The sequence below is a fragment of the Adiantum capillus-veneris genome, chromosome 29, assembly GCF_014529385.1.
Source record: "Adiantum capillus-veneris isolate H3 chromosome 29, ASM1452938v2, whole genome shotgun sequence".
In the NCBI taxonomy this organism is placed as follows: domain Eukaryota; kingdom Viridiplantae; phylum Streptophyta; class Polypodiopsida; order Polypodiales; family Pteridaceae; genus Adiantum; species Adiantum capillus-veneris.
The window spans coordinates 119,562,650-119,706,828 of record NC_140959.1 but is presented as its reverse complement, the minus strand read 5'-3'; the positions used below and the strand labels follow the sequence as shown (position 1 = coordinate 119,706,828).

The window sequence follows — 144,179 nt, the reverse complement described above, 5'->3', positions numbered from 1 at the left end:
TATGCCAAATTCAGCATAGTTACAAAGGGTAGGCTTAGTAAGTCATTTAATGCTCTTTTTTGCGTGTGACTAAGAATGAGGCTCGAGTGACCATTGCCTAATAGACTTCCAAAAAATTAAAAAAAATGCCTTGAAGGAGTCTGCGTCGACGTAGACTGTTTGAGGACGTGCTTTTTTTTATTTTACACCTCTTGACACAAGAGAGAGAGAGAGAGAGAGAGAGAGAGAGAGAGAGAGAGAGAGAGAGAGAGAGAGAGAGAGAGAGAGAGAGAGATTTCTTGGCTCACGAGTCACCTGGAGATGAAAGACAAATGCAATAGACCTCCAATTTTTTTAAAATAAAAAGTCTCGAAATAGTCTGTGCCGACGAACTATTTCAAGACAATTTTTTTAAATTTTTACACTTGTAAACGTGCACGTGAGAGAGAGAGAGAGAGAGAGAGAGAGAGAGAGAGAGAGAGAGAGAGAGAGAGAGTCAATATGGTATATTGGTAGTGTTTTCAAAAATGAAAACAAAAACACCTATAACAGTCCGTGCCGACGCGGACTCTTTCAGGAGTTATTTTTTCATGTTCGAAAACAAAGGGTTGCCAATGTATGGCTGGCAATTTTTCCATTCCTTGGATGTTTTGGAGTCCATGAGAGAGAGTCCCCGTGAGAGAGAGAGAGAGAGAGAGAGAGAGAGAGAGAGAGAGAGAGAGAGAGAGAGAGAGAGAGAGAGAGAGAGAGAGAGAGAGAGAGAGAGAGAGAGAGAGAGAGAGAGAGAGAGGGGGGGGGGGGGGGGGGGGGGGGGAGAAGAAGAAGAGAATTCAAGATCATAAGAAACTATCTCAAGAGACCTTAAAGATCTATCCGAGAACTCAAGACCTGTTAGTTAAGAGAGAAATGGCACAACCAATTTTATCACCTCACCTACATATGTGAGAGAGAAAAAGAGAGGAAGCTTGGCTCACACACAGAGCCAGCATGGTACATTGTAGTGACCTCCAAAACTTTTCCTCAAATAGTCCGCGCCGGCACGGACTGTTTAAGGAGTTTTTTTTTCATTTTTGAAAACAAATGGTTGCAAGTGTAAGGTAAGCAATTTTTTCATTCCTTGAGATCTTTTGGCATCCACACACGAGAGAGAGAGAGAGAGAGAGAGAGAGAGAGAGAGAGAGAGAGAGAGAGAGAGAGAGAGAGAGAGAGAGAGAGAGAGAGAGAGAGAGAGAGAGAGAGAGAGAGAGAGAAGAAGAAGAAGAAGAAGAGAATTTAAGATCATAAGAAACTATCTCAAGAGACCTTAAAGATCTATCCGAGAACTCAAGACATGTTAGTTAAGAGAGAAATGGCACAACCAATTTATCACCTCACCTACATATGTGAGAGAGAGAAAGAGAGGAAGCCTGGCTCACACACAGAGTCGTCATGGTACATTGTAGTGACGTCCAAAACTTTTCCTCAAATAGTCCACGCCGGCACGGATTATTTGAGGAGGTTTTTTTTCATTTTTGAAAACAAATGATTGCCAGTGTATGGTAAGCAATTTTTTCATTCCTTGAGATCTTTTGGCATCCCCACACGAGAGAGAGAGAGAGAGAGAGAGAGAGAGAGAGAGAGAGAGAGAGAGAGAGAGAGAGAGAGAGAGAGAGAGAGAGAGAGAGAGAGAGAGAGAGAGAGAGAGAGAGAAGTATGAAGAAGAAGAAGAAGAAGAAGAGAATTTTAATGTCATTAAAAAACTATCCTCAGAGACTAAAGAATTATTCCAAGAGACCCTAAAGATCTATCCAACAAAGATAATTGAACTTAAGACCTCTTAATGAAGAGGGAAATGACATAACCAATTTATCAGCTCACCTGAAGACATGAGAGAGAGAGAGAGAGAAAAGAAAAAGAAGAAGAAGAAGGAGAGAATTTTAACGTTGTAGGAAACTATCACAAGGGTCCATCAAGATCATTCCGGTGAGGAGAATTGAACTCGAGATTTGTTATTCAAGAGGGAGGTCAAAAATGGCATAACCAATTTCTCAGCTCATATGCAGACACGAGAGAGAGAAAGAGAGGGATCTTGGATCAACTGCAAAAGAGAGAGAGAGAGAGAGACCTCCAAAAAAAAAAATCCTAAAACAATACGCACCAGGTGGACTGTTTTAGGAGGTCTTTTTTTTTTTTTAAAACAAAGGGCCTATAATTTTTTTCGAGAGATGTTTTGGTGTGCAATTTTTTCGGTCCTTGCATGCTTATTTTGAATCTACATATGATACATAGGGGACTTAGAACGTAAGACTCTAAGCCTTTCTTCCATCATTATCATTGCCAATTGTTGTCTTCTCATGTGGTTGTTGATGCTCCACTTCCCATAAGTGGAGCAAGCTTGCAACAGCTAGTTTGCAAATGGTGCACAATAAATTATTAGAAATTCCCTAGGAGAACTTCAGAAGTTTAGAACGACTAGCCAATATGTTGGCAATCGACACCCCATGTGAACTATCTCAAAGATGATTGGAATTTCTTTACGTGCTTGACCAACTTGGCATGCGCATGCATGCATGTTGTCAACACTCTTCCTTCATTGCACATTGTTAACGCTCCACCATCATCCCACACTATGCCTTCCATGCCCACCTGCAATGTTTTCCTCCTCTAATTGAATCTACTTGTTGGCCCTACGCTATGGGGCCACCCTGGAGAAGCCAAAGAAACACACACACCCCTTTCAAACTATCATCAAAGGGTCTCTATTGTAGTGGGTTTTCAATGACTTTGTGCAAATCAACAGCCTACCGCCACACACCCTACTCAAACTATTTACAAGGGTCTTTTCTAGGGCGGTTTCCAAAGGCTTTGTGCAACTCAGCCAACACATGAAAAGATAGCTTTGCCATTACATTAAAAGACAGAAAGAGCGATTTATCTATCTATACTCAAATTTCCAACTACATAAGCACTCAGTTGGTAGCAAGCAAAGCTCTCGGAGGCAACCATGCACAACTCTGCCAACGATCTGAATGGCAACAACCATTGTGCATTGCACGACAATTCAACCACCTTGAATTTCATTGCTGGCTTGTAGCACCACCCCAACACAATTGGATGCCACTATTACATTAGAAAATTTCTGAGGTCATTTGGCGGGCCTTGTAAGAAATTGTATTTCTCTCTCTAGAAAATTTTTTAAAAATGCACTTGCACCTTGTGAGTACGTCCAAAAGGACAACCAGACACTCTAAAAAGTAGATTTATATTCCCAATCGTCCTTGAAAGCGGTCACTTTTTTATTTAATGTGAGCGTCTTTTTCAGGAGGCAGGTGCGGCGCATTCAATGCAGCTTACGTCATCACTGGAACTTGAAAAGTCACAAAATGTCAAATAGCGATAGATTTTGAGGCTTTTGACACCACCAATGCGTCCGAAATGCCAAAATACCCTATAAACGAATGTCTACTTGTCTCGTTTCGACATCCAGAGAGGCAAAAAATGTCAAAAAATCCCAAAAAAAAGGGCTGTTTACTTAAGGCGCGCGAGGAGGCATTCTAAAATTCTAGAATGCCCCCCTGCGCGCCGTTAGTACAAAGCTTCTTTTAGTGGTTTCTGGACACTTATCTTTCAAGAAAACCCCTTTTTAGAGGTTTTTTGATATTTTCCTCTCAAAAAGCTCCCTAAAAAGAGGAAAAAATAGGCTTTTTACTAACGGCGCGCAAGGAGGCATTCCAAAATTTTGGAATGCCCCCTCGCGCGCCGTTAGTAAAATGTTCTTTTAGGGGTTTTTGACATTTTTTGCCTCTTTGGATGTCTGAGCGAGGCAATTCGACATTCATTTTTAGGATATTAGGGCGTTTCGAACGGATTGACATTATCAAAAGTTTCAAAATCTTCCACCACTTGATAGTTTTGTGACTTTTTGAGTTCCAGTGATGACGTAAGCCATATTAAATGCACCGCATCTACCTTCTGAAAAAGGTGCTCGCATTAAATGAAAGAGAGTGATCGTCTTCAAGGACCACTAGATTATTAAATGAGGAGAGGGACACCTTTTATATTTTTGTTAATATCAATCTATTTTTCTACGTAACGTAGGCTCTTCTCTCATTGGAGGAGCTTATTTTCCTCTCTCTTCCAAAAGGCCCTCCAAAAGACCTCCGAAATCTCCTAATGATGTCAAGCTTCTGAGACACAAGGAAGGGAAGCTCTTCTACAAAGATGTCCAAGGCAGAGTGCATACCACAAAGCTGCAAATGACATCCCAAGATTGACTACAATACAATAAGGCTTCAAAATGGAGCTCCTTGCTTGTCCTAAGAAAGTATCAAAAGAGCTGATATAGGTATACATCCTACGTAGATCTTGATTAAGGGTGGGTGCTTTAGATTTGAATCTCTAGCTATGAACAACTTGACACCCATGATGCTTGCTTGGACACCCTTTGCTTTCCTCTCTTAATAGGTGCTTGACCTACCACCTTTTAAAAAAAGGACTAGGATGCTGGTTGGGTAGAGAGATAAGGGGGGACAAAGGTGTTTAGGGATAGCTAAACTATTGTATGTTTTCTTCTATGAAAAATCCTTTTCTAAATTGCCATTATATCCATCATGTTTGGCTCTGCTCAGTTTTATGATTGCTCGGAGTTTGAAATTCCTCTTTATGGAACAACCAAGAATGTGGTGATCATAGGGAAATGGATGACAATTGTCAGGTATTCATATACCTATATTCATGTTAAAACAAAACTAATAATGATTTTTTGTTTGCATGATGGTTGTAGGTAAGGATTCCGACTTTTATCATCTCTGGATTCAAAAGCTGTTCAACTTATCTAAGCATAGGACATCTACTATAGCTAAACTTTTTTTTATCTTTTAGATGTAGCAAAAACATCAAAATTCATTTCCTTATGTACATATATTTATTTAAAAATATATGTACCCATTTTTACTTGCCTCTATCAATTCTCTTTTTGAATGTTGTGAATAACATATATAGATTCACACACACACACACACACCTTCTTGACCATTTATATTGCATAGCTTTGTGCTTATTTTTCCAATAAGCCTATAGGGATGCATTGGACAAATTTAGTGAGAACCTACACTATGAAGGGTCATGCAATAAGTGATTGGTATCACCCATGGACTAAAGTGTAAAGAGAGTATATGTGAGAGAGCCCCTTATTCTACTATCTAGTAAAGAATAAGGGACAGTCGGACGCCTCTGCTGTGCTCGACTGGGGTAAGAGGCACACCGCCTTTAACCGAACACATGGCAATAAGAACAACTGCTCATGACAATTAAGAGACCCTATGCAACTACGTAAAATAGGAATCTCTTCTAGTTTTTTTGTAATTTCAAACCTCTAGGGGAGATTGTTTTGACCTACACTAAGGCTTATAAATAGAAATTCTACTTCTAAGACCATATTAGGTAAAGTGGGAAAATCCCAATTCCCAGGTTGGACAACTTTCAATATATCATGTACAAAATATAGAGATTTTGTCAAAAATTTGAGTTTTCTTAAGGTCTCATTCCACTTTATGCACATACAATACACAATGAAAACAACTAAAATACCATGGTTTCAATCAATTGGATTATTAGGAGACGAGTATATTGCATCCATTATCGTTGTCTATGTTCTACTGTCCTACCTACAACTTATCTCAACATGGAGAGCTTGGTTTCTAGGTCCACCACTTGTCCAAGTTAATGTAAAAGTGACTCAAGGTTCACAACTTGTGAAAGCAAGGATCCATTGAGGAATACAATCCACTTGGCTATTTTTCCTTAATTTATTGCATGTGACATTCAAGCAAGGTCCACTTCTAATCTATAACTTCTTAATTTGAGGCATGGGGCATACACAAAATATGTAGCATATGCTCTATTGCCTCATAGGAAGGTTGGTTTCAAGGTGCACTTATCCATGCTAGCCTATCTTGGAGAAATGATGGAGCTTGCTTCTCTCCTTGTTTCAATGGAGACTAGCTTGGACAAGTGGTGAACCTTTGCTTCTCTCTATGTTTCAATAGAGCTAGCTTGGACAAGTGGTGATCTTGGAACAATACCCCCATGTAAAACATATCATGGGTATTCCAAGTGATTAGAAAGATTACCATTTAAGATATAACCTTATAGGTTGGACAAATGGAGCTTGGCTTGGAGAAATGGTGGACCTTTGATTCTCTACATGTTTCAATGGAGCCTATCTTGGAGAAATGGTGGAGCTTGCTTTTGTCCATGTTTCGATGGAGCCTAGCTTGAACAGTTGGTGGACCTTTGCTTCTCTCTATGTTTCAATAGAGTTAGCTTAGACACGTGGTGGATCTTCAAACTAAGTCAACTACTATCAATGTTTCCTAGCTTGGACAAGTGGTGGAGTGTTTCTCTACTCCATGTTTCAATGGATCTTAGCTTGAACAAGTGTTGGACCTTAAAACAAAAACCCCATGTACAACATAGAATGGATTTTCTAGATTTCAATGAAGTCTAGATTTAACAAATGGTGGAGCTTGTCTTCATCCATGTTTCAATGAAACTAGCTTGGACAAGTGGTGGACCTTGTAACAAACCCCCCCCCCCATGTACAACATATCATTTGTTTTCTAAGTGATGGGAAGGAATACCATTCAAGATATAAACTTATAGCCTGGATAAGTAGTTGACTTTAAAACCAAATTCATCATAATACAATGAAATACAGGTTAGCCAATTCCTAAATCTTGAGACCAAACCTTCCATGCTATTAGAGATAATATATTGGATAAGTGGTGGACCTTCTATTATTTTCCCATGCCTAGTTTAGACTACCGGTACACTTTGCAGCTATAAAGGTTGGACGAGTTGTGGAGCCTTGTTTCTATCCATGTTTTAATGGATCCTAGCTTGGACAAGTGGTGGACCTTGGAAAAAAGCTTCCATGTACAACACATATGAGTTTTTCCATGTTTTAATGGAACCTATCTTGGACAAATGGTGAAGCTTGCTTCTCTCCATGTTGATTTTGGAACTACCTTAGACAAGTGGTGGAGCTTTGCTTTTCTACTCTTCATAATACAATGAAGTATAGGTTGGTTACATGGTGAATCTTAAGGCCAAACCTCCCATTTTACTAGAGATGATAGGTTGGACAAGTGGATCAACCTTCTATCATATATCCATGACTATATTGGACAATTAGTAGACCTAACATCTCTCTATGTTGTCTAGAGATAAGCTTGGACAAGTGATGGACCCTGCTTCTCTCTTCCCTTGGTTTACTAGTTTGAAGACTCAGTATATATACTTTCTTAGATCTAGCTTGAACAAGTGGTGGACCTTGTATCCACAATATTAATTCATTACAAAAAAGTATATGAGAAAATAACATAGGAATCTTGGTTTGAAGGTCAAGCAATTAGGTTCCAAATGCACATAATAATATATTTTCCACCCATAATAAAAGAAAGTTAAATATGTTATTACCAAATTGAAAAGGTAACGTCCAAGTATTTAGCTTTGAATTTGTCAGATCTAAATCTTCATCAAGGCGACATGCATGTATTACATCAACTTTCAAGCCATTCAAGAATACAATGCACTTAGATTCCATAGTTTTGTTTTCAAAGTCTTTTAGGTTCTAAAACTCTTTCACGTAAAGTATGTAATGACAAAATTCTTGAAGCAAACATTTGTGCCAAGAAAAAGATCCCTCTCACATATTTAAAGTCCATGAATTCTCTGATCCATATTACAAGTTTTATTTTGACATCAAACATCAATTCTCTCATAGTTACAAATAAATGCAACCTCGATATGAATTGACAAAAATGAATTTCTTTTACTATATGACCCAACATAGGCCCCAATCAAATAAAAAATGAGTCCCAAAAATTTGGGTTGCACTCTAGCAATACATCAGAGTCCCCTTACAATAGGATGCACTCCAATAGTACATTGAAGTCCCCTTAGAGTAGGGTGCACTCCATTCAAGTGTTCATAAAATTGACACACCTTTGTTTTTTTATAAAAAAGACTATATCAAATTATACAAATGTTGAAAGATACACACTAGAATAAAAAAAGCATCTTATGGCCATATTTATTCAATTCTTTCGTGTTGACAAGTACACACCAAGGACATAATTTGTCTCAGAATCACTATACTGATTTACAATTGTGTTGTATGTATAGATCTTATCTCTTGCATACAACCATCCTACCAACCATGGAATTATGGTTCTCTGCAAGAAGTTTTGAAGTTGCTCGGAAGTTTGCCTCCACATCTTTGGAAATATAAGATATGTCCCTGGCATGTTCCACATCACCCTATATGGAGTGTCATAAAAAATTAAGGTATTGTTTGCATCCAAATCCTCAAATATCTTCCAAATATCACTCAAATTTTTGTGATAAACCTTGTAAATCCTAACATAATATTTGGATTTTGGCAATTTTTGTTACTCATAAACACCTTGAACTTGGTATACTGCTCAGGAAAACATTTTTGTGTGATGCGTTGCACCCTTGTTAAGTTATAGCAACTCCATATCCATAGCTCAAAGTATTCAGCACAAAAATCCAAAAAACTTTGTGCGTCTGGTCGCACCACATGATAAACTTCATCTTTGTCCTCCACAAGTCGCATGTGTTGAGCCCAAGATGGCATAGAATCTCCATGTTTCATTTCAATTGTCTTGAGAAGTAACCCCTCTAGATCCAAGATAAGTACTCTTTTGATGTCCTTGAAAGCAAGTGGTAGGTGATAAGGAGGTGATTCATTCCTTGGACAAGGTCTTGGAGGAGGTTGGATGGGTAATTCAATAGTTTTCTTCAATTTATGCCAGCATATAGCCAATCCATTTTTTCTGTAATGGTTCTGAAATTAAAGAACAAGAACACTTAATGCAAACACAACAATAGACATGAGTTTTACATTGTCTACCCTAAGGTTTTATTAGATACCAAAATCCATCTATGATCTACTCATTAATAGAAAGAAAGTCAAATTAAAATCCTGACTCTTTTTTATGCTACACTCTCTCTTAGTCTCAATACCATGGAGTTCAACTAGACTTAAGTCAACTAATAACTACTACTTGTTGTTAAAGGTATGCTTGAAGTGCATAAGGCTTAACCAATGCTCTAGTGTAGAATGGGTATTTAGGTCTCAAGGTCTACCACTTATCCAAGCAAAGATCCATTTAGATATGGAAACCCAATTTTTCTTAATATAATGATATAGAGTGGACAAGTGGTGAATCCTGAGACCAACCACTCATGCTACTAGGGATAATAGGTTGGACAAGTGGTGGACCTTGAATGTAAAACCCCCATGTACAAAGTATCAGGGGTTTTGGGTATTTCAATCGACTCTAGCATCTTGGAGACATGGTGGAGCTTACTTCTCTCCATGTTTCAATGGAGTCTATCTTGGATAAATGGTGGAGCATCATTTCTCCATGTTTCAATGGAGCCTAGCTTGGACAAGTGGTGGACGTTTGTTTCTCTCTATGTTTGAACAGATTTAGCTTGGACAAGTGGTGGACCTTGGAAACAAAATCCCCATGTAAAACATATCATGGACATTACAAGTGGTGAGAAAAAAATACCATTCAATATATAACCTTATAGGTTGGACAAGTGGTGGACCTTAACACCCAATTATTATTAATATAATGACATAGAGTGGACAAGTGGTGAATCTTGCGACCAAACTACTAGGAAAAGTAGTTGGACAAGTGGTGAACCTTGAATGCAAACCCCCCATGTACAAAATTCACTCATGCTACTAGGAATAATTTGGTATTAAGGTCCATGTTTCAATGGAGCCTAGCTTGGAAAAGTGGTGGACCTTTGTTTCTCTCTATGTTTCAATAGAATTTAGCTTGGACAAGTGGTGAACCTTGGAACAAAACCCCCATGTAAAGCATGTCATGGGCATTACAAGTGGTGAGAAAAAATACCATTCAAGGTATAACCTTATAGGCTGGACAAGTGGTGGACCTAGCACCCAATTCCTCTTATTATAATGACATAGAGTGGAAAAGTGGTGAATTGTGAGACCAAACCTACTAGGGATAATAGGGTGGACAAATGGTTGACCTTGAATGTAAATCACCCATGTACAAAATATCATGGGTTTTGCGTATTTCAATGGAGCCTAGCATCTAGGAGACATGGTGGAACTTACTTATCTCCATGTTTTAATGGAGCCTATCTAGGAGAAATGGTGGAGGTTCCTTCTCTCCATGTTTCAATGGAGCCTAGCTTGGACAAGTCGTGGACCTTTGTTTCTCTCTATGTTTGAATATGGTTAGCTTGGACAAGTGGTGGATCTTGGAATGAAACTCCCATGTAAAACATATCATGGGCATTTCAAGTGGCGAGAAAGGATACCATTTAAGATATAACCTTATAGGTTGGACAAGTGGTGGACCTTAACACAATATAATGACATAGAGTGTACAAGTGGTGAATCTTGAAACCAAACCACTCATGCTACTAGGGATAATAGGTTAAACAAGTGGTGGGCCTTGAAATAAAACCCCCTAGAGTGTTTCAATGGAGCCTAGCTTGGAAACATGGTAAAGCTTGCTTCTCTCCATGTTTCAATGCAGCCTATCTTGGATAAATGGTGGAGCATCATTCTCTCCATGTTTCAATGGAGCCTAGCTTGGACAAGTGGTGGACCTTTATTCTCTCTATGTTTGAATAGAGTTATCTTGGAAAAGTGGTGGACCTTGGAACAAAACCCCCATGTAAAACATATCATGGGCATTACAAGTGGTGAGAAAAAATACCATTTAATATATAACCTTATAGGTTGGACAAGTGGTGGACCTTAACACCCAATTATTCTTAATATAATGACATAGAGTGGATAAGTGGTGAACTTGGGACCAAACCTACTAGGAAATAGGTTCGACAAGTGGTGGACCTTGAATGTAAACCCCCATGTACAAAATATCACTCATGCTACTAGAAATAATTTGGTATTAAGGTCCATGTTTCAATGCAGCCTAGCTTGGAAAAGTGGTGGACCTTTGTTTCTCTCTATGTTTCAATAGATTTAGCTTGGACAAGTGGTGGACCTTGGAACAAAACCCCCATGTAAATCATGTCATGGGCATTACAAGTGGTGAGAAAAAATACCATTCAAGCTATAACATTATAGGTTGGACAAGTGGTGGACCTTAACACCAATTCCTCTTAATATAATGACATAGAGTGGACAAGTGGTGAATCATGAGACCAAACCTACTAGGGATAATAGGTTGGACAAGTGGTGAACCTTGAATGTAAACCCCCATGTACAAAAATATTATGGGTATTGGGTATTTCAATGGAGCCTAGCAACTTGGAGACATGGTGGAGCTTATTTCTCTCCATGTTTCAATGGAGCCTATCTAGGAGAAACAGTGGAGGTTCCTTCTCTCCATGTTTCAATGAGCCTAGCTTGGACAAGTGGTGGACCTTTCTTTCTCTATATGTTTTAATAGAGTTAGCTTGGACAAGTGGTGGACCTTGGAATGAAACCCCCATGTAAAACATATCATGGGCATTTCAAGTGGTGAGAAAGGATACCATTTAAAATATAACCTTATAGGTTGGACAAGTGGTGGACCTTAACACATAGTTCTTCTTAATATAATGACATAGAGTGTACAAGTGGTGAATCTTGAGACCAAACCACTCTTGCTACTAGGGATAATAGGTTGGACAAGTGGTGGACCTTGAATGTAAACCCCTCATGTACAAAATTATGGGTTTAGGGTATTTCAATGGAGCCTAGCTTGGAGACATGGTGGAGATTGCTTCTCTCAATGTTTCAATGGAACCTATCTTGGAGAAATGGTGGATCATCCTTCTCTCCATGTTTCAATGGAGCCTACCTTGGACAAGTGGTGGACCTTTGCTTCTCTCTATGTTTCAATAGAGTTAGCTTGGACAAGTGGTGGGTCTTGGAACAAAACCCCTTTGTAAAACATAGCATGGACATTACAAGTGATGAGGAAAAATATCATTCAAGATATAACCTTATAGGTTGGAAAAGTGGTGATGGACCTTGACAAGTGGTGAAGGATACCATTTAAGATATACCCTTATAGGTTGGACAAGTGGTGGACCTTAACACCCAGTTATTCTTAATATAATGACATAGAGTGGATAAGTGGTGAATCTTAAGACCAAACACTCATGCTACTAGGTATAATACGTTAGAGAAGTGGTAGACCTTGAATGTAAACACCCCATGTACAAAATATCATGGTTTTGGGTGTTTCAATGGAGCCTAGAATCTTGGAGACATGGTAGATCTTGATTCTTCCATGTTTGAATGGCACCTATCTTGGAAAAATGTGGAGGTTACTTCTCTCCATGCTCAATGGAGCTAGCTTTGACAAGTGGTGAACCTTTGCTTCTCTCTATGTTTGAATAGAGTTAGCTTGGACAAGTGGTGGACCTTTGCTTCTCTCTATGTTTGAATAGAGTTAGCTTGGACAAGTGGTGGACCTTGGAATGAAACCCCATGTAAAACATATCATGGGCATTTCAAGTGGTGAGAAAGGATACATTTAAGATATAACCTTATAGGTTGGACAAGTGGTGGACCTTAATACATAGTTCTTCTTATATAATGACATAGAGTGTAAAGTGGTGTATCTTGAGACCAAACCACTCGTGCTACTAGGGATAATAGGTTAGACAAGTGGTGGGCCTTGAAATAAAACCCATGTACAAATAAAATGGGTTTAGGGCATTTAAATGGATCCTAGCTTGGAGACATGGTGGAGCTTTCTTCTCTCCATGTTTCAATGAAGCCTATCTTGGAGAAATGGTGGAGCATCCTTCTCTCATGTTTCAATATAGCTTAGCTTGGACAAGTGGTGGATCTTTGGTTCTCTCTATGTTTCATAGAGTTAGCTTGGACAAGTGGTGGACATTGAAACAAAACTCCCATGTAAACATATCATGGGTAGTTCAAGTTGTGAGAAAAAAACCATTTAAATATAACCTTATAGGTTGGACAAGTGGTGGACCTTAACACCCAATCCTTTTTAATACAATGACATAGAGTGGACAAGTGGTGAATCTTGGACCAAAGCTATCAAGCTACTAGGGATACTAGGTTGGACAAGTGGTGGATCTTGAATGTAATCCCCTATGTACAAATATATGGGTTTAGGGTGTTTCAATGGAGTCTAGCATAATGGAGACATGGTGGAGCTTGCTTCGCTCCATGTTTCAAGTGGTGGACTTCAATTATTTTCCATACCTAGTTTAGACAACCCATACACTTTGCAACTCTAAAGGTTGGACGAGTGGTGGAGCTTTGTTTATTTCCATGTTTTAATGGATCCTAGCTTGGACAAGTGGTGGACCTTGGAAAAAAGTCCCCCTGTACAACATAGCTGAGTTTTTTCATGTTTTAATGGAAGAGAGATTGACAAATGGTGGAGCTTGCTTATCTCCATGTGGATTTTAGAACTAGCTTGGACAAGTGGTGGAGCTTTGCTTTTTACTCTTCATAATACAATGATGTATAGGTTGGTTACATGGTGAATCTTAAGGCCAAACCTCCCATCTTACTAGAGATGATAGGTTGGACAAGTGGTCAACCTTCTATCATTTCTCCATGCCTATAATTAGACAATTAGTAGAACTAGCATCTTTCTATGTTGTCTAGAGCTGAGCTTGGACAAGTAGTGGACCTTGCTACTCTCTTCCCTTGGTTTATTAGTTTGAAGACTCATTATATATACTTGCTTAGATCTATATAATTACTCATTAGTTAGGTTACAAGTAGGTATGTAATTTGTTAGCCTCAAGGGACTTTGAATATTGAATAGTAAGAAAGTCAAGTGCTGGTTTGAAGATCTTTTGCTTATCTAAACTAGACTCTAACTCAATAATAAGTCTCTTAAGTTCCACGAATTGTCCTATCTAGGCTCCAAAAGAGTCTTAATTGGTTTGTGCTAGATTCTAACTTCCTTGATGGGGTAGAATCCTAGAAAAAATGAGGCACTATAAGTTTTACCTTAGCTCAAATGGATTTTCACTTAAACTAGACTGCAATTTGGCACTCTAGTATCTTTGTCTTGATGGAGTTTAACACTAGATACATAGTAGTGATATTTAAGCTTCATGTCTCTTCACTTGATCGAGATATGAGACCATACTTTCAAGGTCACCACTTGTCTTACCTAAAGACCAATGTGAGACATGGGAGCAAGAAAGCCATCCGATATTGTTTTAAGGACTATTACATAGACAATCAATAACTTAAGTAAAGCAAAAAGACTTGGATCTTTCACAATTAATAACTTAAGTAAAGCCAAAAAGACTTGGATCTTTGACATTTTTTCAAACTAAAAAAGCACAATCTCATGCTAACAAAACTATAAATCACAATTGAAAGTTTTGAACGAGAAAAAGATCAGCAATCTTATAAGAAGGATACTTTTCATTTCATTTGATGATTACAAACTAAAAGAAAGTCTCTCAAGAAATTGATAAACAAAAAATGTAGGTGACTGCTTCATTATTTTGAGCAAAAATATCAAAATCTCTATTGATTGAGCTCCATCTAGTAGTATCCTTTGTAAGATCCTGCAAGAAGGAATAAAAAGAAAGATTTGTTAGATACCATGCACATGAGTGTTCAAGTATGTGTATCAAGAATATATGACATGTCACTAGTACCTTAGGGTTGCTTTCTATCCAGCCTTAGAAGATTGTTCTCAGCTTTCACCTTATTTATATAAGCCTTTGCTGTGGTTGCCTTCAAAACTCCTTTTGTGTTACAACCCAATTGCCTAGCTAAAGTGGTCAATTGTGACGCCTTCATGCTTTCAATGGGTGTACGCTCCTTTGCTAAGATCTCTTGTATTTGGGCTCTTCTCATTTCATTGCGGTGGCTTGTGTCACTTGCATTTTCAATGATAGTTTCATCTCTGTCACCTTTTGCAGGTGGTATTCTTCTTGTAAAGAACACCTTAGCTGACCAAACATCATTTTTCTGCTTCCAATACTCCATGATTTGTTTGTATTCACTATCATTTGTCACTATAGGTTGTCCATAACGATTAGAAGCAATTAAATCACGCACATCCCTTCTCTCATCAAGCTGAATCAAGTATGGCAGTAGCTCCTCCAAGAGCATATTGTCAACCATCTTCTCAGCATCAAATTGTGGTGGAAAAATGCAATTGTTTGCTGGTGAAATACATCCCTTGTAAGGAGAGTCATCAATAAGCACTGTTCTTTGTGGATCACATTCAAACCCCATGGCAATTTTGGCTAGAGGCTTGAACATTGCCTCAACGTTTGGATTGTCGGGTCTAAACAATTTTTGAGTTTGAGCGGTGTAGCAAACATCTTGCGACCAAATTGCAAAGAAAGGCAATGTATCCTCAGCTAAGTTGTTTAGTGCTGCAAGGATTTGATACACATTATTCCTAGTAGCTGTCGACCAAATTGCAACATTAAACCTCTGTAAAATAGTCTTCAAGAATTGGATGCAACCTGGCCTGAGTATAATATATCTTTTTGAATCCATTTGCACTGAGTTGTGGTGTGAGGATGGTTGAGGGGAACGTTTCAACAATAGACCATTTAAATCCAATATAATTGTAAGCATGGATTTCTCAACATCTACGCTACATGACGTAGTACCAATTGGCAATAGCTCGTGAGTGGACTTTTCAGTCTCTTTTGATGTATGTTGCATTTTTGAAGCATCGATTTCTTGGTTCTCATTATTGGAAGCTTGCTCAAGTTGCACAACACTAGACTCTAGTATAGAAATATCATCCATCTTGGGCACTTTAGAAACCATAGAATCTATGGATTCTATAGTTGTTGACTGAACCATAGGAGCATTATCCATCCCAGTTTGTGAATCTAAGAAAACACACACACAAATGGTATCTCAAAACCACTAGAATTTTATTCACCATATTTATATGTAGAACTCCTAGTAAGAAATTTATTTAAGGTAAAGTCGTTGTTAGAATCCTTGCAACCATTTTCAGCATTCGTACACCAAACACCACTTGTCTAAAATACAATCTACTAACTCAACATTTTCCATCCTACACTTTATTAAAGATGAGTACTTAAAGTGAAAACTAAAAGCCACCCTTGTTGAGGAAACATGGATACAAGGTCCACCAAATGTCCAACCTAGACTACAAGAAAATAATTAGAGATTTGGCTTAGATTTGGATTCAAAGGCCACCACTTATTCAAGTAAGATAACTCCACTTGTTTAAGACAGTAATGTTTGAAGCCCCACCACTTGTCCAACCTAGACATTGATTAAATTTTGGTAAGATTTATCACAAATCTAGAGTAGAATCAAGATTCTATGGCCAAGGTAGTCAAATATGTTAGACAACACACAAAGCATAAGAGCACTCTAGATTCTCGTTGAGCATAAACTAAACAATAATCAAATGTTATATTCACTTGAGATTTCATCCATGAAAAATGAAAATGATGCATGTACTTGAGATTTCCATCCATGTACAATACTTTACAATGTCAAGTAAAGTTATAGTCAGCAAACAACTCTTCTCCTGCTTCAACTTGACAAATAGTCTCAATGCATACATGGCCATATTCTTCTGACTTGATGTGTGAAGAGGTGCATTTATGCCAAGGTGGAAAATTTGGATCAAATGTATAGCGTACGTTGGGACAGACATTTGTACTGTGAGAACTATTTATATAGCCCGACACGTTTCCTTCTTCTACACAACCAATAATGTATGATTGATCTTCCTCTTCTTCTATGTTTGGATCCTCTAGAAGAGAATATTTATAAGCTCTTGGAAATATTTTGCATATCTTTTTCCAGTCTTGAAATCTATACTTATGCCCTCCATAGTTTAGAATAGTCAAACCACTTTCCAGGGTAGTATGCACAAATAGCCCATAACCAGCTCCTTCAATACATGAAAGTCGCACTTCAAAATCCACACCGTTAATATGGAAAATTACATCTTTGGGAATAGGAAAAGTTGGTGTCCCAAAAGGATCTTCATGCCAATCATAGTGTGAAATACATCTAGTTTTTATATCACTTAACTCCTTTGTGTCTGCAAAAAGAAGAAAATATTATGCATAAAATAATGACAATATCAAAGAAAGATATCATTATTTTATAGTCCAATAGGTCCATTGTATGGAAGACTTAGAGTGCCTCTTACATGGTGCCTCCAAGGTTTCCAAAAAATAAAATCATTGGAAAAAAAAGGCCACTGTGTCTCCAATCTATTGCCCATTTGAAGCATAGAGAGAACCAAGGTCCACCACTTGTCCAAGCTAGACATGGAGCATTGACACAAGATCCAACACTTATCCAAGAACCCTATAGTATATGTGGTAACATGGGATGCATTGATGCAACAAAGTAGTCTAGCCTCCTCATCCATCTCTTTTTTCTTGTAGCCTAGAGGGATTAGTTTCAAGGTCTATCACTAGTCAAAAACTACACATAGAACATTGATACAAGGTTCCACCACATGTGAAACCTATCATCTCTAGTAGCATGGATGGTTTGATATCAAGGTTCACTGCGTGTCCTACCTATACTCTATTGTAGCATAGAGATTCTGGTTTGGTGGTACTACACTTGTCCAAACTTGGCTTGTTGTTGATATCTGGAGGTAATCAAGGGTCCTCCACTTGTCCAAGTTAGGCATATAAAACAATTGCAAGGTCCACCATGTGTACAACATATGATTGATTATAGCATGCATGGTCTTATTTCATGGGCAACCATCTTCTCTCCAACATGTGTCCAACCTCGGCTCCATTGAAGCATGGAGAGAAGCAAGGTCCACCACTTATCAAAGCTATTATTTTTCCCAGTGCTTTCAAAACCCATAATACGTTGTACATGGGGGGGGGGGGGATTCTTGTTTCAAGGTCCACCACTTGGCTAAGATTGGATCCATTGAAACATAAAGAGAAGCAAGCTCTACCATTTGTCCAAGCTAGGAGCCATTGAAACATGAAAACCCCATAATATGTTGTATACGGGGGGTTTTTTCAAGGTCTACCACTTGTCTAAGCTATGGTCCATTGGAACATGGAGAGAAGCAAAGCTCCACCACTTTTCTAAGCTAGGATCCATTGAAACATGGAGAGAAGCAAGCTCCATTGTTTGTCTAAGCTAGGCTCCATTGGAACATGAGAGAAAACAAGCTCCACCACTTGCCTATTATTGCATAGAGATTCTGGTTTGAAGGTCCACCACTTGTCCAACCTTGCCTTCATGTATGGAGATAATCAAGAGTGCAATGCTTCTCTAAGCTAGGGACATAAAAGAGTTTCAAGGTCCACTACATATACGATCTATGATGGGTTGTAGCATGGGAGGTTTCATTTTAAGGTTGACCACTTCTCCAGCTCCGCTTGTCCAACCTCAGATCCATTGAAGAATGGAGAATAAAGGTGTACCAACTCTCCAAAATAGGCAAGACAATCTCTATAAAACCCATGAATTGTTAATATATGCTATGCTGTGGAGTTTTGTTTGAAGTTCCACTCCTTATCCAAGCTACAATCCATTGAAGCATGGAACTAAGTAAGATATATCTCTAGTCCAAGATAGGATCCATTGAAACATAGAGAGAATCAAGGTCCACCACTTGTCCAAGCTATGCATGGGTAATTGATATAAGGACCACTACGTTTTCACCTATACTATGCTCTATCATGGATGGTTTCATATCCACCAATTTTCCAACCTATTTAGTAGGTTGTATTATGGGGGTTTGGTTTCAAGGTACTTCACTTGTCTAAGGTGGGTTCCATTGAACCATGGAGAGAAACAATGTCTACCACTTGTCCGAAATATGCTCCTTTAAAACATAAAAACAAGGTCCACCACTTGTCCAAGCTAAAGTTTCTCTCCATTGAAGCATGGAGAGAAACAAGGTCTACCACCTGTCCAAAATATGCTCCATTGAAACATAAAAGCAAGGTCCACCACTTGTCCAAGCTAATATAACAAATGGGTGTTGGTTACAAGGTGTACCACACTTGTCTAAACTAGTCTTCATGCAAGGTCTACCACATGTCCAAGCTATATGAGCTTGTTTTGAAGGTCTACCACACCTCTTGAAATTAGGATCCATGTAAGGTCCACCTTTTGTCAAGCTATGCCTTTAATGAGTACTAAAACTAAGTAAATTGCAGTACTTAAATACCTTTCCAAGCTCATTAAGATTTTGGTCTCTACGGCCACCACCACATGTCTAATCTATGCTCTAATTGATTACTTATGCTAGTTCTCAAAGTCCAAACATAAGCTCCCTTCTAGCAAGGTTAGTTTAAATTTAGGCTCCAGCACCTGTCTAAGCTAGGTTCAATTTATGAAGCATCACCATTTAACCATGCTACGATCTAATGTATCATATCAAGGGGGTATTGATAAAAGGTCCAAAACTTATTGAGTTCAAGCTCTTAAGTAATTAAGTCTTTGTGAGTATTAAATGTTATAGTTTTAGTCTACAGATCCACCATTCAAAAACTCAAGTAATTTACTATTTACATTCAAACCTTGAATGCTTGAGATAAAAAATACAAACTCAATCAATACTATATAAAGCAAAATCTAACATTAAGAGTATCAAATCAGTAACAAGAAACACTAACATGCACAAGAAACTCAAAACATACGTGTCTCCATTTCCAAAAAGTCCTCCATTGACAGAGGATGTTGTTGTTGTTGTTCTTCTTCTCTTTGCTTTGGAGAGCACTCCTCTGTAACAGGCACAATGTCGCCTGATTGCGAAGTGGATTGTTGAAGTCCAGCCCATTTTTCTATATCTTCATGAGACTTAACAAAGTCTAGCAGCATGGTCTCCACGCTTTTTGCCTCCTCCACACTATCAATTAAGCAGATAACTTCTTTTTTCTGTTGTATTCCTTCTTGTGCAACCAAGGAGCCATCACCAAAAACATCAACAAGCTTGCGGTCTTCAAAACAATATGTACGAATGTAGTGCTTGACCAAAGCTCTTTTTTTGGCCTCCAAATATTGCAAATCTGACATATCGTTATCTGCTACTTGAAGAAGAGAACAATCAATTGGCATGGGATGTTCCTCTGATCTTCTTCTCAGGTCTTCAAATGCATTGCCTTGTCCCAAGAAGGCAATAACTGTTAGGAATTGAATTGCTCCTTTGCAAGGAGCTGATGGAAAGTGATGCAATGCACCACAACAATGGTAGCTCAGATTATCTCCCATGGCGTGAAAGGCACATTGCAATTTTGTGAAGTTAGTGAAATCCACAAATGCAAGAAAGACAAATCCAGGATCTGTTGACCCTCCAGCAATAGCCAAGATCCCATCCAAAGCATTGTTAAATGTCTCCTCACTCCACTTCAAATTGCCTCCAACGTTTTTTGTCATATCTAAAACACATAAGCCAATAGGCACTTTATTATTGAAGTGGCGCATCAAGTAGAGATTGCCTTCCATTTGTAGGCTCACCACATAGATTGACCATGGCAAATCTCTAGGCTCAGTTTTCTCCTTTTGAAGGTGAATTGCCCATTGCATGTATTTTATTGCTCCATCTGGAAAAGCCATTTTCTTTGTTCCACGCGTCAAACTAGATCTGATCCATTCCTCGCATAGCATTAAAATTGTTTTATAAACAACATCATTGATGTTATACATTTTGACCACCTCCTCCCAGTCTTTACATGGTGAAGACTCATTCAAATTGTTGAAGCCTTCAAGAAGTGCATCTTGAATCAATTTGTCTTGCTTCAACTGCTTGATTCGATCATACATGTCAGTTGCATCACCATCCTTTGCACTCTTTGACAGTAAAATCTTCTCATCTCTAATCTCTTCTTGAATAGTCTTTACCTCTGATTCCTCAAGGCCACAAAGGTATCTAAATACAGTTGTTGGGGGTTTCTTATTCTCCTCTTCTAGATTTTCAATGATTTCTATCCAGCAATCATAAACTAAATCAGAGTACGTGACCATGTGTGCCTGTTTAGCAATCCAACTTGCTGCTGCACTCATTCTTGCCAATCGAAGAAAAGCCTAAAAAGAAATAGAGAAATAATTAAACTATTGAGCAAGATTTGTTAATTAAACACTATCAAAAAGACAAAGAAAATAACTTACATCCCATCCGGCACGAGATGCATGTCCCTCTGCAATTCCACTTGCTGCCTTTGGTGGTCGTCCTGAGAAGATCCATTGACTCCGTAAATGTCTCAATATTTGGCTGTAAGGTTGCTTGACATACAATGCCTGAGCCTCCTCATTTGCAATGGCAGATATAGCAGTTGCAACAAATGGAGGAGCATTCACAACAATGCGAGCCTTTCTAAATTTATACACGCTAATCAGTCTTTCAAAGATCTCTTTGTTGTTTTGTTCATTGTGAAGCAAAACTTTTGCAGCATAGATTGAATGCTGCCCATCAAGAATCCAATAATGATAATCTTTAATTTTTTGCTCCTCTACCTCTTCTACTGCCAAAGGAGTCCCCTTCTTTGATTTTGCATTTCGAACAGGCATCAAATATGCACATGCTGCAGGCTTGGTCGTACTCCGTGAAAATCCAAATAACACACTTTCAGCGTGTTTTTTTCCATAATACGTGCATTATAGTGATCAGGAGCAAGCCAACAATTTTGAATAGGGATATCAAATTCCCTATATTGGAAAGGAAAATAATTTATGTACTTATTCATTCCACCTGTATCTTTTTCTTGTCCTTTCATGGCCTCAGCTTCTAAAACATCTGGATCCACAATTCTCATCTTTGACATTGAACCCTCTGTTGATGAGGATGCCAAAGATGCCTTGTCTACATCCAAAATGGAACTAGTTCGCTTAGCTTCTACTTTCTGCACTTTTGCTTGCTTCTTTGTGGATGGTGGTCGTGAAGCTTTCACCTTTTTTCGTTGTAGTGTGGCAATGATGGAGCTTTGAAGTTGATCTGTTGTGATATTTGGATTTGATTCTGCAAACTTCCATCCTCGAGAAAACATTGTCTCTTCTTTGTTTCTAGACATGCGCTCCAATGCATATGCTCCTGGAGATAGTTGAAATTCTAGATTCATTGGAACTAGAATGTCAATGCATTCCACCTCCGGATGACTATCAACTACAGAGACAGATGCTTCCACAACTTGTCCAACATCTTCAAACAAGCTGTCATTCTCCTTTTTGGCAATAAATAGATGCACCTTATGAAATTGTGCACCCTCTATACCATGTATGTCCAAATACCATTTCCTAAGATCATTGCAAGTATAGTCAACTGAGACAGCAACCCTTGCAACCTGTTTTTTTGGAGCCATCTTTCCTGAAACAAAAAAAACCAAATGTTATTTTAACATATACTTTTTTGTAATGGATTAAGTTTGTGTGAATACAAGTTCCACCACTTGTTCAAGCTAGATCTAAGCAAGTATACATAGTGATCATTTAAGCTAGTAAACTAAGGGAAGGGAGAAGTAAGGTCCACCACTTGTCCAAGCTCAGCTCTAGACAACATGGAGAGATTCGAGGTCTACTAATTGTCTAATATAGGCTAACTATATTGAAACATAGAGAGAAGCAAAGGTCCACCACTTGTCCAATCTAGGGTCCATTGAAACATGGAGAGAAGGATGCTCCACCATTTGTCCAAAATAGGCTCCATTGAAACATGAAGAGAAGCAAGATGCACCATGTCTTTGAGATGCTAGGCTCCATTGAAATACCTTAAACCCATGATATTTTGTATATGTGGGGTTTAAATTCAAGGTCCACCACTTGTCCAACCTATTATCCCTAGTAGCATGAGTGGTTTGGTCTCAAGATTCACCACTTTTCCACTCTATGTCATTATATTAAGAAGATCTGGGTGTTAAGGTCCACCACTTGTCCAACCTATAAGGCTATATCTAAATGGTATTATTTACCACCACTTGGAATGCACATGATGGGTTTTACATAGGGGTCTGGTTCCAAGGTCCACCACTTGTCCAAGCTAACTCTATTGAAACATAGAGAGAATCAAAGGTCCACCACTTGTCCAAGCTAGGCTCCATTGAAACATGGAGAGAAGGATGCTCCACCATTTGTCCAAGCCAGGGTTGATTGAAACATGAAGAGAAGCAAGCTGCACCATGTCTCCAAAATGCTAGGCTCCATTGAAATATCTTAAACCCATGATATTTCGTACATGGGGGGTTTACATTCAAGGTCCACCACTTGTCCAACCTATTATCACTAGTAGCATGAGTGGTTTGGTCTCAAGATTCACCACTTTTCCACTCTATGTCATTATATTAAGAAGATCTGGGTGTTAAGGTCCACCACTTGTCCAACCTATAAGGCTATATCTTAAAGGGTATTCTTTCTGACCACTTGGAATGACCATGATAGGTTTTACATGGGGGTTTGGTTCCAAGTTCCACCACTTGTCCAAGCTAACTCTATTGAAACATAGAGAGAAGCAAAGGTCCACCACTTGTCTAAGCTAGGGTCCATTGAAACATGGAGAGAAGGATGCTCCACCATTTGTCCAAGATAGGCTCCATTGAAACATGAAGAGAAGCAAGCTGCACCATGTCTCCAAGATGCTAAGATCCATTGAAATACCTTAAACCACGATATTTTGTACATGGGGAGTTTACATTCAAGGTCCACCACTTGTCCAACCTATTATCTCTAGTAGCATGAGTGGTTTGGTCTCAAGATTCACCACTTTTCCACTCTATGTCATTACGTTAAGAAGATCTGGTGTGTTAAGGTCGACCACTTGTCCAACCTATAAGGGTATATCTTAAAGGGTATTCTTTCTCACCACTTGGAAATGTCCATGATATGTTTTACATGGGGGTTTGGCTCCAAGGTCCACCACTTGTCCAAGCTAACTCTATTGAAACATAGAGAGAAACAAAGGTCCACCACTTGTCCAAGCTAGGCTCCATTGAAACATGGAGAGAAGGATGCTCTACCATTTGTCGAAGCTAACTCTATTGAAACATGGGGGGTTTACATTCAAGGTCCACCACTTGTCCAACCTATTAACGCTAGTAGCATGAGTGGTTTGGTCTCAAGATTCACCACTTTTTCACTCTATGTCATTATATTAAGAATATTTGGGTGTTAAGGTCCACCACTTGTCCAACCTATAAGGCTATATCTTAAGGGTTATTCTTTCTCACCACTTGGAGTGACCAGCATAGGTTTTACATGGGGGTTTGGTTTCCAAGGTCCACCACTTGTCCAAGCTAACTCTATTGAAACATAGAGAGAATCAAAGGTCCACCACTTGTCCAAGCTAGGGTCCATTGAAACATGGAGAGAAGGATGCTCCACCATTTGTCCAAGATACGCTCCATTGAAACATGAAGAGAAGCAAGCTACACCATGTCTCCAAGATGCTAGGCTCCATTGAAATACCTTAAACCCATGATTTTGTACATGGGGGGTTTACATTCAAGGTCCACCACTTGTCCAACCTATTATCTCTAGTAGCATGAGTGGTTTGGTCTCAAGATTCACCATTTTTCCACTCTATGTCATTCTATTAAGAATATCGGGTGCTAAGGTCCACCACTTGTCCAACCTATAAGGCTATATCTTAAACTTTATTCTTTCTCACCACTTGGAGTTACCATGATAGGTTTTACATGGGGTTTGGTTCCAAGGCCACCACTTGTCCAAGCTAACTCTATTGAAACATAGAGAGAAGCAAAGGTCCACCACTTGTCCAAGCTAGGCTCCATTGAAACATGGAGAGAAGGATGCTCCACCATTTGTCCAAGATAGGCTCCATTGAAACATGAAGAGAAGCAAGCTGCACCATGTCTCCAAGATGCTAGGATCCATTGAAATACTTAAACCCATGATATTTCGTAATGGGGGGTTTACATTCAAGTCCCCACTTGTCCAACCTATTATCTTAGTAGCATGAGTGGTTGGTCTCAAGATTCACCACTTTTCCACTCTATGTCATTATATTATGAAGATCTAGGTTTTAAGGTCGACCACTTGTCCAACCTATAAGGCTAGATCTTAAAGGGTATTATTTCTCACCACTTGGAATGACCATGATATGTTTTACATGGGGGTTTGGTTTCAAGGTCCACCACTTGTCCAAGCTAACTCTATGGAAACATAGAGAGAAGCAAAGGTCCACCACTTGTCCAAGCTAGGCTCCTTGAGACATTTAGAGAAGGATGATCCCCATTTGGTGAAGATAGGCTTCATTGAAACATGAAAAGAAGCAAGTTGCACCATGTCTCCAAGATTCTAGGCTCCATTGAAATACCTTAAACCCACGATATTTGTACATGGGGGGTTTACGTCAAGGTCACCACTTTTCCAAGCTATTATCCCTAGTAGCATGAGTGGTTTGGTCTCAAGATTCACCACTTTTCCACTCTATGTCATTATATTAAGAAGATCTAGGTGTTAAGGTCCACCACTTGTCCAACCTATAAGGGTATATCTTAAAGGTTATTCTTTCTCACCACTTGAAATGACCATGATAGGTTTTACATGGGGGTTTGGTTCCAAGGTCCACCACTTGTCCAAGCTAACTCTATTGAAACATAGAGAGAAGCAAAGGTCCACCACTTGTCCAAGCTAGGCTCCATTGAAACATGGAGAGAAGGATGCTCCACATTTGTCGAAGCTAACTCTATTGAAACATGAGAGAAGCAAGTTGCACATGTCTCAAGGCTAGGTCAAACCAAGATTGTCAGTTGACTGTCATTCAACCTACTTGTCAAGCTATTAATGCTAGTAGCATGAGTGGTTTGGTCTCAAGATTCACCACTTTTCACTCTATGTCATTATATTAAGAATATTTGGGTATTAAGGTCCACCACTTGTCCAACCTATAAGGCTATATCTAAAGGTATTATTCTACTCTTGACACCATGAGTGACCATGATAGGTTTTACATGGGGTTTGGTTCCAAGGTCCACCACTTGTCCAAGCTAACTCTATTGAAACATAGAGAGAAGCAAGGTCCACCACTTGTCCAAGCTAGGCTCCATTGAAACATGAGAGAAGGATGCTCCACCATTTGTCCAAGATAACTCCATTGAAACATGGGGGGTTTACATTCAAGGCTCACTTTTCCAGCTATTATCCGTAGTTGCATGAGTGGTTTTGTCTCAAAGATTCAACACCTTTTTCCACCATGTCGTTATATTAAGATATTTGGGTGTTAAGGTCCACCACTTGTCCAACCTATAAGAATATCTTAAAGTTATTCTTTCTCACGCTTGGAGTGACCATGATAGGTTTTTATGGGGGTTTGGTCCAAGGTTCCACTTGTCCAGCTAACTCTATTGAAAATAGAGAGAAGCAAAGGTCCACCACTTGTCCAAGCTAGGGTCCATTGAAACATGGAGAGAAAGATGCTCCACCATTTGTCCAAGATAGGTCCATTGAAACATGAAGAGAAGCAAGGTGCCAGTTGTCTCCAGATGCTAGGTCCATCTAAATACCTTAAACCCACCATATTTCGTAGATAGGGGTTTTATTAAGGTCCACCACTTGTCCAACCTATAAGGCTACATCTTAAAGGTTATTCTTTCTTACCACTTGGAGTGACCATGATAGGTTTTACATGGGGGTTTGGTTCCAAGGTCCACCACTTGTCCAAGCTAACTCTATTGAAACATAGAGAGAAGCAAAGGTCCACCACTTGTCCAAGCTGGGGCTCCATTGAAAACATGTAGAGAAGGATGGTCCACCACTTGTCCAATTTGTCCAAGACTAGGCTCCACCATTGTCAAAACATTGACGCGTAAGCAAGCTGCCCCATGTCTCAAGATACTAGGCTCCATCGAAAAACATTTAAACCATGATATGATCGTAGATGAGGGGATTACATTCCAAGGTCCAAACACTTGTCCAAGCTATTATGGTAGTAGCCTGAGTGTTTGGTCTCAAGAATCACCACTTTTCACTCTATGTCATTATATTAAGAATATGTGGGTGTTAAGGTCCACCACTTGTCCAACCTATAAGGCTACATCTTAAGGTTATTCTTTCTTACAACTTGAGTGACCATGAAAGGTTTATATGGGGTTTGGTTTCAAGGTCCACCACTTGTCCAAGCTAACTCTATTGAAACATAGAGAGAAACAAGGTCCACACTTGTCCAAGCTAGGCTCCATTGAAACATGGAGAGAAGGATGCTCTATCATTTGTCGCAGCTAACTCTATTGTAACATGGGGGTTTATTTTCAAGGTCCACACTTGTCCAAGCTATTAATGTAGTAGCATGAGTGGTTTGGTCTCAAGATTCACCACTTTTTCACTCTATGTCATTATATTAAGAATATCTGGTGTTAGGTCCACCACTTGTCCAACCTATAAAGCTATATCTTAAAGGTTATTCTTTCTCACGACTTGGAGTGACCATGATAGGTTTTACATTGGGGTTTGGTTCCAAGGGCCACCACTTGTCAAGCTAACTCTATTGAAACATAGAGAGAATCAAAGGTCCACCACTTGTGGAAGCTAGGGTCCATTGAAACATGGAGAGAGGGATGCTCCACCATTTGTCCAAGATAGGCTCTATTGAACATGAAGAGAAGCAAGGTGCACCATGTCTCCAAGATGCTAGGCTCATCTAAATACCTTAAACCCACGATATTTTGTAGTAGGGGGGTTTACATTCAAGGTCCACCACTTGTCCAACCTTTATCGCTAGTAGCATGAGTAGTTTGCTCTCAAGATTCATACTTTTCCACTCTATGCCATTATATTAGGAATATCTGGGTGTTTAGGTCCACCACTTGTCAACCTATAAGGATATATCATTAAGGTTATTCTTTCTCACACTTGGAGTGATCATGATAGGTTTTACATGGGGGTTTGGTTCAAGGTCCACCACTTGTCCAAGCTACCTCTATTGAAACCTAGAGAGGAACAAAGGTCCACTACTTGTCCAAGCTAGGCTCCATTGAAAGATGGAGAGAGAACGATGCTCCACCATTTGTCGAAGCTAAGTCTATTGAAACATGGGGGTTTCCGTTCAAGTTCCTCCCCTTGTCCAAGCTATTATCGCTTGTAGCATGTGGTTTTGTCTCAAGATCATCACTTTTTCACTCTATGTCATTATATTAAGAATTATGGGGGGTTAAGGTCCACCACTTGTCCAACCTTTAAGGCTATATTTTAAAGGTTATTCTTTCTCACACTTGGAGTGACCATGATAGGTTTTATATGGAGGTTTGAGTTCCAAGGTCCACCACTTGTCCAAGCAAACTCTATTGAATCATAGAGAGAAGCAAAGGTCCACCACTTGTCCAAGCTAGGGTCCATTGAAACATGGAGAGAAGGATGCTCCACCATTTGTCCAAGATAGGCTCCATCGAAAAATGAAGAGAAGAAAGCTGCACCATGTCTCCAAGATGCTAGGCTTCATCGAAATACCTTAAACCCAAGATATTTTGTACATGGGGGGTTTACATTCAAGGGCCGATACTTGTCCAAGCCATTAGCGCTAGTAGCATGAGTGGCTTTGTCTCAAGATTCACCACTTTTCCACTCTATGTCATTGTATTAATAATTTGTGGGTGTTAAGGTCCACCACTTGTCCAACCTATAAGTCTATATCTTAAAGGTTATTCTTTCTTACCACTTGGAGTAACCATGATAGGTTTTACATGGGGGTTTGGTTCCAAGCTCTACCACTTGTCCAAGCTAGCTCTATTGAAACAGAGGGAGAAGCAAAGGTCCACCACTTGTCCAAGCTAGGCTCCATTGAAACATGGAGAGAAGGATGCTCCACCATTTGTCCAAGATAGGCTCCATTGAAACATGACGAGAAGCAAGCTGCACCATGTCTCCAAGATGCTAGGCTCCATCGAAAAACATTAATCTCACGATATGTCGTAGATGAGGGGTTTACATTCAAGGTCCAACACTTGTCCAAGCTATTATTGGTAGTAGCCTGAGTGGTTTGGTCTCAAGATTCACCACTTTTCCACTCTATGTCATTATATTAAGAATATGTGGGTGTTAAGGTCCACCACTTGTCCAACCTATAAGGCTACATCTTAAAAGTTATTCTTTCTTACCACTTGGAGTGACCATGATAGGTTTTACATGGGAGTTTGGTTCCAAGTTCCACCACTTGTCCAAGGTAAATCTATTGAAACATAGAGAGAAACAAAGGTCGACCTCTTGTCCAAGCTAGGCTCCATTGAAACATGGAGAGAACGATGCTCCACCATTTGTCGAAGCTAAGTCTATTGAAACATGGGGGGTTTACGTTCAAGGTCCACCAGTTTTCCAAGCTATTATCGCTAGTAGCATGAGTGGTTTTGTCTCAAGATTCACCACTTTTTCAATCTATGTCATTATATTAAGAATATTTGGGTGTTAAGGTCCACCACTTGTCCAACCTATAAGGCTATATCTTAAAGGTTATTCTTTCTCACCACTTGGAGTGACCATGATAGGTTTTACATGGGGGTTTGGTTCCAAGGTCCACCACTTGTCCAAGCTAACTCTATTGAATCATAGAGATCAGCAAAGGTCCACCACTTGTCCAAGCTAGGGTCCATTGAAACATGGAGAGAAGGATGCTCCACTATTTGTCCAAGATAGACTCCATTGAAACCTGAAGAGAAGAAAGCTGCACCATGTCTCCAAGATGCTAGGCTTCATCGAAATACCTTAAACCCACAATATTTTGTACATGGGGGGTTTACATTCAAGTACCACCACTTGTCCAAGCTATTATCGCTAGTAGCATGAGTGGTTTTGTCTCAAGATTCATCACTTTTCCACTCTATGTCATTATATTAAGAATATGTGGGTGTTAAGGTCCACCACTTGTCCAACCTATAAGTCTATATCTTAAAGGTTATTCTCTCTTACCACTTGGAGTGACCATGATAGGTTTTACATGGGGATTTGGTTCCAAGGTCCACCACTTGTCAAAGCTAACTCTATTGAAACAGAGAGAGAGAAGCAAAGGTCCACCACTTGTCCAAGCTAAACTCCATTGAAACATGGAGAGAAGGATGCTCCACCATTTGTCCAAGATAGGCTCCATTGAAACATGACGAGAAGCAAGCTGCACCATGTCTCCAAGATGCTAGGCTCCATCGAAAAACATTAAACCTACGATATGTCGTAGATGAGGGGTTTACATTCAAGTTCCAACACTTGTCCAAGCTATTATTGGTAGTAGCCTGAGTGGTTTGGTCTCAAGATTCACCACTTTTCCACTCTATGCCATTATATTAAGAATATCTGGGTGTTAAGGTCCACCACTTGTCCAACCTATAAGGATATATCATTAAGGTTATTCTTTCTCACCACTTGGAGTGACCATGATAGATTTTACATGGGGGTTTGGTTCCAAGGTCCACCACTTGTCCAACTAGGCTCCATTGAAACATGGAGAGAACGATGCTCCACCATTTGTCGAAGCTAAGTCTATTGAAACATGGGGGGTTTACGTTCAAGGTCCACCAGTTTTCCAAGCTATTATCGCTAGTAGCATGAGTGGTTTTGTCTCAAGATTCACCACTTTTTCACTCTATGTCATTATATTAAGAATATTTGGGTGTTAAGGTCCACCACTTGTCCAACCTATAAGGCTATATCTTAAAGGTTATTCTTTCTCACCACTTGGAGTGACCATGATAGGTTTTACATGGGGGTTTGGTTCCAAGGTCCACCACTTGTCCAAGCTAACTCTATTGAATCATAGAGATCAGCAAAGGTCCACCACTTGTCCAAGCTAGGGTCCATTGAAACATGGAGAGAAGGATGCTCCACCATTTGTCCAAGATAGGCTCCATCGAAAAATGAAGAGAAGAAAGCTGCACCATGTCTCCAAGATGCTAGGCTTCATCGAAATACCTTAAACCCAAGATATTTTGTACATGGGGGGTTTACATTCAAGGGCCGATACTTGTCCAAGCCATTAGCGCTAGTAGCATGAGTGGCTTTGTCTCAAGATTCACCACTTTTCCACTCTATGTCATTATATTAAGAATATGTGGGTGTTAAGGTCCACCACTTGTCCAACCTATAAGTCTATATCTTAAAGGTTATTCTCTCTTACCACTTGGAGTGACCATGATAGGTTTGACATGGGGATTTGGTTCCAAGGTCCACCACTTGTCAAAGCTAACTCTATTGAAACAGAGAGAGAAGCAAAGGTCCACCACTTGTCCAAGCTAGACTCCATTGAAACATGGAGAGAAGGATGCTCCACCATTTCTCCAAGATAGGCTCCATTGAAACATGACGAGAAGCAAGCTGCACCATGTCTCCAAGATGCTAGGCTCCATCGAAAAACATTAAACCCACGATATGTCGTAGATGAGGGGTTTACATTCAAGTTCCAACACTTGTCCAAGCTATTATTGGTAGTAGCCTGAGTGGTTTGGTCTCAAGATTCACCACTTTTCCACTCTATGCCATTATATTAAGAATATCTGGGTGTTAAGGTCCACCACTTGTCCAACCTATAAGTATATATCATTAAGGTTATTCTTTCTCACCACTTGGAGTGACCATGATAGGTTTTACATGGGGGTTTGGTTCCAAGGTCCACCACTTGTCGAAGCTAACTCTATTGAAACATAGAGAGAAACAAACGTCCACCACTTGTCCAAGCTAGGCTCCATTGAAACATGGAGAGAACGATGCTCCACCATTTGTCGAAGCTAAGTCTATTGAAACATGGGGGGTTTACGTTCAAGGTCCACCAGTTTTCCAAGCTATTATCGCTATTAGCATGAGTGGTTTTGTCTCAAGATTCACCACTTTTTCACTCTATGTCATTATATTAAGAATATTTGGGTGTTAAGGTCCACCACTTGTCCAACCTATAAGGCTATATCTTAAAGGTTATTCTTTCTCACCACTTGGAGTGACCATGATAGGTTTTACATGGGGGTTTGGTTCCAAGGTCCACCACTTGAATCATAGAGAGAAGCAAAGGTCCACCACTTGTCCAAGCTACGCTCCATTGAAACATGGAGAGAAGGATGCTCCACCATTTGTCCAAGATAGGCTCCATAGAAACATGAAGAGAAGCAAGCTGCACCATGTCTCCAAGATGCTAGGCTCCATCAAAATACCTTAAACCCACGATATTTCGTAGATGGGGGGATTACTTTCAAGGTCCACCACTTGTCCAAGCTATTATCGCTAGTAGCATGGTTTGGTCTCCAGATTCACCAGTTTTCCACTCTATGTCATTACATTAAGAATATCTTGGTGTTAAGGTCCACCACTTGTCCTATAAGGCTATATCTTAAATGATATTTTTTCTCACCACTTGGAATGTGCATGATATGTTTTACATGGGGTTTTGCTCCAAGGTCCACCACTTGTCCAAGCTAGATCTATTACATATATATTATACATACAATATTCAACTAGATTCCCTACCTATCATGTCCAGTAGCATGGATGCTGTAGCTTTAAGGTCCACCACTTGTCCAACCTATACTCTCTTATGTAAGGGAGATCTCGCTATAAATGCAAAACCTTCCCGCCTAAATTTAAAATTCAAAATCTGATTGCCTAAATTTTAAATTTCCCTCCCAAATTTTTAATATCCCGCCTAAATTTTAAAATATCCCGCCCAAATTTTAAAATTCAAACTTTTTTATAAAAATTTAAATTTTACCACTTAAATTTAAAATATTCCACGCGAAATTGATTTTAAATTCAAGTTTACCACAAAAAGATATCATTATACCACCTAAATTCAAATATGCAAACCTCAAATCATTATATTGTACATAAATTCAAACAAATTCAAATTAACAAGCCTAAACTGATATTAGTTTGCATAGATATGAATTTATCACACCTAAATTATGTCACCATGTTAGAGAGTGGTTAGAGAATTTGAACAAGGTCCACCACTTGTCCAACCTAGATACCAAGAAGGATTGAGTGTACAAGGTATTGTTTGGAGGTCCTTATAGTCCACTGGTCTCAAGGTCCACCACTTGTGGTAAGGGTCACCAAAAAGTGTATATATTCATCCAAAGAAATACACGTATTTTTGGTCTACACGTCCTAGTTTCAACCATTTATGTCCATTAGGTGTATCACTAAACAACACTACTATTTTTGAGAAACAGAAGTTACAATCATATCTACAAATGGATTAGAGGAAAATCAGCTCAGTATACATCCAGAACTCGCTACAAGAATCGACTTTAACAGATCACGCAAGTAAGTCTTCCATTCAAGTTTACTAGTATTACAATGTGTTAGTTATTTGTGATATTTATGTATGTATATATACTATGTGTGCATATCGTAATTAAGTGTAATTGTGTATCTGCATTATGTATGAGTATTACAATGAAATAACACAAATATACATACATACACATAGATAACACAGACGTACACATACATGAGCATGTATTTTCAAGAGAGAGATAGCAAGATACAGAGATAGATAGAGAGAGAGAGAGAGAGAGAGAAATACCTGTTTTCTAGAGAGAGGAGAGAGAGAAAGATAACAGATTTCACTGTGTTTATGTATGTGGAAGAGAGGAAGACGGTGTATGGGAATATGTGCACGTATTTTCAAGAGAGAGACAACAAGATAACAGATTTCACTGTGGTTATGTATGTGGAAGTGAGGAAGACGATGTGTGGGAATATGTGCATGTATTTTCAAGAGAGAGACAACAAGATAACAGATTTCACTGTGGTTATGTATGTGGAAGAGAGGAAGACAATGTGTAGGAATATGTGTATGTGTGCAGGGATATTTTTAAACTACGTATCTCTGTCTTTTGACGAGAGAGTGTGTGTGCAAGAAGAGTTACAGAGAACCATCTTCTCTATATGGAGAAAGACAGAGAGTGAGAGAGAGAGAAATACCTGTTTTTTCTCTATTCGTGAGGTGTGCAATGTCTCCTGAGAAGAAGCTATGCCCGATCCTTCCCTACTGGAAAGCATTGCGTACGCTTCTGTTTCTTTATCTTGTGCGCGAACTTTCAATCCTGTGCGCTCCACCTGTGTGTTGTGTACGATGCCGGGCTTGCTCCTCTATGTGCGCGTATACTCCAACTGTGTGCGATCCGTGTGCGCTTTCTGTGTGTTTGCTGCTCGCCTGCTTTCTCTATGTGCGTTGCTCGTGTGCTCTCTGTGTGCCTAATCTTGATAGGGTTTATTAGAATTCCACGTATGCTACAAGTCCATGTTTTATCATAGGATTAAAAAAAACAAAAGCAATATAAAACATTAACCAATTCACACAGCCAAAATTAAAGAAATCATGGTTGAAAATATGCAAAACATGCGTAACTCTATACTATGAATTCACTTTTTTTAAAAAAATCTTTGGGCGCTGCCCCTAGCCCCGCTGGGGCGCAAGCCCCTCGACCCCGCCCGGGGCGCTGCCCCGGACCCCGCCCGAACAATATCCCAAAATCAACCTCCCAAGCCCCGCCATCGAGAGCGCTATATTCCACATCCCCATCAAGAGCGCTACCCAAACCTCACGTGGAAGCGCTACCTTGTCACCCCATTGTGGCATTGCCCTAAGACCCCCGCATCTGGAGTGCTAAATGGGAACATTCTTCATTAGTGAAATTTTGAACATAAATTATATTTAGCATATACTTAAATATAATACAAATATTAACATATTAACTATACTACTAATTTACTATAGCAGTTCTAGATTATGTCCCATACTATATTTAAGGTGCCAAAGGTTTGGCCTTATGGTCCTAGATTTAGCCAAGTGGTCAACACATATAGGACCAAGTGCACACTGTGCCACAAAACTTGGCCACCACTTCACTTGCCAAAGTTTAGGCCACATGGTCAATCCTAAGTTTCCAATGTTCTTATTATGTCACCTTTTGCCTCGTGGAAAACCTAGGCTTGTTTTCACATACTCAGGCACTTCAAGCCATAATAAATTTTCATTACTCTTCGGCAACCCTTTTGTTAAAGTCTTTGAAAAAACGTTGCTTAAGGCCACCCTAAACCATTTTCATTTAGGGGTGTCTAAAACTAGCTTTTTGGCAATTCGAGAAGAAAATGGTCAAAGTTTTATACTTAGTTTTAACCACTTGACCAATTCAAATATTGGAAAGCAAGGTCTTGTAATACTTTTCTTTGGACATCACACATTAAAACTAGGTCCCTCACTTGTCCAAGCTATGCTCTAATACAATAAAGGGCTTTTGGTTTCAAGATGCACCACTTTCCCAGCCTTGATTCCATTAAAGAAGCTAGCTCTACTTAGACATTTAATAGCAAGGTCCTGTAGCAATTCACATTGAACATTTTCCATGGCAGCTAGGTCCACCACTTATCTAAGCTATGCTCTAATACAGTAAGGGGGTTTTGGTTTCAAGATCCACCACTTGTCCAAACTTGATTTGGGAAGCAAGGTCCTGTAATAGTTTGCTTTGGACATTCACCATTACAACTAAGTCCACGACTTCTCCAAGCTATGTTCTAATACACTAAGGACGTTTTGGTTTGAAGGAGAACCACTTGTACGACTTTGTTTTTGGAAGTAAGGTCTTTACATAGTTCACCTTGGACCTTGGACATTGGATACTACAACTAAGCCCACCACTTGTCCAAGCTATCCTCTATATATAGCCAAAGGGTTTGGGTTTCAAGATTCACCACTTTTCCAACCTTTCTTCCATTAAAGAAAGGAGGGGCATTATAACTAGGTCCACCAATTGTCCAAGATATGCTCTGATATAGAAAGGGGATTTTGGTTTCAATAATCCACCACCATGTGTTCAACCTTGCAAGACTCAAGGGATACTTGGACATTGGAAAGCATAGTCCTATAGTAGTTGATAGGTGGCAGTGGGTATAACAACTAGGTCCAACCTATGCTCTCATATAGCAAAGAGGCTTTGGTTTCAAGGTCCACCACTTGTCCAACCTTGCTTCCATTAAAGAAATGAGGGGCTATGTAAACATTGGCAAGCAAGGTAGAAAGGTCCTAAGGTATTTCACCTTGGATATTGGGCATTATAACTAGGTCCACCACTTGTCCAAGCTATGCTCTGATATAGAAAGGGGATTTTTGTTTCAAGGTCCACCACGTGTTCAACCTTGCAAGACTCAAGGGATACTTGGACATTGGAAAGCATAGTCCTATAGTAGTTGATAGGTGGCAGTGGGTATAACAACTAGGTCCAACCTATGCTCTCATATAGCAAAGAGGCTTTGGTTTCAAGGTCCACCACTTGTCCAACCTTGCTTCCATTAAAGAAATGAGGGGCTATGTAAACATTGGCAAGCAAGGTAGAAAGGTCCTAAGGTATTTCACCTTGAATATTGGGCATTATAACTAGGTCCACCACTTGTCCAAGCTATGCTCTGATATAGAAAGGGGATTTTCGTTTCAAGGTCCACCACGTGTTCAACCTTGAAAGACTCAAGGGATACTTGGACATTGGAAAGCATAGTCCTATAGTAGTTGATAGGTGGCAGTGGGTATAACAACTAGGTCCAACCTATGCTCTCATATAGCAAAGAGGCTTTGGTTTCAAGGTCCACCACTTGTCCAACCTTGCTTCCATTAAAGAAATGAGGGGCTATGTAAACATTGGCAAGCAAGGTAGAAAGGTCCTAAGGTATTTCACCTTGAATATTGGGCATTATAACTAGGTCCACCACTTGTCCAAGCTATGCTCTGATATAGAAAGGGGATTTTCGTTTTAAGGTCCACCACGTGTTCAACCTTGCAAGACTCAAGGGATACTTGGACATTGGAAAGCATAGTCCTATAGTACTTGATAGGTGGCAGTGGGTATTACAACTAGGTCCAACCTATGCTCTCATATAGCAAAGAGGCTTTAGTTTCAAGGTCCACCACTTGTCCAACCTTGCTTCCATTAAAGAAATGAGGGGCTACGTAAACATTGGCAAGCAAGGTAGCAAGGTCCTAAGGTGTTTCACCTTAGATATTGGGCATTATAACTAGGTCCACCACTTGTCCAAGCTATGGTCTGATATAGAAAGGGGATTTTCGTTTCAAGGTCCACCACGTGTTCAACCTTGAAAGACTCAAGGGATACTTGGACATTGGAAAGCATAGTCGTATAGTAGTTGATAGGTGGCAGTGGGTATTACAACTAGGTCCACCACTTGTCCAGCCTATGCTCTAATATAGCAAGGATGCTTTGGTTTCAAGATCCACCATAATTTCCAACCTTGCTTCCATTAATATAGCAAGGAGGATTTGGTCTCAAGGTTCACCACTTGTCCAACCTATGCAAACCTTTTCCATGTTGTAGCATGATTTTTTGTTTGAAGAGTATTTTTCTATAACTATGGATTTAACAATGTAATCTTTTTCACTTACAGGATGGACTCTGAATCTGGGGAGAAAGTACATATGATACTTGACAATGAAATTGTTGGTATTGGTTGTGTGTGTAGAACAGATCCAGATTCCACTTGTGGTGGTACAAAGATAGGGCAAGGAAATGTCTCCATACTAGTGGAGGAATGCTTGAAGGATGTGGTCCTACCTTTTCCTACAATGGATACTTCATCTCTCCAAGGCTCATTATGGAGTGCTGTTCGATGGTCAAAGCTTCTTTTGCAATCTTTTGTATTAAATGGGAACTTAATTGATCCAGAGGAAAGCTACAATGGTGATGAAGAACATGATCATTCTGATCCTCTAGTTACAGATGCAATACCTATGACAAGCCCAGAATTTGAAGCAATGAATCGAGAGTCTTGGAGAAATCAGAGGGTCCTTTTAAAAGATGACACAATGATGCAAACCATGAATGAAGGGACCATCTTATATGTATTTCCACATGATTATGTCAACTTTCAGGAACTTGGTCCTGATTGTGTGGGTGTGGGTATTGAAAGAGAAAATGCAAGCATTGATGATGTGGTTGAAGTGGGTAGCATCACTTTGCTAAAGTGGCCCATCAAGCAAACAACAATGTTGAATGGGAGCCCATTACAACGATTTGTTCATGTTGATGGCATGCATGCTACATATGAGGATGTATCCAACGATGACAATGTTGGAAAAAAACTTGATGGGAGTAATGTTGTCCAGTTGTCAAGGAAGAGACGATACACTTTCATGAACAGAACTCAAAAATCAAAAGCAACACGAGCTTCGACTTTTTACCTTTCAAACAAATCAATTCAAAGGGTATCATGCATTGATTGTTGTGCACAAAAATGTTGCCAGTTTGCAGATCGTGATATGGTGACAAGGTTACGACAACAGTTTTGGGGAGAGTCTCAAAAATCACGCACTAATTATGTTTATGATGTTCTTTCTATATGTTATCAGAAAGATGAGAAGTCACGATACCAATTCAGGCTAAATGGCTCTATTGTTTGTTGTAGAGCATGGTATGAGCTACATGGAATACCAAAGACATCATTTTATCGATACAAGGAGAACTTTGAAAATGGTGTGCGCCAATATGTACATGGGAACACATGTACATTGAGAAGGGGACTTCAACATACTAGTTTAGCAAGAGCACTACTAAATGAGTTTGTGGAAAACAACTCTGAGAAGATGCCACATAGAAGTAGAACACTGCTAGATGGCTCAAGAGAGACTCAATTGGTGATTCCATCAACATACAAACAAGTGGATATTTTATGTGAAATCAACACAACACTTGACCAAATGGGCTATGAGAAGAAGCTATCCCAATCTTCTTTTGGTAGAATTTGGAACAAAGAGTACCCACATGTCACTTTAACAAAGACGAGTGAGTTCTCTAAGTGCAATATTTGTAGCTCAATCAAGGCAAGGTTAGAAGCTAAACCTTCTCTTGAAGAGAGAGCTCTTCTCTTGAGGGAGAGAGAAGTTCACATGGCACAACAAAAGAGTTGCAGAAGCCTATATTATGCATGGCGCACGTATTCAGAAACTCAACCACAAAAATATGTATGCATAATCCATGATAAGATGGATCAAAAGAAGATTGCCATTCCTAGATTACGCATTGTTCCCAAGGGTGTGGATTCAGGATATAATCTGCAAGTGGCATTGATTGGCATGATCACTCATGGACATGGAGAAGGTCATGACGGACACTTTGTCTTGAATGGTTTGTGGCTAGCTGATCCAAATCTTACAATTGGCTCAATTGCTAATTGTTTACATAACCTAGAGAGGATAGATAAGCATCCTCTTGGTGATCTAGTAACAAATGGACTTCCAAGGAGCAATATTTCACTACTACATGCTTTGAACTCAAGGGATGCTTTGGACTACCATAACTTGAGTGATGGAAAAGAGCCCATTGTGCAGTCGTCAGAAATTGCAGAAGAGGAATTGGGGTCAACATTTCGCAGATTGCCAGAGAACTTGTTGCTACAATTGGATAATTGTGCAGGGGAAAACAAAAATCGATACTTATTTGCCTATTTGTCAATGCTTGTTGCAAGGGGTGTTTTCAAAACCATCCAGCTGGGATTTTTAATGGTTGGGCATACACATGAGGACATAGACGCCATGTTTAGTAGGTTTTCAGAGAAGCTGAGAGTTACACAAACCTATACTTTGCCACATTTGATGGATACATTACGAAACAGCTCATCTTCATCTCCAGCTCCATTTTTTCTCACAAAGATCCCCGATTTCAAGCAATATTGTGATGGCTATCTTTGTGATGGACAAGACATACTTGTTGGACATTCCAAACCGCTTCAGTTCAGGTTCTTTATGCACGATGAGACACCAATGATGCAATATAAGGCACATGTAGGTATATCAAGTTGGAGTGGAAGTATTCGCCTTTGGAAAACAGACACAGAAGGCAAGCCAATGTTACCACATGGAGATCCACCTCTAGTACAAATGGCGGAGTATGTCAAGGCCCACGAAGAAGTCATTTTGGGGCTAAAGAACTATATAAAATTTTGGAAAAATTTAGGGAATGGTTCAAGTATTCCGCGATATTATAGACCCGTGATAGATTATTGGAGTAAGGTAATTGAAGAGATTGGAAAAGCAATCATATCAGAGGGAGTCTTGTATGAAATGTTTTGGCCAAAAACTCAAGAATATTCTCACCTACAAAGCACTACAATGAATTTGCAACAAGGAGCAGAAAGATTCCTAGGCCTTGAAGAGTTGAACGATCATTTTTGTGGGCCTCAACGAGATAGGCCAAGGGAAGAGTTTGACCCTATGTCTGATGTGCACCAAGGTGACTTTCTTATGCTTGTTCCGAGTGACATAGAAATCTATCCAGTGTGGCTTGCAATGGCTTTATCTGACATTGATAATGAGCCTACATCACCAAACTACAGAAAACTCTTGATTCAATATTGGGCACCTTGCGCGAGAAAAAGTTGGATGACAGATACTCAAGCTTACAGCAATTGTTGGAAGGGTTATTGGGCTATCAACTATAAGGACCCACAAGTGTGGGAAACTGTAGATGCAATTGTTTGGTCCTGGAGACCCAACAAAGAAGGACCATTTTCTAGAATAAAGATTCCAGAAAGGCATGCTCTAAAAGCCAAAGAAGGCCTCACTCGTGCACATCAACCACACTTGGATCAAAGTTCAGATATGGTATCAAATGTGGAGTAGAATTATGTGGAGCTTCTATTGTGACTATACTAGTCAGTTTGTAAACAAAATCTTTTTTGTATTTTCCTTTGTTTTATGTAATTTATAGTTATTATTCAAATCCATGTGTTGTACATCCTCTTGACTTTTGGTGTTTATCAACACCACAATCCTATGAGATTTTCACTTTATTTACTAACCACACACCTCAATTTTTCCCACTTTAAGTGGAAAATTCCCAAATTACATGAATTTAGTCGATTTGGAGATTCCCATAATGTGAGATTTTTACCAAAATACCTAATATGGTCTTTTCTAGTGTTCACCAAACACAATGCCTTCTTATATACTTCTCCAAACGTGTTAGTGCCATGAATTTTTTGTGATATTTCTTCGCTAAATGGACAATATGAAATTATGCCCATTTAATGAAATTAATATGAAATGCCCTTCCATAGGGAACGAGACTACTTCCCATTGCCTATATTTTAAAATAATAGGGTGCACTTCAAATCATAATATTACCTTGAAGGCATGTGCGAGGATGCATGACGTTGGCTGGCTAAGCACATGCAATCATCAGCTTTAGGATGATGTCTCTTGGACTATACTTATTGCAAATAGTTGTTCAACATGGGAATAGAAAACGACGATTAGGCTATCTACATTGCTTGCACAATGAGGACATCTCTTATTGGCTATTATTGCATCCTTCAAGCATAAGGTGTTATGGAAGACGCTCACATGGGTGAGCACATGCAATCAAGGGCTCTTATATAAAGTGTCAATATTTGCAATCCTTTGGTCGACATGTATGTAGGCATGAAAATCTTTTGGAAGCACTTTTCTTTTTTGATGAGCGACTTGAGTAGAATGTGATCTCTCAAGAAAGGCAGACAAAATGAATTTTGTCCATCAAATAGAACATGCATTTGATGGAGACAATAAAATGAGCCAATGCTATCGCATGAGTGTATAAAAGGGCATCTATGTGCGGATGATATGGGATGTGTGTGTGCCCATGTACATATCTCTCACCCTTCCCATTTCTCTTTAACCACAACTTTAGCAACAGAGTGGAACATACCGGTTGATAGGTGTTACCATATACATGTGGATGTGATGTGTGTGAACACACTACGACCGTCGGGGCATTTTTTCCCTCTTTAGGAGGTTTTTTCCCCCGTGCATTGATATATACGCCCATCACTCTAGGGCTATCTATCTTTCCATTGCATACTAAGTAACACACTCTCTATTGTGTGCCTTGAGCTTCCTTCGTCTCCTCCAAGCTATGTGCATTTCTCTGCAACCCTTATTCCAACAATTGGTATTAGAGCAGGTTGCGTCCTCCCGGGCTCAGTCGCCAGCAGCTCCAGTACACGCCTACTCACTTTCTCCGATTTCAGTGAGCTCAGATTTTTTATTCGGGCTCATTTCGGCCTCCGTTTCCACTACAAGAAGGTCTGAATAGGCAATTTCGTCATTTTGTGCAGAATTTCTATCGGTGCTGATTTCTGCATAATAGGTGCCTTAAAGTCTTCTACGGTTTGTGCTATATAGCACGTGTTGTTCCCGCTCTATTTCTCCTATGTTCGGGCAGTTTTCACATCAGGTGCAACATTTACCATGGTTGACAACAACAACACAGATGTGTTCAAGATGTTTGCTGCTGAGGATAGGTTGGATGGGGACAATTACCCTATGTGGGCTTATATGATGCAACACGTTCTTGTGTCGAAGGGCATCTAGAATATTGTGCAAGGCATTGATGTACGTCCTGGTTCTGAGGATGTAGGCGATGTTGAGGATGTTGCAGGTCTTGCTGCAAGGATTGTTGTTGTTAGAGTTGTTTTGCCTATGGCAAAACAAGCTCGTTGGGATGTTAACACTAGGTTGGTAATTGGACACTTTTATGTCCTGGGACACTTTTATGTCCTATTAAGTGACCATTTTCCTTGAATTATATCAAGAGTTTCAAAATGGATTTTGAGGTTCTATCTATCTAGAAAGTTGTCTCATGAGCTGAAAAAAACTTGACATTTTTTTGGAATATCAATTCCATCTTTAACCTTGTCCTTGCACAACATTTCACAACCTAAACTGTGTGAAAAAACGGGTCCTGTTTTTGGCTTTTTTCAACTTTTTGTAACTATACCACTCTAGAATTCATGTTTGTGAGGTCTATAATGCTAGAGAACTATCTTTAGTAGTCCTCAACATGTCTTGATGCTTCTAGGGATAAATAAATGTTAAGTTGTAAGTTATGGCCAAATTACAAAAATTATCAAATCCTGTTTTTTAGCCAATTTGAGCTCTTCTATGATTTTTTTGGTGGCTTTCATGATATCCAAATGCAGTTTTGATTTTCTATGTCGCATATTGTAACATAAAGCTAATATTCCCTGAGTTTTGGGGCACCTAATACCCTATTTTGCATAGTACACAACGATGGTTGATTTTTTCAATTATAGAAGAAAACGAAACATTCTAGTATATCAAGTATAGCTTTTTCAATATTTCTAGTTTCTTGTGACAACTATATGCATTTTGTAGGTAGTAACCATATCTAGTCATAAGGATCAAATTTGGCTAGATATTGAATAGTTTCTATGGGATTCTACAACTCACAATGTTGAACCCAGTTTTTTCATGTTTGCTGTATTTAGCACTTCATCTTTGTCCCCAGGATTCCCCTTGGTAAGAGATGTATTATTCTTTTGACATGCTCCATGGATCCTTATGAACCTAAAGGACAACAGGGAACTAAGAAAACATGCATATACTATTTGTATTGAGCGTGGCTAAAGAAACTTTGATGATAGGTTTGCAGATTGGTAAAAATTCAACTTTTTTGTACCTATTTCTTTTGGAAAAACAAAAAATAGTGAGTGAGAAGCACTCATATGTTCTGATCACCAACCCATTGAAGTTAGATAGGGAATTTATCTCAAGTCCTACAAAAATTCCTAATCTTATTTTTATGCAACAAAACATAAGAAATGATTGTTTTGATGAAAATGTAGTGGTCCATCAACTTTGGAGGCTTGGTGTGACCAAAAGATGAGAAATTTTACAAGTTTCTTATTTTTTCCATGTGTAGTAGGCCTTGAACTATAACCTCATGAAAGGATTTTACAAAATGAGTGGATGTACTATGGTTTTGGAGTTTTTTTTCAAAACCCTGAAAGGACACTTTTATGTCCTGTTAGGTTACCAACCTAGTGTTAAGGATGCGCAGTCTCATGCATTGATTGCGTTGTCTGTGAAGCGCACCATTGTTCCTCACATCTATTCAGCAAAATCTGCAAAACAGGCTTGGGATATTTTGGCTGGTCTTTATGCAAGTCGCAATGAGGCTAAAATTGCTTTGCTGCATAAAGAGTTGGAGTCGAAGATTATGCATGGGAAGATGATATGGACACTTTTCTTGCTAGTGTCAAGGATATCAATGAGCAACTTATTTCTGAAGGTGAAGTCATTTCAGACAGTTCCCTTGTGCAGACTGTTCTTGATGCCTTACCAGATTCCTACCAGACTTTTGCTAGTACTTGGAGACTTATGACCCAAGGAAATCCAGAAGTTGTCAAGTTTGATGCATTATGCACATTGTTGTTGCAAGAGTCACTTTCCAAAAAAAACAGGACTAGATAGCGTGCAGTTGAACAGGCTTTAATTGCTTCTCAAAGAAAGGGTGGTAATAGCAATGCAGCCACTTCTTATGGTTCTGCTGCGAGTGGCAAAACTTATGTTCCCAATGCTTCTGCTGGCAACACTTCGTCTGGCAATTCTGGTGATAAGGGCAAAAAGAAGATGCGTTGCCATTATTGTAAAGCTAATGATCACTTGATCAAGTCGTGTCCTAAGTCGAAGACCAAAGAGGCTAAGAAGAAAGAGGGTGGTTCCACTGCAAATGCTGGTTCCACTACAAATGCAGCCATTGTTGAGTCTTCTGTGAAAGGAGATTGTGATGCTGATGTTGATGCAGAATGGTCTTTTAGTGTAGAGTGCACTTACAATCCTGCTGTCCATGATGCATGCTTGTCAGTTGCTGCAGATTCACATGTGTGGTATTTTTATAGTGGTGCTACAAAGCACATTACCTCACATCGTGAATTGTTTACCTCTATCGAGTCTATCCCTCATGGGAATTTAGTCACTTGTGCCAACAATGCCTCTTATCCGGTTCAGGGAGTTGGAAAGATTGTGCTTACTGCTGCAAATGGCAGTTCTTTCACACTTGTTGATGCACTTTATGTACCTACGATCAAGAAGAATCTCTTGTCTGTATCCGCACTTGCTAGACTTGGCCTTGTAGTCAAATTTGTGGATGACAGATGTACAGTTCATGATCTCAGTTTTGGTGATGAAATTGTTGCATCTGGCCTTTTGTGTCGTGGGCTGTATAAGCTCACTTTGTATGACAAGTGTGGACAAAATTTTGCAAATGCTGTTGCAGATTCAAGGGCTATTTCAGATGCAAAACTTTGGCATGCACGTTTTGGTCATCTGAATTTTGCCAGTTTACTGCGTTTGCAGAAATCTGATATGGTTGCTTCTTTGCCGCCTCTTGAAGCACCTGTCAAACATGTTTGTGAAGGTTGTATTTTAGGTAAGAGTAAGTTTCCAAAGGATGGTTCAGTTCGGGCCACATGCAGGTTGTAGCTTGTGCATAGTGATGTTTGTGGGCCCATGCAAACTCCATCCTTGGGCAATTACCTTTACTTCGTGACTTTCATTGATGATTACTCTAGGCATGCATGGGTATTTGCTCTTAAAGCAAAGTCCAAAGTCTTTATGTGCTTCAAACAATTTCTGGCTATGGCTGAAAATGTCTTGAAATGTACTATGAGCACCCTCCGTTCCGATCGAGGGTGGGAGTATATGTCTCATGAATTTAATGCATTTCTGGCTAGTCGTGGGATAAAACACCAATGTACAGTGCCTTATACACCTCAGCAAAATGGTGTTGCTAAGAGGAAAAACAGGTCACTGACGGAAATGGCACGATGTATGGTCAAAAGTCAAGCTTTGCCGCATTCTTTTTGGCTTGAGGCCATCATGTGTGCCACTTATGTACTTAGCAGGTGTCCTACGAAAGCTTTGCAGTCTATTACTCCATATGAAGCATGGCATGATAGAAAGCCTTCTATTGAGCACATACGTGTTTTTGGTTGTTTGGCATATGCTTTGGTGCCACAAACACGGCGCAGAAAATTGCATGATAAGGCTGTCAAATGTATTTTTGTTGGTTATAGTGTTGAAAGCAAAGGTTACAGGTTATATTATCTGCAAACAAAACGTATTCTGGTTTCACGGGATGTAGTGTTTGTGGAAGATTCTGTTCAGCCCTTGCTGGCATGTACTAGAGACAGTAATGTAAGCTCACAGGACATTTATGACACTTTGTTGCCTCTTTTCAGTGGCGGAAATACAAATGTAAGTTCCAATGAGGCAAATGTGCAGCCTATGGGGTTTCTAAAAATGTTATAGATCAGCCTATTACTGATGCAGATGTACATGATGTACTTGATGAGGAAAGGGCTGAAAATGAGCAGGCTAGAGGTATGCCAAAATGGTCGGTGCACACTTTGCGTGATAGTAAATTGGATTCACCTTTGTCTAGCTGTACTTGTTCAAGATCTTGCCATGCATTTTATGCATCAGATTGTTATGCTTTGGTTGTGTCTAGCTTACATGATGTTGAGGAGCCTCTTTCTTTTGATGAAGCACATAATTTAGAAAATTGGATGGCTGCCATGCAATCAGAATATGATGCACTTATAGAAAATGACACATGGACTTTATGTGATTTGCCTCCTGGCAAAAAGGCCATTGGTACGAAGTGGGTTTACAAGTTGAAACGCAAGCCGGATGGTGAGATCGATCGCCATAAGGCTCGACTTGTTGCAAAGGGTTATGCACAGCAAAAAGGCATAGATTATGAAGAGACTTTTGCTCCCACTTTTTGTATGACTACTGTGCGTTTTCTATGTGCATTGGCAACTCATTTTGGTTGGGATGTACATCAATCAGACATTGTTACTGCTTTCTTGAAGGACAAAGTGTGCAGATGTAAGAAGGCTTTGTATGGGTTGAAGCAATCTCCTCGTGCTTGGTATCAGAAAGCTGACACTCATTTGTTCAAACGAGGCTTTCGTAGCAATCCAACAGAAAGCACATTGTATGTAAAGCGTGAGGGTGATGTACTTCTCATTGTGGTTCTTTATGTCGATGATTTGCTGATCACTGGACCAAATGAGAGACATATTGCTGAATTTAAGGCTGATTTGAATGCTACTTTCAAGATGAAAGATTTGGGGTTGTTGCATCATTACTTGGGTATACAGTTTAAGCAGTGTGATGGTGGTATTGCCTTGTGTCAGAAAAGTTACATAGAGACATTGCTATGTAAGTTTGGACTTGAGGATTGCAACCTATTGCCACACCCATGGAAACAGGTTTGAAGTTGAGTCTACATGATGCCGGCGCTCCTACTGATGTCACTCTTTACCAAACTGTTGTTGGCTGCCTCATTTATGTATGCAACACGAGGCCAGATATTCAGTTTGCAGTCTCACAGGTCAGTAGATTCATGCATAGCCCAGGGTCTAAGCATTGGCAAGCTGTCAAGAGGATTTTCCGCTACCTTAATGACACTTTACATCTTGGCTTGTTTTATCCCAAGGGGGATCATTGCCGCCAGACTTACATGATTTTTCGGACTCAGATTGGGCTCGTTGTTTTGACACGCCAGTGTCCACAAGTGGTTTTTGTTTCATGCTTGGCAGTTCATGTATATCATGGTTGAGCAAGAAGCAACCTACTGTGGCCACTTTGAGTTGTGAGGCTGAGTACAGGGCATTCTTCACAGCTACGGTTGAGTGTGTATGGCTTAGACGCCTTATGGCTGATTTGGGTGTTGGACAGGACACTGCCAACATTATCTACACTGGCAGTCAGAGCGCATTGGCAGTTGCGAGAAACCCAGTTTTTCATGCTCGCACAAGAGAGGCTCTCAGCAGGAGAGATCAGCTTGGCTTATGTGCCAACACAGGACAACCTTGCAGATATTTTCACAAAGGCATTGTCTTGTGAGAAGCTTGAAGCTTTCCGCAAAGCTTTGGGCTTACTCCCCTTTGTGGACTGATCATGTCCTCAGGGCATGGCACTTCCCTTTACTCATGTGCCAGCTCTCGTCACCGCATCACTCCAGGGGGGATTTGTTAGCATATACATGTGGTAGTGATGTGTGTGAACACACTAGGACCGCCGGGGCTATCACTCTAGGGCTATCTATCTTTCCATTGTATACTAAGTAACACACTCTCTTCTGTGTGCCTTGAGCTTCCTTCGTCTCCTCCAAGCTGTGTGTGTTTCTCTACAACCCTTATTCCAACAATAGGCACGTCTATAATATGTATTCATCATCATTATACATTATTTTTGGAAAATACATTTGTTGAACATTGTAGTGACATAACCACAAGGGGAGAAACACATCTTAGATGAAGTGCAATAGAAAGGGAAAACCTTTGAATGGTTTTAGAAGATCAAGTAAACGGATTAATCCTTTGGAAGAGCAAAAGAACAATTTAGAATTTACTTGTGTGTTTTAGAGAAAGATGTTTTGGTTTTGCTTGGTCTTTTTTACTCTTTTTGGCTCAATCTCAATTAGATTAAACATTAGCTCCTATATAATTTTTTGTCATAATCCCTTGTCTACGTTAAAGAATCAAGCAGTCTGACTAAGCTAGTTTGACCAAGTTGTTAGGAGTTAGAGATCTTCTCTTAATACCATTGGGGAATGCCTTCCTAATAATCAATGGTTACTTTAGGCTCTTAATTTGATTTAGGCAGCATTGTGTGCAATGTACTAGGGCTTTCTACTGGGCTTAGTCCCTATTGACCTTTAGCTTAAGTATTATAAAGGGATTTTACTAGAGTGATGAGCCTGGGGAGGGTAACAGTGTTATATGACCCCCCAAAGTTACAAAATTAAAATGCTAAAAACGAACAAACAAAAAAATAAAAAAAGCCACAATGTAAAATCTTAAGCTGGAAGAGAAATCCCAGCTTGACTTGGTACTTCACTCACATGTATCGTCTATGGTACTAGAGCCCTAGAGGTTCCCAGTGTGGGCGCTTTTCCTTGAAAAGAAAAAAACCCAAGGCATACAAAATAAGCACACACATCAAACTTGAATCAATGTGAAAGAATTTGGGGGGTCAAAAGAAAAGGGAATAAGTCAGGCGATGATTTCATGAGCAATCCCTTTTAACGTGGTTTAATTACAAGGTCTTCTAGGTATAGCCTCTAGTCAGCCCTCGGACATGAAATACTTGGCTCTCGCGATTAAACAACTTAATTGACCAGAGAAAATTGAGAAGCTGTCCCATGGTATCAATAGTTGACCTCTAGTGCCTTTCGACCGTTAAATTAGCAACTCCAAACTTGTTTAGTTTTTTGACCTTTACAACTGTTTATGCGTTTGATTATATTACAGTTTAATGTTTACTGTTGACAAATTGTTTAATATTCTATTACCAATCAATTTATGTGTGTACAACTACATATGATTTTTAATTGTATATGAGAATACAGTTATTGTGCCAATTTTGGTTGATTTTGCAGTGATTGAAGAAGGCTAAGGACATTCAATCTCGGATGCTCTTCCACCTCGATGAACGGGCTTCATCTCCATAGCTTCCGGGCATGTTAACCCTCATAGACATCCTATCACCTTCGACGGACGCATATTATTTATTTGATTGAGTCATAGACCGGGCTTGTTGGTCCAATAGGTGTGTAGGTGATCGCCAATGAGAGGTGCACCTACTTATCTTATTTTGATAGTAGTTTTGCAATGACCGACCACTGTGGACGCCCATGTGTGAATGGGCTAAACTTTTTAAAAGGCCTGTTTGACCTAAAAATCCTCATTCTTGGAGGTGTAAGCTAAGAAGTGCTCTTGCTCCATCTCTGTTTCCTTCTCTTTCGTGTGCTCACACGTGTGTGTGTGTGTGTGTGTGTGTGTGTGTGTGTGTGTGTGTGTGTGTGTGTGTGTGTGTGTGTGTGTGTGTGTGTGTGTGCGCGCGCGCGTGTTTGAGAGAGAGAGAGAGAGAGAGAGAGAGATCGAGCACTGCGGCCGCATCAGCGGTTGAGCGTGGCATCAGCGGCGGCTCCTTCTTCTTTGCAGCACAGGATCCTTCACGACGAAAGCATTGAGCGGTGACTGACATACCCTTGCCCCTTTGAACTTGCTAGGATCTTCTAGTTGTGTGTTTGCATCCTTTCGAGGCTCACACACAGTGCACAGGCAAGTTCCCAGCTTTTGACACATACAACAAAGCGTACACACACACACAGAGGTGTTGTTGGACGAGAGGCTATTTCAAAGTTTTTTTGGTTTACTTGCCAGTCCTCTCTAGCCCTTTGCAATTTGGTGTCGCTAAGCGGAGAGACACTTGTGTACGGAATAATAAATTTAACCAACCTAGAAGGAAAAGATGACAGGTGTTGTCATCTATGTTGGTCACCTCAACCTCTTTAGGCAGGGTTCAGCAGCAGGCTTGACTGCTCAAAAAACGGACCCACCATCCTCCATGATTGTAGTCTTCGAAAACTTGAGCCGATTGAAAATCCATATAGTCGGTTGAAGAAAGGAGCAGAAGGAGAAAATCCGCTTGAAAATTTAAGAAAATATAGAGTTAAATTGCAAAAAAATACCAATTTATTCTGCAAAATTTTCTCTTTGAATCTATTCTAAAGGGAATTTTGTAAGTCCATGGAATTGATTTTTCTCGAACACTGCATGATTGTGTATCCATGAGATGTAACCCGAAGGAAAACACCCACTGGATGTCAAGAGTTGTGTCAGCTTTTGCACTATGAAGTTTTTCATAAATCATTTTCGCCTTGGGCAATCTAAACGAGACATTAAACTTCATATTTTTTATTTGTTCCAAGTATTTTTGGAGCCAAGTCCCATGATAAATTTATAGATTTAGTGGATTTTATTTTTGAATAAGAGTCCCACTACTCTTTTGAGTTCCACTTTGATTTTTCAGCTAGAAGAAAAAAGCCACATGTGCTTAGTAAAAATTACAAGCTTAGCTCTTACTATACTCAACAAACTTTCACATTTTAGCTCCTACTTAGCTTAGCTGACTTTAAATATGCACCCAATAATCGCGGGGGAGGGGGGGGGGGTGTCACACTTGTCATGCAAAGTGAGCTTATACAGCCCACGACACAAAATGCAGTGGCCAGATGCAACAATTTCATCACCAAAATTGAGATCATGAAATGTACATCTTTCATCCAAAAATTTCACAACAAGACCAAGTCTAGCTAGCGCAGATACAAACAAAAGTTTCTTCTTGATTCGAGGTACATAAAATGCATCAACAAGTGTGAAAGAACTGCCATTCGCAGCAGCAGTCAGCACAATCTTTCCAACCTTCTTGACCAGATAAGAGGCATTGTTTGCACATGACGGTATTCCCATGAGGGACATCCTCAAGAGAGGTAAACAAGTCACAATGAGAGGTAGTGTGCTTTGTAGCACCACTATCAAAGTACCACACATGAGAATCTGTAGCAACTGACATACATGTGTCATGGACAGAAGGATTATAAGCGCACTCTGTATTAAAAACCCATTTTGTATCTACATTAGTATCACAATCTCCTTTCACAAAAGATTCTACAACTTTGCACTTGTAGTGGAACTAGCCTCTTTCTTGTAGTGGAATCAGCCTCTTTTGCCTTCAATTTCGGACACTGCTTGATCAAGTGATCATTAGCTTTGCAATAATGACAATGCATCTTCTTTTCCACTTTTCACCAAAATTCCTAGACAAAGTGCTACTAGCAAAAGCATTCAGAACATGTGATTTACCACTTGCTGAAGAGCATACAAGGGCTTGGAGAGTGGGAAAAGTGGAAGCGATGAGGAAACCTCAAAGGAAAGGGAACTTATCCTTTGTTTCCCCTTCATGGAAGAGGAGGACGTTTTGAAGAAGAGACCAATTGTTAATACGACGGGCATCTTTCTTGGAGTGACCTCACGCTCTTGCAGATTGCTCATATGCAGGAAGTAATTCCGAATATTAGAGCGGCAAGGAAGAAAGGTAAGATTTCTTTTTACCGAGATGGAAGAGTGGTGATATTGGAGCGGTGCTCCGCATGACGGTGCGAGATCTATGGGACCACACTAAAGATGGCAGTATGGAATTGTAATGGATCACTTTGTCTGGATGTAGGGGCATTTGAGAACAGCTTTATGGGGAAAGACATCGTCTTTTTACTTAGAGACACACCGGACAAGTTATGTCGCATGTGACTAGATATAGGTGGGAGATAGCTTGTCGAGCAGAGACGAGATCAAAGCACAGGGGCACAGGGTCAAGAGGAGTAGGAGTCCTATTCAGAGAGGAGTTACAACTGCTTGTGCACATTGTCCGAAGAGATGATCAGGCCAGATACATGTGGGTAAGATTGAGGACTGAGATAGGCAGATTCTTGTACATTGCTATATGCTACTTTTCCCCGAGCACATCAATGTATTCCGCACCTAGAGGACAGTCCCCTTTCTTTACTTTAGACGAGGATATATGGGAGTTTTTTTAGAGATCATGACATTATTCTCTTGGAGGACTTTAATGCCCGCATGAGTAATCATTGGATAATTTTTTATGATACCTCAGATGAGATATTGAGAGAGCTAGATACCAATGATATGGGCCTTGACTGACGCTCACAAGATGAGGAATACACCGAGTACGGGAGATATCTAATGGAAATGGTGGCCTCACATGGATTGGCCATACTTAATGGCCTATAGCAATTTCTTATAGCAGTTGGGTTTACTTGCTTCCCACATAGGCATGGGGCGAGCACAATAGACTATGTCATGGCACAGCCGAGTTCCCTTGCATTCATGATTTCACAATAGGACCCAGACCAGTGTGTGTAGCACTAGATCATGCTCTTTTGACACTTTCAATCTCCTTTCAGTACAATACAGCTCAGATGTCACGAGGAGGACACATACCCACTATACATTTACACAAGGGACTGACTCCGATTATATAGAGGAGATCTATGGTCGTCTATGTACAGAAGCCATGCAAGGACTTTCAATGGAGGATCTCGCCACTTTACTAATGAGACATTGCATGAAGCAGCAGCAGAGGCATACCCACACACTCAGCCTGATTAGCGATGCCATCATGGAAGCATGCCTCAAAACAGCTGATATGACGTGTAATGTAGAGGGATCTTCTCCCAGGGGCCATTAATCACAGACAGTCTCAAATAGCCTTCCGATGCCTTGTGCGACGGAAGAAGTGAGCGTTCCGAGTTCAGATGGAGCGAGAATTATACCAACTATTCTTGAGCAAAGACTCAGGAGAGGCATGGCGTCTCTTTCAGGAGCACTCCCCTCCCCCAGTGATTACGTCCCCCGATGTATGGGTCATTATGCAACATCTTTATATACGGTCCCTAGACAGACACCCCTTCTAGATCCTCCTGAGCTATGCCCATCTACGAGTACCTTCCTTACCACTGAGATGGTAAAGACGTCCATTAACAGAATGAGGACCAAGAGGGCATATAATCATGATGGTCTAGTCGCAAAACACTTTATCCATGCTAGAGATATGCTGACAGAGGTTCTTGTAGTCCTGTTCCATCGTATCATGTGTTAGGGTGTACTTGAGACCTGGAGACTATCTACTATTGTGCCCATCTTCGAGGCAAGTGATCCTACACAACCTAGAAACTACCGTACCATTATGATTGGGCACACCTTGGCACGGTTGTATGCATCTATCCTAGAACAGGAGTTGAACAAATGTTTAGAGAGCAAGGGTGTACGGACAGTGGGACAAGCCAATTTCAAGAGAGGCTTCTCCACTCTTGACCATATTTTGACACAGAGCCATCATTGAGGAGGGTAGGGCACATGGGAGATGGATTTATTGTAGCTTTGTGGATTTTCGAAAAGCATTTGACATGGTATCCAAAGCCAAATTACAAGAGATGGAAGTGCCCAATGAGTTGATTTGGGAGATCATGGCTCTATACAGATCAGTAGTGGGACATGTACGAACTCTAAAGGGGATATCTGATTTAGTGCACTGCAGTATTGGATTGAAACATGGTTGTCCATTGTCCCTTACTCTATTTGGTATATATATAGATGAGGTTTTTGATAACATTGACAAAGAGGGTGACAGAGGTCCCCAACTGGCAGATACATGGATTCCATTATTGCTATATGCTGATCATATTGTGTTGATCTCTGACTCACCGGAGGGTATGCAACGACATTTGGATGCATCACATAGCTTTATGAATGATAGTGAATTATTTGTAAACCTTAGCAACACCAGGGTTATGGTGTTCCTTTCCGGAGATTGTGGAATAAATCTTGTGGAAGTTAAGGGTGGGCGTTGCTTAGGAGGCCTTTTAGGCCACTCCGTAGTGTATCAGGAGATCAGCACCTACATTCACTTATGGTCAGGAGACTGTGGAGTACATAGATGCATACACTTATCTTGGGGTAGTCTTCATTGGGCCAAGGTGTTCTTTGAAGAGAGCAACAAAGACGAGACTGCTGACTAGAGCGTATGCATCCCTAGGAGGATTAGAGAGGATGTGTTTGCAGGTTCAATTCGAGGAACCCCGAACAAAGCTCTAGATCTTCAATACCTTGGTAGCCTCAGCTATGCTCTACGGTGTTCACGTCTGGGGACCCTCTGTGGGTCAGGGATGGGTGGAGATGTATGGAGAGGTCCTTGCTATCTATGAGCTCTCAGCTAATTAGAGCCAAGGCCTTGGTGCCACATGAGATTATTAGAGCAGAGATAACAGCCCCCCCCCCCACCCCGACGCTTACCAAATCAATCTCCTTATGCACAACCTATGCACAAATGTCATCATGGTTACAAATTCATGGGTTAAGCATGAACAACTTACCCCCCTTCTAATACTCTCTTGATGCACCATCAATATCTCTTACATGGGTAAAGTTTACTAGACTCATTTTCCAAGACCCGATTCAGCTGGACACCAACAAGACATGGATAGAGCCGACATAGGAGTTGGGTACGAAGATGGCTTTCTATAAAGAGAATCTTCTCCAACTTACATGGGATCGGTTTGTGATTCAACCCAGCTATATGGATATACATCTATCTCACGGGTTACAGTGTGCCATTGGTCAGATCTGAACATCTTCCCACCAGCTTGAGATTGGTAGATTCAAAGGGATACCATCAACCAACAGGATATGCCACCTATGCCATACAGAGCCAGAGACGGAGATGCATTATATATGTCAGTGCACAATGCATTACGAGATATGGGGTCGCTTCCACTGTCTATTCAGAGAAGGCTTCGGACTCTTCCCAAGAGTCATGAGCTATCACAAACAGACATGCCTTGAATTGTATCTACTTGAGTTACACAGACATGAGAGTTTATTGAGGAGACTTGAAGAGAGACAATCCCAGAGAAAAATTACTGATTTCTTCACATCGGACACTGCACAGATGGAGCAACCACCACTGCAAAGCTCAGCTCACACTCGCACCCGCGGTACTCTCATTGACCGGGCATTGGAGCTAGGGAAATCAAGACACCCATGACTACGGTGAGGAACTTCACAACATCAAAAGAGAGCCATATTATCTCGACATCCAAAGTACATTTGAGGATAGATTCATGACCCATTACATCACCCTCTTGTATTGGGCACCCATTATATCAATGATCACACATACCCCACACAGTTCCAGTTAGTAACACCTCTAGATTCATTTTTAGCATTTCTTTTTTGTAACCAGACAGCATCAGATTCACCACTTTTGTAACGGTTTGGTCTCATAGGTTATTTTGGCCTTTGGAAGATGTTAATATATCATTTCATTTCACACACATAGAGGGTGCTTTTCCCACTCGAACGCAATCTATGCATAAAAAATCATAAACTCGGCAATAGAGTGCAAGACCAATAAACCACACTAAGAAAAGGTAGCTGGTGGATTGACAATATTTTGACAAAGACTGTTGCAGCCATCCTGGTTTACAACTGGTGAGTGAGTCAGCACGTTTGCACAAGATGAGTAAAACAAACCGACCAATCGTTTTGGTTGATATATAAATAATCTAGTGCCTGCAAATTATGAGCTTGAAATGTTTGGGTCTCACTTGGCAAACCTCGAAGTTGCCACCACACTTCACTAAGTCATCAACGGCTGCAAGGGTCTTTCTCTTGTTAAGTATAAATTACACTAATTTAGATGTAGAGTACCTCATTCTTTAGTAGCAAGAGTCACAAGCTCATGACTAAGCTTTCCAGTTCGTTAGACAAACGAAAATTGCCGCCAAACTAGGCTATACACTATACAGGTAAGCAAGCCTCCACTAAGCTTTTGGCAACAATTGTAAGTCCTTGGCTGAATTTGTAAGTTTCTATATACAAAAGATTCACAAAAGTGGTACATACAGAAAATGCCTTTAGCCTGCAGTGCAAAGCTGCTGTATGGCTCTGCATTGCAACAAAGAAGAACTATGCTCTAGCTGAAGTTCAGTGTCCCCCCAAAGCTTTGAATGAGCTTGTAGTAAGACTCGTAGGCCCGCCGCTTCCTTGACTTGATCCTTGCAAGATCCTCCACAGCAATCCAGGGGAAGCTCAATAAAAGAAAATCTGAATTGACCTCCCTCACCTTAGCCACGCTGTCAGGATGGTAGGTGACATAGTACCACGCGGAAGCCTTGCATTCCAACTTCTCCTCTAGAAGTTCGTGCTCTGCCTCCGACAAATCTGCACCATCCTCTTCTTTAAATATTTGCCTAAACTCATTCCTGAGGCAAGTGTACTCATTTATGAGCCGTTCTTTCAAATCGCCCCTCTTCCGACTGTTGTGCTTTGAGAGTACTGTCATAAAATGGCCAGTTACAACCTCCCCTTCTACCCTGACATCATACTGGTCCATCAAAGCTGCAAGCCGAACGTCGTACATTTGCTTCAGTTGCCATGCCTCTGTCAAATACTCCTCATATCCATCTACCTCCAAATCTCGATCGTAATTCTGTTCAAATGAAAAGTCTGGGTTGCCTAACAAAGAGCTCAATTTGATTTCTTTTTCAGCTGCCCCCCTGACTCTGCGATAGAGGATTCCAAGGATTTTCTCCGAACGATACGACGGCTTGTCATCTTTGTCCATGAAGTCTGGATATTTTTTGGGCCTCAAGTTTGGAGGTAAAATCACCAACTTCCCAGTCTTTGGTGAGTCTACTGCAGTTGCTGCTAACTCTGCCAGCTGCAAACATTTTGGATCAAGGGCCCCTTCTTTACTCTGGTCTGCATGGACAACATGGGCATTACAAATCTTTCCCAGATGATCGTTGACCATATACTTAACAAAAAACTCCACGACGTCCTGCAAGATACGAGCCTCACGGTATGAACAAATACTCATGTAAAAACATGTTTATGAGAAAATCCTACTCAGAGAAGAAAAGTACACCAATTGACTGATATTATTGAATGAAAGAGCAGCCTTCAAAGGGCTATACCTCCACTCGAGCACAATGCCTCTGACTAACAGCTTCATCCGCAGAATACTGCATGGGCTCCCAGCTTTTTCCACTTGGAGGAATCAGAGAAGAATCCCAGCATACAAAGTAGACATCGCCATCAAGATCGCTTCCAGATGCTTCATTAGAATGAGGCCTTTCACCCTTCTGAGGCATCACAAAGCAGTCAATTAAGTGATGCAAGGCAGCATGATCCACTGCTTCAAGAATGCGAACATCTCCAGGATGCAAACAGGGATTTTTTGCCATAATCACTTTCCCAGTGATAACCTTGACCTGATGCTTTGTGTTTGTAAGTCCCATCAGATTCTCTGGAAGGTAATCATCTTGATAAGGGGTTGACACTTGAACAAAGCACTCACCATACTCCAGAACACCAAGCTCATCCATGCAGCCCAATAGCCATCTACCATCTTTAACATATATCCTTGCTTTGCTCAGCAACTCTTCTAGATGGGAAGCCCTAATACAATGTAGCATGCTATATAGGTGGGGTTCACCTAAGGGATGAAAGCCTGCTTTAAGCATTTCCAGTGCTGAATTATGTAGATCCCCAGAGCAAAAGGATGAAAGAACCTCGAAAGCAACCTCAGAATTCTGCAAAACCTGGTCAAGCTTTGACACCATTGCATCTTGCAAGTCAAGGAAAACGCTATTCGGTACTTGCAGTGCAGAAAGCAATGTAATGATTTGCCTGTTCAAAAAGCAAGGTTGAAACCTTGACCACGTAACAACCTCAATGAAATCATGTCTGGAGATAAATTTTTTCATACTTTTACGGAGAGTCAGTGTGCGGTCGCTTTCTTTCTCTGAAGGCCAAGTCACAACTACACCTTTGCATCCACCATATCGAATTTGATAAGCAGATGGAGGGTTATGCTCCAGCTTTAACATCCTGGCGCACTCTTGTGCAAGAATAGGAGATATTTTCCCAACACCATCAGAAAATTTGTGTCCATTTCTAATAATATCATGAGCATATTTTGAATTCGGTAACTGAACAGTTTGAATTGTCGAGGAAAAACACTGTCCCATTCTAGCAGCATATTTTGCAACATTTGTCTTTTTGAAACCTCCCATCCAGGTCCTGATGGTCTCTGCATTGACTCCTTTGGTTGCAGCAAAAAACCACGCTGAGCTATCTCTTAACTGATTTGAAGAGAACGCAAGAAATTCATAATGCCTCCCACACAATGAGAAACCCTCAAGAAGAACTAACCTGACTCTCTGGTAAAGAGCACTCCTTGATACCTGCCCACTTGTTCGGGCAATTGGAGCCACAATAGCATTCATCATGGTATTTGACAACATATGGAAATTCTCATCAAGAAAAGAGACACGAAGAAACCTGTCTGCAAGGTGCTCAAAGTTTCGCAGAACTCGATTGGAGAGCTCTGACTCAGAAGGCAAGCAGTAGGCTTTTGTTGGAGTGACAATGAAACGACCCACTTCCATTGTGATACTTTTCTCACCTGTTGTTTTGACTGGCACTCTCTTAGCTTGCTGCCACTCAATCACTCTTCTGAGACGCCTCTCAGCATCAAAAACAGGAATTTTGTAGCTGTACATATGTTTTAAAGAAAAAACAGCTACTTTAGTGTCAGTAACTGAAGGGTCCAGAAGTTCATAGAAACCTGTAGTCAAGCTTGGAGCTTTCACAGTCCCTTTGTGAACAAGAGCATTCACTAAAAACATGACTTCAAAAGGTAGGTTTCTGACATTCTCCACGAGGAAAAATTTTGACCTTTGATGTACTGATTGTACTTCACGCGGAAGCTTCACCCTTGGTTGTTCTCCTAACCTCAACAACTGTTGCTGATTAAAATAGTCAACAATTTTCTGAAACGTGCTTCTTTGTCTTGGAGACACGCTTACCCGATAGGCTTGACAACGCCCAATGCTTTTGCTGGGAGTAAAATCTAAAGTGCGAATCCACGGGTCTTCATCATCAGGAAGATCAAAATAGGTTTTGTGATAGACATCATCATCGGCTGTTCGATAAAAAATAAGTGGAGGGATCCGAAAATGTAAAATCATAGTCAAGGCACCTTCACCCTCCCACTCATTCTCCCTCCTAAGCTCCCATAGATCCCCAACAAAGAACTCCAGCTTATACTTACACCTCATCCACATTTTCTCACTACGCTCTTGAGAGCTGAATAAAGTCCACTGTGTCAAATGTAAATTGCATTTCTTTTTAATTTGCTCCAGCTCAAAGATGACACCTGCAGATGGCCCCTTCCAACTGACAAGCAGTTCATTTGGACTCATTAAGGTTCCCAACTCTACACAGACGTTTGAAAGCTTCCAGCAGACACTTTTCTTAGCTGCGATCTTCCCCTCAATACTGGGCTGAATCTTCAGCAAATACTGCCCAACTGCTAGTTTTTGTTGTTCTGCAAGTGAGCATGCCTCTCTTGCCACCGCAGCAGATGCAAAGTGGACAAAGGCATGAGGAGCACACCGAATGCCCTGGGGAAAGGCATTCTCCTCCAACTCAGTACAGGAAAACTCTGGGTAGGCATTGTAAGGTGGGCAAGATGTTTTTAATCGACACCTCCATACAATACCTAACTTCTTCTCAAAGTAGGAAGCAAGATCTTTTGCTTCCATACCATCAGGAACATTTCCTACGATCACTTGTGTGCTCACTTCCATAATCAGGAGTTGACCAGTTTGTAGAGTACTAATTTTTTACTTGCAACTTTCCTTGCATCATCAGCAGCTTGATGACCTGAAGGAAAAACAACAATCATGAGATAAAACTTTCAGAAAATTCAATCTCTAAAGCTGTGAAATCATAAAGAGTCCCCCAAATAAGCCAAAAGAAACTACAAGTAATGCAGCAGAAACCAACGGTGGCAAATCACGGTAGCTGAACTCTTTTTGTATCCCGACTATTCATAAAACTGGCAGGAAATCCTCTTTTCAACCCTCTGGTCGTTACATCTCACAGAAAGAGGTCATAAATTGCAATTGTCCTTGCATCATCAGCAGCTTGATGACCTGAGAGAAAACACTAATCATGAGATAAAACTTTCAGAAAATTCAACCTCTAAAGCTGTGAAATGCATAAGAGTCCCCCAACTAAACCAGAAGAAACTACAAGCAATGCAGCCGAGACTAACTGTGGCAAATTATGGTAGCCAAACAGTTTTTGCATCCCAACTATTCATACAACTGGCAGGAAATCCTCTTTGCAACCCTCTTGTCAGAACATCTCAAAGAAAGAGGTTTAATGGCTATGCAAACTAGAAAATTTTTGTGATGCAATTTTTTTAACATGCTAAAAGCTGAAGATTGAAGTGGCCCAATGCATCTTGCCTCTCTGTGTGTTTTGCATGTGGTGTGTTGGGGTGCTTTTTTTGTGTGTGTGTGTGTGTGTGTGTGTGTGTGAGTGAGAGAGAGAGAGAGAGAGAGAGAGAGGAAATGAAATGTTATATTAACGTCTTCAAAAGGCCAAAGTGACCTATGAGACCAGAAAGTTACAATGTGGTGGATCTGATACAAAGTCAAAGTAACAAGATGACAAAATGACAAAATAAAATACTACGGAATCCTAGACTGCTGGGTGTGGACTAAGCAGCTAAAACAGCTAGCTGGGATAGCTAGATCACAGGAGATCCAGCATCGGTCGCTGGCAGATCTCATCAATCTCCTCCATGGTCAGTAGTCTGACCGGGCGTCGTGCATGTCAAGCCAACGTGACCCGGATCCTCTGATGCAGCCTCTATCGATGTTGTGTAGTCCTCCGCAGTCGTGGGCGTCTGGATCTCCCCAGCTCAGTCGCTCGGTCGATCAGTATGCCTCTGGTGTAAAGCGACGAGCTCCGCTGTGGTAGTAACTCCTCCAGGTGTCCCGTGGCAGCTCTAAAGAAGTCTGTGATCTGTCTCTGAGACTGGCTAGTCTTTCCTCTCATCAAGCTCTCTCTGTGTCTACGCAGCTCAAGCAAAAACAAGCCCAGGCATCTCTGATCCTCGTACCGCATGACTCTAGAGAATGGTCCAAAGCCCTCTTTGAACAAGCAATGGAAGCGGCCTCGTATCTCGTAGTAGACGGGGCAGTGGCATGTGTAGTGCGACTCTGTCTCAGGCTCGATGTCACACAGGGGGCATGCCCTGGCCTCTGCTGGTACTCCGCTGTATCTCCCAGTCTCGATCCACAGCCGGTGTGAAGATCTGCGTATCTTGCCAATAGCACATCGTATCCCACGAGACAGGTGAGTGTCCATGTGTCTGGGCCTCGTCACAAAACCATCCTCCGTAAGCTGGAGGAGATGCTCTCTGTAGAAATCCATCTTCGTGCCTAGCTCCTGTACTGGCTGTATCCATGTCCTCTTGGTGTCTAGCTGAGTCAAGTCCTGGCGAATGGGCCTGGTGATCTCGGACTGTGTAAGAGTCAGAGAGGGCGCATCCAGTGAGTACTAGAAAGGAGGCAATCTGTCTATGCTGAACCCATGCGCTTGAAACCCTGACGTCATCTCCCCATACCAGCATGTTGTATCTCCCTGCATGGCTAATTGTAGAGAGGACTCAAGTGCAAGGCGTGCATATCTGTCTCTGGGAAGTTCCCACATGCGGTGTATGAAGGAGACAGATCTGGTGAGCGCCTCAACCACCAGTGGGGAGGCAGCTAGCTCTGCTCGTATAATAGCACGTGGTACTGAAGTCTTGGCCCTAATGAGCCGCGAGATCATAGAGACCAGAGGGCTTCTCCATGTCCCCCCATCCATCACTGCGGCCTGTCCTCCCGTGATGGTCCAGTGAAGGTTCCCAAATCTCAGCTCCATAGAGCAATACAGAAGCCACCAGAGTGTCAAAGAGCCAAAGCTTCGTCCGAGGCTCCTGAAACAACCTGTGAACACATCCTTTCCAATTTACCCAATGCTGCATGGGCTCTGGTCAATCTAGTCTTTGTTGCCCTCCTCAATGAAAATGCTGGCCCACTAAAAACCACTCCAAGGTAAGTGTAAGCATATGTATACTCCACCTTCTCCTGGCCGTATGTGAAGGCGGGCGCTGACCTCCTGATCCACTGTGGGGTGGTATTAAATACCATGACCTTGGTTTTACCAAGGTTGACGGACAAACCACTTTCTTGGGCAAACCTATGCAAAGCATCCAGGTGACGTTGCATCCCCTCCGGAGAGTCAGAGATCAAAACAATATCATCAGCATATAACAATAGTGGAATCCATGTCCCCGCCAGCTGTGCACCTCTATCACCATCTCTCTCAATGTATTCAGGAACCTCATCTACATACATACCAAATAGAGTAGGAGAGAGCGGGCAGCCCTGCTTCACCCCAATAGTGGAGTAAACTGGTGTGGATAGACCCTCTGGGGTGCGTACATGCCCCACTATTGACCTGTATAATGCCATGATCCCCCAAATGAGCTCTGTGGGTACTCCCATCTGATGTAATCTGCACATCAATCTCGCTCTGGGCACTGTGTCAAATGCTTTACGGAAATCCACAAAGCTGCAATAGATCCGTCTCCCACGCGATCTGCCCTCCTCAATGATGGCTCTGAGTGTCAAGATATGGTCAAGAGTAGAAAAAAACCCCTCCTGAAACCTACCTGCCCGGCTGCGCTCATCCCCTCCCTCTCTGCCCATCTACTCAGTTGCTACTCAAGAATAGATGCGTACAACCGTGCAAATGTATGTCCAATCATGATAGTGCGATAGTTCCCAGGCTCCATAGGGTCTCCCGACTTGAAGATAGGTACAATAGTAGATAGGCTCCAGGTATCAGGCAAGCCCTCACACATGGCACGGTTAAACATAACTGCTAGAAGCTCTGCTAGTAAATCTCTGGCATACATGAAATGCTCAGCCACTAAGCCATCATGATCATATGCTCTCCCAGTCCTCATTCTGTCAATGGCCTTCCTCACCATCTCAGCGGTGAAAAAACACGTGTGTGGGCATGGATCGGGGGGGTCGGGAAGGGGGGCCTGCTCAGGAACTGTGTACAAAGATGATGCATACTAGCCCCAGGCCTCTGTAGAAGTGATGGTAGGGGGGAGGGAGTGCTCATGAAAGAGCCTCCACGCCTCACGTGAGTCCTGACTCAAGAATAGCTGGTATAGATCCTGCTCTAGGCGAGCCAAAAATGCCCTCTTCTTCTACCGCACTAGGCGTCGGAAGTCAATTTGTGATTGCCTATGAGTGATATCCCCCAAAAGCACCTCCCTCTGAAGTCTAGCTCTAGTGTCCCGGCATTCCTCATCATACCAACTGTTCTGGGGCATGTTCCCCAAACGGCGTCTCTGCTCAGGCTGGGTATGTGGGTATGTGTAGCGCGGATAATGTGGCGTGCTCTCTACAGTGGGTGGTCCTCAGTGCAATGTGCGTGACAATCTCACTCAAACAGACTGAATCTCACTCAAACAGACTGAACAAAAAGGAAACAATAGACGTCAACAGAGCTCACAAAGACACAACAGCAGACCAGAACATATGACTCGACTATCTCAAAGACTGATACAGACTCTGGCGTGGCAGCACACTCAGCTCCAGCCCAGGACTCACAGGTACAATGGGGGTGTCGAGGCTCGGATGTGCCGGGATGGTGAAGACGTGCTCTGTGTATAGACTCACTCTAGACGACTACGCACTGGACTTGTCCAAGATGATGATGTGAAGCATATGATGATAATGACCCAACAGCCCATAAATGTCGGCCACCTAAGCCAATCTCCGAAGTGAGTGGTGGTGGTGACCTCGCCACGATGTCCACTAGACCACCGTCCGTATCCTGCCATGTGTCACTGCCCAGCCCAGCCCAGAGAGTCCGTCCAGTGTGAACCAGACCAGATGGTTCACACCAGACCAACTGTACTAACTGAGTGTCCTGTGAAAGTGACACTGTAGCCTGCTACAGGTTGCCCGCCACAAGACCGCTCACCGTCTTGGTGAGAGGAAATATGGTGAGAGGAAATATTGAAAAACTAGGAAATACTGAAAAACTGCGAAATAAAACCAGTAGATACCGCATGTACATCTTTCTTGAAGCGCATATACATCTTTCTTGAAGCAGGTGCTTGGCCCAACCATGCAAGAAATGATTGTAGCTGGCAAGAGAATTCAACACTTGGAGGAGGAGGTTTCTCGTTCGAACACAGGATGGCGTATTCTTATGCAGAGATGATGACAGTTCAGGAGAATTCTAGGAATTTCCAAGTAGAGTGCGAAGAGCTGCGGCAAACTCTTGGCACTTCTCGAGCTGAAAACCAATGAAGTGTAGTTGCTATGAAGGAGGCAAATGAGAGGCTCCTGAAGGAGTTGCAGAGGCCAGTCGTAGTTGTTGAGGAAGAGCATGAAGGGTTCACAAAGCAATTGGAATGCAGACTCTTTGAAGAGATTCCTTAGGTTACAAAGGGAGCTTGAGGCTACTGCAGATACAATGTAGAGCAGCGGGGTGGGGGAGATGAGGCTAAGGCTGAGAGGGTTGGGGAAGTTTAGATAGGGCGAGTGGTGGAGGGGGGTGGATAGGGCGAGAGGGGGTGGGGTGGGTAGGGGCGAGGGGAAGGGAGGGGGTGGGTAGGGGCGAGAGAGGGTAGGGGCGAGGGGAAGGTGAGGGGGAGGGTAGGGGCGAGAGGGGTTGGGTAGGGGCGAGGGGAAGGTGAGGGGAAGGATAGGAGCGAGAGGGGGTGGGAGGGGGTGGGTAGGGGCGAGGGGACGGTGAGGGGGAGGGTAGGGGCGAGAGGGGGTGGGTAGGGGCGACGGAGAGATAGGGTAGGGGGAGGGACTAGGCGAGGGCGAGTGGGTAGGGGCGAGGGGGAGGGTAGGGCGAGGGCAAGGGGGTGAGGGTAGGGTAAGAGCGAGTGGGTAGGGGCGAGGGGAGGGGTAGGGGCGAGGGCGAGGAGGTGAAGGGGAGGGACTAGGGGCGAGGGCGAGGGGGTGAGGGTAGGGCGAGGGCGAGTGGGTAGAGGCGAGGGGAGGGGGAGGGACTAGGGCGAGGGGGTGAGGGGGAGGGACTAGGGGCGAGGGGGTGAGGGGGAGAGGGGGAGGGTAGGGCGAGGGGAGGGGGAGGGATTAGCTCAAGGGCGAGGGGGAGATGGGGAGGGTAGGGCGATGGGTAGGGGGCAAATAAAGAGCACACAGCTATCATGATCAAGAGAGATATCATGATCTTGGAATTCATCTTGCAGAACGGGTTCTGTGAAGGGAGTTTGCTAGACACAGAAGAGAGCTTTGTTCTGGTCTGAGAAGCAGACACCAAACGGGTTGATGTTTGAAGGGGGGTGAACTCCTGTAGAGGAGATTTCTTACTGCTTTTATGCTTCTTCATAAGCTCAGGTGGCACATTAGCTTTAGTTACTGTGGAACCATTTGAAGAGGGTGTACCTTCAGGCAAAGAGTGAATAGAGACTCCATAACAAGGCATAGATTTGGTAGCCTCCAACCACTCCAGTAGATCTTCGTCTGACCCTTCAGGTGTAGTAGGCTGTTCTTGTTCAGGGTTGGTTTCCATTGACAAAGAAACTTGCTGCACCACTGGATCCATACCTCCTTCTAAGAGGATGGGTTGCATCGGGGAGCCAGAAGTTTGTATCCACATTGCGTCGTTTCCCCAATCATGAAGTGCTTTAGTGTGTCGCAACCATGGTCTTCCAATGAGCAAGGGAAATCAACCTGGGGAAGACGAACCACAACAAAATCCAAGTTAAAAGTAAAAGTCTTGTACCTGTAGAGGCGCATTGTCCACTATGCTCACCGGGTAGACTGTCTGCTGGTCGGCCAATGTAACTGTGAAGGGGGCAGGGCGAGTAGGCTGTAGACCTAGAGCTAACATAGTGAACTCGGGCATCAGGTTGATGTCAGATCCACCATCCACTATCACTCCTGAGAATTGTCGACCCAAAACAGACACTCTCAGGCGAGGTATAACCGGCCTGTACAACGTAGAGGGCGGTACTATTTCAATTACCTACTAACTTTACACAGAGCACTGAGAAGGGAAGAGAACACAGTTGCGTCCAGCGACTAGAATGTCACTGCGCACACAAGACCGACACCCTGTAGGCCCCAAAGACTGGCGCCCCTTTCGGTATTTCTTTATTCAAATTAAGGTAGACGATCCGACCACTTCGCACAAGCTTTCACAAAGCTGTCCAAACCTGGCGAGGGCTGAAAACGCAGGTTTTCGACCTGATTTTGGCAGCATAACGGCGCAAAAACCCCTGTAGGTCAAAAGCACCTGTCTAGGACGGATTCCCTCGCTATCTGGAAGCTTTCTGGTGAGCTGTCACAGAAATTCAGCAGGCTGTAATTCCCTGTTTTTCACTGCCGGGTGCCCAAAAGCCTATACACGCATCCCAAGGCTCTCGCGAGGCTCCCCCAGTGTTCCCTTGCAGATTAGGTGCGAAACCCTAAACCTGCAGAAAAACACAGCAGGCTGTAATTTGCTGTTTCGGATCGTTTTTAGCGGAGCAAACACGCCTACGCGTGTCCCAAGGGCTCCTGCACACGATGGGACAGTTCCCCTGTGAATTGGACGAGTTTTCACGTGAGAAAACTCTCCGAATTCGCAATCTTTCGCGATGGAACTGTGCGTACCTGTGGGGGATTAGCAATTAGCTAATCCGGTTCCTGTTCAAAAGGCTCTTGCCTTGGCAAACGCACATAAACCCCCAGAACTGTACATGTTCATCTGAGTAGCCCAACTAGTGGGGCATTACCGTATGTGCCAAAGGGGAGAGAGAGATGCACGAGAGCAAATCATCGCGCTACATGAGACAGAGGAGAAGGCAAGCTTTCCATTAAAGCTGTAGACCTGCACCCACTACTCACACACACACTGTAGCTCACTTAGAGTAAAATTCAGCCTCCTCTCTCAAATTGGGCGCCCCCTCTTCATGCTGGAAGTGGCAAAACTGCCTGGAGCCGCCATGTGTCCAATTTGCCCCTTTTGAGTTAATTCTCTAGTTCCCACTGACTTATAAAGTTATAAGTGACTTTCCGAGTGGCCCAGACTTCATTTGGCGCGCACAGGCTTCCATACTCATCAGAATTCAGTGCTAACTGGCCCGACCAGTCCCAGACTGACCGACCCAGACTCCTGATGTGAGAAACCTATTCGGCCACAGCCGTTTCACACTGGCCATGCAATGTCCACTTGCACCTTTTCAAGGGTTCCGGGGAAAACAAGTAAAAATAAAAATAAATAAAAATATCTAGTACTTATTTACGAAAGGCAACAAGAAAAATACACCTCCTGGTGACACACCCCACCCTTGAAATACTGCAAGCGACCTCGCTTGCATGCCAATAATACATGCGGTATCTGTTGATATCACACATATTCTATGATGGGAATCCAAGATATACATGCTTCCGGAAATGTAGCGTTGGACGATTAAACAATCCCACCAACCTGGCTACGACACATATATCAAGCATAGAAGTCTTCTAGTGTACTCTCAAGCAAAAACTTCTCTAGCTAAATTCTGTATGGAAAGAGTAGATACAATTGCTTAACTACTCTCTTGAGCATCATGAACCATGCTCTTGCCTTGCTCCAGAGAGAGGTACATCAAGTCACTGTGGGTTCCATCTGAAAGGCTTCAAGATACAATTGCAATAGCTGAAGTGAATCGACCAATTCAGACTCTTCCATCCATTTGGCATCCAACGATGGATAGTTCTTGAACTTCACCAAATAGCGTCTTGCAACCTTTCCTCTAACCTTTCTTTCTTTATGTGCCAATATCTGTTTAAGAACAAGGATTTCATCCAATTCTTCCACTTCGGGTTGTTCCTCATCAAGCATATTCTCTGGCACATCACCAACAAAGGGTCTTAGAAGGCTGACATGAAAAGCATTATGTATTTTCCAGCCTCGGGTAGCTTCAACCTGTAAGCTACATCGCTGATCTTTTCTGAAATCTGAAAAGGACCATAATATCGCATACTGAGCTTAGGAAACAAGCGTTCCTTGCCTTTCCTTTTCCTTAACCTGGCCTTTTCAAAGCGCAAAAGCACCCAATCACCAAGTGAAAATACAAGTTCACGACGGTGACGATCAGCAGCTTTCTTTTGTTTAGCTTGAGTCTTCTCAAGAGCCATCTTTATCTTCCTGTATGTTTCATCCATATCTTGCACATACTTGTCTGCCTCAAAAATCTTGTCCTTAGTCTGCAAAATGGGCGGGACTTTCTTCCCTCCTTCCACTATCTCAAATGGTGCCTTACCTGTTGACGTATGCACAGTGTTATTGTAAGCATATTCAACCAATGGAAGATGGTGTTCCTAAGTTGCCTTGTGCTCTGACACATAACATTTGAGCAGGTCCAAAACAGTAGAATTTGCCTCTTCTGACTGTCCATCAGTTTGCGGATGAAATGAAGAAGAGAACTTTAGCGTAGTGCCCATGTTCTCAAACAATGCCTTCCAGAAAAGACTCGTCATACGTGGATCCCTGTCACTGACAATTGACTGAGGCATCCCGTGATATTTAAAGATATTGCTCATGAATATCTTGACCATGTGTTCTGGCTTTATCTTCTTCCTCGCAGGAATGAAATGGGCCTGCTTACTGAACCTACAAATGATAGTCCAAATCCCATCATTGCTTGTTTGCGTCCTTGGAAGATCAAAGATAAAGTCCATTGCTATGCTTTCCCATGGTCTATCAGGGATCGGCAATGGCTGCAACAATCCCGGTTGCTTTTGTCTGTCAAATTTGACTTTTTGGCATACTAAGCATGATCTTACAAATGTGTCAACATCTTGACGCAAAGCTGGCCAATAGAAGAATGCCTCAACCCCTTTCACTGTCGCATCAATTCCACGATGCCCAGCATAAGGTGGAGCATGACTTTCCATCAAAATCTTTGGCCGTAACTGTTTAGTAACGCATAACTTTCCATGCATCATGAGAAAGTCATTCTTAAGCATATAGTGCTCATGATGTTGCCCATCAAGAAGCTGGTCATAGATCCTTGCAAAATCTGAATCTTCAGCATATTGTGTCTTCATTTCGTCTAGTTCACAATGGTACGGAATTGACACTGCTGAAATTTGCGGCTTTCGTGACAACGCATCAGCCACCACGTTCTTTTTCCCTTGCACATGCACAATCTGAAAATGGAACATTGACAAGATGTTTGCCCATCGCATGTGCTTCTCAGACAGCTTCGTCTGTGTGAGAAAATATCGCAAGGTTTGATGATCCGTTTGGACAACAAAATCAGCCCCTAGCAGATAGTGTTTCCAACTAGTGAAAGCATGAATTACTGCCAGCAATTCTTTCTCATAGACTTGCAAGTTCCTTTCAGTCTTCAAAAGAATTCTGCTCTCATATGCGACTACTCGGCCATTCTGCATTAGAACTGCACCAAGACTATGGCCACACGCATCACACTGAACCACAAAAGGTTTCGAAAGATCTAGCAAAATGATTACCGGATCTGAAGTCAGCTTCTCTTTCAAGTGTTTGAACGCTAAAATTTCCTTGGCTGTCCACTTGAAAGTAACTCCTTTTCCTTGTAGTGCATGGAGTGGAGAAGCAATCTCAGCAAAATTTCAGATGAACCTCCTGTAGTAGGAACATAAGCCTAGAAAGCTTCGAATGTCATGTACGGACTTCAAGTTTGGCCATGACCTAATTGCTTCCACTTTAGCAGGATCCATGCGTACCCCATCCTTTGAAACAATGTGCCCAAGGAAGTGAATTTCTTGCAAAAAGAATTCACTCTTCTTCGCATTAATGAGTAGCCTGTTCTTACGTAACTCATTGAAAACTGCAGTCAAGTGATCCCTATGCTCCTCTTCAGACTCCGAATAGACAATCATGTCATCAAAGAAGGTACCCACGAAGTTTCTATGTGGTCTAAAAATTATGTCCATCATTCTATTAAACGTGGCAGTAGCATTTGTGAGACCAAATGGCATGACAAGAAACTCATAGAGACCAAATGTTGTCCTGAACGCAGTCTTATGGACATCTTCTGGCCTAATGCGTATCTGATGGTAGCCACTCTTTAGGTCTATCCTTGTAAACAATGACGCTCCCTCAAGCCGATCAAGAATGTCATCTATCCTCGGTATGGGGAACCTGTTCTTGATGGTATTCTTATTCAAGGCGCGATAGTCAATGCACATGCGCCATGAACCATCCTTCTTCTGCACTAAGAGTACAAGCGAACAAAAAGGGGATGAACTGGGCTGAATCAGCCCCTTCTCTAAAAGCTCGTTGACCTAACTCATAATCTCTTTCTGCTGGGCTGCACTAACCCTGTATGGTGGTCTATTCGGTGGACTAGAACCTGGCACAAGATCTATAATATGATCCTCAGGTCTCTCAGGAGGTAACTCCCCTGGCAAAGAGTCCGAAAAACAATCACTGAAACCACTCAAAGAAGTTGACCTGTCTTTATCTAAGGTAGACAAATTAGATACAACTTGAGGTACTTCTTTTGCAAAGATCAAGTACGCAGAAAGATGATTCTTTATTACAGATGAAATAGCAGAAGGAGAAACAACTGGAACAGACTCGCCTTTAAGCTTTACATCAAGGACATGAGTCTTTCCTCTATGTACAAGGGTAATTTTTTTGTTGTAAGTATCCACCATAGCATGCAACCTGTAACACCATGGGATACCCAGTAACACATCACAGCCCTCAAGTAGCATAATATGAAATTCTTCCGCATCCACATAGCTCTGAATGTGCAGACGAAGCTTTCCCAAAATGGGAGTAACAGGCTCTGAATGACCTGGGCATGCCAAACCAGCATCCCCTGTCATACCCATCTCCTCTGCACGAATGCCCAACTTTGATGCCAATTCTGGTGATATGAAATTTGCACGGGCTCCTGGATCAAAGAAAGCCAACACTGTCTGGTCTCTAACCTTGCCCCAAGCTCTGCACAGCTCCGTGGCATCTGTGCTTGGCTGGTCTCCAACCAAATCTGGAACAAGTCCTGCACTTGGCTTTGGCTTCTTCCCTTTATGGTCTGATTTGTCATCCTTATCCTATGACTTCTTCTGTGGGCATTCATTTGCAAATGTCCTTCCTGTTCACAAATGTAGCATTTCTTGGCCTCCCTAAGAGCTTTCCGTTCTTCAAAAGTTTTGCCAGAAAAATGCCTCTTTTGTCCTTGTCCTCGTCCCGAAGAAGAGTTACACTGCTTCTTGAACGTATCACCTTCTTCAGTGGAGGGCTTCTTTGTGGAAGGCTCAGAAGGCTTTGCTGCAACATTGCCCTTGGCTGAAAATTGTTTGCCCTGGGACCCTTTCTTGTGGCTATTAAATCCATCGGAATCTCCCTTCGACAGATTGCTGGCCACCCTTGCATTCTCTATCAATTGAAACATATTCAGGACAGTAGTCTTTGTGCAGTAGTCCCTGATTTTCTTGGCAATCCGCAACAGTACTTCTCAATTTGTTCTAACAATGGCACAAACCTGTAAGAGGTGACTGGCAGCAGTGCGGCCCAAAACTGTTTATTGTACTCTTCCAAGTTCGCACACTGTTTAGCATTCAACTCGTGCCATTCTGTCATCACATCCACTTCAAAAGTGTTTGTCAACCATGCAGGCGCAAAAAGCTGTTTGAATTGGACCCACGTTGTTGGGGCTTGACCCTGGTTCAACAATGCGGTCCACCATTGAAGCGCATTTCCTTTCAAGAAAGTGGCAGCCTTGCGTATCTTTGAAGATTCCGTGAAGTTTCCTCCAACATAAGCTGCATCGAACTGTTGTATGAAGATCAAAGCCTTCAATTGATCCTTAGTTCCTCTGAAAGTTTCAAACTTCACTCCCTGCCCACCTTCCTTGTAATCCTTGAGCTGAGTCAAAGGAGCCACATTATCATAAACAGGTGCCTATAACAGTGGTGCTCCATGAGTGTTCATTCCAGCACTCGCATCAACTGTTTTCCTTGTCATATCTGCATTTTGTACGTATGGCTGTGAAAAACCAGCCATACCAAATTGTGTTCCAGGCACTCGAAACTGGCCATAGGCACCCTGAAAACCTGATTGGACACCCATGTTCGCATACATAGGGTTACCCATGCCTGTCGGCATTGTCCCGAACACATTCCCTGGCATATAACCTGTGGAAGGTCTAGCCATAGCTTGAAACACTGAACCACCTCCAAAATAACCAGGATAAGTATTAGGTAATGGAAGGGTCCGACGCATAGCGTGTTCATTACTCCCTTGACCATTCACAAACGGTTCCTGTCCAGCTAAAACAAGCTGCTTTGGATCATTGGACACCGCTAGTTGCTCAACCACATGGGCTTTCCCTCGAGCATCATGAGTCCTCTGCACATTGGAAATCTCCTTTTCTTGCAACGACTCAGTCATGCCCTGTGTAGGAGTCTGAAAACCCTGTGAACTCCTGCATTCTTGGGTTGTTAGCCAACTGCTGAAACATGTCCATGCAACAACGCAGTTGAGTTCTAAACAACCTGTCCTCTTCTTGAAGAGTTGAAGGAATTTTCTCTGTTCCATGTGAGGAAGATCCCTCTTCAGGTACTTGGTCTCTCTTCTCTGCCATATCGATAAGCTCTGTGTTGCTTTCACCCACAACAATCCACGCTGCACTTTTTGAAGAAAAAGTGACTATCCCGTCGATGGAACCATATAACCGGCCTTACAACATAGAGGGCGGTACTATTTCAATTACCTGTTAACTTTACACAGAGCACTGAGAAGGGAAGAGAACACAGTTGCGTCCAGCGACTAGAATGTCACTGCGCACACGAGACCGACACCCTGTAGGCCCCAAAGACTGGCGCCCCTTTCGGTATTTCTTTATTCAAATTAAGGTAGACGATCCGACCACTTCGCACAAGCTTTCACAAAGCTGTCCAAACCTGGCGAGGGCTGAAAACGCAAGTTTTCGACCTGATTTTGGCAGCATAACGACGCAAAAACCCCTGTAGGTCAAAAGCACCTGTCTAGGACGGATTCCCTCGCTATCTGGAAGCTTTCTCGTGAGCTGTCACAGAAATTCAGCAGGCTGTAATTCCCTGTTTTTCACTGCCGGGTGCCCAAAAGCCTATACACGCATCCCAAGGCTCTCGCGAGGCTCCCCCGGTGTTCCCTTGCAGATTAGGTGCGAAACCCTAAACCTGCAGAAAAACACAGCAGGCTGTAATTTGCTGTTTCGGATCGTTTTTAGCAGAGCGAACACACCTACGCGTGTCCCAAGGGCTCCCGCACACGATGGGACAGTTCCCCTGTGAATTGGACGAGTTTTCACGCGAGAAAACTCTCCGAATTCGCAATCTTTCGCGATGGAACTGTGCGTACCTGTGGGGGATTAGCAATTAGCTAATCCGGTTCCTGTTCAGAAGGCTCTTGCCTTGGCAAACGCGCATAAACCCCCAGACCTGTACATGTTCATCTGAGTAGCCCAACTAGTGGGGCATTACCATATGTGCCAAAGGGGAGAGAGAGATGCACGAGAGCAAATCATCGCGCTACATGAGACAGAGGAGAAGGCAAGCTTTCCATTAAAGCTGTAGACCTGCACCCACTACTCACACACACACTGTAGCTCACTTAGAGTAAAATTCAGCCTCCTCTCTCAAATTGGGCGCCCCGGGGCCTCTTCATGCTGGAAGTGGCAAAACTGTCTGGAGCCGCCATGTGTCCAGTTTGCCCCTTTTGAGTTAATTCTCTAGTTCCCACTGACTTATAAAGTTATAAGTGACTTTCTGAGTGGCCCAGACTTTATTTGGCGCGCACAGGCTTCCATACTCATCAGAATTTAGTGCTAACTGGCCCGACCAGTCCCAGACTGACCGACCCAGACTCCCGATGTGAGAAACCTATTCGGCCACAACCATTTCACACTGGCCATGCAATATCCACTTGCACCTTTTCAAGGGTTCCGGGGAAAACAAGTAAAAATAAAAATAAATAAAAATATCTAGTACTTATTTACGGAAGGCAACAGGAAAAATACACCTCCTGGTGACACGAGGGCTTCTTTCTATAATCAATGAGTGGAGCAGCGGGATTGGATATCATATAGGACTCTGATGGTCGCACTGGGAGGTGCCCGCCACTAGGACCTGCTCCAGGATAAAGTGATTGAATAACAGCAAGGGTGTCACTTCTAAACTTTGCATCTAGTCGCAGCATGTCATAGAGGGACACTTGTTGGAAGGTGTTCTTCAAGACTGACTCTGCTGTAAGCTTTTCGTGTTCTACCAGTGGTTTCTCGGGTACTTTGATCTTTTGTAGATCGGAAACTGCTTCCAAGAAAGCTTCATCAATATCAGAGAGCAAAGATTTGGATTCTTTCATGGCACTGGGGGATGGCTTGTTAACAGCTGCAGGCAGGGTATCCATTGGTGTGAGACTGTGTGGGGGAGTTGAACTTGTTGGAATGCTAAGATCGAGAGCGGCTCTCTGGGCCCGGGTGAGGACGCCCGATGGCTCCTCTACCAACTGCGGCGGCTTATTTTTAGGGGTAACCACGTGGGTAGAAGGGGGCGGCTGAGAAACAGTGCTAACTGCTATCAAATTGAGCTTGGGAAAGGCAAACTCATTCTGGCTTTGACTTGGGTTCGAAGCCGTGGATGCACGAATTTTAGGGCAATCCTTACTGTAGTGATCCTTCATATCAGGGCAATGACGGTAGGGAGGGGACCCTTCGGGCAGAGGGCATTTGCTTTGGTAATGACCATATTCCCCGCATCTGCAGCACAAAATGGGCCGATTCACTGGACGAGTCGAAGGACGAGGTGGTCCTTGCTCCATGGAGTTGGAGGTGGAGGCATAGAAGCTGTGAGGTGTGGAGGGAGCATGGGTGTGCTAAAAGCTCTGAGAGGGAAAAGTGCTATGCATACCTTGCATTGGAGGGGCTGACAATAAAGGTGGCATGTGGTGTGGATGGCCACATGGAGAGACCATGTTGGATGCAGGTGTTGGCCCTTGTTGAAAAGTAGGACCAAGACTTTGCTGTATTTGTCGCAACCCCTTGAGGTAGTAGCAATCCTTGTCTTCATGCCTCGACTTTTCAGAGAAGTGGCAGTAAGCCCGAAGGGGACAGTCCTGTGGAGGGTGTCCTGGAGAGTGGCATGAGCTGCACCATACCATAGCCTTAGTCTCCTGCTGAGACCTACGCTCTTCTAGCTCTCTCTTTATTTGATCCAAAGCGTCGTGATGTGGGGGCTTCTCCTGTCTGAGGGAGATTGATTTCTCCTCTTGAAGAGCTCTCTGTAACTTTAGGGCTTCAAGTTCTCTGCGCAAAGAAGTCAATGGATCAGCAGGACTTTCCAAAAACACAAAGGGGGTCTCTATGTGAGGGGAGTTGTTGAACAACTTCCTAGCTCCCTCTATCCTAGTAGCAGCTGCGATGAACTCCTCCAAAGTGGCGTCCGGTCGGAGACTCTCTCGGAGTTTTTGTTGAGAAGTTTTGGGAAGCGCCTTCTCCACCCACTTCTTCACCATGAATTCACCGGGTTGCTGAGGAAGCTTGGCAACCAGAGACTTGGTCTTTAGTCATAAGCTCTGCAAAAGTCTCCTCTGGCTGGAGCACCATGTTGGCTAACTCATCCAACACCTCCTGGTAGTCACCGGGCCTGAAAGCTGCACAGAATTGTTGCCTTAAATCTGCCCAAGTTGCAAAATGATTCTTTGCAAACTGGTTGTACCATTTGTCTACTAAGCAGTCCAAGGTGGATGGAAAAAGTACCAGATAAGAATCTTCTCTGTTAAGACCACGTCCTCTACAAAAGATATGAACCTCCATGCATGGTCGTCAGCATCTTCCGAAGAGAGTCCTTTGAAGGTAGGGAACTTGATGTTTACCTTGGCCAAGACACTAGCCAACGCCTCCATGGCCCCTTGTTGAGCCTGTTGCTCAGTAGCCTGCTGTAGCAGAATAGGAGAGAGCTTTGCTGGAGAAGGTGATCTGGAAGATGTGGAACCGGATGAAGGAATGGGGGATGTCGTATGTGGAGGTATGGCTGATGAGGTTAAGGGACATTTACTAGATGCCACAAGTCGTCTTCGGTTATAGTGCTTCAGAGGGCTCAGTAGTGCGCTTTGACGCTCAACTGACCGCCTTGTATGTGTCATGCAGTGACCACCAATCCAACCAAGCTTTGGGCAAGAAGACTCTAACTATGGACTGAACAACACAGATCTAAAACAGAACAAGTGAGGATAGTGACTAGACCACCTAGTCCAGGACCAGTGACTGGACCACCTAGCTGGCAGGACGAGGAGGACTGGACCAAGGCAAGGACTAGACCAGGACCAGGGACGAGGACTAGGACTGGTTGGACCAAGGCGAGAGAGGACCCGACCAGCAGACTATCTACACAGTGCAAGCAAGTGTGCGGAGCTAGGTAACAACCGATTAGCTTCACGATTTGTATCTCCACAAGAGTGAGACTTCCTTTGAGGTCCCACCGTGATCGCCAAAATGAGAGCACCTGTAGCGCGGATAATGTGTCGTGCTCTCTACAGTGGGTGGTCCTCAGTGCAATGTGTGTGACAATCTCACTCAAACAGACTGAGCAAAAAGGAAACAATAGACGTCAACAGAGCTCACAAAGACACAACAGCAGACCAGAACATATGACTCGACTATCTTAAAGACTGATACAGACTCTGGCGTGGCAGCACACTCAGCTCCACCCCAGGACTCACAGGTACAATGGGGGTGTCGAGGCTCGGATGTGCCGGGATGGTGAAGACGTGCTCTGTGTATAGACTCACTCTAGACGACTACGCACTGGACTTGTCCAAGATGATGATGTGAAGCATATGATGATAATGACCCAACGGCCCATAAATGTCAGCCACCTAAGCCAATCTCCAAAGTGAGTGGTGGTGGTGACCTCGCCACGATGTCCACTAGACCACCGTCCGTATCCTGCCACGTGTCACTGCCCAGCCCAGCCCAGCCCAGCCCAGAGAGTCCATCCAGTGTGAACCAGACCAGACGGTTCACACCAGACCAACTGTACTAACTGAGTGTCCTGTGAAAGTGACATTGTAGCTTGCCACAGTATGCCTCTGCTGCTGCATCATGTAGTGTCTGTGTCAGTATAGTAGTAAGCTCCTCCAGAGGTCGCCCTGGCTCCTCTGTGCACAGGCGTCTGTGGATCCCATCTATGTAAATAGAGTCCGTCTCCCGCGTGAAGGTGTAGCGAGTAGGGGCTGCTGCGCGTAGCCTGTGTGCTACACTAAACTGAAAAGAAATGGTCAGCGATACAAGAGCATGATCCACTGCCACACCCACAGGTGTGGGTCCAACCATGAGGTCTTGGATACTAGAGATGAGGCTCGCTTGAGAGAGAGAGAGAGAGAGAGAGAGAGAGAGAGAGAGAGAGAGAGAGAGATGAAATGTTATATTAACGTCTTCAAAAGGCCAAAATGACCTATGAGACCAAAAAGTTACAACGCGGTGAATCTGATACAATACCAAAAATAAAAAGAAAGGTACTGAAATGGGACTGTGTAGGATATGAATGTGGGGGTGAAAGTAGTGAATGAGCAAGGTGTACAATCCTCAAAAGAGCTAAATCACAGGTGATCCAGCATCGGTCGTTGGCAGATCTCATCAATCTCCTCCATGGTTAGTAGTCTGACCGGGTGGCGTGCATGTCGGGCCAAAGTGACCCGAACCCTCTGATGCAGCCCGTCCGCATCTCCCTTGCTCGTTCGCTCGATCGCTCAACGTGCCTCTGGTGTAAGGAGAGAGTGAGTGTAAGGTGCAGCGGAATGAATGTTGAACTTTGCTCAAGATGAGTGCTCCGAACTGTGCTCAAGGTTCCCTGAAAATTCCTGAAACCACTTCCAACACAAAAACATGAACATACCCATTCCATGTAAAGTGACTGGAAAAATTATAGTCTTCTTGACTGTGCATGCAATGTAGATGAACATAGAGACAGAGTGTCAAACCGTTCATCAAACACACGCAAACAATGGGGTCGAATCGTGACTTTTTGATCTAAGTCAATCAACTGTGGCAAAACACAGTGGAAATGCCTATGCTTGATGCTCAATCTTTCTTGTGTTCTCTCTACGACTGTGTCATGCCAAGGAAGAGACATGGAATGTGAATTCCTTGAATGCAAACATTTCGGCTTTTCATGAGAAATCCGCATACATCCATGCTCATTCATGAGTGAATCGTGCTCAACGTACAATATGGCATGCCTATGAAAAGGGATCACATAAAGACGCTGACTAAAATACAGGAAACGATCATGAATAAAAAACTCGATCAATGCATGTTGACTAATCATGCGAACACATAGTACTTCCTGTGGGGGTTCTCTGGACCGAGGCTCGAGAGCCAAGATCAGTTCTTTCTGAGGGGGTTCTGTAGACCTCGACTCGAGAGCCAAGATTGGTTCTTCATGATTGATCGAATCTACAATGAGGTTAGCTTCAGTAGAAAAAGTTTCAACTAACACATCATCCTTGTGAACAATCACATCATCTTCATGCAAATCATCATGCTTGTGAGAAATCACATCTTGATCATGCAAATCATCATGCTTGTCATTGTCATGCAATTCTTCATGGTTATCATTATCATGCAAATCATGTGTGTCATGCTTGGGAGAAGAAGAGACTGAGACAATCTCCTTTTCCTGATTCTGTGCAAACTGCGCTTGCACAATAGAAAAGAGTCGCCAGAATTCTTTCATGTGTTGGTCGCTCTTTTCTTTTCTTGCTTTGGTCTCGCGGTCAAAGTCTGCTTGTCTTTCTTTGGCTTCCAAGTCGTACTTACGCTCTATGGCTGCCACTTTTTCTTCTACAATGCTTCGACTTGCCGACGATGTCGACGACGATGAGGACGACGACGAGACAGGCTGAAATCTGAAAATGCTAATGGCTGAAATCTGCAAATCTTTATCTGCTGAATTCTGACTCTATGTCGATGACGATGTCAATGATGACGGTACGACGACGACGCACTGAAAACGCAGATGCTGAAATCTGCGTTTTTCGGGCTGAAACTGCAAACTTCGATGGATCTCACCGTGCGGCGAGGATCTGTTGCGGAAAGGTGAGATCTGCGAGGTTCGGGACTTGTTCTGCTGTGTGTAAGGGCTGAAGACTGAAAACGCTGGTCTTAGGGCTGATTCCGTTGTGAAGATTTGCAAAGACGATGAGGTGTCTTGCAGATGCAAAAACGCTAGGGCTGAAAATCTTCTGCTGCGGTGGAAATCTGCTAACTGCTGTAGAAACTGCTAACGCTAGGGGATCTGCTGTCTTGTGGTCCCTGGGGCTGCTCTGCAATGCAAAAACGCCAAGGCTGATCTGGAACTGGAAACGCTAGCCTCTGCTGTTGGGCAAAAACGCTAGGCCCCTATGGTGGATTTGCTGAGAAGTTGCATGTTGAGCAAGGTGCTCCTATTGCCTCTTCTGCCAGAAAGTGCTAGCGCTAGGTTTGCTACTTTCCAACAAAAGTCACTTAAAAATAATAAGTGAAAAATGTCAAAGATAGGGAAAATAGGTTTTATGCACTGGAATATTCCCCTGATGGATTCTAATGGGAATGCTAATGATCATGCTCTGTGTAACCGGAGGATATGCATCTATTCTAAGTGTCTGGTCATGCAGACTCACAAAAGTGCCAGATCACTTCCTATTCTAGACTGACTTGACTGAACTGAACCCTGCTCATGATGTAGCTTGTCCACGGACACATACGGTTGGATGTGTCACGTGACAGTGAGCTCTCTTGTGGTAGCTGCTCCTCCGGTTGCCCAATGTCCGCTCTAAAGAAGTCTGTGATCCGTCTCTCAGACTGGCTAGCCTCTCCTCTCATCAGGCTCTCTTTGTGTCTGCACAGCTCGAGTGAAAACAGTCCTAGGCATCTCTGGTCCTCATACCCCATGACTCCAGAGAGTGGTCCAAAGCCCTCTTTGAACAGGCAGTGAAAGCGACCTCGTATCTCATAGTAAACTAAGCAGTGGCATGTGTAGTGTAACTCTGTCTCAGGCTCCATGTGAAATAGGACTCCGCTGTATCTACCAATCTCAACCCGAAGCTGGTGTGAAGATGTGTGTGTATCTGGCCAATAGCGCATCGTATCCCATGAGATAAGTGAGTTCCATGTATCTGGGCCTCGTCACAAAACCATCCTCAATAAGCTGGAGTAGATGCTCTCGATAGAAATCCACACCGCAACCCATGAGATAGATGTGTACCCATATAGCTGGGACGAATCACAAACCCATCCCCTGTGAGTTGAAGAAGATGCTCTCTATAGAAAGCCATCTTCGTGCCCAACTCATGTGTCGGCTCTATCCATGTCCTCTTGGTGTCCAACCAAGTCAGGTCTTGGCGAATGAGTCTAGTAATCTCCACCCGTGTAAGAGACAACGATGGTGCATCAAGGGAGTATTGGAAGGGAGGCAAGATGTCCATGCTGAAGCCATGTATCTGGAACCATGATCTGGAGGACTCAAGGGCCAATCTTGCATATCTGTCGCTGGTAGTATCCCATAAGCTGTGCATAAATGAGACTGACTTCGTAAGCGCTTCTATCTCCATAGGGGGGCCGCTAACTCCGCTCTAATGATCTCGTGTGGCACGAAGTCCTTAGCTCTAATCAGCCGAGAGATCATAGATACCAAGGGCCTCTCCACCCATCGTGACCCACAGAGGGTCCCTAAACCTGAACCCCATAGAGCAGAGCTGAAGCTACCAAGGTATCAAAGAGCCAGAGCTTTGTTCGGGATTCCTGGAATTGAACTTGCGAACACATCCTCTCCAATCCTCCCAAGGCCGCATACGCTCTGGTCAATCTAGTCTTTGCTGCTCTATTAAAAGAAAACTTTGGCCCAGTGAAGACTACCCCAAGACTACTCCACAGTCTCCTAACCATAAGTGAATGTAGGTGTTGATCTCCTGATCCACTGCGGTGTGGTGTTAAACACCATAATCTTGGTTTTACCAAGATTTACACACAATTCACTATCCTCTGCAAAGCTATGTATTGCATCCAAGTGTCGCTGCATACCCTCCGGTGAGTCAGAGATGAACACAATATCATCAGCATATAGTAACAATGGAATCCATGTCCTTGCCAGCTGGGCACCTCTGTCACCCTCTTTGTCAATGTAATCAGAAACCTCATCTGTATACATACCAAATAGAGTAGGAGACAATGGACAGCCTTGTTTCACTCCAATAGTGGAGTGAACTAAATTAGATATCCACTTTGGAGTGTGTACATGTCCCACCACTGATCTGTATAGAGCCTTGATTCCCCAAATCAACTCAATGGGCACTCCTATCTCCTGTAGTCTACGCATCAATCTAGCTTTGGGCACCATGTCAAATGCTTTGCGGAAATCCACAAAGCTACAATAAATCTGTCTCCCATGTCCCCTACCCTCCTCAATGATGGCTCTGAGTGTCAGAATATGGTCAAGAGTGGAGAAGCCTCTCCTAAAACTGGCATGTCCCGCTGTTCGTATGCCCTCACTCTCAGCCCATCTGCTCAACTGCTTCTCAAGGATAGATGCATACAACCATGCCAACGTGTGTCCAATCATAATAGTACGGTAGTTTCCTGGCTCCATAGGATCCCTGCCTTGAAGATAGGTACAGTAGTAGACAGTCTCTAAGTCTCAGGTAGACCCTCACACATGACACGATTGAAGAGAACTGCAAGAACCTCTTCCAGCATATCTCTAGCATGTATAAAGTGCTCTGCTACTAGACAATCATGATCATATGCCCTCCTGGTCCTCATCCTGTCAATAGCCGTCTTTACTAGGAGGTACTCGTAGTGTAATGTGCAGCGGAAGTGAATGTTGATATTGCTCAAGATGAGTGCTCCGAACTGTGCTCAAGGGTTCCTTTTCCTTTTACTTACGGAAGGGAGAGCCTTCCGTCCTTTAGAGAGAAAGTGCAATGATCACAAACAAAGTGAATGCTACTGTGAATGAAAGTGCCGAGACTGAGAGAAAGAGAGAGAGAAGAATACGACACCAAGCGGTTCTCAAATCCTCCTCCAAGAGCCCCCCTCTCTATGGCGAGAGAGGTCTATGCTATAGATTACACAAATCTGGTACAATGGTCTGGATGCAATGGACCTGCCGATGATGTCGACGACAATGATGACGACGACGAGAACGGACTGAAAACTGAAAACGCTAGGGCTGGAATGCTGAAATCTAGAAAACACTGACTTTCTGTTGAACACTGACACTGTGTCGCGAGGATGGCGATCACGACGACTCGACGACGATGTGCTGAAAATGCTAAGTCATCTGCCGTCTTGCTGAGGAGAGAACACTGCAAGCCTGAGCTCCTTCTGTCTCTTCTGCTAGAAATGGGCGCCCCAAGTCTCCTTTTATAGCTGCAGCACGCTGGGTCGAGCAGCCTTCCCAACAGCCCCACGACCCCATAATGACATAATCAATTAATAAAATAAATAATATGCCAATAAAATGTATTGCCCCCAAAGTTGGGTTCACTGACCGGAACATGGACATGCTGGGTACTAATGGTTGTGCAACCAGAGGATATGCAACTACTCTAAGCACCTAGACATGCACGGCCTGCCCACAGGCTCACAAAGGTGCCAAAACACTTCCTAGGCTGACCTGAACCCTGGACATGAGATAGCTTGTCCACATGCACATAGGGTTAGAAGTGCACGTGACATCCCCTCCTTTTCAAAGTGAGGTACTGGTACCGAGCTGCATGGCTTCTTTGTAGTCTGCCAAGAACTCTGGATAATCTTTAAAAAATTCTTCTCATCGACCACACACACTGCCTCGTGGGTTCCTCGATCCTTGAACTTCAAAAAGTACTGTCGAACTTGCTTCTTTGAGCCATGGCAAAACCGATGCAACAACACGTGCTCGGGCTCCATGGCTTCAGCTCCATCGATGATCTCGGGCTCTTCTTCTTCTTCGGAAATGTCCTTTGGAGGTGTATCCTGAAACACTTTCAACCAAGAAACATGGAAAACGTTGTGCATTGACCATGAGTTAAGCAATTGTAATTTCATAGAAACCTCATTGATCTTTTTAATGACCGGAAAGGGACCATACATTCTGAAAGACAACTTAGGACACTTCTTTCCGACTTGCTTAAGATGTTGCTTCATGATTCTTAAATAAACAAAATCACCTTCCTTGATAGAAACATCCTGACGATGCTTGTTAGTCTGTCGTGAGCAAGACTCCAGAGCCTTGCTTAGCCGAAACTTCACACTCTCAGAAATCTCATCCAGCGACTTTCAACATTGGCATCAGGTATTTGACTGACCGAGCGAGTCAAAAGTGACTAGAACGGACGGCCAAAAGCTGTGTCATACGGAGTTCTACCTATGGCAAAGGATAAGAGTCATTCAAAATTGCTTGGACCTATGGGAGATAGAGCTCCCAATGAGACTATTGATCATGCACATGACTTCAAAACATCAAAAACCAACTGATTGTAAATTTGTGTTTGACCATCTGATTGTGGATGAAAAGCTGATGAAAAATTCAACTTAGTTCCAAAATTTTCAAAGAGAACGCGCCAAAAATTGGACGTGAACTTGACATCCCTATCTGAAATAATTGACTTTGGCAAACCACAAAGGGGTACCAATACTTAATGAACAACCGTGCTACATCTTATGCAATGAATGTGGCCTTATCATATCGCCAAAACGGCCTACCAAGAGACAGTTAAATATACCCACGGCACCTGTCAATCCAAAAGGCATAACCACATACTCCTCCCATTGCCCTCGTTCTGTGCAAAAGGCCGTCTTGTAGATGTCGCCTTTGAATACCCTTACCTGATGGTATCCACTTTTGAGATCAACCTTACTAAAAACCTTTGCCCCATTGAGCCTATCGAGGATATACTCAATGCGAAGCATCGGAAACTTGTTCTTGACGGTCATCTTGTTCAAAGCCCAATAATCAACAAACAAACGAGACGAACCATCCTTCTTGCAGACAAATAAGATAGGAGCAACAAAAGGACTTACACTAAGGCGTTTGAATTCTCTGGCCACCAACTCCGTGAGTTGCCGCTCTAACTCTTCTTCTTGAGTCTTGTTCAAACGGTAGGGAGCCTTACTGACTAGCTATACCCCCTCCGTGAGTTCGATGCGATGGTCCTCCGGCCACTCGGGAGGAAGACGGGGTGGAAGATCATCCTGCAAAAAGAGGTGCTCATACTTGGTAAACAAAGCTGAATACCTATCTGGAGCCTAAATGCTTTGGGTAACTAGAGAGGCATAGTGAATGCCCCTTATGCTCCTCTTTGTAATTCACGCTTCGCCTGCACATGAGAAATAAGAGGTAAAGAATGCAGACCCTCCTCACCACGAATGATCATGGGAGTCACTTTTGGCATTTAGAGTGAGCGTATTGTCTGTCCAATCAATGAGAGGGTTATGCTCACGAAACCATCGAATGCCTAAAATCATATCACATCCTGAGAGAGGAGACACGACAAATTTTCTACGGAAGGAAGCTTGCTAAACAGTATATTACAAATCAAGGCACTCTTGGGTAATGAGAGAGTCCATACGGGAGCAAAGCCCGACACCTCGAGAGTAGTTGTCTGGCTAACCTCCAGGCGGGCTCTCTCTACAAGAGAGTCACCAATCACAACATGCATATTGTCTGAATCAAACAATATAACAAAACACTGACCCTTCACATGACCATAACATTTAAAGAGAGACTCATCAATGTGTGTGTCAGAAACATGTGGAGACTCAAATTGGTTACCAATCACATCATGCATACTGCCTGAACCAAACAATATGACTAAACGCTGACCCTTCACATGACCATAACATTTAAAGAGAGACTCATCAATGTGTGTGTCAGAGACATGTGGAGACTCAGATTGATTCACTAAAGTGTTTGTGGTAGTTGTCGTTACTTTGGGTTTTCTAGGTGGTGGTGTCTTAGGACAAGACTTCTTAATACGACCCTTGCATGACATTGATAACATCGACCTTCCTTAGCATAAATGACTTGTTCTTTTGGCGTTATGTACCCTCCTATAATTCCTTGTGCAGCTTTTTCATCTCGGGTTAGCTTAGGTTTAGCAGGTGTTTTAGCTTTACCCTTAGATTCATTTTGAGAGTTCTTTTCCGAAGGGTTAAAGGAAGATGGGCTAGAGGGTTACCATTCTTACCGTTTTGTGGCTTCTAAGGAGTCTGAGAGATACTGTGAGAAGACTTGTTCTCCTTAGGCTTTCCTTTGTTGTGCTTCATCTCCTGTGCGAGAGCAATCGCTACCACCTTGTTGAGATCCAAGGGGCCGAGTACTTCGACATCAAATTTGATATACTAGTCCAACCCGAAAAGGAATGCCTCTTTGCGCTCATCATCCGATTTGCGTAATTGGGTGCCGAGCTACAAAACACGGTTAGAGAAAGACATGACTGGCATACCATTTTGCTTGAGATTGCCCCAATCTTCTTTCAACCGCGCTAAGTATTGAGGTGGCATAAACCGCGCCTTGAGCTTGTCTTGGAAGTCTGCCCAATTGAAAGAAAGGGACACGCCTTCCTTGGCTTCCTCTAGGTGCGCGGTCAACTGTGCCTCTTGCCATGTGATACTAATTAATGGCATCACCCGCAAGATACATGGCTGCCGTCAAAACTTTGCTATTCCCTATTTTCTTAGTTGTCTCAAAGTAAGCATTAAATTGATGCAACCAAGAATGAATAACATTAGCATCCATCTTACCGTCATACTTATTGAATGTCAACTTCTAAGTGACTGGATTGTTGGAGTCCGCATCTCTACTTGTGCTACCTGATGAACTGCCCACATCTTTGACCGGCTCGAATTTTGAGGTGAGTACCTGCAGGACCAACTCTTGTATGCGTTGGTCTCTCTGTGCCTCACGCTCTAATTCCAAGGCCACTCGCCTTTCTTCAGCCGGTATGCGTTAAGCTTCGCATGCTTGCTCGCGCTCAAGCTCCATAGCTACCCTTCTTTCTTCGCAGTCGCGATCCATGGCGGCGCGTTGCGCCTCTTGTTGTAGCATCATGTCTATCATCAACTTGACCAAAGCCTCCATTGGATTGGTGCAACCTGTGGCGTAGATGGGGATGGGGGAGGATCGGAAAAAAGTCCTCCTGGTGGGGAAACTTCTTCATCACCAACTTCACTCTCATCACCTTCACGCAAAGTATCCATTCCGCTTCAGGTGACGACCATACACTGAGATCTTGGGTACTTAAGTTCTTGAGGAACTTGGGTTCTTGAGGTTCTTGGGTTCTTGAGGTTCTTGAGTTCTTTAGCTTCAGTGTTTGAGAAGGCTTTTCTCTTACCTGAGGTCGATTCTTCCCTGCGGGTGCACCCCTTTGCGGCCTTGCGCTCACACCAAAGTTGCTTTTTCCCACCTCACGTCGAGTGGCCGACCGGTAAGTGTACAGTCTGCTCTCAATGAGTGAAAAGAGGAACAAGGTGAGGCTAGACAAGCCCTTCTTTCCTGGGTTACCTATCACTCTTCAAAAACACGATTAGGAATCGACACGCCCAAGTGAACTTGGGTTACGTGCGACCGCAACAAGCAAAAATTTCTTGTGGTTCTTTCCTTGAGTGATACAAGACACTGCCAAAGCTCTGATACCAATGTAAGGTGCAACGGAAGTGAATGTGATATTACTCAAGATGAGTGCTCCGAACTATGCTCAAGGGTTCCTTTTACTTACGGAAGGGAGAGCCTTCCGTCCTTTAGAGAGAGAGTGCAATGATCACAAACAAAGTGAATGCTATTATGAACGAAAGTGTCGAGACTGAGAGAAAGAGAGAGAGAAGAATATGACACCAAGCGGTTCTCAAACCCTCCTCCAAGGGCCCCCTCTCTATGGTGAGAGAGGTCTATGCTATAGATTGCACAAATCTGGTACAATGGTCTGGATGCAATGGCCTTGCCGACGCTGTCGACGACAACGATGATGACGACGAGGACGGGCTGAAAACTGAAAACGCTAGGGCTGGAATGCTGAAATCTAGAAAACGCTGACTTTCTACTGAACACTGACACTGTGTCGGAGAACGTGATCAAGACGACTTGACGACGATGCCCTGAAATCTGGAAACAGCGGGCTGAAATTGCAAACGCTGGCTGACTCAACGGTATGGCAAGGATCTGCTGCGGCTAGGTCAGATCCGCGAGGCTAGGGGCTAAATCTGCAATGGCTAAGGGCTGAAATCTGAAAACACTACCTAACCTGTTGAATCTGGCGATGGAAATTGAAAACGCTAGGTGAATCTGTTGGAGAAAAACGTTGGCAGATCTACAACTGAAAACGCTAGAGGATTTGTGTAACAAACTGCTGACGTGTCAAAGCCTAAAGAATGGAGCCAACTTACAGATGTGGCCGAGGGGCTCAACTGTCACAAAGTGATAACATAGCCGCCCGAGAGCAAAAACCCTAACCCTAATTTCTGCCAGAAACCCTAACTGCTGAAACCCTAATTTTGGAAACCCTAACCCTAAAACCTGCAAACCCTAATTCTGGTAACCCTAACCCTAAAACCTGCAAACCCTAATTCTGGAAACCCTGACCCTAAAACCTGCAAACCCTAATTCTGCTGCCAAAAACCCTAAAACTACAGAAACCCTAACCCTAATCCTAAGGGCAGCAGGGAGATTTCCGCGTTTTGCACTGGCTGATGATGTGGCAAGCTGTACGGATTTCCGTGATTTACGCTGACAGCTTTTTGGCTTTGCTTTTGGACCAGAAGCTTTTGAGTTTTAAAGGCTTTATACTGTAACTGCTTTTCAAGCCAAGGGCCTTTAAATATGAGGCTAGGGCTCATTCTCTAGCATGCTTCCTGGAGAAGGTGCAGAGTTTGGAGTACCGGCTTGTATAATGTTGATGCAATACAAAGAAATACCGAAAGGGACGCCAAGGTTTGGGGCCAATACTCTCTGGGGTGGAATTCCGCCACTCCGTGTCGCGTGTCGTCTCTCTCTTTCAGTTCAGTTGTTATTGAAGTGCTAAAAGTCTGTTCAGTTTGTTCTTTTCTATTGGCACGTGGTGCCCGCCTTGTGACAGTGGTATCAGAGCATTAGGCGTGTGCTTTTTGGAAAGCATATCGGTCCTACAAAAGAGGAGACAGACCTATTCGAATTTTTATTTTAGGTATCTTCGCCCTCCAACCCGGACTTATTAGCCACTGCCACCCTTACTTCATCGCGCATCAAGCGCGCTCCCGTCTTCACCGCTCATGTCTTACAGGGCATAAGCCATTAAGATCACTTGCACGAGAAGGATCCAAGATTTGTTTCGAGCTGCTGTTTTTTCAGAGACAGTGCCATGCAGATGTTGATGTCTAGAGCTACCAAGTCGCACACTTCCAAGGACTTGGCAAGCTTTCAAGAAAAATTTTGCCCGAAGTTATATGGTTTCTGACATCTTCCTTCGGAGTGCAACTTCTGGCAAAGTGGGGTACCCTTAAATGCTTGCCATGGAAACCCTAGTAGATCATAACTTGAAATTTCTCGACATCTCTCAGTAGATGTCTCTTCACGAGCAAATGACCTTGGAGGTTCGGTGTGATTGCCATCTCTTGGGACTACCATCGCCGCCAAAGAAACACTGTCTGTCCAAGAGCTGATGGACCATGCTATGCTCAGCTACGACCTCATGGAAGGAACCTAACCCTAATTTTTGGTGCACATTTCAAGATGGAAAGTCAGTCGACTTTTCGAGCTCAACTGATGTCGAGATTGCTTTTTAAGTTTGAGTTCTGTTTGATCTTGTTTGGTGATCCTGTTTGGAATTTATTTGAAATGGATGGTATCTGTTTTGAACCTGTTTTGGTGCCGATTTGAATTGTTTGACTCTGGTTTGATATTGGTTTCAATGATTGGTGATTTTACTCCCGGGTGGAGAAGTGAGAAATACTGTTTTGGTATTGTTTGAACCTCGGAACGACGCAGGTCGATGCCTGGGGAGCGTTTCGTTGTATGTTTGAAAACCTCGGAACGACGCACGCCAATGCCTGGGGAGCGCTCCGTTGTATGCTAGAAAACCTCCGAACGACGCAGGCCGATGCCTGGGGAGCGTTTGGTTGTATGCTTGAACCTCCAAGCGACGCAGACTGCAGTCTGGGGAGCGTTTGGTTGTACAGTCCTCTGAGCTCATGGCCCGGACCTTTTTAGGTTATTTGCGGGGGGAGTGACGAGATAGTTGTTGAGTAGCTTCATACCGCAGACCGTTTGTCTCAGGGGAGTGCTCAGCGGCACTGTTTGTTGTGTCTTGTAACATGCATATGTAAGTATTTGTGTTGCATTGTGATGTGCCAATTACTGAATATTCCTAATTGGACGAGATTGCCTGGGTATGTAATTTTAGTGCATCAAGACACCCGTGGAAGATCAGTACGGTCTGGGTGTGATGGCTAATTTTACTACGCCGGAATATCAAGAGTTCCGATCTGGACGAAAGGAGAAGCTAACTCCTTGATCAAAAGAGAAGAAAGGAGAAGCTAACTCCTTGATCAAAACAGCCGAAAGGAAACCCTAATTGCTGAAACCCTAATTTTGGAAACCCTAACCCTAAAACCTGCAAACCCTAATTCTGCTGCCAAAAACCCTAAAACTACAGAAACCCTAATCCTAACCCTAAGGGCAGCACGGAGATTTCCGCGTTTTGCGCTGGGTTATGACGTGGCAAGCTGTACGGATTTCCGTGATTTACGTTGGCACCTTTTTGGCTTTGCTTTTGGACCAGAAGCTTTTGAGTTTTTAAAGGCTTTTTAGTGTAACTGCTTTTCAAGCCAAGGGCCTTTAAATATGAGGCTAGGGCTCATTCTCTGGCATGCTTCCTGGAGAAGGTGTAGAGTTTGGAGTATCGGCTTGTACTGTGTTGATGCAATATAAAGAAATACCGAAAGGGGCGCCAAGGTTTGGGGCCAATACTCTCTGGGGTGGAATTCCGCCACTCCGTGTCGCGTTCGTCTCTCTCTTTCAGTTCAGTTGTTATTGAAGTGCTAAAAGTCTATTCAGTCTGTTCTTTTCTATTGGCACGTGGTGCCCACCTTGTGACAATTTGGCAGAATCCAAATACACTGGTTGTCCTAGTAGCAGAATCCAAATACGCTGGTTTTCTTATGCCGTCTTGTTGAGGAGAGAACACTACAAGCCTGAGCTCCTTTTGTCTCTTCTGCTAGAAATGGGCGCCCCAGATCTCCCTTTATAGCTGCAGCAAGCTGGGTCGAGTAGCCTTCCGAACAGCCCCACGGCCCCATAATGGCATAATTAGTTAATAAAATAAATAATATGTATTGTCCCCAAAGTTGGGTTCACTGACCGGAACATGGACATGCTGGTACTAATGGTTGTATAACCCATGCAAGTACTCTTTAAGTGCCTGGACATGCACGGTCTGCACACAGACTCACAAAGGTGCCACAACACTTCCTAGGCTGACCTGAACCCTAGACCTGAGGTAGCTTGTCCACATGCACATAAGTTAGATGTACACGTGACACGTAGATGGGCATGGCTTAAGAGGATCTGGAAGGGGTGTCTATCCAGGAACTGTATATAAGAATGTTGCATACTGACCCCACACATCAGGAGAAGTAATCACTAAGGGAGGGGAGCGCTCATGAAAGAAACGCCATGCCTCTCTTGAGTCTCTACTCGAACAACTGGTATAAGTCTCGTTTCATTTGAGCTAGAAATACTCGCTTCTTCCGTCGCACAAGGCGCCTGAAGGCTATCTGAGACTGTCTGTGATTATGACCCCTAGGAGAAGATCTCTCTGAAGCTGTACTCTTGTCTCTCTACACTCCTCGTCATACCAACTGTTACGAGGCATGGTCCCAGAACAGCATCTCTGATTAGGCTGAGTGTGTGGGTATGCCTCTACTGTTGCATCATACAATGTCTCAGTCAGTAAAGTGATGATCTCCTCCATTGAGAGTCCTGGCCTGAGTGTTGTACATAGACGACTATAGATCTCTGTATAAACACAATGAGTCTCTAGTGTAAATGTATAGCGGGTATGTGTCCTCCCTCTTGACACTTGGGCTGTACTGTACTGAAAGGAGACGGAAAGTGTCAAGAGAGCATGATCCACTGCTACACCCACTGGTCTTGGTCCTACTGTGATATCGTGAATGCACGGAATGAAGCTCGGATATGCCATGACATAGTCCATTGTGCTGGCCCCATGCCTGAGTGGAAAGCATGTGAAACTAGCCGCTCTAAGAAAACGTTGTAGGTGTTGGATTAAAGGCCCTAAATGACCCCCTTTATGTATATTTTTATACTTTGTTCAGGTTCACATTGAACCTGGACACATTTTTTAACGTCACTTATAATAAAAGTGGGAAGGCCACAAAACTACAAACGTGGGTTTTCCCAAAATCGTTCTCTCTCTCTCTCTCTCTCTCTCTCTCTCTCTCTCTCTCTCTCTCTCTCTCTCTCTCTCTGCTTTCTATCTGCAGCGCTACAGCCTTCTTGCACTCACGTCTGGCTCCACCTGGCCCAAACCTGCACTCTTTCACCTCCCCTAGGGTCCGAAACACGAGTTGTACAGGCTGCTGGACAGCAAGCTATATTGCTTTCCCGCAACCATTTTCACTTCCATCGCGAAGCTCCTTGCTTCCGAGGTCAAGAAGGTCACCGAGACTGCCAAAACAACCCAAAACAGACTGTTTTTAGGTCAAAACAAGTGATTTACAGGTTATAACAGCAATACACAGGTGTACCAAATTTATGGGATCACATGTATTGATGTTTAGTGCGAGGATTAGAGTGAAAGCTGAGTACAAGTGATTTAAATCGTATATTCAGCTGAAAATTTAGATTTGGAATGTTTCATGTAAAGAAACTGTGGTCTTTTGTATGCAAAGTCTTGTGGTTGAGTTAAGACAGCTGCTACCTCTTCCGCATATGACACTTAAAATTTGATGGAAATCAAACGGTTTGATGGTCAAGGTTTCGACCTTTGGCAAGAACGCATACAAGGTATCCTTTTCTTGAAGGATTGTGAAGATGCATTGGAAGAGAATAAGCCGCAAGGTTCGTCTGACTTAGAGTGGACCAGGTTGAATAAGAAGACCATGGCCTACATCAAAATGGCTTTCAATGATAACATTTTGACGGACATCAAGCGTTTGGATACTGCTTATGCTATATGGCAAAAGCTAAAGTCCAATTATGAGAACACGACGCTTGTGAACCAGGTGCATTTGATGCAAAAGTTGGTGAATATGCAGCTTGATGACTCGAAGTCAGCTTCTAAGCATTTGAGTGCTTTTACAAGTGTGTTGAGTCAGTTGCAAAACAATGGGCTTCAGCAATTTGATGATAAGCTGAAAGCTATTTTCTTGCTTATGACATTGCCAGATACTTGGGAGACATTGGTTGTTTCCTTGAGTAACAGTCCCAGCCTCACGTATGACAGTGTGAGAGGGTCTATTTTCAATGAAGAGATTAGATGCAAGTCTAGTGGGGAAGGTGGCAGCTCTGCCTACAATGCAAGAGGTAGAAATCAAAAGTGTGATGCGAGCAACAGGACTCAAAATAGAAGTAAGAGCAAGACAAAGGATAAGGATATCACTTGCTATCAATGTGGCAAAAGGGTCACAAAAAACCCGATTGCAGGTATTTCAAGAAAGAGCATGAGAGAAAGAAGGAAGCACAAGAGAAGAAGAAGAAAGATGAGAAGAAAGGAGAAAAATCAGCAAGTAATTCCTCCAAGGATGCTGAAAATGCAAATGTATCCTCTAGTGTGGTCATTGAAGAGTTGTCAGACGTTGAGGAAATCTTGGTTGCGGCTTCATGCCCCTCAGATTTGGTGGTAGCTAATGCAAAAGACATGCTTATTTCAAAGAAAGATGTCATTGATGCATTGCTTAGTGCTAATGATGGTCTATCCCAATCTTGGATAGTAGATTCTGGTGCTTCTTTCCATGTAACTCCATCTTTGGAGTGTTTTGCTACATATGCCACAGGCAATTATGGCAAGGTGTACCTTGGTGATAATTTTTCTTGCAATATTGAGGGAATGAGTACCATGCGCTTGGCTCTTAACAATAATCAAGAGCTTTTATTGAATGATGTCAGGTTTGTACCAGGCATTAAGAAAAGTTTGCTATCTGTTGATCAATTAGATGCACATGGTTTTACTACCATCTTTCCTGGGGGTTCATGGAAGTTGCTTAAGGGCTTTATGCTTGTTGCAAAAGGGTCTAAAAGAGGTAATTTGTACTATCTTCGATGCAAAGCTTTGCCTGGCAAGTTTCTTGTTGTTGCTGAAGTTGCTTCAGATACGAAATTGTGGCATAAGAGACTTGGCCATATGAGCCAAAAGGGTATTGATGTGCTGTCCTCTTTGAAGAGGGTTGATGTAAAAGGCAAAAACTTGGATTTTTGTAACAATTGCAAAAGAAATCTTCTTATTACTGTGGTGTCTCTCGCAAAGCTAATCCTCTTGATCTTATTCACTCCAATGTATGCACTATGCATGTTAAGTCTTTTGGTGGTGCATTGTATTTTGTTACATTTATTGATGACTGTACTAGGAAAGGATAGGTGCATTTGTTGAAAAGTAAGAGTGAGACTTTTAATGCTTTTAAGAAGTTTCATACTTTTGTCACTACTCAAAAGAGTGCTAAGCTTAAATGTCTCAGGTCCGACAATGAAGGAGAATATGTATCTGCTGAATTTCAACGTTTTTGTGATGATAATGGGATCAAAAGGGAGTTTACAGCCCCTTATAATCCGTGTTCTAATAGTGTGGCTGAGAGGTACAACCGTACTTTATGTGAGAGAGTGCGTTGTATGTTGTCCACCGCTAATCTTTCCCAAGAGTTTTGGGGAGAAGCATTAAAAACTGCAGTTCATATTTGCGATCGCTCTCCTAATAGTACGCTGAAAAATGACATTCAGGTTTGGTCTGGCAAACCTGCCTCTTATGATCATTTGAAAGTATTTAGCTGCGAAGCTTTTGCTCATGTACGCAATGACTTGAGAACAAAGCTTGATACGAAGTCCATTAAGGGAGTCTTCCTAAGTTATGGGGAAGAAGGTGAAATGGGCTATAAAGTGTGGTTACCACAATTTAGAAAGGTAATTCGTAGCCGAGATGTAGTGTTCAATGAGGCAAAATGTCTTAAGAATGCTACAAAATCTGATTCTGACAAGAAAACAATCAGATTTCAGCCTCGCGTGCCACCCATTGATGTTGAAAAAGAGTCTCATGATGTATTACCGCAAGCTGAAATTCATAATCAGCCAGTTAACCTTGAGCCACAAGAGGTAGGACATGATATTGATGCTCCTAATGAGGATGGACAGCCACCTGAATTGGCCGAAAATGATTTTCAGCAACATGATAGAGCTGAAAATGAGTTGCCTCATGATGTAGAACCGTTGCCTGAGAGTGTAGATAATTGGGTACGCAGGTCAACTCGTTTGAGAAGGCAACCGCACAGATTTAATCCCTCTTTGCATCATGTAATGTTGTCAGATGAAGGTGAACCTCTTACTTATAAAGAGGCTAAGTCATGTGATTCAAGCAGTAAGTGGGAGCTTGCAATGCAAGAGGAAATGAAATCCTTGTATGCAAATGATACTTGGGACCTTGTGCCATTGCCTAAAGGGAGAAAGGCTCTTCTAACAAATGGGTGTACAAGATTAAGATCGTGGATAAAAAACCCAAGTACAAGGCAAGATTGGTTGCAAAAGGATATGCACAAGAAATCTACCAATGGATATGTATTTGCTATTGCTGGTGGTGCAGTCTCTTGGTGTTCTAGGTTGCAGAAAATTGTGGCACTGAGTACTACTGAGGCTGAATACATTTCAACCACAGAGGCTTCAAAGGAAGCCATTTGGTTGGGCAGACTTGCAAAAAAACTTGGCATGCTTGCTAATACTCAAGTGTTGGGATGTGATAGCCAGAGTACTGTCTATTTAGCCAAAAATGCCATGTTTCATGCGCGTACCAAACACATAGCTAGAGGTGTCAGAAAAGTTACCACAAGGATAACTGGCTTGTGGCAGCCAAGCGTTCATAGCAACGTTGCTTTTTGTTCCTTCGATGTCGGCTCTTCCTATCATTGCGAAGCACCAAGTGTTAGATTGTTCACCAACCAATAGGGAACGTGAGCTGGGTTTAGACCGTCGTGAGATAGGTACCACTTCATACGTCAGGTATTGGAGGATGTTCTAGTCACCTTGACTAAGATCAATACACAAGATAACCCTGTAGATGTTCTCACCAAGAGTCTTGCTAAGGCTCAACATGAGCATTGCATACAGCCGGTGAGAGTTGGTTAGCTTAAAGGGCTCATTTATGCCTTTAAGTGGGAGGTTGTCGGGTAAAAGGCCCTAAATGACCCCCTTTATGTATATTTTTATACTTTGAACCTGGAACCTGGACACAAAACCACAGACGTGGGTTTCCGCAAAATCGTACTCTCTCTCTCTCTCTCTCTCTCTCTCTCTCTCTCTCTCTCTCTCTCTCTCTCTCTCTCTCTCTCTCTCTCTCTTCGATCTGCAGTGTTACAGCCTTCTTGCACTCACACCTGGCTCCGGTAGCCTCTCCGCGCTTTCAGTAGGCCATTAAGTATCCCTAGACCATGTGTAGTTGGCGTCTCCGTGAGATGTCTCCCATACTCTGTCTGCTCTCTATTTGGTAAATGTCTATCAAGCCCCAAATCTCCTAAATCCACTTCTCTAAGCATCTCCTTTGAAGTGTCATAGAAGACAGTCTGAGCATTGCCTGTCCGGGCACTGAAGTCCCGTAGGAGGATGATGTCACCATCCTCTGAAAACTCCCATATGTCATTGTCTAGGATTGAGAAACTGAGTACAAAAAGTACAAAGAACTGAAAAACTGAAACCGAGACAAAATAGGTGGGGAGAGGTGATAGGGTGAGGGCTGATATATTGGGTTAGCTGAAACAAAGATGGATCAAAAGAGATACAAATCATCAGATGAGATCCCTCATCGATCGCTGCCCAATCTCATCAATATCCTCCATGGTCAATACTCTGACTGGTCGTCTCGCATGTCGAGCCACCTCCGTCGATGATGTGAGGCCCCACTTGGTCGTGGGCGCCTGGACCTGCCTAGCTGAATGGCTCAATCAATCCACGTACCTTTGGTGTGGGTGTAACAGACTTGGACGCTCCAAGTCAAGATTCTACCGTGACAAGACAGGAATTCACTTCAAAACAGTTTACAGTTCACAATTGATTCGACACGGGGCGGAGTTCCGTGCCTAGAAATATTGGCCCCAAAGACTGGCGCCCCTTTCGGTATTTCTTTTTGTATTAATCTGCACTCAAAGTACAAGGGAGTGGGAGGGTCTCACTCTCATACTCTCCGTCCAGATGCTCTGCAGAGTGGTAGCCCTGCCCAATTATTTATTCATTACAAGGGATGCCAAAAGCAGAGCCCCAAAAGCTGAAAATCAAAAGCCTTTTAAAATAAAGCAATGCTTCAAAAGCTCTCTCTCTCTCTCTCTCTCTCTCTCTCTCTCTCTCTCTCTCTCTCTCTCTCTCTCTCTCTCTCTCTCTCTCTCTCTCTCTCTAGCAAGGCCAAAGTAAATGTAACAGAATGCGTTATGCAAAAGAAACTCGATGAGGCAATAGCAAGTTTTGAAGCATGGAGAACAAATATGGAAAAACACATGGGGGAAAAGGATGCAATAATCGAGGAGCTAAAAGGAGAACTTGCGGCTTGCAAATCTGCAACTAAGGAGAAGGGAGACGACCAACCTTCGGTGCTGAAGGAGCTCGAGGACATGAAGGATCAGATGAAAACTCTACGGGAAGGAGATGAACAAAAATCGAAAACGGCATCTTCATGGGCGGAACGTCTTGTGAAGACACAAGAAAAGGTTGATGAAGCAAAGAAATGGATTGAGGATGCGAAGAAAGGGAAGGCCCAGATGCTCAAGACCACACCTACTTCTACCATTATTAATATGACCATTGAGGAAGAGCAGAAAAGGAAGACTCGGGCTCTGCATGTGCGGGTCACAGGAGTCAAAGACAAAGAAAATGTAGATGAAGAAGTGAAGAAACTGCTACAACGCATGGGCATCACAGAGCCTACTCACACAAGTGCATGGAGAGTGGGCAAGAAAGGAATCGATGAGAAGGGAAACGTAAAGGATAGGGCACTTATTCTCCGATTCCCGAATATAGAAAGAAGGAAAGAATTTCTAAAAAAGAGGCCAACTCTTAAGAAAACCGGTATTTTCCTGGGAGATGACCTTACATTGGCACAAGTGACACACATGCAAGAGTTGATGCCAGAGATTAGGGCAGCAAGAGAAAAGGGGAAAATCGCCTTTTATAGAGGAGGGAGAGTAGTGGTTCTGGAAAAGCGCTCAGCATGACGGTGCAAGACCTATGGGGCGACGCTCCGGATAGCGGCGTGGAATTGTAATGGATCATATAGGCTAGATGTAGGTGCCTTTGAAGACAACTTTAGGGACAGAGACATAGTTTTCTATTCAGAGACACACCAGATACCGGGACAGCGTATGCCACATGTGAAGGGTTATATATGGGAAACAGCTGGTTGAACAGACGAGATCTCTACAGGGTAGCCGGGGTTCAGGAGGAGTAGCAGTCTTATTTAAGGAGGAGCTGAAACCACTACTACAGATTATCAGGAAAGATGAGCAAGCAAGGTATATGTGGGTGAGAATGAGAGCCGAGACAGGTAGATTTCTATATATCGCCATATACTACTTCCCTCCGAGTACCTCAGTCTACTCCTCACCTAAAGGACAATCCCCTTTCTCCATATTGAATAATGATATATGGGAGTTCTCTAGAGATGGAGACAGCGTTCTCTTAGGAGACTTTAATGCCACAACGGCCAACTCTCAAGCAGTATTCTATGATACTTCTGAGGAAATGCTCAGAGAAGTGGATTTATCACAGAGGGGGCTTACTAGAAACTCACAGGATAAAGAACACACTGAATATGGGAGACATCTCATGGAGATGGCAACTATACATGGTTTGGCCATACTTAATGGTCTAGAGAATTTCCCGTTATCTGGGGGATTCACATGCTTCCCGCACAGGCATGGGGCCAGTACAGTGGATTATGTCATGACTTCACCAAGCTTTATTTCTAGTATCAAGGAATTTAAGGTGGGACCCAGACCGGTTGGGATTGCAGTGGATCATGCTCTATTGACCTTATCAATCTCCTTCCAATACAATGCCTCTCAAGTACAAAGGAAGAAGACACACACAAGATATACTTTCACACCAGAAACTGATTCAGTCTATGTGGAAAAGATCTATAATAGGATGTGGACAGCCGAGCCAGTATATACTGTAGAGGAGATTACTTCTCAATTAACAGAGATACTATATGGAGCAGCACAAGAGGCATACCCACATACTCAACCTGATCAGAAAAGAGGATCTGGGAACATGCCTCAAAACAGTTGGTATGACGAGGAATGCAGAGAGACGAGAACCCAGGTCCAGAAAGAGCTTACACTTGGGATCATCACATATAAGAAGTCTCGGATTGCTCTTCGGTGTATAGTACGTCGCAAGAAAAGGGCATTTTTAGCCAAACTAGAGATGGATTTATATCAGCTCTTCTTGAGTCAGGACTCACATGAGGCCTGGCGCTTATTTCACGAGCACTCACCCCCTCCGACGATTACTTCTCCTGAGATCTAGGGTCAATATGTAACATCATTATATATGGTATCTAGACAGCCTCCATTACCAGATCCACTAGAGCCATGCCCTGCTACTAGTACTTTCTTTACTACGGAAATGGTGGAAAAAGCCATTGATAAGATGAAGACAAGAAGAGCATATGATCATGATGGTTTAGTAGCAGAACATCTGATCCATGCCAGGGATGTACTTTCAGAAGTCCTTGCTCGTCTGTTTAATTGGGTCATGTGTGAAGGATTACCTGAATCTTGGAAATTATCTACTATCGTACCTATTTTCAATTCAAGGGATCCTATGATACCCGGGAACTACCGTACCATTATGGTAGGTCACACTTTGACCCGACTGTACGCATCCATTCTTGAACAAAAAGTGAGTAGATGGGCAGAGAATGAGGGCATAAGGGCAACAAGACAAGCTGGATTCAGAAGGGGTTATTCCACTTTAGATCATATTCTTACGCTCAGAGCCATTATTGAGGAAGGAAGAGCAAACGGGAGAAGGATGTATTGTTGCTTTGTGGATTTTCGGAAAGCTTTTGATACAGTACCAAGGGCCAGATTGATGCGCAGGATGCAAGAGTTAGGGGTCCCCAAAGAGATTATTTGGGGGATCATGGCCTTATACGGGTCAGTAACTGGTTATGTACATACTCCAGAAGGGGATTCCGACATTGTTCACTCCACCGTTGGAGTAAAGCAAGGATGCCCACTGTCCCCTACTTTATTTGGTATGTACATAGATGAGGTAACAGATTACATTGATAGAGAAGGTGACAAAGGTGCTCAACTTGCAGGGTCATGGATCCCTTTGTTGTCGTATGCAGATGATATTGTATTGATAGCAGAATCACCAGATGGAATGCAGAGGCAGCTAGATGCATTACATAAATTCGTGGAGGACAGTGGACTGTCGGTAAACTTGGGTAAAACCAAAGTTATGGTGTTTAACACCACACCGCAGTGGGTTAGGAGATCGGCACCTACATTTGCATATGGCCAGGATACAGTAGAGTACACAGATGTATACACATACCTTGGGGTGGTATTTGTAGGACCGAAGTTTACTCTTAAGAAAGCAGCGGATGCTAGATTATCCAGAGCCTCTGCAGCCCTGGGAGGGTTGGAGAGGATGTGTTCACAAGTGCAGTTTCAGGAACCACGAACAAAACTTTGGCTCTTTGATACTGTGGTGGCTTCGGCTATGCTTTATGGGATCCAGATTTGGGGACCATCTGTGGATCAGGATAATTGGAAGTCAATGGAGAGACCTTTGGTATCTATGATTTCCCGAATGATTAGAGCCAAGGCCTCCGTACCACACGCGATTACCCGAGCGGAACTAGCGGCCCCTCCGATAGAAATTGAAGCTCTTACCAGATCAGTGTCCTTTATACATGGTTTGTGGGATACAACTAATGGCCGATATACTAGACTGGCCCTCGAATCCTCTCGACAATTGGCAATGAAAGGGGATACATCATGCTGGTATGCGCAACTGTCCTCGTGGTTTCAGAGACACGGGTTCAGTATGGAAAGATTACCCCCCTTCCAATACTCTCTTGAGGCTCCATCACTGGCAATTACACGAACGGAGATTAATAAAATCATCCGACAAGATCTTATACAGTTGGATACTAAGAGGACATGGGTAGACCCTACACAAGAATTGGGCACGAAGATGGCCGACTACAAAGAAAACTTCCTACAACTATCTGAAGATGGATTTGTGATTCGCCCGAGTTACATGGATACCCACCTGTCTCATGGTTTGAGATGTGCTATTGGTCAGATTCGTACATCCTCACACCAGTTGGAAATTGAATTTGGCAGATTTAGGGGAATCCCACCTGAGACCAGAATTTGCAAGTTATGCGGAATGGAGCCAGAGACAAAATTACACTATATATGCCACTGCACAATATGCTATGAGATACGTGGGCGTTTTCATTGCCTCTTTAAAGAAGGCTTTGGACCTCTAGATAGAATCATGCAATACCAAGATCAAAGATGCTTAGGCTTGTACCTACTGGAACTACATCAGCACAGGGATAATCTAATGAGAAGACAAAGAGCACTACGGCCTCAGAGGCAGATCACAGACTTCTTCGGATCGAGAGAAGCAGGAGTGGAAGGGGAAGCAAGAGGCCAGCAGCCAACACAAAGGAGTACCCACATTCATACCAAAGGCACCCTAATTGACGGAGCGATTGAGCTTAGGAAATCGAGACGACCACGACCAAGATGAAGAAGCACACTTCACCGGAGGAGACTACAACAAAGGATTAGAAGCATTCTAGCCAGACACCCAGAATGCTCCTAAGAAGTTTATTTAATACTTTGTATTTAGTTTTTTCACATTTACTTTCACACTTAGTACTTTAGTACTAAGGTACCCAAACATTGTAGTACTAAGGTACCCAGACATTGTAACAGATTCACCACTTTTGTATCAATTTGGTCTCATAGGTCATTCTGGCCTTTTGAAGACGTTAATATAACATTTCATTTCATTTCATCTCTCTCTCTCTCTCTCTCTCTCTCTCTCTCTCTCTCTCTCTCTCTCTCTCTCTCTCTCTCTCTCTCTCTCTCTCTCTCTCTCATGCTTTTGCGTAAAAATTCAGCCCTGAATTGCGTAGCCAAAAAGAGTCCGTACAACTGCCGTAAAACGCGGGCTTCCTACAGCCAATACCACGTCAGCTTCCGAATTCTGCGCCGCGATTACGGGTTTCCATACTCTGTTGCCACGTCATCATTTCAGCCAGCATTTCTCGGGGGTGTGTACAGGGCAACCACGTCACCAGTTTGTGACATACCCCCCTCTTGAAAATATTGTAATCGCCCTCATTTACACCTATAAAACAAACAGAAGCCATAACTGTCTTAGCAAACACTGACTGTTAGTACCGACGCACTTGAAACACACATCTGCACATGTACCAATCAACAGTCACATCACACGACATCACATGACAAATCACATTCAAAATTCATTCAGATCTTAGACCATGATTAATCGGTAACGTATTTAGCAATCGCATCTAGATCCACTCGGGACCTCATAGATGCCCGATTGACTAATCCCTATTGCAACCATGTCTATCGAGATAATTCAGACCAAAATGCTGCAATCATTTCGTCTATCAGTTCCTGCACTTAAACGAGTTAAGAACAAGTCAGTATCATATTATCGGGAATTCCATTTCATAAAGTCATTACAGTAAAATACTATCAGCTCATAGTATCCCTGAAACTCAAAGAGACATCAGTAAATTTAGTATCAAAAATCGAGGCAATCTGTTGACAAAGGAGTGGAGCGACTCCCCTCTTGTGCATACCTACTGCACCAGATTCCGCCCAAGCTGAGTTCAGGGTTCCATTTGGAATAGACTATGCTAAACCAAAAGCTTCAAGGTAAAGATTCACAATCTGAGGAGTATCTACTAGGTCCTCCTTCTCCATCCAATGCAGGATAGTTCTTGAATTTAACCAAGAACCGCCTTATCGCTTTACTCCTAATCTTTTTGTCTTTATGTGCCAATATCCGTTATGGAACAAGGATCTCCTCGTTTTCTTCCACTTCGGGTTGCTCATCAGGCTCCCCATCTTCGGGCACATCGCCTTTAAAAGGATTCAAGAGACTCACATGAAAAGCATTGTGAATTCTCCAAGTATCGGGCAGCTTCAGTCTAAAGGAGGCATCATTTATCTTTTCGGAACTCTGGAAAGGTCCGTAGTATCGCATACTAAGCTTTGGAAAAAGCCTCTCCTTTCCCTTTTTCTTTCTCAAGCGTGCCTTCTCAAAACGTAAGAGCACCCAATCATTCTCCTTCAATTTCAAATCGCGACGATAGCAATTTGCTACCTTTTTCTGTCTTTCTTGAGATTTCTTCAAAGCCTCGCGGACCTTGGCAAAAGTCGTGTCCAAGTGACACGGGTACTCATCGGCTTCAAAAATCTTATCGTTCATGCTTAGGAAGGGTGGAACCTTTGTAGCACCTTAAATAATCTCAAATGGCGCCTTCCTCGTCAAAGAGTGTACCGTGTTATTGTAGGCAAATTCCACCAAAGGTAAATACTTTTCCCATTGAGTCTTCGGATCCGAGATGTAAGACTTCAATAAATCTAGTACCACTGCATTGGCAATCTCTGATTGCCCGTCAGTCTGCGGGTGGAAAGATGACGAGAACTACAACCGCGTGCCAATGTTCTCAAAAATAGCCTTTCAAAACAAACTCGTGAATCTGGGATCCCTATCGGAGACAATCGTCTCGGCATGCCATGTAATCTGAAGATCTGGGCATCAAACAGTCTCCCTAAGTGATCCGGCTTGACTGTTTTCTTCACTAGAATAAACCTGTCAATAACAATCCAGATACCATCGTGACCACTCTGTGTTCTCGGAAGACCAAAAATGAAATCCATTGCAATACTTTCCCAGGGGCGGGTGGGGATGGGGAAAGGCTGTAACAATCCCTGTGCTCTAGGCCTGTCAAACTTGACCTTCTGGCACATCAAGAAATTGCGTACAAAAGTGTCCACGTCCTTCTTGAGTCTCGACCAAAAGAAGTATCTCTCCACACCTTTCAAGGTGGTAGCTATGCCGCGGTGACCCGTAAAAGGTGGACAGTGGCATTCGGTCATAACCTTTTCCCTCAACGGCTGTGTAACGCACAACATGGTTTTACTCATCAAGTAGCCATCCCAAATGGAATATCCCGCAACTATCTCCCCATTCCGTATCCGCGTGAAAATATCTGCAAAATCTGTATCTGTGGCATACTAATCGACCATATTCCTCGAAGCTCCTATGATGTATCGCAGAAATAGCCAGAACCAACAGCTTCAGAGACAAAGCATCCGCCACCAAATTCTTTTGTTCCTGCACATAGACAATCTGGAAGTGAAACTGTGACAAGATGTTCGCCCACCGCATCTGATTTTCCGATAGCTGCTCTGTGACAAGAAGTAGCGTAAACTCTGATGGTCTGTGAAGACAATAAAATCCGCTCCAAGTAGGTAATGTCGCCACTGAGTAAGAGCATGAATAACCGCCAAAAGCTCTTTCTGATAAATCTGTGCTATCAATTCCGGCCTTGAGAACAATCGGCTCTCGTAGGCAATGACATGGCCTTCTTGCATTAAGACCGCACCCAGACTACGACCACAAGCATCACAATATACTTCAAAAGACTTCTGCAAGCCCGGCAAATTCAAAACTGGTCCTGTAGTCAATTTCTCTTTCAGTGTCTGAAAGGCAGTCACCTCTTTGGGTCCCCACGAGAAAGGGACTCCTTTCTGTGTCAAGATATGCAAAGGAGAAGCAACCTCTGCAAACTTTCTAATGAACTGCCTGTAGTACGAACACAAACCAAGAAGCTTCTAACTTCATGGACATTCTTCAAATTGGGCCAATCACGGATAGTCTCTATCTTGGCCGGGTCCATCTGCACTCCTGTTACTGAGACAATGTGTCCCAAAAAGTGTATTGGGTAGGAAAAATTCACTTTTCTTCACATTCATCACCAACTTGTGATCTCGTAATGCCTAAGAGACCTGTAGCAGATGTTCTCTATGTTCTGCCTCATCCTTGGAGAAAACAATGATGTCGTCAAAGAAAGTGCCAACAAATAGTCTGTACTCTCTAAAAATCATGTTCATCATCCGGTTAAATGTTGCAAGAGCATTGGTTAGGCCAAAAGGCATCACCAAAAACTCAAATAACCAAAAGTCGTCCGAAAAGCTGTCTTGTAGACATCTCCCGGCGCGATTTGGCTCTGATGATACAGGGATCCTGCTAAAACACGGGGATCCCTGTAGTCGGTCAAGAATATCATCGATCCTAGGAATCGAAAATCTGTTTTGATGGTGATTTTGTTGAGAGCTCTATAATCGATGCACATTCTCCAAGATCCGTCTTTCACTTGGTTCATAATTTCTTCGTTTTGGGCTCGGCTCACACGGTAAGGTGGCCGGTTCGGTGGTGTGCTTCCAGATATCAGATCAATGGTATGATCCTCAGGACGAGCAGGTGGTAACTCGCCTGGCAGCCCCTCTGAGAAGCAATCGGCATGAGTGTGGAGAAATTCTTGGCGTTCTCTATCAAGTTCAGAAATATTTGTCATATTCTCATTATTCAACTCTCTCAAAAAGATCGAGTAAACAAATAGACTAAATTTCATTAGTTTTGAAACAACCGAAGCCGATACAATAGGGACAGACTAGCCCTTAAGTTTCACATCAAGTAGAATAGTTTGGCCCTTCTCTGTAGTCAAAGTCGCTTTTCTCGCCCGATAGTCGACCACGGCGTTGTTCTTATGGTACCAGGGAATTCCCAGGAGGACATCACAACCTTCCAAGGGCATTATGTACAAGTCCTCGTGCCCCAAATACCCCTGACAATGCACCTGAAGTTTGCCAATGACAGGTGTAATGGCTACGTCCCTGCCAGGTGCCGCTAGAACTGCCTCTGCTAGTGATCCCCTCCGATCGGGTGTGATCTCGAGCCGCGCCGCCAATTCAGGTGAAATGAAGTTAGACTTGGCTCCTCCATCAAAGAAATCAGGGCTTCTTGGTCTTTCACTTTGCCCCAAGCTCGGCAAAGTTTTGTACTCTCGTCAATCGTGCTTGGATCAGTACCCATGCAATCTGGAACCAGTCCTGCTTTCATCTTGCCTTTTCGTCCACTTTCCTCAGCTTCTTTCGAACCCTTAGGCTTGTCTTCATCTTTGTTGTTTTGTTCTTTCGGTGCCTTTTTAGGGCACTTCGCGGAGATATGCCCAGTTTCCCCGCATCCAAAGCACTTCCCCTCTTTGATGTAGAGAGCTCTCTCTCGAAGAGTGAGCTTGGGTCGTGCATCCTTTTCTTTCTTTTCTGGGTTGCTCTTCCTCTTTCTACCTTCATTGTTCGAAGTTTGTTCGGTCCTTTGCGTCATGATTTCATCTCTGGGGTAGGTCAAACTGCTTAAATGAATGGCAAAACCCCGTTTTGCATGACTCATCAATTCCTAAATAGAATCTGACTTTTGCTCTAAGCAGTGATCTCGGATCTCTGTAGGAAGTCCCAAGGGTAAACCGCTCAATCTGTTCTTTGAACGAGATCTTCTTAAATGAAGAGGCCGATAGAAAAGAGCTCCAGAATCTCTCGCAATATGCGTCCAATGAATCTCTCTTGGTTATCTGAAGATGGTTCCAAGCAGTTCGTATGTCACGTTCGTACTCCCGAGTCAACCAAGAAGAAATAAAAAGCCTTTTAAATTTTAGCCATTTAACTTGCGCTTTCTTGTTCAATAGAAGCGTGGACCACCAAGTTTAAGCATTTCCCTTGAAGTAAGAGGTAGCCCTCCGAATCTTGGAGTGCTCTGAGTAACGCCCTCTAGAGAAAGCTATGTCAAACTGTTGTATGAAGGCCAAAGCCTTCAAAGCATCTTGAAATCCAGAAAACGTATCAAATTTAATTGATTATCCACCTTCTTTAAACTCTCGAACTTTCTTGCTTTTATCTTCCAGAAAGTCATACTGATTGGCTTTGTAAAAATTTCTTCTTCCTTGCATAAAATCTGTTGTCATCGGAGTCCGAACTATCCGAAGACAAGTCCTCTGTAGAACTGTCCGAAATTGGGCGAGATTTAGACTTCTTTGCATTTTTCTTGCCCTTTCTGAAGCTTTGCTTTTTGATTCGCTCTTTCCCTTTTCTGTCTTCTTCGCTCGAGTCAGAAGAGCTAGAAGAACTGTCAGAACAGGAAGAAGAAGAACTGGATACTCCTTCAAATCTGACATGCTTTTTCTACTTTCTTGCCAAGGCAAAAGCAGATTGACGACCGAAATAACCCCGGAAGTCAGTTCCTTTCTTCTAGTTTTTGTCGTGCTTTTCAGTTTTGTTCTGCGTGTCAAAAAGCTGAGAAATCCGTGCATCGACCACCTCTTCTAATTCTTGCTCAGTAAACATCTTTGAAGTAGGAGGTTTCTTGAGTGCCGGTTTGAGGGGTGTTTCTATGGTTTGCCGCCACTGTGCGTGCACCTCATCGAAGGAGGTCTGGGTCATAAATTTTGCAAATTTTGGGTCCTTCACAAAATTTAACATCATCTTTGTTGCATCGTCGATCAATCGTCGACGCTCCATCTCTTCAAGCTCCGCCTGAGTAGGCCGAGGAGGGCCGTACTCCTCGCGTGAATCTTCTTCGTGATCTCTTCCTGCATCTCCGGATGTAGAGGAGTCGACTGATCTCTGTCTAAATCCATAAGTGCCGCGTAAAAAGGATCGGATTTCCCGGTAGAAGAGAAATCGGCCGCGCTCTAATACCATTGTAACAGACTTGGACACTCCAAGTCAAGATTCTACCGCAACACGACAGGAATTCACTTCAAAACAATTCACAGTTCACAATTGATTCGACACGGCCCGGCGGAGTTCCATGCCTAGAGATATTGACCCCAAAGACTAGCGCCCCTTTCGGTATTTCTTTTTTGTATTAATCTGCAACTCAAAGAAAAAGGGAGTGGGAGGGTCTCACTCTCATACTCTACGTCCAAATGCTATGCAGAGTGGGAGCCCTACCCACTTATTTATTCATTACAAGGGATGCCAAAAGCAGAGCCCCAAAAGCTGAAAATCAAAAGCCTTTTAAAAATAAAGTAATGCTTCAAAAGCTCTCTCTCTCTCTTTCTTATGCTTTTGCATAAAAATTCAGCCCTGAATTGTGTAGCCAAAAAGCGTCCGAACAGCTGTCGTAAAACAAGAGCTTCCGTACAACAAGTGCCACGTCAACTTCCGGATTCTGCGCCGCGATTTACGGGTTTCCGTACTCTGCTGCCACGTCATCATTTCAGCCAGCATTTCCCGGGTGTGTGTACAGGGCAACCACGTCACCAGTTTGTGATAGTGGGTGGGGTCTGAGATCTATTGTGATGACTACTCCTCTAGCTGTCCCTTGGCTGGTGTAAATAAGTTTGTGATCTGTCTCTGAGACTAGCTCTCCCGTGATGTCCTCAGCAAGCTCTCTCTATGTCTGCACAACTCTAGTAGACAATCCAAACCCTCTCTGAACAGACAGTGGAAGCGGCTTCGTATCTCATAGTATAGCGGGCAATGATGTGTAGTGCAGCTGTCTCTGGCTCTAGGGACATAAATGACAAATCCTAGCCTCTACTGGTACCCCTCGAAATCGGCCAGTCTCAATCTGAAGCTGATGTGAGGATGTGCGTATCTACCCAATAGCACATCATATTCCATAAGCTAAGTGTGTATCCATGTATTGCATACCCCCAAACATTGTTCCTGGCATATCATGAAGTACTTGGGCTTGAGGCTCATCGAGCTCTACTAGCTGTGAGTTGCCTTGTCTGCTGTGGCACTGGTGACGCTTGCAAAAACTCCATAAACCTTTGGTTTTGCTCCAGTTGAGAAAACACATTCACAGCAGCAACCGACCGAGTCCTAAACGCATCATCTTTAAGTTGCCTAGTCATAAAGCCCTGCGCTGGCGGAGCATTCACATCAACAAGAGGTACAGACAGGCCTGGTCGTGAACTCTCGCCAATCTCAAACACTCTAGGGATTGCCTGCTTGTCCTGTGCAGAGGAACCCTCTTCCATGATGCCTTTCCCTTTGTCGGCCATAGTGTAATCCCACGTTCCTGTACTCTGTGTCTTCACCAAAAACCAAGCGAGGCTCACTTCTTGAGGAAAAAGTGATTCTGTCCCGGCGACGGAACAATGAAACCAGCCTGTAGGGCGGTAGACTTTGGCTTTCACCCGAAACTTTACTTTAGACTTTAGGACATAGAGAAACTTTGCAAATAAAAACCTATAACGGGAATTGACACTTAAAAAACACACGGCTTGGAAGCTAGAGCGCTTCCAAGCAGACGCCGACACCTGTTGGCCCCAAAGACCGGTGCCCCTTTCGGTATTTCTTTATTGTATTCAAAGAGAGAATAAAACCTGCGATTTCCTATGAACTGTCCTGCATAATCCGGGCTAAAAACGACTTGTTCTGGCCCGATTTGGGCAACATAACTATACTAAGACGCTTCACAGATAGTATCCCACCCAATAAGTGACTTTAGTGGTGCATACGGACACTGTACAAAACCTAGCGAGAATCTGCAGCATGCTGAATTCTCTGTTTTCTGCCCTGAAAATGCGCTAGATCACCCGCACAACGGTCTCCTCGCGTCCCCGGACCTCCTCGGGGTATTAGGAACCGTTTAGGGCCGAAACCCTAAATCTGCAAAAATACACAGCAAGCTGTATTTCCCTGTTTTGGGCTCCGTTTCGCGAGCCGCTCACATCCGTAGCAAATCCTCGAGCTCTCGCACCTATAGGGCTACTTGCCCTTTGAATCGGACAAGATTTCTTGCGTGAAATCTCTTCGAATTCACCTGTACCTCTGGGAGATTAGCAAATAGCTAATCCAATACTTGTGCAAGAGGCTCTTGCCTCGGCAATTGCGCATGAACCCACACAATTGTCCATACACATGAAAAGCCCTCGAGCGGGGCATCACGTTTCTGTATTGAAAAGGGAAGAGAGGTGCGCCAGAGCAGAATCATCGCGCTACATAGTGCAAGCAAGAAGGCAAGCTTTCCATTAAAGCTTCATCACCTGCACCAACTACTCACACACACACTGTAAGTCACAGTGAGAGAGAGAAGCGGCCCAGATCAGCCCAAATCAATTTGGGGCTCCCAAAACTGGCTGAGGTGGCAGTGATTTGACTTCTGCACCTTCTGGTGCTGCCATGTGTCCACTATGCCTGTGAGTTAATTTTCCTAGTACCCACCGACTTATAAGTGTAGCGAGGGAGCCTAAATGACTTTGAACTAGAGCCTAGACACCATTTTAATGCTCGGATTCCAATGCCGGTCGGCCCAATCAACTCATGGCGACAAGGCCTTCCCGTCTGCAGGTGAAACTTTCGGCCATTGGCCGTTTCACACTCGCCGCACATTGTCCAGTCATTTGTGACTTCAAAAAGAGGGTCCCAAAATTTAAAAATAAAAATCATCGGAAAGAAACCAACAACTAAGGTTAGCAGTTGCCACGTCACGTGACACCCTGGCAAAAAGGTATCCCAAAACCTCTCGCAATAGTCATCCAAAGTGTCTCTTAGTCATTCTCAAATGATGCCAAGCCATGATGACATCGTCTTCATATTCTTCCGTTATCTATACAAGAGTGAACTCTCTTGAATTTTACCCACTTCCTAGGTGCTTCTCTAAGCAAAAACACAGTAGACCACCATGTTTATGCAAGTAAGACACCACCCTTCTCACCTTGGAGTGTTTCAACAAACAACCTCCCGAGAAGGCGACGTCAAACTGCTTTATAAATTCAAGGGCTCGATGGGTGTCCTGATAGCCTAAGAACGTGTCAAACTTGACTGCTTCACCCGCATCCTTGAACTCCTTGGTCTTCTTGTCCTTTTATTCATTGTCTAAACTGTCAGCACAGGATGAAGTCTTCTCCACTGAACTGCTAGATGGCTCCCTATGCCTCCTAGGCTTTTCCAAAAATCTGCTTTTCTGGCTTTTTCTCCGCTTCTTCTGCTTTTTCTCATCCTCTTTGGAACGATGAAGAACTGTCCTAACTCTTTGAAGACAAAGAAAAATTTAGGTTATCCTCGAAACAAACATGCTTCTTGGGTCTGCTTACCACCTCGAAAGTTGACTTCCAACCCAAAAAACCAGGGAAATCCGTTGATTTCTTCTTCTTCCGAGAGTGCTGTAAGCTTTTTATCAATTGGTTTGTCTTCTTTTCAAGAGCTTGGTCAAACTCTTTCTGCGAGTACAGTTTCTGCACTGAGCTTTTCTTTCAGCTTCCTTACCATCTAGAGAGGAGAATTGACGGCCCTCTTGCCATCTTGAGTGAATCTAAACGGTTGGATAATTCTTCAAGTGATTCACATATTTCAGGTCTTTGGAGTACTTGATCAATCTTTTCACACGCGTATCAACCTGTAGTTGACGTTTGTACTCTACTTTGTCAAGATTCCCCGTCGAAAATTTGCCAAAATCTCCATTGGTGTCTTCTATTCCCACGCTAGGACTCAGCTTTTCTTTATCTCCCTGCAGACCAATTGTCAAAGGGGTGTCATCTTTGTAAGATTCTCCACGAGAACCCATGAGTGTTGCAGAAAGGATCAGATCCTCCGTAGTAGAGGAATCGTTTTAATCCCTCATACCACTATTACAAGCATGGACACTCCAAGTGAGAAATCAATAGCAAAACACAAACAAAAACTGCAAAATCACTGAACTTGAATAGAGAGAGTCGACATGGAACGACGCACTTCCGTTCCTAGATGCACCGACCCCAAAGACTGGCTCCCCTTTCGGTATTGCTTTATTATTGCTTCACAAAGATACAACTCCCCAAGGGTCCAACCCTCTCCGAGACTGCGTCCAGATGCTCCCTGAGAACTGGCCCTCTGGGCACTTATAAACGTACAAGGGATGACCACAAGCGAAGCCCCAAAAGCATCCGATCCGCTCTGGCCCAAAAGCTTTGCCCAAAAACTGCCAAAATCAGCAGCGCAAAACGGAGAAGTCCGTACAGCCTGCCACTTCATCAGCATAATTTACAAAAATCTTCCAGAGTTCAAGCTTTTGATATTTTTAGGGTTTAAGGTCCCTTGGCCGATGTTCATAAGTCGGTAGGGTTAGGTTTACTAAAAACTCTAACCCCCTTCTGGGCCCCTTACCCACACTTGTCCTCTCAGTCATTTCCTCAGTTGGGCACACTACGTCACCTACTTGTTACACATAGCCTTGAAGGAGCACTCTCTCCACTTGACCTTAATCTAAGGACACACATTTAGCAGCAACAGAGTACAAGAGTTCCCTACATTTCTTGTGATGTCATCTACTTGGAGATTTCTTGTCCTCTCGAGTACCCAAGACTGCTATTATGCTCGTGGAGTATTGTCCTCTTGTGGACGTTGCAACATACATTTTCATCCAAGGCCTCACATCTTCAGGTTCTATCAATTTGTTCAGCATCAAGTGTTGAGAGGGGGTGTTAGAGTTACACCACTCTGCTACTCCATCTACGGTTAGGTATACTAGTGTAACCCCCGGCTGGCCACCCATTGGCATGTCATGTTAGGCTGCATCTAGGCCGAGCCGAGCCACATTTGGCCAGCTGGACACTTCATGTCCAGGAGCCCTTGAGTCTTCGGATCCGAGATGTAAGACTTCAATAAATCTAGTACCACTGCATTGGCAATCTCTAATTGCCCGTCAGGCTACGGGTGGAAAGATGACGAGAACTACAACCGCGTGCCAATGTTCTCCCAAATAGCCTTCCAGAACAAACTCGTGAATCTGGGATCCCTGTCGGAGACAATCGTCTCGGCATGCCATGTAATCTGAAGATCTGGGCATCAAACAGTCTCCCTAAGTGATCCGGCTTGACTGTTTTCTTCACTGGAATAAATCTGTCAATAACAGTCCAGATACCATCGTGACCACTCTGTGTTCTCGGAAGACCAAAAATGAAACCCATTGCAATACTTTCCCAGGGGCGGGTGGGGATGGGGAAAGGCTGTAACAATCCCTGTGCTCTAGGCCTGTCAAACTTGACCTTCTGGCACATCAAGCAATTGCGTACAAAACTATCCACGTCCTTCTTGAGTCTCGACCAAAAGAAGTATCTCTCCACACCTCTCAAGGTGGTAGCTATGCCGCGGTGACCCGTAAAAGGTGGACAGTGGCATTCGGTCATAACCTTTTCCCTCAACGGCCGTGTAACGCACATGGTTTTCCTCATCAAGTAGCCATCCCAAATGGAATATCCCGCAACTATCTCCCCATTCCGTATCCGCGTGAAAATATCTGCAAAATCTGTATCTGTGGCATACTGATCGACCATATTCCTCGAAGCTCCTATGATGTATCGCAGAAATAGCCAGAACCAACAGCTTCCGGGACAAAGCATCCGCCACCAAATTCTTTTGTTCCTGCACATGGACAATCGGGAAGTGAAACTGTGACAAGATGTTCGCCCACCGCATCTGATTTTCCGATAGCTGCTCTGTGACAAGAAGTAGCGTAAACTCTGATGGTCTGTGAAGACAATAAAATCCGCTCCAAGTAGGTAATGTCGCCACTGAGTAAGAGCATGAATAACCGCCAAAAGCTCTTTCTGATAAATCTGTGCTATCAATTCCGGCCTTGAGAACAATCGGCTCTCGTAGGCAATGACATGGCCTTCTTGCATTAAGACCGCACCCAGACTACGACCACAAGCATCACAATATACTTCAAAAGACTTCTGCAAGCCCGGCAAATTCAAAACTGGTCCTGTAGTCAATTTCTCTTTCAGTGTCTGAAAGGCAGTCACCTCTCTGGGTCCCCACGAGAAAGGGACTCCTTTCTGTGTCAAGATATGCAAAGGAGAAGCAACCTCTGCAAACTTTCTAATGAACTGCCTGTAGTACGAACACAAACCCAAGAAGCTTCTAACTTCATGGACATTCTTCAAATTGGGCCAATCACGGATAGTCTCTATCTTGGCCGGGTCCATCTGCACTCCTGTTACTGAGACAATGTGTCCCAAAAAGTGTATTGGGTAGGAAAAATTCACTTTTCTTCACATTCATCACCAACTTGTGATCTCGTAATGCCTAAGAGACCTGTAGCAGATGTTCTCTATGTTCTGCCTCATCCTTGGAGAAAACAATGATGTCGTCAAAGAAAGTGCCAACAAATAGTCTGTACTCTCTAAAAATCATGTTCATCATCCGGTTAAATGTTGCAGGAGCATTGGTTAGGCCAAAAGGCATCACCAAAAACTCAAATAACCAAAAGTCGTCCGAAAAGCTGTCTTGTAGACATCTCCCGGCGCGATTTGGCTCTGATGATACAGGGATCCTGCTAAAACACGGGGATCCCTGTAGTCGGTCAAGAATATCATCGATCCTAGGAATCGAAAATCTGTTCTTGATGGTGATTTTGTTGAGAGCTCTATAATCGATGCACATTCTCCAAGATCCGTCTTTCACTTGGTTCATAATTTCTTCGTTCTGGGCTCGGCTCACACGGTAAGGTGGCCGGTTCGGTGGTGTGCTTCCAGATATCAGATCAATGGTATGATCCTCAGCACGAGCGGGTGGTAACTCGCCTGGCAGGCCCTCTGAGAAGCAATGGGCATGAGTGTGGAGAAATTCTTGGCGTTCTCTATCAAGTTCAGAAATATTTGTCATATTCTCATTATTCAACTCTCTCAAAAAGATCGAGTAAACAAACAGACTGGATTTCATTAGTTTTGAAACAACCGAAGCCGATACAATAGGGACAGACTAGCCCTTAAATTTCACATCAAGTAGAATAGTTTGGCCCTTCTCTGTAGTCAAAGTCGCTTTTCTCGCTCGATAGTCGACCACGGCGTTGTTCTTACGGTACCAGGGAATTCCGAGGAGGACATCACAACCTTCCAAGGGCATTATGTAGAAGTCCTCGTGCCCCAAATACCCCTGACAATGCACCTGAAGTTTGCCAATGACAGGTGTAATGGCTAGGTCCCTGCCAGGTGCCGCTAGTACTGCCTCTGCTAGTGGTCCCCTCTGATCAGGTGTGATCTCGAGCCGCGCCGCCAATTCAGGTGAAATGAAATTAGGCTTGGCTCATCCATCAAAGAAATCAGGGCTTCTTGGTCTTTCACTTTGCCCCAAGCTCGGCAAAGTTTTGTACTCTCGTCAATCGTGCTTGGATCAGTACCCATGCAATCTGGAACCAGTCCTGCTTTCATCTTGCCTTTTCGTCCACTTTCCTCAGCTTCTTTCGAACCCTTAGGCCTGTCTTCATCTTTGTTGTTTTGTTCTTTCGGTGCCTTTTTAGGGCACTTCGCGGAGATATGCCCAGTTTCCCCGCATCCAAAGCACTTCCCCTCTTTGATGTAGAGAGCTCTCTCTCGAAGAGTGAGCTTGGGTCGTGCATCCTTTTCTTTCTTTTCTGGGTTGCTCTTCCTCTTGCTACCTTCATTGTTCGACGTTTGTTCGGTCCTTTGCGTCATGATTTCATCTCTGGGGTAGGTCAAACTGCTTGAATGAATGGCAAAACCCTGTTTTGCATGACTCATCAATTCCTAAATAGAATCTGACTTTTGCTCTAAGCAGTGATCTCGGATCTCTGTAGGAAGTCCCAAGGGTAAACCGCTCAATCTGTTCTTTTAACGAGATCTTCTTAAATGAAGAGGCCGGTAGAAAAGAGCTCTAGAATCTCTCGCAATATGCGTCCGATGAATCTCTCTTGGTTATCTGAAGATGGTTCCAAGCAGTTCGTATGTCACGTTCGTACTCCCGAGTCAACCAGGAAGAAATAAAAAGCCTTTTAAATTTTAGCCATTTAACTGGCGCTTTCTTGTTCAATAGAAGCGTGGACCGCCAAGTTTAAGCATTTCCCTTGAAGTAAGAGGTAGCCCTCCGAATCTTGGAGTGCTCTGAGTACCGCCCTCCAGAGAAAACTATGTCAAACTGTTGTATGAAGGCCAAAGCCTTCAAAGCATCTTGAAATCCAGAAAACGTATCAAATTTAATTGATTGTCCACCTTCTTTAAACTCTCGGACTTTCTTGCTTTTATCTTCCAGAAAGTCATACTGATTGGCTTTGTAAAAATTTCTTCTTCCTTGCATAAAATCTGTTGTCATCGGAGTCCGAACTATCCGAAGACAAGTCCTCTGTAGAACTGTCCGAAATTGGGCTCTTTCCCTTTTCTGTCTTCTTGGCTCGAGTCAGAAGAGCTAGAAGAACTGTCAGAACAGGAAGAAGAAGAACTGGATACTCCTTCAAATTTGACATGCTTTTTCTACTTTCTTGCCAAGGCAAAAGCAGATTGACGACCCAAATAACCCGGGAAGTCAGATCCTTTCTTCTAGTTTTTGTCGTGCTTTTCAGTTTTGTTCTGCGCGTCAAAAAGCTGAGAAATCCGTGCATCGACCACCTCTTCTAATTCTTGCTCAGTAAACATCTTTGGAGTAGGAGGTTTCTTGAGTGCCGGTTTGAGGGGTGTTTCTGTGGTTTGCCGCCATTGTGCGTGCACCTCGTTGAAGGAGGTTTGGGTCATAAATTTTGCAAATTTTGGGTCCTTCACAAAATTTAACATCATCTTTGTTGCATCGTCGATCAATCGTCGACGCTCCATCTCTTCAAGCTCCGCCTGAGTAGGCCGAGGAGGGCCGTACTCCTCGCGTGAATCCTCTTCGTGATCTCTTCCTGCATCTCCGGATGTAGAGGAGTCGACAGATCTCTGTCTAAATCCATAAGTGCCGCGTAAAAAGGATCGGATTTCCCGGTAGAAGAGAAATCGGCCGCGCTCTGATACCATTGTAACAGACTTGGACACTCCAAGTCAAGATTCTACCGCAACACGACAGGAATTCACTTCAAAACAGTTCACAGTTCACAATTGATTCGACACGGCCCGGCGGAGTTCCATGCCTAGAGATATTGACCCCATAGAAGGGCACCCCTTTCGGTATTTCTTTTTTTGTATTAATCTGCAACACAAAGTACAAGGGAGTGGGAGGGTCTCACTCTCATACTCTACATCCAGATGCTATGCAGAGTGGGAGCCCTACCCACTTATTTATTCATTACAAGGGATGCCAAAAGCAGAGCCCCAAAAGCTGAAAATCAAAAGCCTTTTAAAAATAAAGCAATGCTTCAAAAGCTCTCTCTCTCTCTTTCTCATGCTTTTGAGTAAAAATTCAGCCCTGAATTGTGTAGCCAAAAAGCGTTCGAACAGCTGTCGTAAAACGCGAGCTTCCATACAGCAAGTGCCACGTCAGCTTCCGGACGCATAATCCGGGCTGAAAACGACTTGTTCTGGCCCGATTTCGGCAACATAACTATACTAAGACGCTTCACAGATAGTATCCCACGCAATAAGTGACTTTAGTGGTGCATACGGACACTATACAAAACCTAGCGAGAATCTGCAGCACGCTGAATTCTCTGTTTTCTGCCCTGAAAATGCGCTAGATCACCCGCACAACGGTCTCCTCGCGTCCCCGGACCTCCTCGGGGTATTAGGAACCGTTTAGGGCCGAAACCCTAAATCTGCAAAAATACACAGCAAGCTGTATTTCCCTGTTTTGGGCTCCGTTTCGCGAGCCGCTCGCATCCGTAGCAAATCCTAGAGCTCTCGCACCTATAGGGCTACTTGCCCTTTGAATCGGACAAGATTTCTTGCGTGAAATCTCTTCGAATTCACCTGTACCTCTGGGAGATTAGCAACCAGCTAATCCAATACTTGTGCAAGAGGCTCTTGCCTCGGCAATTGCGCATGAACCCACACAATTGTCCATACACATGAAAAGCCCTCGAGCGGGGCATCACGTTTCTGTATTGAAAAGGGAAGAGAGGTGCGCCAGAGCAGAATCATCGCGCTACATAGTGCAAGCAAGAAGGCAACTTTCCATTAAAGCTTCATCACCTGCACCAACTACTCACACACACACACTGTAAGTCACAGTGAGAGAGAGAAGCGGCCCAGATCAGCCCAAATCAATTTGGGGCTCCCAAAACTAGCTGAGGTGGCAATGATTTGACTTCTGCAACTTCTGGTGCTGCCAGGTGTCCACTATGCCTGTGAGTTAATTTTCCTAGTACCCACAGACTTATAAGTGTAGCGAGGGAGCCTAAATGACTTTGAACTAGAGCATAGACACCATTTTACTGCTCCGATTCCAGTGCCGGTCGGCCCAATCAACTCATGGCGACAAGGCCTTCCCGTCTGCGAGTGAAACTTTCGGCCATTGGCCGTTTCACACTCGCCACACAATGTCCAATCATTTGTGACTTCAAAATGAGGGTCCCAAAATTTAAAAATAAAAATCATCGGAAAGAAACCAACAACTAAGGTTAGCAGTTGCCACGTCACGTGACACCCTGGCAAAAAGGTATCCCAAAACCTCTCGCAATAGTCATCCAAAGTGTCTCTTAGTCATTCTCAAATGATGCCAAGCCATGATGACATCGTCTTCATATTCTTCCGTTATCTATACAAGAGTGAAAACTCTCTTGAATTTTACCCACTTCCTAGGTGCTTCTCTATGCAAAAACACAGTAGACCACCATGTTTATGCAAGTAAGACACCGCCCTTCTCACCTTGGAGTGTTTCAACAAACAACCTCCCGAGAAGGCGACGTCAAACTACTTTATAAATTCAAGGGCTCGATGGGTGTCCTGATAGCCTAAGAACGTGTCAAACTTGACTGCTTCACCCCCATCCTTGAACTCCTTGGTCTTCTTATCCTTTTATTCATTGTCTAAACTGTCAGCAGAGGATGAAGTCTTCTCCACTGAACTGCTAGATGGCTCCCTATGCCTCCTAGGCTTTTTCAAAAATCTGCTTTTCTGGCTTTTTCTCCGCTTCTTTTGCTTTTTCTCATCCTCTTTGGAATGATGAAGAACCGTCGGAACTCTTTGAAGACAAAGAAAAATTTAGGTTATCCTTGAAACAAACATGCTTCTTGGGTCTGCTTACCACCTCGAAAGTTGACTTCCAGTCCAAAAAACCGGGGAAATCCGTTGATTTCTTCTTCTTCCGAGAGTGCTGTAAGCTTTTTATCAATTGGTTTGTCTTCTTTTCAAGAGCTTGGTCAAACTCTTTCTGCGAGTACAGTTTCTGCACTGAGCTTTTCTTTCAGCTTCCTTACCATCTAGAGAGGAGAATTGACGACCCTCTTGCCATCTTGAGTGAATCTAAACGGTTGGATAATTATTCAAGTGATTCACATATTTCAGGTCTTTGGAGTACTTGATCAATCTTTTCACACGCGTATCAACCTGTAGTTGACGTTTGTACTCTACTTTGTCAAGATTCCCCGTCGAAAATTTGCCAAAATCTCCGTTGGTGTCTTCTATTCCCTCGCTAGGACTCAGCTTTTCTTTATCTCCCTGCAGACCAATTGTCAAAGGGGTGTCATCTTTGTCAGATTCTCCGCGAGAACCCATGCGTGTTGCAGAAAGGATCAGATCCTCCGTAGTAGAGGAATCGTTTTAATCCCTCATACCACTATTACAAGCTTGGACACTCCAAGTGAGAAATCAATAGCAAAACACAAACAGAAACTGCAAAATCACTGAACTTGAATAGAGAGTCGACACGGAACGACGCAGTTCCGTTCCTAGATGCACCGACCCCAAAGACTGGCTCCCCTTTCGGTATTACTTTATTATTGCTTCACAAAGATACAACTCCCCAAGGGTCCAACCCTCTCCGAGACTGCGTCCAGATGCTCCCTGAGAACTGGCCCTCTGGGCACTTATAAACGTACAAGGGATGACCACAAGCGAAGCCCCAAAAGCATCCGATCCGCTCTGGCCCAAAAGCTTTGCCCAAAAACTGCCAAAATCAGCAGCGCAAAACGGAGAAGTCCGTACAGCCTGCCACTTCATCAGCATAATTTACAAAAATCTTCCAGAGTTCAAGCTTTTGATATTTTTAGGGTTTTAGGTCCCTTGGCCGATGTTCATAAGTCGGTAGGGTTAGGTTTACTAAAAACTCTAACCCCCTTCTGGGCCCCTTACCCACACTTGTCCTCTCAGTCATTTCCTCAGTTAGGCACACTACGTCACCTACTTGTGACACATAGCCTTTAAGGAGCACTCTCTCCACTTGACCTTAATCTAAGGACACACATTTAGCAGCAACAGAGTACAAGAGTTCCCTACATTTCTTGTGATGTCATCTACTTAGAGATTTCTTGTCCTCTCGAGTTCCCAAGACTGCTATTATGCTCGTGGAGTATTGTCCTCTTGTGGACGTTGCAGCATACATTTTCATCCAAGGCCTCACATCTTCAGGTTCTATCAGTTTGTTCAGCATCAAGTGTTGAGAGGGGGTGTTAGAGTTACACCACTCTGCTACTCCATCTACAGTTAGGTATACTAGTGTAACCCCCGGCTGGCCACCCATTGGCATGTCATGTTAGGCTGCATCTGGTCCAAGCCGAGCCACATTTGGCCGGCTGGACACTTCATGTCCAGGAGCCCTTTTTGGGCTCTCATTTCCTATCGTGGGGCTGTCTATGGGGCTGGCTAACCCGCTCTCCGTCTACTCTGACATGATTGGGTGTTCTACATATTGTGTTCATTCACACACATCTAGAGAACCTCGTCACTGTTTTATGTCACCTGAGTGGAACTTTAATACGTTGAAGGTCGTTTATGATTGTTGTTAATGGCTAATCATTTTTACACCTTTTCACCATGTCCCTTTTGTAATAGTGTTTTCATTGTTGGTGCGCTTCTCTGTCCTTCACAAGGGAGCTTACCACAATGCACAAGGCCTTCCTCAACTTAGTGAGATGACCCTGTAAATTGCTTCAGCCTTCTATTTGGCTTTTTACCTTCTCTAGTTCTTGGAGATGCTCAACAAAGTAAGCATAGGGAGCAAAAGAGATCGATCTGGAAGGGCAAACATGCGATATCACCGAATTAACATTTGACATCAATTACAAGCCTAAAGTTTCACCAATGATTGTGCACAAGCATTACCTTGTTAATGCCTTTGCAATTGCCTCATTCGTTATAATGGGTATTGCAAGAGATCTCTCTCTCTCTCTCTCTCTCAAAAGCCTACCAGGAGCAACCACGCTCAGCTATGGTGGTCGATATTGTGTTGGTCAGTACGCTCAACTCGCTCAGCGATGGTGGTCGATATTGTGTTTTGTTCGTTACTTATGGCAGCTACTACTTCCAAGTTCCAATGAAAATAGCCTGGAGACTAAGTAACACGCAACATTTAATGAGGGGTGGTGAGGGGATCGAAGTCCAAGGTGGGATCTTAAGGAAGAGTAAACCCGGGCAGAGCGAAAATTGAGGCGAAAAGGAATCAGGCCAGCGTAAAAAATTAGGGCTTTGCCAACCGGTTTTGAACCCACAACCTCGCGGCTCGAATTCTGAGTCACATGGGTTAACCAACTCACCTACACCTTTTATTGTAAGCCAACATGCACTGTCCGGGTTTACGGGGTTCAATTTGTAATGTGACAATTGTGGCTGCGATTGCACATATTTTCGTGTGTGGACTTGTGAGCCGTGGATCCCTCACCACCCCACATTTAATGATGTGTGTTATTTAGTCCTGAGGATGGGCGTTTAGGTGATCTCACCAACTTTGGCGTACTAGCATGGCCCCTCGTACTCCAAATTGATAATGGAAAACCTACATATGGAAAATGTTAGAGGTAAATTGATTATATTGGAAGATTTTTGACCTGACATACGTCCCAGTAGACTCCAGGAACTCGTGGAAGCAATTGAAAACCATTGGATTCTGCTTTTCAAATAGGGCCGCATGACAAAGAATGTTTTTCCCACTTTTTTCCGCCATCAGTGCTATGGAAAGAGGGAGAATTCTATATATATCCAAGTATTTACAATTGTACATTGCTATACTTTTTACACCTACAAGGGGCCATGCGTTGGGAAGAGCTTCCCCAAGGGGAAAGAGGGTAACACTTCTCGTGTTACCATGTATGTGGTAGTGATGTGTGTGAACACACTTAGGACCGTCAGGGTACATTTTTCCCTCACTAGGAGGCTTTTTCCCCGTGCATTGTATATACACCCATCACTCTAGGGCTGACTTATATTTTTATTTGCACACTAAGCATTATACTCTCTATCGTGTGCCATGAGCTTCTTCATCTTTTCCAAGCCGTGTGTGTGTCCCTACAACCCTAATTCTAGCAATTGGTATTAGAACAGGTCACGTTCTCGTGGTACTCTCACCATCACCTCTTCGCTCACATTCCCAGATTTCTCGAGCTTTTGCAAGCATCAGCAGATTTTGGGAGGGCTCGTAGGGCTCAATGTGCTCAGATTTTTCATTCAGACTCATTTCGGCCTCCATCTCCACTACAAGCAGTAATGTGCAGGCAATGTTGTCCTTTTGTGTACAATTTTCATCAATGCAATTTTTGTAGAGCGGGTCCTTTATATTCTTCTTCAAATTGTGCTATATAGCACGTGTTAGTCCTACTTAATTTTTCCTTCTTTGGGGCAATTTTTGCATCAGGTATAGTCATTCGCCATGACTGACAACACCACCTATGTTTTCAAGATGCTTGTTGCTCAAGATAAGTTGGATAGGGATAATCACCCAATGTGGGCTTACATGATGACGCATGTTCTTGTGTCCCTAGGCATCTAGAATGTTATGCAGAGCATTGATGTACGTCCTCCTCCTATGGATGCAGGTTCCATTGAGGATGTTGCAGGTTCTAGTAGATCTATTGTTGCTAGAGTTGTTTTGCCTACAACTGAGCAATCTCATTGGGATGTAAGAAATGTGCATGCTCATGCATTGATTTCATTTTCTATGAAGTGCATTATTACTCCTCACATTTGCTCAAGCAAAATCAACAGAACAGGCTTGGGATACTCTGGCTGATCTTTATGCAAGTCTCAATGAAGCAAAAATTGCATTGCTACGTAAGGAGATGGAGTCGAAGATCATGGACTTTGACATGGTATCAAAGCGCTTGGCTCGTTGATTGCAAGGGAGAGGATAAGCACCCGTTCAAGAGGAGTAGCAGAGCATAGACAATCTTGGCATTCCACATCAGCGTTTTAAGATGCAGGCTAAATCGACATTTTTTGGCTTACTATGAGCTGAAGTGCACTCGCGAGGTGGAATACAAGGCAAAGTCCCCTATTGGCTACGCATTGTGAAGTGCAATTTAGAGAAATTCCTTCTAGCCAAGCGTCCCAAAACACTATCTGTGAGTTAGTGTAGCAACCAATGGTCAGTGGGCATTTTTTAGCTACATTTTGAGATGCTCACACAATAAAGGCCTTGGTAGTGTTTAAGACGCGATCTAAATGACCAAGTTGGAAAGCTTGTTGGGGCTGTTTGTCCTAGCAATTTGAAACACTGGAGGCAATGGGGGGTCTCCATCTACTGCACCTTGATATACATGGCATTAAGCAACATGAGGACTGCCAAGGTTGTTTGGTTCAGTAGTATCTCTCTCTCTCTCTCTCTCTCTCTCTCTCTCTCTCTCTCTCTCTCTCTCTCTCTCTCTCTCTCTCTCTCTCTCTCTCTCTCTCTCTCTCTCTCTCTCTCTCTCTCTCGTGTATTCTCCCCATTGCTTTACGCTTTTGCATTGTCAACTTTGACATGGTATGAGAACGCTTGGCTCGTTGATTGCAAGGGAGAAGATAAGCACACGTTGAGGAGGAGCAGGTAGTGCTTTACAAGTGCTATGAAACCCAGAGTATAAGGACCTCCTTGGATAGAACCACAAAGCTTCGCCAACAACGACCTCGAATGACCAACATCAACTCACGGCTATGAGAAGTAGATTGACCAATTCCCAAATAGCGGCCTATGCACGGGTGAAGTTTTCAAGGAATTCGTCGATTTGTTTGGCTCAAGGTTGTGAAGCCAAAAGCAAATGCAAGAGTTTGCAAAGGCAAGCTGGACAAGGACGACAGTACCAGTACTCAGTTAGATGCCTAAGTACCCACGAGGTCTAACAACCGTTGTTATAAATGTGACACGACGCTTTGTTTGGCTTGGAATTTTGAAGCCAAAGACAAAAGCATGAACTCACAAGAGGACAAAGGCAAAGGCAAGCTGGACAAAGATAACGGTGATATAGAACTGGCAAAGGAGATTGACATGGCACATCTGGAGGCGGCCACAATGGCCAAGACGCCAGATTTCTAGTCATGAGGCAATTACCGCCATTAGCTTCAGCCAAGGAGAGACTTGTGAGTGGCAGAGAGGGGCAAGCCATGATCCCTATAAATAATTTGGACCATTGTGTTGGATTTCAATTTGTCGTTGTTTGAACCCATGGGTCGGAGTTTAAGGCACATGCATCTCGCAGGGAACCAATCCATTGTTGTTGGTCAAAATTATGGACAGGATGTGTTTCGAAGATCATTATCTAGGAGTATTTAGACGTGATGTGTTCACAATTCACGAATGGGGATCCTTGGAGTCTACAATTCAATTTTCTACAAAGCAATTGATGCTCAAGATGGCATTCTTCTAGGGTAAAAAGTTAGAGGTAGCATAACCGAGTAGTCTGCAGGTGTTGGGGTGTCCATGGTAGCTTCTTCATCGACTTGGTCTCACTATTTATGTCCACTATGAGCTGCAAAGAGGATGTTAAAAGTTTATGGCATTTCAAGTGAACTGCCCAATGTGATCCCAATATTTATTCTGGCTTTTAGGTATTTATCTCACTTATTTGTCAAAGTCTGGGAAGGGCAATTTCCTGAGGTGGCTATATAAGCACACTTACCCTCCATTCTATTACACAATCATCAATTCATTGCCAAGGTTGGTTGGTTTAGCACTCTCTCTCTCTCTCTCTCTCTCTCTCTCTCTCTCTCTATATATATATATATATATATATATATATATATATATATATATATATATATATATATATATATATATATATATATATATATATATATATATATATATATATATATTCTCCCCATTGTTCTATGCTTCCACATCGTTGACTTTGACACTTTTTCTATTACTTGGAGACTTATGACCCAAGGAAATCCTCAAGTTGTCAATTTTGATGCATTATGCACATTGTTGTTACAAGAGTTGCTTTTAAGAAAGAACAAGGCTTAACAGTGTGGAATTGGGCACTCTTTTATTGTTGCTCAAAGAGGACGTGGTAACCACTTCTCGAGGTTCTTCTATGAGTAGCAAGTCACTTGTGTCTAGTGCTTTTGCCGGAAGCATTTCGTCTTGAGATTCTGGTGAAAAAGCAAAAAAGAAGAGTGTTGCGATTATTTCAAGGTTAATGATCATTTGATCAAGCAATGTCCTAAGTTGAAGCCCAAAGACTCCAAGAAAAAAGAGGGCGGATCTTCTATCAGTGCAGCTATTGCAATATCTTCTATAAATGGAGATTGTGATGATAATGTGGATGCAGAATGGGCATTGTGTGTAGACTATACTTATAATCCTTATGTTCATGATGCATGCATGTCAATTGTTGCAGAGTCACTTGTTTGGTTCTTTGATAGTGGTGCTACAAAGCGCATTACTTTGCATCGTGACTTGTTTACCTCTTCAAGGTTGTCCTCATGGGAATATTGTCACTTGTGCCAACAGTGCCTCTTATCCGGTAAAGAAAGAAAGATTGTGCTAACTACTATGAATGGAAATTCTTTCACAGTTGTTGATGCACTTTATGTACCATGGATTAAGAAATATCTTTTGTCTATATCTACACTTACAAAACTTGGTCTTGTTGTCAAATTTGTGCGGATAGATGTACAGTTCATGATCTTAGTTTTGGTGATAAAGTTGTTGCATCTGGTATTTTTTTTCCTGGGCTGTATAATCTTTGTATGACAAGTGTGGACAAAATTTTGCAAAAGCAATTGTGGATTCAAAGGATGTTTCAAATACCAAACTTTGGCATGCACATTTTGGGCATTTTAATTTTGCTAGTTTGATGCGTTTGCAAAAATCTGATATGGTTGCTTCTTTGCTGCCTCTTGAAGCACCTTTCGTGAAGGTTGTGTTTTGGGTAAGATGTAGCATTCAAAGTTTATGAAGGATGGTTCAATAAGGGCTACATGCAGGTTGCAACTTGTGCATAGTGATGTTTGTGGGTCTATGCAAACTCCATCCTTGGGTAATTACCTGTACTTCGTGACTTTCATTGATGATTACTCTAGGCATGCATGGGTGTATTTTCTTAAACCTAAGTCCGAAGTGTTCATGTGTTTCAAGCAATTTCTGGTTATGGTTGAAAATGCCTCTAAATGTACTATGGGGACCCTCCATTCATATTGGGGGGGGGAGGGGGTATATCTCATAAATTTAATGCATTTCTGGCTAGTCGTGGGATAAAACACCAATTTACAATTCCATATACACAACAAAATGGTGTTGCTAAAAGAAAACATAGGTCGCTTACGAGAATGGCACGGTGTATGGTCAAGAGTCAAGCTTTACCACATTCATTTTGGCTTGAGGCCGTAATGTGTGCTACTTATGTACTTAACAGGTGTCCTACCAAAGCCTTGCAGTCTATAAATCATTATGATAAGAAGCCATCTATTGATCACATGCGCATTTTTGGTTGTTTAGCTTATGCTTTGGTGCCACACATGTTGCACAAAAGATTGGATGATAAGCTATCAAATGCACTTTTTGTTGGTTACAATCTTGAAATCAAAGTTTATATGTTATACCATTTGCAAAACAAAACGTATCTTCGATTCACGAGATGTTGTATTTGTGGAAGATTCCATTGTACCTTTGTTATCATGCACTAGAGACAATAATGTAAGCTCACAAGATATTTATGATACCTTGTTGCCTCTTTTTAGTGGTGAAAACTTAAATGTAAATTCCAATGAGGCATATGTATAGCCTATGGGGGTTTCCAAAAATGTTACAAATTAGCCTATTACTAATGTAAATGTGCATGATATATGTGGTTGATGTGGAAAGGTCTAAAAATAAAGAGGCTAGGGGTATGCCAAAATGGCTAGTGCATACTTTGTGTGACAATTAATTGGATGCACCTATGCCTAATCATACTCATTTAGGTTTTTTCCATGCATCCTATGCATCAGATTTATATGCTTTGGATGTTTCTAGTCAACATGATAAAAGAAGAACCTCTTTTTTTTTATAAAGCAAAAAGTTTAGAAAATTGGATGGCTATAATGCAATTAGAATATGATGCACTTATAGAAAATGAAACATGGACTTTATGTGATTTGCTTCTTGAAAAAAAGGCCATGGGTATGAAGTGGTTTTACAAGTTGAAATGTAAGCCAGATGGTGAGATTGATTGCTACAAGGCTAGACTTGTTGCAAAAGTTTTGCACAACAAAAAGGTGTTGACTACGACGGGACTTTTTCTCCCACTTGTTGTATGACTATAGTTCGTTTTCTATGTACATTGGTAGCTCACGTTAGATGGAATGTACATCAATCATACATTGTTATTGCTTCCTTGCATCGTGATATATTTGAGGTAGTATATGTGACACAGCCTCACAGTTTGTCAAGAAAGGACTAGAAAAGAAAATGTGCAAATGCAAGAAAGTCTTATATGGGTTGAAGCAGTCTCATTGTCCTTGGCATGAGAAAGTTGACATTTGGTTAAACAAGGCTTTTATAGTAGTCCAATTGAATGCTATGCCAGCTCTCATTCACCACATCACTCCTAGGGGGATTTGTTACTATATATGTGATAGTGATGTGTGTGAACACATGACCATTGGGGCACTTTTTCCCTCATTAGGAGGTCTTTTCCCATGTGCATTGTATATACACCCATCACTTTAGGGCTAACTCATCTTTTTATTTGCACACTAAACAATATACTCTCTCTTATGTGCCTTGAACCTCTTTATCTCCTTCGAGCTATTTGTGCAACCCTCTTGTAACCCTAATTCCAACACATTGAAGGTAATATGTCAACTTCAAGCCCTCTACATGGGGGTTACACCAATAAGGCTCTATTTGGGTGTTTTTAAAGGATTTCTTACGAGAGGCATTAACTCTCCATTAAGTAGGGGCTTCTCTCTCTCTCTCTCTCTCTCTCTCTCTCTCTCTCTCTCTCTCTCTCTCTCTCTCTCTCTCTCTCTCTCTCTCTCTCTCACACACACACACACACACACACACACACACACACACACACACAAAGCTTGTTTTTCACCTAGTAAATAGCAGACTTCTATTTCATCCATAACTTCGTCATATGAACTCCGATTTGGGCAATCTTTTGCCTCAATTGAATAATACAACACCCTCTTGGTGCCCACATTTTTTTAATAAAAAATCATAAGCAATAGAAGGCTTTGTTGTAGTAACATGTAGAAATTGAATAGGTTGCAATAACTTGCATTTTTCTTGAGCATTTTTTTAACGATGTCTACCACAACTCGCAAGGGGACCTCTTCATCAACAAGATCCACAAACATGGTGTAAAATGATCCCAAATCCCCAAGTATTTTGGATCCCAATGCAAACACATCATCAAAAACAATGTAAGCGACGATTATGGCTTACTTGGTCTCATTGGCAAGAGACTGTTAGCAAGCAAGGGGAAGACTTGTGTGCACTTGCAATGGAGAATGGCACTTTGAACATTCTTGTTGTTGAGAATGAGAAACTCAAAAAGGTGCCTAAAATGAAAACGCCACGCTTGGTACAACTCGAGCATGAAGTGCTAAAATGTAAGCGTTTCCTTGTGGACATGAATTCTTTAAAAGAGCACTTGAGGAAAGTTGATAATGATTATGCATTGAGCGAGGAAAGAATGAATGCAATGAGACGATATGTAAGCGAGATGAGAAACATATCCACGTCATGGCTTGATGTATGTAAAGGTAATGTTGTTTTGGTTTCATCTATCATGCAAGTTACAATTGAAGCAAAGAATGTGGATGCACAAGAATTGAAAGAACGTGCAAAATGGTCCAAGAACATTGTTATTTGCAGGTTGCTAAAGAGGAGTTGGAAACACCTCCATCTATTGCAATTGCCATTGAAGGTTTTTTTAAAACTTATTTTGGCATGTTTGGAATCACAGTTTATGGTACACATAGATTTTTCAAACAAGGAGCTCTTTGCTCATAAGAACGCTCTATCATCTATAGTACGGTTGATGAAACAAAACAAAAGATTATCCTTGGAAATACGTATTTAAGGAACTACCTCATGAAGGAAAGACACCCAAGGAGGAAGCAAGACCATCCAACAAGTAGGGACACATCACCTCGTAGTTGCAAGTATGCTTTTGGAATTGTAATGGTTATCCATGTGGAATGCGAGAATTGGTTAAGATGAGCTAACTAATAAATGGGATGATACCATACTTCTTGTTGAAACATGGGATGATGATACCCAACAAATCTTGGATTGGATAAATACAATGTACATTATTTAATGTGGACCAAAAATGTAAGACAACAAAGAGGACAAGGAGGTGTGGCATACATGATCAAGAAGGGATTGGAAGTTTGTGTATCTATTGTTGAAGATGACAAGCATAAACGCTACATATGGCTAAAAATAATGACATCAATTGGTACACCCACTTACCTCACCATGAATCCAACTTTTATGCTTAAACAAAGATCAAACTTTTGTCAAAATCTAAGCAAGATATTTTCCACTTCATGGACAAGGGTGAGTTTATTGTTCTTGATGATATGAATGCATGCACAAAAACTTCGCAACACAAAATACAACAATTTGTATACCACATGTTTCAAGGATGTTAGAGGATATAGACATGTATAGTCAAATCTCTAGTGAAAATAGACCTGATCAATATGCAAAGTCACTTTTACATAAATGCAATAGCATCCAAGAATCCTCATTGCAAATGGTGTATCTTTATGGAATGGCATCAAGATTTACATATAGAGAGCACAATGAAAAAATGTGATTGATTATATGTTAGTTTCAAAAGCTATCTTGGACTGTATACAAAGTTTAATAGAGAGATTATATGTTATTTTTAGAGGCTATCTTGAATTGCATACAGAGTTTTACACTTAGCCAATGGAACCTGGAATCGGATCACAAGAATAAATGTATTCAACTCAAATGTGCAAAAAGACTCAAATATGTGAAGTCCAATCATAGGGTGGGACAATCATTTTTGTTGGAAATAGGGTTGCAAGGAAACACACACAAATTGGAGAAGATGAAGAAGCTCAAGGCACACAACGAGAGTAGTATTACTTAGTGTGCAATTGAAATATAAGTTGGTCCTAAAGTGATTGGCCTATATATGATACACGGGGGGAAAAACCTCCTAGTGAGGGAAAAATTGCCTTGGCGGTCCTAAGTGTGTTCACACACATCACTACCACATGTATATGGTAACAAATCCCCCCTGGGAGTGATGCAGTGAACAAGAGTTGGCACATAATGTATAGGAAAGTGCCATGTCCCGAGTGCATGATCAATCCACAAAGGGGAGTAAGCCCAAAGCTTTGCAAAAAGCTTTGAACTTCTCACAAGGCAATGCCTTTGTGAAATAGATCTACAAGGTTGTCATGTGTTGGAACATAATCCAAACCAATTTCTCTTGCTGAGAGTCTCTCACTGACATAGTGGTAATGCACCTCAATGTGCTTTCAGCGAGCATGACCTGTGAGACTGCAAATTGAACATCCGGTCTTGTATTGCATACATAAATAAGGAATTCAGCAGTAGCCTTGTAAAGAGTGACATCGACAGGATCACTAAAAACATGAAGACTCAACTTCAAACATGTTTCCTTGGGAGTAGCAACAGGTTTGCAGCCCTCAAGTTCAAACTTACATATCAATGTCTCTATGTAACTTGTTTGACACAAGGCAATACCACCATCAAGCTGGTTCAATTGTATGTACAAGTAATGATGCAACAACCCCAAATCTTTCATCTTGAAAGTAGCATTCGAATCAGCCTTGCAATATGTGTCTCATTGGGTCCAATGATCCGCAAATCATCAACATAGAGAACGACGATGAGAAGTAAATCACCCTCACAATTTACATACAGAGTTCTTTCTGTTGGATTGTTACAAAAGCCTCGTTTAACCAAATGAGTGTTAGCTTTCTCATACCAAGCACGAGGAGATTGCTTCAACCCATACAAAGCTTTCTTACATTTGCAAACTTTATCTTCGTGCCCTTTAATGACAAAACCACAAGGCTACGTTACATAAACTTCCTCAAACATGTCACCATTCAAGAAAGCAGTAACAATATTTGATTGATGTACATCTCATCCAATATGAGCTACCATTGCACATAGAAAACGACCAGTGGGATCCAAAATCTCTTCATAATCTATGTCTTTCTGTTGTGCATAACCTTTTGCAACAAGTCAAGCCTTATATCAATCATCTCACCATCCGGGTTACGTTTCAACTTGTAAACCCACTTCATACCAATGGTATATTTTCTAGGAGGCAAATCACATAAAGTCCATGTGTCATTTTCTATAAGTGCATCATATTTTAAGTGCATTGCAGCCATCCAATTTTTTGGATTTTGTGCTTCATCAAAAGATAGAGGTTCGTCTACATCACATAAGCTAGAACCAGCCAAACCGTAACAATTTGATGCATAAGATGCATGGCAAGAACCTGATCAAGTAGGACTAGACACATATGCATCCAGTTTACTGTCACACAAAGTATGCACCAGCCATTCTCAGCCCTTTCCACATCAAGTACATCATGTATATTTGCATCATTAATAGGCTGGCCTATAAAATTTTCAAAAAACCACCATAGGTTTGTACATGTGCCTCATTGGAATTTAAATTCAAGTTTCCACCATTAAAAAGAGGCAACAAAAAGTAATAAATGTAATGTCTTGTGAGCTTACATTATTCTCTCTGGCACATGATAACAAAGGTTGAACATAATCTTCCATAGATACAGCATCTTGTGCAACCAAGATATGTTTCATTTGTAGATGATGTAACATAAAGCCTTTGCTTTTGGTACTGTAAAAAAAAAAAATGCATTTAATAGCCTTATCATCCAATTCTCTGCACTACATTTGGCCCCAAAGCATAAGCTAAAAAATAAAAAACGTGCATGTGATCAGTAGAAGACTTTTTATAATGCCATGCTTCATATGGAGTCATAGACTGCAAATATTTTCATAGGACACCTGTTGAGTACATAAGTATCACACATGATGACCTCAAGCCAAAATGAATGTGGTAAAGCTTTTGTAGGACACTTGTTGAGGACATAAGTAGTATACCTCAAGCCAAAATGAATGTGGTAAAGCTTTTGTAGGACACCTGTTGAGTACATAAGTAGCACACATGATGACCTCAAGCCAAAATGAATGTGGTAAAGCTTTTGTAAGACACCTCTTGAGTACATAAGTAGCACACATGATGACCTCAAGCCAAAACGAATGTGGTAAAGCTTGACTCTTGACCATACATCGTGCCACCTCCATAAGCAACCTTTTTTTCCTTTTAGAAACGCCATTTGATGAGGTGTATATGGCACTATACATTGGTGTTTTATCCCATGACTAGCTAGAAATGCATTAAACTCATGAGACATATACTCCCCCCTCAAGTTAAATGGAGGGTGCCCATAGTACATTAAGAGACATTTTTAACCATGACCAAAAGATGTTTAAAGCACATAAATAGTTTCTACTTAGCTTTAAACAAATACACCCATGCATGCATAGACTCATCATCAATGAAAGTCCCGAAGTACAGGTAATTGACCAAGGATGAAGTTTGCATGGGCCCACAAACATCACTATGCACAAGATGCAACCTACATGTAGCCCTAACTGAACCGTCCTTTGGAAACTTCTAACGATGCATCTTACCCAAAATACAATCTTCACAAACATGCTTCACAGGTGCTTCAAGAGGCGACAAAGAAAGAATCATATCAAATTTTTGCAAATGCAGCAAACTGGCAAAATTCAGATGCCCAAGATGTGCATGCCAAAGTTTTGCATTGGAAGCATCCTTTGAATCCACAACTGTATTTGCAAAATTTTGCCCACACTTGTCATACAAAGTGGGGTTATATAGCCCATGGCACAAAGTGCAAGATGCAACAATTTCATCACCAAAACTGAGATCATGAACTGAACATCTGTCATCCACAAATTTCACATAAGACCAAGTCTAGCAAGTGCAGATACAAGCAAAAGATTCTTCTTGATTCTAGGTACATAAAGTGCATCAACCAGATTCTTCTCGATTCCAGGTACATAAAGTGCATCAACGAGTTTGAAAAAAGTGCCATTAGTAGCAGTCAACACAATCTTTCCAGCTCCCTTGACCGTATTCCCATGAAGGACATCCTCGAGAGAGGTAAACAAGTCACATTGAGAGGTAATGTGCTTTGTAGCACCACCGTCAAAGTACCACACATGAGAATCTGCAGCAACTGACATACATGCATCATGGACAGAAGGACCATAAGTGCACTATGCACTAAATGCCCACTCCGATCTACATTAGCATCACAATCTCCTTTCATGGAAGACTCAACAATAGCTGCACTTGTAGTGGAACCAGCCTCTTTCTTCTTGGCCTCTTTTGCTTTCCATTTAGGACACTACTTGCTCAAGTGATTATTAGCTTTGCAATAATGGCAACACATCTTCTTTTTTCCCTGTTCAATACAATTCCCAGATGAGGTGTCGCTAGTAGAAGCATTAGGAATAAGCAATTTTCCACTCGCTAAAGAACCATGAGAAGTGGCTACATTGCTGCTAGCACTTTTTCTTTGAGCTGCAGTAAAATCATGTTCAACTACACGTTATTTAGGTCCCCCATTTTTTAAAAATGATTCTTGCAACAGTAATGTGCATAATGTACTAGCAAAAGTCTGATAGGAATCTGGCAATGCATAAAGAAAAAATTGTACAAGGGAACTATCTGAAATGACTTTGCCTACAGAAATACGTTGCTCATTAATATCATTGATACCAATAAGGAAAGTGTCCATGTCATTTTCCTCATGCATAATCTTTGATTCTAGCTCTTTATGCAGCAATGCAATTTTAGCCTCATTGTGACTTGCATAAAGACTAGCCAGAATATCCCAAGCCTATTTAGCTGATTTAGTTGAGTGAATGTGAGGAATACTAGTGAACTTCATAGATAATGCAATTAATGCATGAGCTTGCACGTCTCTAACATTCCAAAACAAGCTTGCTCAATCATTGTTGTTGGCTCCATTGGCTTGTCCTTGTACAACAATGTATGCCATCCACACTTCTACCCAAGCCTCCACATGTTGTTCGAAGGATGCACACTCATGTGGGGTGCAAAAACCATGTCCCCCCCCCCCCCCAAATCATGTTTGCACCATTCATTAAGGAGTGAGAGGATTAATGCCTGATTGTTCTTAGCCATAAACATAAGCTTAAGCCTATACTTATTTCTTCAAGAAATCCAGCCAATCTTGTAAGCAATCCTTGTAAGATCAATTATAATCAAAGAAGGACTTGGATTTGGTGCATCCTTGCTTCTTGAGGAAAACTAGCCAATCTTGTAAGCAAACCTTGTAAGATCAATTCTAATCAAAGAAGGACTTGGATTTGGTGCATCATTCAAGGCTAGAAGTCTTCCCTCTCCTTCTCTCTCTGTAATGAAATTGGCCTATTTAATTTGAGAGTAGCGGAAATTAATGAGAGTACTTTTGAGAAATGACTTTGTGAGCATAGCGGGTGAACATAATTGAAGATAGCAACATAATCATAGCAATTAGTTAACTTGGCATGAACAATACTTTTGCAAGAGAGAGAATTTAGAGAACATGACAACAGTTGAGGACCGGATTTATGTGGAGGCGGTCCCCCCTCCAATAGGCATTTGTATTATGATTTCTCCCATTAAGAGAGACTTGTTACAATACAATCTTTGTGTTCCTTCTGACCTAGGTGATGCAATGAAGATGGAAAGCTTCATGCATCACAAACATAACATAAACTTGAAGAAAGCTTTAACTATCCCAAGCCTCAGTCCCAAGACCTCAAACACCTTCGAAGGTGGAGAGAGCTAGCAGGGAATGAGGGTAGGGAAGAGGAAGAAGAAACATTTCGTAGGAGAAAGAATTAGTTCCTCACTTATCATAACTCTTGTTGCTAGCATACATAATAGCATAGTAATGAAGAAGAAGGAGATGGCAAGCTTAAGCATTGAAGCATGGCTCTTGGTTGGATTTGCACTCCATATCCAAGAGTGTTGGTGTAGGCTCTCAACCTCTACTAGCTTGGAGAAGGAGAGGAAGCTCTTGCACTTTGCATAGCACACAATGAGAGTGTTTGTGAGTGTGTGTGGGTGAGTATACCCCCTAAGCAACCCCCTAGATTTCTTGGGTTGACCCCCCGCTTGTAGCTCATGCTTGAAGCTCATTGGACCCCTCCAGGACTAGCCAATCACAAGCAGGAGGCATTACAAGCAGCAAGGGTAGCCTTGAGACAAGTGTCCCCCTTTCCCCTTTGAGAGAGAGGGCTAGATAAATGCCAAATCAATTAATTAAATCTCCTAAATTATTATTGGACCCCTTGGGTGGCCAACCAATAAGCTTTAGGCACACCATGAGGGCAACATGAGGAGGAACTTGACAAGTGTCCCTTTTGCTTTCTTTGTACCATGCATGCCTTGTGTGAGTGTGTGGGTGTTCTCTCTCATCCCCCCTCATGTAGGGCTCGCCCCCTCCTTGTAGGGATTGAATCTTTGACTTTTTGACACCTCAAGTCCCTCATGCATAGGCCCAGTTTCCGCCACAATCTTGGCTCATAAGCACTTTAAGCTTGGGCTGGGTTCTCACCTCAAGTGCAACCCTAGCATCTCAAGCATGTCAAGCACCTCAAGCATCTCAATAATTAAGCACCTCAAGCATCTCAAGCACCTCAATCATCAAGCACCTCAAGCAACTTAGTCATCAAGCAGGACAAGCACCTCGAGCTGGGTCGGGTTCCCGCGCCTCAAGCTCAGCCCTAGCTTACCTAAGGTCAAAGGCCTTTTACACACATTATTGGAGGTCTTCAATGAAGCTAACCCTAAGGTCTTATGCTCCATTTGTTAGCCTTGATCTTTGATAGACCATCTCTCATTTGGGCCCCTTTACCATTGGCCCCGTGTTGAGATAGATCTATAAGCACATGTCTATATCTTAACACTTGTTCCCGTTTATTCTCCCACATTAAGTGATCAATTTAATATGAGAAAATCATTTGGGTTGGTTAGATATTAGATATTAGATTTTATGACACTCTCCATCAAATTGGCGAATAAATCTTGAAGGGTTATCAAACAAGGTGTGTTTTGATTTGTGATTTTTTTGGTTTTTTGATGTTTTGCTTTTCATCTCTAGCCCAACCCTTACCTCTATCTCTATTTCCAAATATATTCCTAACCTAGCTATTATCCACTTTTAATTCACATCCACACTTATCTCTATCCCTACATCTATATCTATCTCTATTTCCAAATCTATTCCTAACCTAGCTATTATCCACTTCTAATTCGACACCCACAATTATCTATATCTCTACATCTACATCTACATCTATCTCTAACCCTATCTCCATATCTCTTGTGTCCTAATTATTGAACGCATTCAAGCTACAACACTCCGCCAAAGATATGATCAACCTTCTTGGAGAGTTATACTAATGTACAAGGTGAGTAGCCATATCTTTACACTCTCACAAATCTGTTTCACTCTTAGAAGCTCATTCTCTCTACAAACTCTAGGTTCTCCTTGTTACAAGTACATCTCTTCCCATAGTATCTTTATTGCCTACGGGCAAGAATAGGGCTTGGGAGGAAAAATTCTCTTGTCTTCACTTCTCTCATATCTATATTTTGGACATACTATAATTATCCTGGATGAATAATCCACATGATGTAAATTTTTATTGCTTCCATTAAATTTTTATTTTTTGTGCGATCTATTACAATTAACGTATGCATTAGCCGTAAAATACATTTCCAACACCGTATAGTGTTTCTCTTTGGCCAAAAAAGGCTCAATAAAATACTTCTTTCATCGGATCCCATCATACTACCCCTTCTAGACTATAAATTTTCTTTTCATATAAGTCTAGTTATTTTGCTATGAACCAAGAATATTTGTACACACAATTAATCCCAATCACTAGACAAAACATATATATCATAGTAAGCACAAAACTATAGTTCCAAAGAACAATTTGTAGCTTGTTTGGTTGGCAAAGGTTGAATGCCATTAACTCTTCTATTAACCCTTTCATCCTACCTATGATAAGATATGACCAAAGCCTTGACGTTTTCATATTTGTGTTGTTTTGATTTTCTCTTTTGTGTTCTTTCTTTGTGTGTGTGTGTGAGTGGAAGAGAGAGAGAGAATGGGGCTTCTTTGATTGCACTCTCTACCAAACTCTATACTTCATGGCATCTATGGCATAACTCCTTCATATAGTTTTTGGTGTTATCTCAAAAATTCTTAGGTCAAGAAGCCTTGTGCTTTCCTGGCAAGACCACAAACTTCTCGAGAGCGTAGAGTAATCTATGAAAGTTAGAAAATATAATGTCCCCCAAGAGACTTATGCGGCATAAGCCCACATAGATCACTATGAATCAAATCTAGAGGATTTCCTAACTCTCTATTTCAATGGCAAAGTGGTAAATCTAGTCTGTTTCCTATATATCCAATGCTCACACAAACTAAAATCAAAATAGTTAAATACAAGGATTTAGCCAAAATGACCAAGCCGGCTATGCCACAACCCAGTAGAAGACAACTTGGCTACATACATAGAATTTTTTTTCATAGAAGAGATATACAAGGAATATAATGAGCTAGACTTTTGGCCTTTGAGCACGAACAAGTTACCTTTTCTGATAATCTAGGAACCATTGCCTAACATTGTAGTGTATGAAGATAATCAAGCTGCCCTACATTAGTCAAGAGCTAACAACACCTTTGGATTGAAATCAAAAGTAAAGACAAGTACATTTGACGACTGGGACACATCAAGGACAACATCAAGAGGTGGAGACTCGACGACACTGAGCTCCTTGCTCTTCACACTGCTCTTAGGAGGTGCAAATTTTACAACAATGACTTTACCCTTTTCTCTTTGCTACAAACAAAAATCCTTTTTCATGTGTCCTTTCTTGTGAAAATGGTAGCATTCAATGCTCCTTGTGTCACATCCACGGCTCTTGCTACATGTTTTCTTGTGATCTTGAGAAGGACCACAAGTGTGACTATGACCTCTCTTACTTTCATTGTTCCTTTGGCTACTTCCATTTGTCATATATGCATCACCGTGCCCAATTGTGTTAGCAGACTGGCGTTGAATCTCTTTCGTGAGCAAAGCACTAGTAGCATCACAAAAAAAGAGTTATCCCTTAGGGGCGTAGTTAATAATGCCAGTGTTAAATGTATCCCATGATGCATGCAAAGAAGATAGTATGAAAATGGATTTCATTTTATTATCAAAATTAAGCCTTTTTTATGTCAATTGAGTAAACACGCTCTGTCATAAAATCTAATATCTAACCAACCCAAATGGTTTTTTCATATTAGACTGATCATTTAAGGTGGGAGAATAAACATGAACAAGGGTTAGAATATAGACATGTGCTTATGGATCTATCTCAACACGGGACCAAGGTTAAAGGGGTCCAAATGAGAAGTGGTCTATCAAAGAGCAAGGCTAGCTAATGGAGCTCAAAGACCTTAGGGTTAGATTCATTAAAGACCTCCAAAGGTTAGTGTTAAAAGTCCTTTGACCTTAGGCAAGCTAGGGTTGTGCTTGAGGTGGGAACCCGTCCCAAGCTTAAGGTGCTTGTCGTGCATGCTGACTAAGGTGCTTGAGGTGCTTGTCATGCTTGCTGACTAAGGTGCTTGAGGTGCTTAATGACTAAGGTGCTAAGGGGCTCCATGACTAAGGTGCTAAGGGGCTCCATGACTAAGGTGCTTGAGGGGCTTGAGGTGTTCCACAAAGTCAAAGCACATCCCTAGACAAGGGGGGGAGGGGGGGGGGGGGGGGGGGGGGGGGGGGGGGGGGGGCAAGCCCTCATTGTAGGAGCTAGAGAGACACACCCTCTCACACAAGCCAAGCCTTGCCTAATGAAGCAACAAGGACACATCTCAAGTCCCTTTCCATGTTGGCCTCATAAGGTGCCTAAAGCCTACTGGTTGGCCTCTCAAGGGATCCAATTACAATTTAGCTAATTTAATTGATTGTGTAAGCATTTATCAAGTCCTCTTTCCCAAAGGGGAAAGGGGGACACTTGTCCCAAGGCTAGCATGTATGCTTGATACACACTCTGCATGTGATTGGTGAGGCTTGCAGGGGTCCAATGAGCTTCCATCTTGAGCTAGAAGAGGGGGTCGACCAAAGCAAGGAGAGGGATAGCTTGGGGGGGTATACTCTCCCTCTCTCTCTCTCTCTCTCTCTCTCTCTCTCTCTCTCTCTCTCTCTCTCATTGTGTGAAGTGCAAAGTGCAAGAGCTCCATCTCCTTCTCCAAGCTTGTTAAGAAGTTGAGAGCCTACACCAACTCTCTTGGTTATGGAATGCAAATCCAACCAAGAGCCCTGATTCAATGCTTAAGCTTACCATCTTCATTACTATGCTATTATGCTATGCTAAGCAGAAAGAGTGATGATAAGTGAGGAACTATTTCTTTCTCCTATGAATGCTTCTTCTTCCTCTACCCTACCCTCATTCACCGCTAGCTCTCTCCACCTTTGCAGATGCTTGAGGCCTTGGGACTGAGGCCAGGGATGGTTAATGCTTTTTGCAAAGATTATGTTATGCTCATGATGCATGAAGTTTTCCATCATTGCATCACCTAGGTCACAAGGAACACAAAACTTGTATTGTACCAAGTCTCTCTTGATGGGAGAATCTATAATACAAAAGCCTATTGGAGGGGGGCCGGCTCCACATAAATCCGGTCCTCAATTGTTGTCAAGTTCTCTAACTCTCTCTCTCTCTCTCTCTCTCTCTCTCTAAAGTATTGTTCATGCCAAGTTAATTAATTAAGTTCACCCTCTATGTTCTCAAAGTAGTCTCACAAAAATTCTCACTCTAATTCTCTTAATTTTGCTATTCTCAAAGTTCATAGGCCATTTCCATTACGTTGGTATCAGAGCTATTGGTTTCTCTTTTCTTGCTTAAGAAGAGAGGTCCTTAAGTTGTCCATGAAAGCTTGGGTCTGTTCATTGCAATAAGGTAAGTGGGACAGGGATCTATTATCTTGGTTGAGAAGGACTGAGCAACCTCGATTACTCCTTCCATTGCCAATCCCTAATTCACCATGGGAGAGTATATCCATGGATTTTATCTTTGGATTACACAAGTGTATCCATGGGAATATGGGAATATGGACAATAGTTGACAGGTTTAGCCAGCAAGCACATTTTATTCCTGTCAAAAAGACTATTAAGGGGCACCAAATGGCAACTCTCTTCATATCTCAGATTTTCAAACACCATGGATTGCCGACATCCATCGTGTCATATAGAGATCCTAGAATGACCAGTAATTTTTGGAAATGTCTCTTTGAAAATCTAGGTACAAGATTGAATTTCTCTTTGGCCTATCACCCACAAATGGATGGCTAAAGTGAGATAGCCAAGCTTACGGTTCTTGATCTACTAAAGACTTATGTTATTGAAGTAGAGCAAGCCTCACAATGGGAGAAGGACCTACCCCTTGTAGAGTATGTGTACAATGATACTGTCCATACTTCTACAGGAAAAGCACCTTTTGAAATCATAGAGGGAAGACCTAAAAGTCCCTTGCTACTTAAAATACATGGGAAGATCTTCCTTTGTTGATGAGTATAGCCGTGACCTACAAAAATATTTTCAAAAGATTAAGGAGGATATATTCATTTCTCAACAAAGGCAAAAAGCTGCTGCTAACAAGCACAGAAGGGCCTTAACATTCAAAGAAAATGATTGGGTCTTACTTAAGTTTCCCAAGGCTGGATTGAGGCAAACAACGGGCAAAAATCCTGTGGGCCATCAAAAGTATTATCTAAATTAGCAAAAAAATACTATGGTTCTTTTCAAATCTTGAATCCAATCAATGAGATGGCTTATCAATTCAAGCTGCCCAACCATTGGCTCATACACAATGCTTTCCATGTGAGCCTACTTAAGCCCTACAAAGGAGAGCCCCCAAGTGAACCAATTATTGAAGACCCTCTAGAAATCGAAGACCAAGAAGAGGTGCGACAACCCGAAGCTATCCTTCCACATGAAGACAAGGTACTACGACATGGTAAGATTATCTGAGGTTATCTTATTAAGTTCAAAAATTATCCTTTTGAAGATGCTAGATGGATGCAAGGAATACAGCCTAAGGATAGTATGAACCTTGTCTATGCTTACAATGCTACATTAGAGTAAGCAAATGTACATGTTTCTTCTAAATGATAAATGTTTTTGTCTTATAAGACTAATTCTCTGTTTATTGTGCACAAAATTTAAATAGTATGCATGCTTAGAATCATGTTTGTGATGATGACAACGTCTCTCAAACACCAAGTAGAATTTGTCACTCTACTTGGGAGAATGAAATGGACTAAAGAACAGACATGCTTGTGGCAATGACATCTCCCAAGCACCAAATAGATTAGTCATTCATCTTGGAATGATGTCAAAGGGTAAAAAGGGATCCTCTACCCACTAAGAAACATCAACCAATGACTAAGGCTTTATCTCTTACACCTCATAGTCGAGGACGACTATGATTTCAAGAGAGAGATAATGTCATAAAATCTAATATCTAACCAACCCAAATAATTTTCTCTTATTAAACTGATCATTTAATGTGGGAGAATAAACGGGAACAAGGGTTAGAATATAGACATGTGCTTATGGATCTATCTCAACATGAGGCCAAGGTTAAAGGGTTCCAAATGAGAGATGATTTGTCAAAGAGCAAGGCTGGCTAATTGAGCTTAAAGACCTTAGGGTTAGCTTCATTAAAGACGTCCAAAGGTTAGTGTTAAAAGTCCTTTGACCTTAGGCAAGCTAGAGTTGTGCTTGAGGTGGAAACCCGGCCCAAGCTTAAGGTGCTTGGCGTGCTTGCTAACTAAGGTGCTTGAGGTGCTTGTTGTGCTTGCTGACTAAGGTGCTTGAGGTGCTTAATGAAAAAGGTGCTAAGGTGCTCCATGACTAAGGTGCTTGAGGGGCATGAGGTGTTCCACAAAGTCAAAGCACATCCCTACACAAGGGGAGGCGAGCCTTCATTGTAGGAGCTAGAGAGAGAACACACACACCCTCACACAAGTCAAGCCTTGCCTAATGAAGCAACAAGGACACATGTCAAGATCCTCTCCATGTTGCTCTCATAAGGTGCCTAAAGCCTATTGGTTAGCCTCTCAAGGGGTCCAATGATAATTTAGCTAATTTAATTAATTGTGTATGCATTTATCAAGTCCTCTCTCTCAAAGGGAAAAAACGGACACTTGTCTCAAGGCTAGCATGCTTGCTTGATATGCACTCTGCATGTGATTGGTCAGGCTTGCAGGGGTTCAATGAGCTTCCATCTTGAGCTAGAAGAGGGGGTCGACCAAAGCAAGGAGGGGGCTAGCTTGGGAGGTATACTCACCCCCCCCCCCCACACACACACACACACACACAGAGGTCTTGATATAGCATGTTGCTATTTCTTTGGTATATTTGGCTGGGACTATTGGCCTGGGGTACCTTTGATGAATAACAAGCTTGAATTCACTAGGTTAAAAAAAAAAGGTGGTTCCTTAATGGTACCTAAGCCTTTGTTGTTAAAAGGGTTATGGGCGGGTTAACCGGCTCTATAAATGTTGTCTTCTATTGCTTAATAATGAGGTGGCTCCCTCCTGGCGGGTCTACAATTCAACACTCTAAGTGCTCTCTCTCTCTCTCTCTCTCTCTCTCTCTCTCTCCTCCCCCCCCTCTCTCTGTACAAGGTGGTGCTGCTGCACCATCCCCCTCTTGAAGACGGGCCTGCCATAGGGCTGTGAACAAAGGTGACCACCTATTCCAAACCCTATAAAAAGGTGAGCTTTACATGCTCACTTAGCATTGGTGGTGTGTGTGTGTACTTGTGAGAACTTATGTGTACATTAGTATTGTGAGAGTTTTATCTGCAAAGGGGTAGTGTTAAGTGTCGGATCTATGGCAGAGGGCAAGGATAAGCAGGATATTGTGGAGCTGGCTGCTCTGACTCAATCTCAAGTGATTTATGGCTTTGAAATGAACTGTTGTCCGAACTGTTTGATGGGTTGTGATTCACTTGTTGGTATGGTAATGCATATACCGATAGAGGTACATAAAGGGCAACTTTTGTTGAACTGTTTTGTACTTATGACACATGACCAAATTTGAATCTATACGCCACTACATCAGAATTGATGCGAACAGGGACTTGTCTCGACACGACTACACGTAGATTAGGCAAGGTGGGGGCAAAAATTGCAACAAAAATAATCAAGGAGGCACAACGAGCTCAAACCTGCAATTTTCTGGAGTTTGGTTGAACTTTTTTATGTTTGTACATCAGTTTAAGTTATATACAAGTCTCCCTTCAAAAAACTCACTCATGTTACAGTAGCCCAACAGCTGCCACTAGACTAGAGATTTGCAGTGCATGTACATGTCTTGCTAAAGAAAGCCTAAAACCCCACAAAAATAAAGCCCACACACACTTTTGACATCGTGCGTCATGTCCATGTGTACAAATTTACAAAAAATGGGGTTCTTTTTTTACTCAACTTGCGTGTTAGGAATTGCTTTTAAAATGACTTATCTTAAGCATGTGTGTATGAGCACCCTTTCGGTGTCTGTGGCTTTGGTTTATAATTCCCTTTTAAGTTTAGGGATAGTTGTCAAATGCATATATATGGTTTTTCATAGGCATGTAAAGAAACATTAAAAGGTTGTATCTTCTTTTTGTGACCTTGAAAGTCGGTTATAAAAAACGGGGGGGGGGGGAGGCAATGATAGAAGTTCTTCTTAAATTTCTGGTGAATAACCCTATATAGTGGGGTTGCCCTACTTGTGGGGTGTAAGGCAAGCGGCCTGTATTCTTTGATAATGCTGCAGTTACCCACAACTACTTCGTGCTTATGGGATTTCCCTTCCTCTCTAAGAGGAGAGAGAGCTTAGGAGGCTTCTTGATGAGATTCCCAAAAGAAGACTCTCTCCCATAAGAGAGGAGGAATCCAAACAATGAGAAAGAAGAAAATCCCTAAGTTCCTGTGAAGATGTGGCTCCACAAAGACAGCGGTCTAGACGATCGCCAACTCCTCCCAAGAGGAAACGGTCAACCTACAGTCCTTCTCCTCATCTCTCCGAAAGGGAAGAGAGGAAACAAAGGAAGAAAAGGGCAAGAAAGAGGCACTCTCTTCTCCTTTGTTGCGGGAGAGACTCACACACCCTTGAAGTGCATGCAAACACTACCTAGATCAACATAATGTCAATCGAGGACACAGATGACACGATAGGCACACGGAGGAAATCTCTTTAGCTTGTCAGGCTGAGACCATCCTACACATACAACACTCTGGAAGGCCAACTAAACCACAATCAAGAACCTCACTGCTCTCAACTACACCACCTAGCCACATACACACATACGGAAGGTAACTCACCTAATCATGCCAGATTCGTACGAAACTTAAGGAACACCATCCCCTCACTAGGATACACCTATCCCTAAGCTTCTACACTCAAAACCCTCACTCTAAACCCATCTGCGGAAAATGCGTAGGATGACAGAGCATAATTTTGAAAGCGCCTGAAACTGAAATTTATGAGTACCTATGCGTAGCTTATGTCGCCACGATTCTATAGACTACTAGCACGCAGAAAACAGACATCGTTTGATACAATTACGGCCACAAATAGCTCATAGATGCATCGGCGTGTGCGCTTCGTCTCGCGT

At 42.7% G+C, this 144,179-nt stretch overlaps 1 protein-coding gene across 5 annotated transcripts; it reads right to left on the bottom strand.

The window, feature by feature from the left end:
• Nucleotides 1–55,788: 55,788 nt before the first annotated feature.
• Nucleotides 55,789–120,507, bottom strand: LOC147419849 (putative RNA-dependent RNA polymerase SHL2). 5 transcript variants are annotated; one of them, XM_086505969.1, is made up of 5 exons: nucleotides 120,357–120,500; nucleotides 101,425–101,622; nucleotides 59,993–60,141; nucleotides 57,115–59,869; nucleotides 55,789–56,978 (listed from the first exon to the last, which is right to left on the bottom strand). In XM_086505969.1, exons 4-5 carry the CDS (start codon nucleotides 59,791–59,793, stop codon nucleotides 56,112–56,114), a joined length of 3,546 nt encoding a protein of 1,181 aa, XP_086362095.1. In that variant the 5' UTR covers nucleotides 59,794–59,869; nucleotides 59,993–60,141; nucleotides 101,425–101,622; nucleotides 120,357–120,500; the 3' UTR covers nucleotides 55,789–56,111. The 5 variants fall into 5 exon arrangements, with proteins under 5 accessions (XP_086362095.1, XP_086362094.1, XP_086362093.1 ...); XM_086505968.1 differs by having other exon boundaries at nucleotides 120,272–120,463; XM_086505967.1 differs by lacking the exon at nucleotides 101,425–101,622 and having other exon boundaries at nucleotides 120,357–120,507.
• Nucleotides 120,508–144,179: the final 23,672 nt, after the last annotated feature.

What these genes read in the sequence shown, in the direction of transcription:
- LOC147419849 (XM_086505967.1), bottom strand. Translation starts at nt 59,793, where the DNA reads ATGGAAGTGAGCACACAAGTGATCGTAGGAAATGTTCCTGATGGTATG. An exon ending in GGCATTGTGCTCGAGTGGAG is followed by an intron (nt 56,979 to 57,114) that starts GTATAGCCCTTT and finishes CGTATCTTGCAG; the next exon opens with GACGTCGTGGAGTTTTTTGT.